Source organism: Mchenga conophoros, linkage group LG22, assembly GCF_057382185.1.
Source record: "Mchenga conophoros isolate Kocher_MC1m ecotype Shallow Benthic linkage group LG22, M_conophoros_male_GT1.1, whole genome shotgun sequence".
NCBI lineage: Eukaryota > Metazoa > Chordata > Actinopteri > Cichliformes > Cichlidae > Mchenga > Mchenga conophoros.
The window spans coordinates 30725044-30869222 of record NC_140546.1 but is presented as its reverse complement, the minus strand read 5'-3'; the positions used below and the strand labels follow the sequence as shown (position 1 = coordinate 30869222).

Below are 144179 nucleotides of genomic sequence, written 5' to 3'. Positions count from 1 at the left end.
TACCAGTTTCTTTCCTAATATTCATTTAGCATAATCTGGCTATTGGCAGACTGTAATGAATATTACATGTTAATATATTTCACAGTTTTTATTAAATGCCTTTTATTTATTTCCGAATTAAACTGCCAAAGCCTTAGGGTCAGTGGTCTCAAACTCGCGGCCCAGAGGCCACTCGTGGGCCAAAGGCCACTTGCGGCCCACGTCAGGTGAGGTGAAGAAGTATAATGCAATTTGGCCCTTAAAGTGACTTTTTTTTGTCATTAGCCAAAAATGATTTAATATAAAGGCAATGAGGGCAGAGTGTTACCGGCCCTCATGGGTAGTGTAGTCCGTGCTGCGGGGAGAACGAGTGGAACTGCCCCTCCCGTTGTGTGTTTGAGCGCGAGAGAGGGAGAAAGTAAGAGCTGTTACCGATGAGAAATGGAAGAAGAGAGCATGTAAATATAATAATAACCACTGCCGCCAAAATGAGTGCCTGGTTGTAAGAAAGCTGTTAAGATTCGACTGTACACTGTGTTCGCTGACAGTAAAGCTACAAGCCCGACAACCCAGCGTATTGGCCAGAGGTGTCATTACCACGGTTCAGAGCCGCGGACCTGGCCGAGGTAACAAGAGAGTACAAACATGTGGAGGGATTGGCTTTGTTAGTTCAGTGAGAGTCAAAAACTAATGTGTACACTTATTTCTGCATTTTTATTTTGTTAAATATGAATAAAATTACAGCAGAAGTGCTGCAAAGTGTCTGACCAGAAAGAGAGGACCATTGTGTTAATTTGGTAGTTCAATTAAAGGCATCGGTTAGTTAAGAGGGAGAGGGGGGGATGCGTTCATATTTGCAGTTTTGTCTTGTTATACAATATTTGAAATTTAAAAACAAACAAACCAAACGCTACATTGTCAGGAATATTTGTGGGGAGGGTTTTTATCGCTTAAAATATATAAAAAATAATAAAATAGAAATATGGTTCCTACTAACCCCTGTGATAGTTGAGAGAATACTGTATTGCAGTCATGTTACACAGCTTGTACTACTTAAAAAAATGGATCAAGGATGTTTTTCTTAACAAAATTAATTTTAACTCAGTCTAAAGGGACTAGACATGCTAGATATTTTGCAAAGAAATGGTGTTATATGCTGGACCTTATTTTACTCTTGGCAGGTGGTGATATGCTGGTTCCCGAGAAGAGATGAACTAATCAAAGTCAGCTTTTCAAGACAGCCCCAAGACTCTTCGCAACTTGTGTTCAAATGTGAGGCCGTTGTCAGGTGATAAATGCAAGGAAGAGGCACTCAACTGACATGAAACATGTCAAAGACAACATGAAGGTGACATTTCAACATAGGCAAAAAGTGGTTCAAGAACCTGCCATAGCTTCTACTGTCCTGGACCTTTTCCCAAGATTTCTGGATACACCTGGCTTGGTAAGGCATAAAATAATTTAATGACTGCTTTGTGGTTCCTTTGTTTGTTTTCTTGTTAATGTGTTGTTTCTGTTGTTACACTTTGTGTTTAAGATTGACCAAGACTTCACAATGCTGTTTTTTGGGGAGGAAGTGTCTGGTAAGTTCCTTGCAAAGTGGCCAACATTCTTCAAGCCAAGGATCATCAAAGATTGCAAAAATCTGTCCCAGAGTACAGAATTGGATGAGCTGCTCATTTCTGCACAGCGTTACTCTAACGAGGCTGGTAAGTGTAAGTTGGAAATGGTAGATTTTGCATGCCTTTACAGCATTTGCTTAATTCCCACAACACAATATATCACTCATTTCTGTATGGTATGAAAACAAGCTTACAAACATGTTAAACCTGAAATGACATTTAATGTAGTTTGAACACAAAAAAAGTTACATAATCTTACTATTGTTATGACTCGATATCTACTTCACTTGGTGGCCAGAAGATTTTAAGTCTCTAGAAATGAATTTTTATACCAAGGCGCTGGAAAACTGCCTTATTAGAAAAATTATCAGGTGTCTAAAATGTCATCATGGTATTACATAACGTGGAAAAATGACTGCTGTGGTCCTTTAAATGACAGTAATTGTGATGATCTTAATTTCTATTCTGTAGTTTGGGACTGCGAGGCGGCTGCCATCTTTTGCTGCTTCACTTCACTCCAACATCTAAGGGAAGGACGTCTTCAAAGATTAGCACATCAGATGCTGCTCACCACCTAATGAAATTCATCAAGGTATGCTTTTTAGAATTGTATATTTGTCTTTTGATGAGAACAGATGCAAATTATCAACGGCTGATATTTTAAGATGGCAAGGTGATCCAACCTGCAGCAGATGTATCTATCCCAGACAAGCTTGGTGTTGCAGGACTGACATGTCATTGTTTCTATTACAACTAAATGTACACATTGAAACAAAAATAATTGTGCGCGCGGAGTGAAACATTTTAATATTGTCATAATTTCAAACAGCAATGCCTCAACATCAGATTATCAATTTTGTTTAATGTGAATCACTTGGTTTCTTTCTCTCCCTCAGGTGGGAGGTAGCACAGAGGCTTTTCTTAAGGCTGGCCCCACTCAGCCATTCGTCCTGTGGGTTGGAGAAAGAAAGAACATCATCCAAAGTTTCTACCCAAAGTTTCTACATTGTCCTAGATCAAAAGGTCATTCCCTGTGTGACACAGATGGGAGATGCAGGTTTTGACAAGGCAAAACTTTTCAAGGCACATTTTTTAATTTGCCGTGTCCTTTGATAAGGCATTGGACAACTTCTACACATTCATCCAGACCATCAAGTGTATGGCATTGATGTTGGCAGCGTGAAGGACAGTCCTCGGGTCAATGAAACAAGAGGAAGTCTTCACTGTACGGTTTAAAGATATCCACTATTCAGCACTTTGACTGGAAATGTTCATCTGTTACATTTGCAAGATACACCACACAAGTTGCTCAGTGTTATTTAGACATTTGAAGTTCCAGCATGGTTTGTACCCAGGAAAGTTTTTACGTTTGACCTGTGGAGAGCCTGGATGTTCATTTATCTTTCACACGTACTCTGGTTACAAGCGGCACTTATTCCGAGCACATGGAGACTGCGTTCACTCTGAGGTCATCAACAATTTTGAGCCTGTACCTAACGATGGAACCTCTGTTTCACAGCCTGTAAATGTGGCTCATCCCATGACAATAACTACACCAGTTCCAGTTGAAAAAAGGCAAATACTGAACAAGTGCAGCTCTGTTATTGCTCAAGTACAATCATCAGGAGTTCCTGAAAGTACTGTACAGTGTTTAGTTGGTTCATTGGAGGAACTGGTTAATGACATCCATGCACATGCAAAACAATCTGTTGTCGACTGTTTGTCAACTGATACATCAAGAGAAACCTTAGAAAAAGTTGAGGATTGCTTTGATCAGCTTGAAAATCCATTTTCATGTCTTAACACAGAATCTAAAAGGATAAGATATTTTGAGCAAAAATGGAAAATAGTTGAACCCATAGAGCATGTTCTTGGTGTGCGTTTTGATGTACGCAAAGATAGAACAACAGGGACATACAGGCAAGTTCCTGTCAATGATAAATTCATGTACGTTCCTATCATGGGATCCCTTTCATCTATGTTTCGAAACAGTGAACTTTGTAGCAGTTTCCAGAAAAAAAACTAAACATGGAGGGATTGTACAGAGATTTAAATGACGGCTCCTACTTCAAAAATCACAGTTTATTCTCACAACAAGAACATGCTCTCCAGATCCAGCTCTACTATGACGATTTTGAAACTGCTAATCCTTTAGGCTCAAAAAAGGGGGTGCACAAACTTGGTTGTATTTATTTTGTTTTGAGAAATTTGCCACCAGAGTTAAATTCTGTGTTGATGAACATTCATCTTGTAGCCCTTTTTCATTCAGAAGACTTAAAAAAATATGGGTTTGATCCTATCCTAAAGCCACTTGTTGATGATCTAAAGATTTTAGAAACTGAAGGAATGCAAGTGCCCTTTTCAGCCACACCTGTGAGAGGTTCGCTTTTTCAGATTACAGGTGACAACTTGGCTTTACATAGCATTTTTGGTTTTGTTGAATCATTTAGTGCAAACTATTGTTGTAGATTTTGTTTAACTGATAAGACAGAGTTGCAGTCAGTTTTTAGTGAAGATCATGTAGGCTTAACACTGCGTTCCAAAGAACTTCATTACAAACACTGTGGTGCCATTCAACAAAATCCTGCTTTGGCCTCAACATTTGGTGTAAAAAGAAATTGTTTACTCAATTCACTTCGGCTGTTCCATATTTCAGACAACTATGCTGTAGACATAATGCATGATCTACTAGAGGGAGTGGTGCAGTATGAGTTAAAGCTTGTGTTTCAGTACTTGATTAAGACCTCTTTGATATCCTTGAATTCATTGTCACAGAGAATTATAAGCTTTAACTACGGATATGCACAGAGAAGGAACAGGCCAGGTGGGCTAAAACTGGATGACAACAGCAAAGATCTTGGGCTTAATGCTGTGCAGTCATGGTGTCTTTTGCGGAATAGCCCATTGATTTTTGGATATATCGTTTGCAGAAATGATGGACATTGGAACTTGCTACTTTTGTTAGTTCAAATTGTGAACATTGTTTTTTCACCCATTATAACTCATGGCATGACTTGCTATTTGAAACATCTGATTGCCGATCATCACAAGGCTTTCAAATCTCTCTTTCCAGAACGGAATTTGATTCCAAAGCACCACCTAATGATCCATTACCCACGCTGCATTAGAAAAATTGGGCCACTCATACATATGTGGTGCATGAGATTTGAAGCAAAGCACAAGTTCTTCAAAAGATCTGTAAAGAACTTTAAAAATATCACAAAAACACTAGTAAAAAAACATCAGAATCAATTAGCCTTTCATTTTGAAAATTTTTATTTTAAAAGATTACAGTTCGGCCCCATTAATGAAGTCTTGGCCAGCAGCTTAAAAGGCAGTGAAGCACTGAATAAAATGTTTGATGTTTCTTCTATTGTTTCTACAACTTCCTGGGTCAAAAGTTATGGTACAGAATATCAAGTTGGGATGTATGTTTGTTCTGGTGTTGAAAATGAGATGCCTTTGTTCAGTAAGATTGTCAGTATAATTGTTAGCGATTTCAATACTTATCTTCTAACTTGTAAGGTCTCAACAGTATATTTCAATGATCACTTAAATGCATTTGTTATTGAGGATGGATTAGATGTCTTTGCACTGATCTCTGTAGATGATCTGGTGTACTATAGACCTTATGATAGGCAATTTTCAAATGGCACTGATGACAAAATGTACATTGTCCCATACTGTAATTTTGTATGACTTGTTTACTTGTGGTGTATCTGAATACAAAGTATTTTGGAACGTTAATGTCTTGTATTTCTTTGTAATGGGTGGATGTTGGGGGTTAATTGTAGCAGTAGAGATATCAGAGATTAATGGGAGTTTATTGTAATCTGGTGGTATTAATGATTTGACTGACACTAGTGTTAGTGTTAGAAAATTAACACTATTCAGAGTTGAATTTTTTAACACCAGGGCTAGTGTAAAGTACCACCAACACTATTCGGTGTTAATTTTTAACACTTAACACCAGTGTAGAATATTTTTGACACTGGTCAGTGTTACTCAGTGTTAATTTTTAACTCTGTGCAGTGTTAAAATAACACTAGCTCGTTGTTAAAAATATAACACTTTGAAAAGTGTTAATTTAACACTCAAAAGAGTGGACACATATAGACACTTTTCTAGTGTTAAATTTAACACTCACAGTGTCAATTTAACACTGGCGATTTTGCTGTGCAGAGAGCAGAAAACATGATCACATGAACTCAATAAAAAAATGCAGTAACTGAGAGTTCAGTGAGGCAAGATCACTTGAAAGAACTGAACATGATTTAATGGCAGAGAAACTAATGTATTTGGTGACTACACTCCGATTACCCATAACAGCAGATGGAATCCCTGCAGTGACAGGTTTTAGGACAGGACCCCAAGGAGTCTAGATGCTGGAGCTTAAATGGAGCTCTGTGCAATTCAGGTGAGATGAAGACAGGGAGGAGATTGGTTGCACAAAGGGAAAATGATGGAAAGCACAGATTTCAAGCACACAGAGTGGAGGCTCAAAGAAGATGACTGGACTAAGGTAATGAGGATGATTAAAAAAAATAATGAAAAAAAAAACAAAATCAAACCTGAACTCCATTACTTAGCCCCAACCCAGTCATGACCCTTCAAAGGCAATTTGTGCCTCACTTCTTACAAGTTCAAAGGGGGTGAAACAAGTTCCCATGGGTGAGTGATCTTTGAGGTTTAAATCCCCATGAGCACATAAGAACATTCAAAGACTATTCTCACTCTGCTATTGTGAAGATGTACCTTTTAGTCCCATAATGGATCTCAAGGAGATGAGAAGAGGCTTTTGAAGAAGTGTATGGTGAAAAACAAATATATCCTTTATCCTAAAACTCACTCATCCTTTACTCAGGAGAAACTAAGATGAAGCAGCATTAGCTTAATGAAAAGCACTCACTGAGGCACAGATACATAAACAGTCACCAGAGACAGTGAAAAGAATTCATTGGAAAATATTTCACACCACAAAACAAGATATAATATACTTCACTAAGCTTTTTTTTTTATCAACAGATAATCCAGTTTTCTCACTTAGACAGAACCATAAATGCTGTTCATCCGTCCATTCTCTTCTGTTGTAGCCTATCTCAGCTGTCACAGGTCAAAACACTCTGGGCAGGTCACCAGTCTGTCAAAGAGACTTGTGAAAGGCGCTATGCAAAGGTAAAACTGATATTATTTTTGAAATTACTACAAATATTGATTCATTATATTTGTATTGTTTTTAATTAAAGTGACATGATATCAAAAAACTGCACCTTAATAATATTTGATCTGAAAAACCTTAGCTATTGTCAAGAAACACAAGTCAGTTGATGACTTATTAGGAGGAAGTCATTAGTCGACTCAGAGGTAGTAGCAACACGTTACGGAACAACAAACACTCCAAACACACCCTTAGAGTCAAACAATGAAGACACACATCAAATGTAGATTTATGATAAAATGTGTCCTTCGACAAAACCTTCATAACTTTGTTATGAATAGAGGTGTTTTGTTAATGGAATGTAAAGAAAGTGGATATATAAAAAGGATGATCTCCATTTAGAAAACAAATATTTCCAAAACTGACTACTAGACTTGTAGTCAACACCCTCTCTGTTTTTCACATAATGATATTATCCTATATCCTCGTATGTGATTGGCCACAATGTGGAGAGATTGGAGCATAGCTGAGCCACTGTGTGAGAGCTGAGCAGCGAAAGGAAATTAAGTGAGGAGCCGGCTCTCGCTTAATGGGAGTCGACTCTTCTGATTCACTACAAAGCACTCTCTAAGCATGGCTCTTAGAACTGATGCTTTTGCGCATGACACATTATCGAACATTACGTTGTGTGTCATGGATACTGTTGACTCCAAATCTCCCGACCACTATCTCGATCTGAGACAGAAAGACCGAGACAGCAAGACCAAGACAAGACCGAGTGATCCGAGATCAAGACAAGACCAAAACCAAAGATCGGTCTCGAGACATCCAACTCTACTGACTACATGAACAACACTTTACAGTGGTTGTATATAAAAATCATATCTGTACCCATTCATCTCTCCATCTGTTACAGGTTGTCATGTAGGGTGATGGAGTACCTGGAGGGACCTATGCAGGAGTACGGAGAACGGTTCCTGTGTGGGAACAGAACACACAAAACATAACATAAATTATTTACCTAACATTTATCTCCATTATGCAATTAACTTCCTAGGACCTGGTGTCCACATATGTGGACATCACATTTTGGGTTGTCTAGACCAAAATACAAAATTTTGCTCTACAAGGGCCTGATATCCATTTATGAGGACATTATACTATCAGTGTTCTATCAAAATTTAAAACGAATGTCCTTATATGTGGATTTCATTTTTCTCAGAAAAAAAAATCCGGTAAAAAAAATTAAATCTGGTAACTATTTGTTTTTACATTCATCAGGTCCCAATCAGCCTAAATAGTAAAGAGTTAAAAATGCATGCCATGAAAGAGTTCGGGTCTTAGGAGGTTAAGAGTCTTAGCAGGTTAAGTCAGTTGTTTTTATATATACCTTATGTTGGGGAACTGGGTGTTGGAGCTTAAACGGTTTAGGCCAACATTTTGCTGTGATCTTTATTTTGAGTTTGTAGTTATAATCTTGATTATTTTGCATTACAACATAAAACAATATGCTCCACAAATTTGTCCTGCCTTGTTAATCTATTGGCTTGTTGTAAAGTGTTGGTAGGTGTCGTAAAGGGGGTGTGTTAGGCATGAGGCACCATGAAAGGTTAAGTAAGTAAGCAGGACGTGGAGCAACAGTTTTCTGATCGTCGCTGTTTATTGTGGTTTCGTTGTAACATAAAAGGAATGTAAACAGAGCTCCCACCAGAGGCATTTGTTTTGTATTTTTCGGTTTGTATGGAGAATAAATGTTTTCCTTTTTTTACATTTGCCTCGTTTTTGCTACCGAAAGGCATACAAGCGATTCAAGAAGAGCACAAGTCAGAAACTTTACGTCCTGCAGAAGTGGCAAAGAAGGACCAAAGGTTGCCGCTACACTGGGTATATCATTAAAAAAGAAAACTGGGGCAGAAAAAAGACAATATACCTGTCAGGGACTGGGTCTGTGACCCAGCATTTAGAGTTTATTGTTATATTTTTGTGATTTCTTAGGTATATTGGTAGGTATTGGTAGGTAGGTATGTTAAGATCTTGCTGTGGCTGTTATTAGTTTGGATTTGAGTTTCCTTGTATTTTGTTATTCATTGTTTATGTTTAAGTCCATCTAGTCATAAGCTCCTGGGTTGCCTAGTTATAGTTCTTGTTTATTTAGATTCCTTTGTGTCATCACTCCCTGTGTTAAGTCTCCCTTGTTGGTTAGTGTGTCTAACCTGTCATGTTTCATGTCTGTGTGGTTTATGTTGTCAAGTTCGTTTCAAATCAAATCAAATCACTTTTATTGTCACATCACATGTGCAGGTACATTGGTACAGCACATGCGAGTGAAATTCTTGTGTGCGAGCTTCACAAGCAACAGAGTTGTGCAAAATACAATAACATAAACAGGCAAAATATACGAATGGCTAAATCTGAAACTAATAAATATATGTACAATATAGAATAGTATATGCAAAAAAAAAAAAAAATTTCTGGATGTGTATACTAAATGTTTTTCTACGTGTGTGTGTATACACATATTTTACAAATTAAATAGAGTCAACAATAAATAAAATATATAAAAGTATACAGAGTTGAGACATGTGCAAAACAATGGCATTACTGTACAGTATGGAGTGCATAATGTTAAAGTTCCAGTAGTGAAGCTGAGGTGTCTATGACGTGTTCAGCAGTCTGATGGCCTGATGGAAGAAGCTGTCTCTCAGTCTGCTGGTTCGGGACCGGATGCTGCAGAACCTCCTTCCTGATGGAAGTAGTCTGAACAGTTTATGGCTGGGGTGACTGGAGTCCTTGATGATCCTCCCCGCTTTCCTCAGGCAGCGCTTCCTGTAGATGTCTTGGAGGGAGGGAAGCTCACCTCCAATTATCCGTTCAGAGCACCGCATTACTCGCTGGAGAGCTTTGCGGTTGTAGGCGGTGCTGTTGCCATACCAGGTGGTGATGCATCCAGTGAGGATGCTCTCAATGGCACAGTGATAGAAGGTCCTGAGGATGCGGGGGTTCATGCCGAATCTTTTCAGTCTCCTGAGAAAGAAGAGGCGCTGCTGCGCCTTCTTCACTGTTTTGTTTGTGTGTACTGACCACGTCAGATCCTCAGCCAGATGTACACCAAGGAACCGGAAGCTGCTCAGTCTCTCCACAGCAGCGCCGTTGATGGTGATGGGGGTGTGTACTTCTCTGCACCTCCGGAAGTCCACTATCAACTCCTTTGTCTTTGTGACGTTGAGGGTGAGATGGTTGTCTTGACACCAGTGGGTCAGGGCGCTGACCTCCTCCCTGTAAGCCGTCTCATCACCGTTGGTGATAAGACCAACCACTGTAGTGTCGTCCGCAAACTTCACAATGATGTTGGAGTTGTTAGTGGCTGTGCAGTCGTAGGTGTAGAGTGAGTACAGGAGAGGGCTCAGTACACACCCCTGTGGAGCACCAGTGTTCAGTGTGATGGGGGATGAGGTGATGCTGCCCAGTCTGACCACTTGGCGTCTGTCAGACAGGAAGCTATCTGTGTCCCCTCATCTTTCCTGTTTATTTTGAAAGTCTTGTTTCCATGTTCTGTGTACTTAGCTTACACTTTCCTTGTTGTGTCATTATGATCTATTGTGTCAGCTCTTTCCTCATGTGTTTCCACTTCAGCTGATCACCCCGTGTGTGTATTTAGTCTGTGTGTTTCCATTCAGTCATTGTCAGGTCGTCTGTTGTACTCCCCCCTAGTCATGTCAGTTTCTAGTGTATTTAGGGCATGTTCATGTTTCAAGTCTTGGTTTTTCCTCACAGTTTCTATCATGCCCCTGCTCACTACCATTTTAAGGTCAGGTATCATAGTTGCCATAGTCTAGTCTCGCCCAATTTAGGTTTAGTTTTAGTTCTCGCCACTGTTGATTTTACCTTATTGTATGTTCATGTTTTTCATCAGCCACAATAAACGGCTCACTTTTAGTTTACCACAGTTTTGTCTTCCTCCATGTCCTGCTTTTACATCTACTTCATCACCGGTGTACCCTGTAGTGACAAAATCCTTGCTTCATAGATTGCCTGTATTCAGTTTTGGGGAGTAACGGAATACATGTACTGACGTTACGTATTTAAAATACAAAATATGAGTAACTGTATTCCGTTACAGTTACCATTTAAAAAGGTAGTATTCAGAATACAGTTACTTTGTTGAGATAAATGGATTACACGGCGGTACTTTCCTGTTTCATTTTGTCGTGGGTCAGGACTGTTTGGGTTTTGTTTGACAGCTACGTTCTGTTGTTCCAGGCGGCAGCGTTATGGTTGCCATGGTTACAGGGCGATGCTCTCTCTCTCTCTGTGACTGTGTGTTTCCTGGGTGAGAGAGCGCCTTTTCGTTGTTGTTGTTGTTGTGCTAAGCTAACAGGCAGAATTCTACAAGCATAGCTGTAAAGAATGTAGCATCATGGGCAGTGTAGTCCGTGCTGCAGGGAGAATGGACTGCCATACACGTTATGTGTCTGTGAGCGCGAGGAGGGAGAGAAAGGGGAGTGGAAAGGTACGAGTTGTCATCGAGCAAAAACGGGAGCTGGAAGCATGTAAATATAATAATAACCACTTCAGCCAAGAAGAGTGCCTGACGAGCCCAGTTGTAAGTAAGCTATTAAGACTCGACTGTACACCGTGTTCGTGTTTTCCTCCGAAAACAATAAGTTCCGTTGGAGCAGCCTTTCGACGCCTCTCTCTGTCTCTCGCAAGAAAAGTTGACCCACACAACAAAGTAAAGCTATTTTTCGGCTACGAGCCGACAGGGACCCGCCGTATTAGTCAGAGGTCCCTTTATTACAGTTCGGAGTCGCGGACCTTCAGTAATAGTAATAAATCACACAGCAATAGTACATTCACGTTGTTGTAAAAAGCATGATAATATATTAAGTAATCCAAAGTATTCAGAATACGTTACTGTCATTGAGTAACGTAACGGAATACGTTACAGAATACATTTTGGGGCATGTAATCTGTATTCTGTAATGGAATACATTTTAAAAGTAACCTTCCCAACACTGCCTGTATTACATAGATGTAATTAAATGACAGGTAGGTAAGGAGAGAGGAGTAAGGTAAGTGTCTTCCTTTGTTAAAACACAGTGATGTGCATAAAGTGTTGCAAAGCAACAAGTATATTTACAGGATCTGTTGTGCATCACAATACTGTAATATAACCAGATCATCCACTTCTGTCACTTACGACAAGTTTTGTCTATGTCCTTCATCATATAGTGCGGAAAAATGCACACACATGTATTCAACTCCTGTTGAATACATCACCTTGGTCCACAGCCAGACCTCTGTGGCACATAGTTTCAGGTATTAAAGTGCTAGAATTTCAATGAACATAGACCACAATTCCAAGATGGCGGCGCGTGAACAACGCGAGGCTCAGTGTCTCTCCAGAATCTGCTATTTAGCGGTTTTTTATCTACTTTTAACCGGATTATTCGTCCAGAATTGCTGTGCGTTCCTGACCTACAGCAGACAAGAGCTTCTGGACATCTGGACTCATAACTCTAACAGTTTTATCGCCGATCTCCGACTCATCCCAGAGATCTCCAGAACACCGGAGGCTGCCCACTCTACCCGGCCGGGCGGAAGTGCACGCAGACGGCGCCGAGATCGTAAACAAAGGCGAGGTAGGCGCGGAGGGCTACGGGCTAAGCTAAAGCTAACACCACACCGGCTGCCTTTACCCAGTATTTTCCTCGCCAATGTCCGTTCTCTGGCAAACAAAATGGATGAGATACGGCTCTCCATCACTAACAACAGACGGATTATGGACTCAAATGTCATGTTTTTCACCGAAACATGGTTGAACAACAGCTGCCCGGACAATGCTATCGAGTTAGCAGGACGCCACACACACCGAGCCGACAGGCTAGCAGATGACTCCGGCAAGACCAGAGGTGGAGGTTTGTGCATTTATATTAACAATGCTTGGTGCATGAACTCCACTACTACTGAGAGTCACTGCTCACCTAATGCGGAGTTTTTAATGGTCAAATGCAGACCTTATTATCTCCCCAGAGAACTCACTTCGATCATACTCACTGCCGTGTATATACCCCCCGACGCTAATGCTAGGTTGGCCATGAAAGAACTTTCTGCAGCCATTAACAAACACCAGAATAAACACCCCGAGGCTGCTTTTATTGTTGCTGGCGACTTCAACCACACCAACTTAAAGACAGTCCTTCCCAGATTCCACCAACATGTCTCCTGCCACACCAGAGGAGACAAGACTTTAGACCATGTGTATTCCAACCTGGCTGGAGCCTACAAAGCCACACCCCTCCCCCACATTGGACAATCGGACCATCTCTCCCTGTTCCTTACACCTAGGTATTCACCACTCATCCAACGTGTGAAACCTGTTGTGAGGACAATTAAAGTGTGGCCAGAGGGGACAGAGGCAGTGCTCCAGGACAGATTTAAAAACACAGACTGGAATATGTTCACCCACACAGACCTGGACCAGTACGCCTCATCTGTACTGGATTACATCTCCGAAACCACAGACAGTGTCACCACCCAGAAACGGATCACCATGTACCCCAACCAGAAGCCTTGGATGAACCGGGATGTTCGTCTCCTCCTGAAGGCCCGCAACACCGCCTTTAGGTCAGGAGATGCACACGCCTACAGTACAGCCAGGGCTAATCTAAAGAAGGGCATCAAAAAAGCCAAACACCATTACAAAAAGAAGGTAGAAGAACACTTCTCCAACTCCAACCCCCGACGCATGTGGCAAGGACTCCAGACCATTACAGACTACAGGACCACCAAACCCTCCCCCGCATCCTCTGATGTCTCCTTTCTCAACGAGCTCAACAACTTTTATGCTCGTTTTGAGCGAGGGAACCCCACAACCACAACCAAAGCAGACGTGACGCCAGACCACCAACCTCTGACTCTCTCCCCCACCGATGTAGGAGCGGTGCTGAGCAGGATCAATGTCCACAAGGCTGCAGGTCCCGATGGCATCCCCGGGCGTGTTCTCAGAGCGTGTTCTGAGGAGCTTGCAGGAGTGCTGACAGACATATTCAACCTGTCCTTGGCCCACGCTGTGGTACCGGCCTGCTTCAAATCCACCTCCATCGTCCCGATACCCAAAAACTCCAACCCATCTTGCCTCAATGACTACCGCCCAGTAGCACTCACCCCCATCATCACTAAGTGCTTAGAGCAGCTGGTCCTAGCACACTTCAAATCCTGTCTCCCCCCCACCCTGGACCCCCACCAATTCGCATACCGCCAGAACAGGAGCACAGAGGATGCAGTCTCCATCGCACTGCACTCTGTCCTCTCACACCTGGACAACAACAACACCTACGCCAGAATGCTGTTTATAGACTTCAGTTCAGCATTCAATACAATCCACCCCTCACAACTCATCAGGAAACTGACAGACCTGGGCATCAGTTCCCTCATCTGCAAATGGTTACTGGACTTCCTGACCAACCGCCCCCAACACGTCCGGCTGGATAACCACTGCTCATCTACGATCACGATGAACACCGGTGTACCACAAGGCTGTGTGATGAGCCCTTTCCTCTACTCCCTCTTCACCCATGACTGCAGACCTGCTGATGGTTCCAACACCATCATTAAGTTTGCAGATGACACCACGGTGATTGGCCTCATCAGTGACAACGATGAGGCCGCCTACAGGGAGGAGGTGGATCGTCTGGCTGAGTGGTGCGACACAAACAACCTGCTGCTTAACACCGAGAAGACCAAGGAGCTCATCGTGGACTACAGGAGGAATGCTGACCCACATCCACCCATCCACATTAAGGGGACGGCTGTGGAGCGTGTGAGCAGCTTCAAGTTCCTGGGAGTCCACATCTCCGAGGATCTCACCTGGACGACCAACTGCTCCAAGCTGGTCAAGAAGGCTCACCAGCGCCTCTTCTTCTTGAGGACTCTGAGGAAGAACCACCTGTCCTCAGACATCCTGGTGAACTTCTATCGCTGCACCATCGAGAGCATCCTGACCAACTGTATAACAGTCTGGTACGGGAACTGCTCTGCCTCGGACCGGAAGGCGTTGCAGAGGGTCGTGAAAACTGCCCAGCGCATCGCCGGAGCACCACTTCCTGCCATAAAAGACATCTACAGGAAGCGGTGTCTGAAAAGGGCTGGGAAAATCATCAGAGACCCCAGTCACCCATCACATGGACTCTCCACCCTCCTGCCCTCTGGGAGGCGCTACAGGAGCCTCCGGACTAAGACCACCAGGTACCGGAACAGCTTCTTCCCCACAGCTGTCAGACTCCTGAACTCTGCCTCCTGACATCTGACCCACGTTAACTCATGGACTGAACATACACACACACACACACAATGGACAACTGTACCCTCAAACACACAATAATAACATGGAGTGAACCACCACTCACAACCACTAGCACTTTATATAGCCTCTGTAGAAATTATCCACACCCTCACTTACCTTAACTGCACTACTGTATAGCTCTGTAATAATCATTCTGTACATACGATAATTTTTAACCCTACAACTGTTTACAACTTGCATAGTTCCCATTTCTGTATAGCTGTATATCTCAGATTCCTGTAAAGTTATTTATTTCATATTCTGTATAGTTTTTCATATTTATATCCTGTCCATATCCTGTACATAGCTTGTACTCACTACAGCCTGTACATACTTATAGTTATAGAATATTCACAACATACTTCATACCGTGTACATTATAACATACCATAATAGACCCATTTCTGTAATATACTTACATATCTATATTATTGCTAATATATATTGTAATATATCTATATCACTAAGCACTTCTGGATGGATGCAAACTGCATTTCGTTGCCCTGTACCTGTGCATGTGCAATGACAATAAAGTTGAATTCTAATTCTATTCTAATTCTTTTGTGTCATTGTTTTGAATTTCATCACATTGGACAAAGACAGGAATACTTGCACAGCCTGTTAGGCTTCTTTCCTTTTTTGCATAAAGCAATTATTTACATTTATCTCTACTGTTGCTCTTTTGCTGACCTCAACATTCATTTGCTTATTCTCAAAATATTTTGAGTTAGGACCAAAGGCTTTGGTCTGCTTAAATTTTACCTGTTTAGAAAACAGCTATAGAAAAAAACAACCACTGTACTCTTAAAATGTCAAAGTCATTGTCAATGTCAACTTTATTTATATGGCACTTTACAGCCAACAAGATGCACCAAAGTGCTGCACAGCACAAACACCAAAGCAATTGATAGGAGTACCTGAAAAGAACGAAGGGGGGGGGGGAAGGCAGAGATTATTTGTTTTAAACGCGACACTAGTTTCATGTAGATGAAATCAAAACCAACTCTAGATAGGACATAGGTGAACTGGTGAACATGTATGCTACCATGAAAGTAAACAGTTTATTTTTGAGCCATCATCTGGTGTTCTCATTCTGTGGAGATTTTCACATTAGTCAGATATGAAAATAATAAAACACAGCTACAAGTTAGGGGCTCCTTGAAGCCAGTCTCAGATATAGAGATACCGTAAAAGTCAATTTATTTCTCTGCATGTAGGGAGGATTTTTTTCAGAGAACTGGTTCTCAGTAGTTCAGTTCTTTGGATTGTGCCTATCGGTTACTATCGCACTTGTACAATTAACAGATTTCAGTTGTGTGCCAGAGGAGGAAAACAGTGGTGCATTCTACAGCAGGGATACGGACAATGTTTTGTTTTTTCACCTTTTAACAAAGGGGGGAAATCCCTCCAACATGTACAAACATTTGAACACACAGCATGCAATTAATTTGCATGTTAGTAATGTCTTTGATACGCTGCTTAGTGATGGTGGAGCCAATGAAAACCCAATAAGAATCGATAAGAGAATCAATAAGGAATTAAATTGCTAAGTGATACTGATATGGGAAAACAGCCCTTACTTGTCGAAGCATGGACTCCGCTAGACCCCTGAAAGAGTGCTGTAGTACCTGACAAAAAGATGTTAGTAATATGATTTTTTTGATTTGATTTTGATTTTATTGATTAGCATTCAAATATCTCAGTGAATACAGAACAAAGATCTACCACAAAGCAAGAAAGCACGAGACAAGGCTAATCAAAAGGTATTGGCTGAAGCATTTGCTTATTACGCCAACCCTTTTAACAAAAGATCTTTTTGCATGCAGCTCCTGTACACAGGGCTCGAAGCAAATAATAAAACAAAGCAAAAACAAAACAAACAAACAAACAAACAAACAAACAAACAAACAAGAAAAAAAAACTTTCCGCCTTAGATAAGTAACTACATCAAAGCAAAAGAATCAAGAGTTTTTTTGGGTTTTTTTTTTTTTTTTTTTTGCTCTTTTCATTCTTGATATATATATTTTTCTAATACTCTATTTTTAAACATATTTTTAAACAAGGAAAATGAACTACACCTTTTTAAATCACTGTCATAACTATTCCACAGGTTAACTCCTCCAACAGAAACACATCTCTGCTTTATATTTGTCCTCATCTTGTTTTTTTTTAAAGAAATCTGTTCCCCTTAAGTCATATTGACTCTCTCTGACTTTAAACAGCTTCTGAGTACTGCGGCAAAGCAAGTTATTTTGTGCTTTATACATTATCTGTGCCATTTTATGTTCATCTAAATCATAAAATTTCAGGGTATTCAGATTAATAAACAAAATGTTAGTTGGTTCTATATAGTTTGATTGGTTTATAATTCTTATAGCTCTTTTTTGTAACTTTTTTTTATTTTTTTTTAGTCACTTCCACGTTGGCTTCACTGTCCACTGTTAAAAGGAGCTACTAGAAGATGTTTTCACCAGAGCATGGTTCATAATCAGCTGTTTGCATAAGCAACCTTAGTACAGGAGCACGGTGTGACTCTGCTGCCCCGCTGACATTTTGTCTAGACCAGGGGTGGGCTCCTCAACATGTCCTGAAGTTCTCCAGAGGCCTGGTAACGAACGACTCATTTGATTCAGGTGTGTTGACCCAAGGTGAGATTTAAAACCTGCAGGACACCAGCCCCCGAAGCCTGGAGTTGCCCACTCCGGGTCTAGACCCACGGAGAGCTGAGGTTTTGGCTTTTACTTTAATACACCGGTCTTTTTTGTAACTTGAAAATAGGAAGAGTGTTCGTTTTATATGCATTACCCCATATCTCCAGACAGTAAGTCATATATGGAAGCAACAGAGTACAATAAAGTGTGTATAACGATTTTTTATTCAGGACATGCTTTGTTTTATAGAGAATAGCAATGGTTTTTGACATTTTTGTTTTCACATGGTTTATATGAGACTTCCAACTCAGCTTATCATCAATTATCACTCCAAGAAATTTATTTTCGTACACTCTTTCAATTTCAATTCCATTAATCCTGATTTTTAGATACATTTTTCATTTGTCTAGTGCCAAAAATAATCTATTTTGTTTTCTTTATATTTAACGATAACTTATTTACATCAAACCAGTTTTTTTCCGCTGTAGTCAGAAGCTGTTCTGGGTTTTTACCTGAGCAATACAGAGTGGTGTCATCAGCAAACAATACACATTTTAACAGTTTGGAAACACTACATATGTCATTTATATATAATATGAATAATTTAGGGCCCAGCACAGAGCCCTGAGGAACACCACAAGTTACCTTCAGCTGATTAAATTTTACATTATTGATTTCAACATATTGATATCTGTCATCCAGGTAACTTTTCATCCACTTGTATGCTAACCCTCTTATGCCATATCTCTCTAGTTTATTCATTAATATAGAATGATCAATTGTATCAAACACCTTTTTTAAGTCTATAAAAACACCAACTGTCATGACCCTGTGCCTTCTCGGCTGACTCTGTATGGCTACAAGTGTTTTTGTTGTGCTGCATCTCTCTCTCTCCCCTCCCGCGCACTGCGCTCTACCGGGGCGGAGTCGTGACGGCTCCAGCCCCTGGCTCGGACACCTGCAAGCAATCATCTCACCCACTTAAGGCGGCTGCTGAGAGTGCTTCCTCGCTGGATTATTGTGTAACACTCGTCAGTGTCATCACCTATCTGAGCCGTTTTTCGAGTTTTTGTCGTGCCACTACTTACCTGCCTTTCCTCTCTGTGCCAGAATTCTCACCAGCCTGAGGACCGCCGTTGGTGAGCTAAAGCCGGAGTCCGAGCTACCTGAGCTTCAGTGGATTTTGTACCTAGCCCTCTTCTTCCCGTGCCTGTGTTCCCCGGAGACCCTCTTCCTGTGCCCCCCTCACCCGTATATATTCGCACCTGGTGTCTGTGTGTGTAAATAAATCACGAACTTAAGTGACGGTCTGCCTCCGAGTCCCTCCTGAGCCTGACAGAATAATCCAGCCACCGCTATGGACTCAGCAGGCCCAGCCTCGGCAGCGACAGCCCCCATGTCTCTGGAGGAGCTTCTGCACCGACACGAACAAATGCTGGTGAAGCTCAGCGGAGACGTGGCGTCTCTAACGCAGGCCTTCGCCCAACGGATTCCGCTGGCCGAGGACCAGCCTCCCGCGGCCCCTCCCCAGGTAACGCACGCTCCTGCCGTCACTACAACAGCCACAGCTACCCAGGCTGCTAGCACGGTAGCTTCAGTAGCCTCCGCGGTTTCGCTGGATAAGCTTTTGCCTTCACCTGAGGCTTTTTCTGGGGAGATGGGAAAGTGTGCGGGATTTTTGTTGCAGTGTTCTATGCACTTTCAATTACTGCCCCATGTGTTTGTTTCTGACGGGGTTAAGATCGCTTACGTCACCCAGCTACTACGTGATCGAGCCCTGGCCTGGGCCCAGGCCCAGCTGCAGGCTTGCCCCGGAATGTCTTATGACGACTTCCTGTCGCGCTTCAAGTCGGTGTTTGATAAAGGCTCTAGTACGGAGGCAGCTGGCTATCGTTTGATTAATCTGAAGCAAGGTAGGCGAAGCATGGTTGACTTTTCTGTTGATTTCTGGACCCTAGCTGCACAGACCAAATGGGGACCTGAGGCTCTGAAGACCACTCTGTTAAATAATATCTGCGAAGAGCTCAAGGATGAGATAATGATGCGGGAGCTTCCTGCCTCTCTGAATGCATTAATGTCCCTGTGTATTCAGGTGGATGATCGCCTGCGGGCGCGCCAGAGCTCACGAAGGCGGCAGTTTCGCGAGCCTCTGGCTTCTCGGGAGCCCCAACCCGACGCACGGGAGGCTGGAGCGTTTGGAACAGAGGAGGAGGTACCCATGCAGCTGGGACGTTCTCGACTCACTCCTGCGGAGCGACAACGCCGGTTTTCCGCGGGTGAGTGTTTGTATTGCGGTCGCAAGGGGCATTACATCTCTGCCTGCTCGGCGCTGGCAAAAGGGGGCGCCCGCCAGTAATTGAGAGGGTACTGGTGGGCGACCTGTCCAGCAACAAGCCTCTTCCCCGTCTCTTGCTGCCTGCAAAACTCACCCTCCGGTCGTTGTCCCATTCCCTCTCTGTGTTAATTGACTCTGGTGCAGAACAGAATTTCATTGATGCGTCGCTAGTCTCCAAGCTCAACATTGGCACACAGCCACTGCCTCATCCTCTCCGCGTGTCTGCCCTGTCCGGTCACCGGTTGCCTGACATAACACACGTCACCCTACCCGTCACACTCACTCTCTCCGGTAACCACGTTGAGAACGTTTGTTTCTGTGTGTTTAAGGCTCCAGTAACCCCGCTTGTACTAGGTTATCCATGGCTTTGTTGAAATCTCCCAATTCTTTGAATCTTTGGGCTGAAGGAAGGACAATACTCGGTGTATTTATGCTCAATCAACAATCATTTATTTCCATACAATTCAACACTTAAGAGCATAAGGACCATCATGATGGGGAGAGCTGCCTGAAGAGGGTCACAGCAAGTCTCAAAATGGTGACGGGTTGCTCAGCTTTTTATAGTCTCTAGTGGCCCCCATCTAGTCGTAAAAGCCAAAACATCACATTCTTTCTCTGTTACAGCGCCTAAGTTATGACCTCGACAGTTGTTTCTCTGCTTTCTGTAAGGTGGGGGTGTGGAATGTGGTCTGTCTATCTCCCCTGTCTTAGACACAGAGTCTCCTGCTTACAAGCTTCTCTTCATGATTCAACAATTAAGCATGTAACACATTCACAGCAGATCAAGGATACAGAGTGATGCACACTTATCTAATAAACTAATAAGTGAATATGTTCTGTTAACTCAAAAGTATAATAAGAACTAAACTACATACAGCTCACACACTCTATATTAAAGGGTATAATATGATCTACAGCAGTATCATACTTCAACTACTTTGATTACATATATAAGGTAACATATAATAACAGAATAATCTAATAGCTTTCACAACACAACCCACACATCGACTGGAGGAAAGAGCAAGTTATGGGGTGGGGTGTGGGCTGCCACATGACCTGCCTTCGGGCCGCCACGCCATCTGCTCCCTCTTTCCCCCCCCCCCGGGAAGCCTTCAAAGTCACCGGAGCTGTCTTCGGTTCCCTCCGTCTATCATGACCTCGCAGCAGTTTTTAGTAAGGATGAGGCGGGCTCGCTTCCACCACACCGGCCCTATGACTGTGCCATTGATCTTCTCCCTGGGGCGCCTCTCCCCTCTGGCCGCCTCTACAGCCTCACACAGCCCGAAAGGGAAACCATGGAGAGATACGTCAACGACTCTCTGGCTGCTGGGTTAATTCGCCCGTCATCCTCCCCCGTGGGGGCAGGATTCTTCTTTGTTGCAAAAAAAGACAAGACGCTCCGGCCATGTATTGATTACCGCGGCCTCAACAAGATCACTGTAAAGAACAAGTACCCTCTTCCCCTCCTTAATTCTGCTTTCGAACTACTCCAGGGGGCCACGGTGTTCAGCAAACTAGACCTACGAAACGTTTACCACCTGGTGAGAATCCGGGAAGGAGATGAGTGGAAGACCGCTTTCAACACGCATATTGGACACTATGAGTATCTCGTCATGCCCTTTGGCTTAACCAATGCGCCCGCGGTCTTCCAGGCCCTTGTTAACGATGTTCTGAGGGATTTTATTAATCTATGTGCTTTTGTGTACCTTGATGATATTCTCATTTTCTCTAAGTCCCAGGCGGAGCACGAGAGTCACGTGAGGCAGGTCCTGCAGCGCCTCCTGGAGAACCGGTTGTTCGTGAAAGCGGAGAAATGTGAATTTCACGTTGACACGGTGGCCTTCCTTGGCTATATCATCTCTCGGGGGGATCTCAAACCTGACGCCGAGAAGGTCCGGGCCGTGGTGGACTGGCCTCAACCGCCGAACCGCCAGCAACTCCGACGGTTCCTAGGATTCGCCAACTTCCACCGACGCTTCATAAAGGACTACAGTAAGATTGCCTCACCTCTCACTGTACTTACCTCTCCCAAAGTTCCTTTTCAGTGGGACCTCTCTGCTCAGGAGGCCTTTTCCCTACTGAAGGAGAAGTTCACTACCGCCCCCATCCTCCGTCAGCCCAACCTCAGGCAACCGTTCGTGGTGGAGGTGGATGCTTCGGACTCTGGAGTGGGAGCAGTTCTGTCGCAACGATTTGAAGGTACGCTCCATCCCTGTGCATTCTTTTCTCGTCGTCTCTCACCCGCAGAACAGAACTATGGCATCGGTGATCGGGAGCTGCTAGCGGTCAAACTGGCCCTGGAGGAGTGGAGGCACTGGCTTGAGGGCGCGGAACACCCGTTCATCGTGTGGACCGACCATAAGAACCTTGAGTACATCCGGTCCGCCAAACGCCTAAATTCACGACAAGCCAGGTGGGCCCTCTTCTTCACAAGATTCAATTTCTCCATCACTTACAGACCAGGGTCGCGCAACGTGAAGCCCGATGCACTCTCCCGTCAGTTTTCCAGTACGGAGGGAGACTCCGATCCAGAACCGATTCTTCCAGCTACCTGTGTTATTGGAGCTGTCACATGAGAGATCGAAGCTCTCGTGCGCGAGGCCCAGGATACTGACCCCGACCCGGGGACGGGCCCCCCTGGTCGGTTGTTTGTCCCTGCTGCTGTCCGACCTCAGGTACTACACTGGGGCCACACTGCCCGGTTCACCTGTCATCCCGGAGCCCGCCGCACCATCACCTTCCTGCAGCGATTTTTCTGGTGGCCCACCTTGGACAAGGACGCCAGGGAGTACGTCATGGCGTGCACCACGTGTGCCCGGAACAAACGTCCCAACCGACCACCCGCCGGGCTTCTTCAACCGCTCCCCACGCCAGGACGGCCCTGGTCTCACATAGCGCTGGACTTCGTTACGGGGCTCCCACCGTCATCCGGTAACACCACCATCCTCATTATTGTTGACCGTTTTTCTAAGTCGGCTCATTTCATCGCCCTCCCGAAGCTCCCTACAGCCCTGGAGACCGCCCAGCTGCTCACCACCCACGTCTTCCGGCTTCATGGCATTCCGATGGACATCGTTTCCGACCGGGGACCCCAATTTACCTCTCGGGTTTGGAAGGAGTTCTGCATGCTGCTCGGTGCCGCGGTCAGCCTCTCTTCGGGCTTCCACCCTCAGAGCAATGGACAGGCCGAGCGTACCAACCAAGAGCTCGAAGCGGCACTCCGCTGTGTCGTCTCTCTCAACCAGACCACTTGGAGCGAGCAGCTCCCCTGGATTGAGTACGCCCACAACTGCCTGACCTCTTCAGCCACTGGACTGTCGCCGTTCGAAGCCTCATTAGGCTACCAACCACCCCTGTTCCCGGCCGTGGAAGGTGAGCATACCGTTCCATCAGTGCAACATCATTTCCGCAGGTGCCGCCGGGCCTGGCGGTCCACCCGAGCCGCTCTGCTGCGGACGGCAGAGCGCAATAAGGAGATCGCCGACCGCCACCGGATCCCTGCGCCTGCCTATACAGTTGGGCAACAGGTATGGCTCTCCTCACGCTTTGTTCCCCTTCGTGCCGAGTCGAAGAAGCTTTCCCCGGCTTTCATCGGTCCGTTCGAGATTGAGGCCCTGGTCAATCCGGTATCCGTCCGTCTGAAGCTGCCTCGCAATATGCGTATCCATAATGTTTTCCATGTCTCCCAGGTCAAGCCCGTGCTCTCCAGCCCGTTGTGCCCTCCTTCCGGGCCCCCTCCGCCCGCCCGGCTCGTGGATGGGCAGGAAGTGTTTGGCATCACCCGCATTATGGACTCTCGGCGGCGGGGGAGGGGCGTTCAGTACCTGGTGGACTGGGAGGGCTACGGGCCAGAGGAACGTTCCTGGGTGCCCCGGTCGGCTCCTGGTCTGCTCCGCGAGTTTCACCGGCGGCATCCGGGTAAGCCGGGTGGGTCGCCGAGGGGCTCCCGTTGAGGGGGGGGGGGGGTACTGTCATGACCCTGTGCCTTCTCGGCTGACTCTGTATGGCTACAAGTGTTTTTGTTGTGCTGCATCTCTCTCTCTCCCCTCCCGCGCACTGCTCTCTACCGGGGCGGAGTCGTGATGGCTCCAGCCCCTGGCTCGGACACCTGCAAGCAATCATCTCACCCACTTAAGGCGGCTGCTGAGAGTGCTTCCTCGCTGGATTATTGTGTAACACTTGTCAGTGTCATCACCTATCTGAGCTGTTTTACGAGTTTCTGTCGTGCCACTACTTACCTGCCTTTCCTCTCTGTGCCAGAATTCTCGCCAGCCTGAGGACCGCCGTTGGTGAGCTAAAGCCGGAGTCCGAGCTACCTGCGCTTCAGTGGATTTTGTACCTAGCCCTCTTCTTCCCGTGCCTGTGTTCCCCGGAGACCCTCTTCCTGTGCCCCCCCTCACCCGTATATATTCGCACCTGGTGTCTGTGTGTGTAAATAAATCACGAACTTAAGTGACGGTCTGCCTCCGAGTCCCTCCTGAGCCTGACACCAACAGTATATTCCTTATTATCTATAGCATTAGATATCCCTTCAACAAGTTCCATCACTGCCATCGAAGTGGACCTTTTCGCTCTAAAACCATATTGGTTATCACTTAGGAGATTATGCATCTCAATATATTTATCAAGTCTATTAACAAATAACTTTTCTAACATTTTTGAGAATTGTGGAAGTAGTGATATTGGCCTGTAATTGGTAAACTGACATCTCTCTCCGTTTTATGGATTGGAATAACTTTTGCTATTTTCATTTGTGACGGAAATACATCAGTTTGAAAGGACAGATTACAAATGTATGCGAAAGGTTGCACCATATATTCTATAATACTTTTAACTAATATCATGTCAATACCAAAACAGTCAGTGGACTTTTTATTTTTAAATGTCTTCACAATGTTAATTATTTCTCTATGAGTTACAGCATCAATAAACATGGAGGACACAATCTGAGTAATACGTTTATTTAGGTCGTTATTATTTCTTGACTCTGGAATTTCTTTTGCTAAATTAAAGCCAACATTTACAAAGAAATCATTAAATTCATTTGCAATGTCTTTAGTTTTATCAAGCACAATATCTTTATCTTTTTTAAAATATGGATAATTCTTATTTTTTGAGCCCTTCTTGATTATACTATTTAATATCCTCCATGTTTCTTGTGTGTTACTTCTACTTTGCTCCAATAATTTGTGGTAATATTCTTTCTTACTTGTTCTTATAATATTCACTAATCTATTTTTATATAACTTGTACGTTATTTCAGCATCTTTTGTCCTCTGTTTTATGAATCTCTTATATAGATTATTTTTCTTTTTACATGCATCTTCTATCCCCTTTGTGATCCATGGCTTATTTGATCTGTGATGCTTTCTAGTGATTTTCATTAAAGGACAATGTTTTTCATATAGTGAAATTACAGTTGATAGGAATGCATCATATGCACTATTTGAATCTTCATTTGCAAAAACCTCATTCCAATTGTGTTCCTTTAAGTCCACCTGGAGGGCAGCAATGGCTCTTGTTGTTCTATGTCGTATCATATCAAATGTTTGATTCTTTTGTTTAGTTTTAATCCCAAAATAATTTTGAAAAATTGCAAAAACAGGACGATGATCGCTTATATCAGTTATAAGAAGTCCACCTACTATTTCATGGTCAATTTTATTTGTGAATATATTATCTATTAATGTAGCTGTATCAGTTGTTATTATCAGTTGTTATTCTACTTGGTTTTATAATTACAGGGAAAAGGGAGTTACTATACATTGTATTTATGAAATCTGTTGTTTTCTGATGTCCATTTGAGTTTAGCAAATCTATATTAAAATCACCACAAATTATTTGCACTTTTTTATTATTTAGGTTGCTAAACATAGCAGCAAGTTTTTCATTGAATGTCTCAAGGCATGAACCTGGTGTCCTATAGATGCAACTTAAAATTATATTACTAGCTTTTTCAACATGGATTTCAATAGTGACACATTCCAATATGTTATCTATGGTGCTTGACATACATTCAATCAGACTACATTTCAAAACTTTATCTATATATAAAGCAACACCACCTCCTTTTTTATTCACCCTGTTCATTGTAAATAATTGGTATCCTTCCAGTCCCATTTCACTAACTTTCTCATTATCGAGCCATGTTTCTGATATTGCAATTATATTAAACTTTTTTAACTTACTTAAACATTCTGTAACTTTAGAAAAAAATTTATACAGGCTCCTACTATTGAAATGTATGACCGACAATGCATTTGCCATTTTAATATTCATATTGAATTGGTCATCTGTATAGTACTCACAAGTATTATTGTTGTTATTGTAGAAGTGGTTATCTGGGTCAATGTTACTTTCAGGGTCATGCATGTTGTGCTCTGCATAGTTAAACATTTTGAAGTTCGTTTTCTCAGTGTGTGCCAAAATAACCACCTTGACAGTCCTTTTCTTAATCAAATTCTTCCTCTTCAATATCTCTGAATGGAAACCTATAATCTGTGTCCAAACTTGTCATTTATGTGTTTTTTGTTTTTGTTGTTGTCTTTTCCATTGTTTTTGAGCCATAAGGCCAGAAACACTTTCCATACCCATTGTTTATTATCCAATCGTCACTTTTCCAATAGATTCCATAGCAGATTCCTGATTATTTATATTGCTCTAAGTCTTTCTCTTATCATCACAACTTTCGCTTCTTCGGGAGTGCCATTTAGTCTCATTACTTTGCAGTTCCTCGTCCATGTCGCTTGTATCTTATTTTGTTTCAGGCTGCGTGCCTGTCTTGCAATTTCAGCAGTCTTTTTCGTTAAATGTTCATTTAAATACACACCAGTCCCTTTTAGCTTCTTTCCCTGTTTCAGTAACTCAATCTTTGTTTTGCGACTCACAAACCGAAGAATAATTGATGGCTTTAACTGTCTTTTCTGGGGAGCGTGTGGCATGCGGCGATATGATGGCTCTGAATACTTACATTCTTCGTTTGAAGGAATTTTATCACTTGCTGTTCAAGCGTTTGCAGCTCCTCTACTGGGGCATCTTCACCGTCTTTACCTCCGCCAGCTGTTACTCTGGCGTAGGTTCGGTGTTGCGTCTCCAGTCCACCTATGACTAAATCATCCATTCTTGTGTATTGTTCAAGGGTCTCGATTCGCCGTTCCAAGTCGTCTATTTTCTTGTCCTTGTCCTTTGAGGTTTTTTAGTTGTTTTATTTCATCCATTGGTGATGTAGCATACCTTGTTGTTTAGCCACTTTGCTCAGTTCATCAGACATGAAATTAAGCGATTTCCTAATCTCCTCCAACTCCTCTTCAACTCCTGGGTTTGCTAATAGATAGATAGTACCCACTTAGCAGACAGGTCTGGCCCAGATCTGGTGTCAAGCCGGCACTGCTGGCTGACTTCTGGCATGGTAAGTGGTATGTGATCCAGATAGGGCCAGGCCTGGCATAGATGGCACTGTTTGTGTGATGGCATGCCACATCTGGCCTGATTTCGGTTTGGTTTACATGGCCCACGCTCATAGAAAACAGGTCTGGCCTGTGCATCAAGCTGGCACTTCTGACTGGCTGGTGTCATGGCAGGGTGTATGTCAACCAGATGTGGGCCAGGTCTGACAATGATGGCACTATTTATGATCCTATTTTCCTATTTTAGTTAGAAGACCTAACTGCCACGTTGCAATACTATACTGCTATGGTAGCCAACGTTGCAAATGCAGGTTTGACAGGTTTGTGAGGGTTTACTTTATCAAAAACCTAGTGTGATTGGGTGAATGTGGCATGTTGTATAGAGTACCGTGAGTAATCCGGGAAAGCAGAAAAGCCCTATGTACGAATCAGTCCATTCCCTGTCTGAATATAGTTTCGCCATGTTTCTTTTGCACTATTATGTTGTTATTACATGGCTCTGTTAAGGTACACATTAGGCTGACATCTGGAGCCAGAGGTGAAACTGTTCTGGGCCAGCACAGGGCCAGCATAGTGTCTGCAACTGGCCCGTGGCTGCACACAACTTACACATGGCCAAAATACCAAAAAGAATGACGACACTTTGGTGGCCCAGATCAGGTTTGCCAGAGGTAAACCACACATGGGCCACCAAAGGGCCGTCATTCTTTGCGGTATGTTGGCTGTGTGTAAGCACATTGTGGGGGCCAGATTCAGGCCATACCAATTTTGCTATGTGGGTAATAGGTGCTGTAAGCTGTGAGGTGGGGGCTCCATGGAGCTGACTTGCTTGTTCAGCATATCCATTGGCCCTTTTCACACTCACTTAAATCCTTACACTTGCCCATTTTTCCTGGTTTTAACAAATCAGTGCTAAACTGCAAAACTCAGAAATAAAAAAAAAAGCAAATCAGTGCTGAGGACAAAATGTTCACTTGCTCCCTAATGTACCCCACTTACTAACAGGAGTCATAATGTAGAGATAAACAAATTATAACTATAATTATATAAAATAATGTAAATAATAGTTATTGATATATTTCACTTTTAACAGAGACAGTGGAACAGCCACACCATTCTGCATGGTTAGAACAGAATTTGCCTCAAAGGAACCAGTAAACATGCTAACATACAGTAGTTTTGACTAGCACTGGATGAAACCATGCAAAAATGACTCATGTGTTAAGCATGATAAGTTTTTCAAACATGTGACTAGCCAGGAAGCAGTTGGCACTCCCTTGTAATATAATACATGTAAGTACTGCTCACCCGGTCTTCACCAGCCCTGACATAGAAGCAGGAAAAAAAGGCATCACAGAGCCTCTTGTTAAAAGCCTGTGTGGGCAAACTAGCAGGGATCGTCACTGGGCTGTTCAACCTCTCCCTGACTCATGCCACTGTTCTTACCTGTCTGAAGGCCCACACCATCATTCCCATCCCCCAAAAGACTGGAATAGACAGCCTCAATGACTAAAGACCTATAGACCTCACACCTGTGGTCATGAAGTGTTGCGAGTGATTAGGTTAGGTTGATTAGGAACATCAGAGACTGCCTAACTCCCTCTCTCAACCCCCACCAGTTTGCTTACAGAGCGTATCTGGCCACGGGGGATACCATCACCATCACCCTTCACAGAGCGGTGGGAAATCTGGAGAACAGGTAGAGCTAGGTGAGGATCTTTGTGGACTACAGCTAAGCATTCAACACCAAAATACCAGACATTCTCACTACCAAACTGTACCACCTTCAGATCTCCCCTGCCACCTGCTCCTGGATCAAAGACTTCCTCACCAATTTGGACTGTCAATAAATACTATGTTACTGCATGTGAGAAGCTGTCACGGTTCGGGGCAGCGGCCGTGTGAAGAGTGGAAGGAGGACTCAAATGCAGCACTTATTCAGACGTGAAGGGTGATTTATTAACAATACCAGACATAAAGTGGAGATGGCAAACAGAACTAAGGACGAACTAAACTGGGATAAACTACACAAAGGAGTGGCAAACCTGAACATGAAGGGTGAACAGCAGGGAGAGCACGCAGGGGATTTCACAAGGTATGAATACAGACGACGCGACGAGGAGCAGAGGAAAACACACACTATAAGTACACAAAGAGACACTGGGAAATCACACACAGGTGGGAGACACAGCTGGACCTGATTAACCTGACGAGACAGGGGAACACTAACACCAGGGACCAATAGAGGGAACACAAACCCAAAACCCAGTATCTAAAATCCCAAAACACAAACCATCCCAAAACAGCCCAAGAATAATAAAGAGAATAATAACAATAAGGAACACAAACACAAAGTCACTGAGTCATGGCCGCAGGACCATGACAGAAGCAGTAAGTTGGAACAGTGTCCTGACCCTGGTTCATATGTACAATCTGTACTAATATTTATCAACATGATGATATAGTTTTGTTGTGATTGACAAACACTCACTCTTCTAGAGAAACCTTAAAGTAAATGAAAGCATGGCAGTGCCTGCCTGCCTGACAGATGAATTGTTTCAGGAGAAAGACAAGACAAAGCTCAGAAAGGTAAAATTACTTTTAATAGAGAAGCAAGATAATCAAAAATAAGATAATCAAAGCAAACAAAAATACAAAAAAAACGATTTACTATTCCGAGTGTAAAAAATATTATAAACTTAAGTGAAACCAGCAACACTAGGAAGTAAAACAGGGTATAGCACAGTATGACAAGACAAATAACTGAGGGGAGAATGAGGCGTTAAATACACAAACAGTAACAGGAGAGAAAACTAAACAGCTGAGACAATGACGCACAATATCAGGCTCAGGGAATATGACACCCAAGACTCAAGTTCAGGCTTTAGCTGCTTGGCACCTAAATGCTCCTTTTGTGCCTCTCTGGTTGCGCTTGTTGCTGGAACTGAACAGAATTAGCTAGCCAGTTTAGGTTAGTTGGAATGGCCCAGGATAGTTGAAAGCAGGAGCAGAAAACACAGGAACAGAAAACTCACTGGGACAGCCGGCTCTGATTGTTCTGGTGAGAAACCAGTCAGAGCAATAGTGTCGTAGTGGGCTGTCACAGGAGACACAATGAGTTCAGGCAAAGCAGTGGAGGGTCTGGAGGGTTCTGGTCCTGGGTGCAGGGACACGGTGGAGTCTAGCGCCCTTTCTCCTTGGGATTGGGGCAGGCTGGGACCTAGCTACCTTTACCCTTCCTCTTGTGTTAGTTTTCTGTTATCATCGCTCATGTTAACGGGTTGGTTTTGACCTGTTTATTAAATCAGCTATAAAATACACTAAAAACAACAAGCTATTGTCACGCTAAAAAGAAAGATTCTTTAAAATACAAGGGGGAGCAAGCGAGTCAGATACCACGGGCACGGAGGGGAAGCAGGTCTGATCAGAAACAGTTTATTACTAGGCCAGGGAGCACAAATAAAACACCCTTAAAATGTACGTAATAAAATGTTTGCTCTCTACTAAAAACAATTCTAAAACCCGTAAAACTACCATTTTCTACATTCACTAAACCCCCTCCCCCTTGCTATAATTAGGCCACATGTTCATTATGGGTCCATCAGCAGGCCAGGAATTCCTCCTTTAGAGCAGAGTCCACGCCAGCCCCGTCTTCAGCAGACAAGAAAGAGCCACCCATCTTCTTCTCCTTCCGCTGGCCCATCACTTCCCAGCCCGGCTTGCATTCTGCACCCGAATCCATGATGCGACCACCGCCACAGCTCCCCTTGCGTCGGTGTCAAATGCAGGCAGAGGTAAACCTCTGCCCTGCTGCCAATCACACGCGTTGTCTCTTACTGTTGCCGTTCCATGAGGTCAGGACTTGGTCACCGCATCACACTGGCCATCTCGCATTAACCTTCCAGTCTGGGGCCTCTCTCTTTCAGTGCCCGGCTAGCCTGTTTTTAAAAGGTCTTTACACAGCTGATAGGCCACCTCTGGACACACCCCTGCCTCAGCAGGTGGTCCCTATCAGCTAATTTGTCCCATGTGCAGCCAGTCCACAGTGGATAAAAACCATGTCACATAAAACACTAAAAACCATGCAATAGAAACAGAATAAAAACATGCAAATAAAACACTCATAAATAAACACTAAAAATCAGAATAAAAACAATATACAAGATAAATACAAATTTCCACTGTGTGACACTATCATCCAATTTGTTTCTCATCTCTTGGTTACCTTCTTAGGTTTCCTTATCCATGAAAATGTTGGTTTCAATACTTTTGGTGTGGTGGGGCCTTTTTTTCTCAGAATACCCCTCATTTTCAATTACAAAAAAATGGTAAAATGAACCTCAAGAGAATCATATTAGTACATAAAAGGTTGTCACCTGTTACCTGATTAATACTGAGGGGTATAGAAAAGATCTCTTAAATAAAGGTTTTGTATTTATTTATTTTAATATTAACAACTAAAGTGACATCTATGGTTTTATGGGTCAATTTTGGACCCATAGATATTTACATGAAGAAAGGGCAAAAAAGTCTTTTTTTCCAGCAATAGAACTTTAATATAAACTGAAAAAAAGAAAAGAAAAGCAGAACAGGTGACAAGTGATACTTTTTGTGTGTTCTTTGCAGAGATATTTTTTGTAGTTGAAACACAATAAATTTGTCTTTCTGTCCTTACTGCTTGGGCAGACCTGACACCTCTTTCTTTTTGAATCAGGTGGCCTGACTGGGGTTGGGGCTGTTTCGGTCGGTGTTGAGGCAGGGCTGGCTGAGGAGGATGCTGATGCAGATTCTCTCTGTGTTGCTGATGGTGTGGATGGAGTGCTGGGTGAGCTCTGCAGCTGTCTGACAAAGAATGCAGTGTCTGGGTCATCCAGTAATCCACAAGATACATGTTGGGAAAAATTAACTACTTAATCTGACAGACTTCTTTCTATTTGGTGAAATCAGGGTACCATTGTCCTCAGAGCCTGATTACTCACAGCAAAAACTCCTTAAAAGGCAGGGGAAGTTAAACTAGCCACAAGACACATGAAACAACTTGCCAATAAAAAAAAACAGGAAATGAATTACAACCAAACCTGATGTACTAAACATGCTGGTAATTTCAGCAAATACAAACTGCTTAGATTTGATCAAATGTTGGATGGCTGCAAATGCCCTCCAACTCAATGAGGGGAAAACTGAAGTCCTTATATGTGCTCCTGACAGATCTTTATCCCATAGTGAAAGCCCTTGGTCCTCTCTCAGTATATGTTAAATCCTCTGTCAGGAATTTAAGTGTCACTTTTGACTCGACTCTCACACTGGACCATCCATCTTCATCCGCTTTGTCCGGGGCCGGGTCGCGGGGGCAGCAGCCTAAGCAAAGAGGCCCAGACCTCCCTCTCCCCAGCCACCTCCTCCAGCTTGTCCGGGGGAATACCAAGGCGTTCCCAGGCCAGCCGAGAGATATAATCTCTCCAGCGTGTCCTGGGTCTGCCCCGGGGCCTCCTCCCGGTGGGACAGGCCTGGAACACCTCACCCAGGAGGCGCACAGGGGGCATCCTTGTCAGATGCCCGAACCACCTCAGCTGGCTCCTTTCGATGTGGAGCAGCAGCTGCTCTACTCTGAGCCCCTCCCGGATGGCCGAACTTCTCACCCTATCTCTAAGGGAGAGGCCAGCCACCCTTCGGAGGAAGCTCATTTCTGCCGCTTGTATCCGCGATCTCGTTCTTTCGGTCACTACCCACAGCTCGTGGCCATAGGTGAGGGTAGGGACTGGACACTGGACGGTCATGCTAAATCTCTGGTTCAGTCTTGTTTTTATCACTTAAGAAATGTAGCTAAGTTAAGCCCTATTTTATCTCGCTCTGAACTGGAAACTGGATTGCTATACATGCATTTATTTCCTCACACTTGGACTATTGTAACTCACTGTTTATGTGTCTAAGCAAAGGTGATCTGCATCGTCTGCAGGTTGTGCAAAACGCTGCAGCTAGGCTTTTGACAAAGTCCATTTTAAGATCCTGGTCTTGACTTTTAAAGCTTTGCACAGATTGCACCAGCCTACATCTCTGATCTGCTACAGCCTTAAGTCCCTAGCAGGTCCCTGAGGTCATCTGATCAGGGCTTACTTGCTATAAAAAACTAAGATGAGAACTAAGGGTGATAGTAGTGATGTGACATTCTGTATCGAGGCTTCGAAGCTTGTGTCGAGTAACGCAATGCGCGTATCGAGGCTTGCTTCATTTATGGGAGGAGCTGAAAATGATGACATCCGAAGCCTCGCTGCCCGGCTGTACCACGTGACTGGTTCACGAAGTGGTTCGAACTTTGCCGCGAGCTATGACAGATATAAACCCCTCAGACTTATTCAAAATGTGGGTGTTTGATGGAGAGCTGCGGTTAGTGAGAGTTTGTAGACAGTTTGGAGGTTTATGAGAGTGAGGAGAGAAAGTCAGGAGAGAATGGAGCCAGCTAAGAAGAGGAGGCTGTCCTCCCCTGTGTGGGAACATTTTGGTTTTATTCCTCCCAACAAGGTATGTAAATTTCAACAGAAAATGTATTTTCATAATACTGATGGTGCAATACAATTTATGTTAAGCTGTCTTTACTTTTGTACAAGGTGAAGTGTTTGCTATGTGCCAGGGAGCTGGGATATAACAACAACACCTCATCCATGCTTAGGCACTACAGAGCTTTGCATGAGAATAAGAGGAACACCGATTGTGGAGCAAGATCAGGTGAGCCATCAAATGCCATGATAATATAGCATGCATTAATGTTACTAAATGATATAACAATATTATACAGCTGTTATAAGTTACGTGTGTGATATTTATATTTGTGCTTTGTCTTTATTGTCTTTCCTCAGGAGAACAATCTCAAATAGATGAAGACCTGGTTAGCATGGTGATCGAGGACTCCCAGCCATTTAGCATTGTGGAGGACAAAGGATTTAAAAGATTTGTTAAATCGTTAAATCCTAGCTATGTTCTCCCCACTAAAAAGGCCATAAAAGCAGTGGAAATTTAGTTTTTACAGAATAAATTGTGGGCAGGACTGAGGCTCAAAGCCTCAGTGTGTAGCTGTCTATACCTCAACGTTACAAAAGCACATCTCACCTCACAGTAAATGATCATTTCCATTTTAAGCATTTCCAAATGATCATTTTCCATACTGCCAGTATAAATATACACAGTATACAGCCATATATACTACAATATACATGTTTTACACACTCCTTTTGTTGTTGACATTTACAGGCTGTGTGCAAAAGGCCACACTCTTCAAATTCATGCCAACTAATATTTTTACGTCCAGTAGGTGTCCTACTAGAGCAAATGAAGCTTCAAGAAGCTTTGCGCTGGGGTGAACCAATTGGATGAAAAGCTTCAGTGCTTCATGAAGCTTCATCTGCCCATCACTAGGTGATAAAGCTTTTGCCATTGTGGCCCCTAGACTGTGGAACTCTCTCCCTCAAACTCTGGACTCTTTTGCTTTTGCTTAATTCTAGCCTTTTTTATATTGTCTGTTTTTGTCAGGGCTCTGCGTGCGGGCAGGTGGAAATGTGGATCCAAATGCAGGACTCCGAGATGAAATGTAACTGAAAACCACAGCTTTTATTGCTGGCATGAAACCAAAACAGAAACCAACCCATGAAACCAAGCAGGAACACACAGGCAGGATCTGAGGGTACGACCAGTGGCGGCTGGCCCATAGGGGGCGCTCGGGCTCCGCCCCCCCAAATGTGGAGGAGTAAAAATATATATTTTTAAAAAATTCATCAATGATAGTTTTACTATGTGTGTGCCCATATACAGCCAGGCGTATTTTAACATTTTCACCAGCTGACTCATTAAAGTTCAACCAACAAACGGTGTTTTTCTTCTTCTGGGGCGCTCGTCAAAGCGCCCTTGATATGCAGCGAAATAGCCTATCATTAAATGGTTGCCAGGGGAAAATAATAAATATTTGACCTATCAGCGTCGCTGAATTAAATGGTTTGGGGGCGCTTAAAATTGCGCCCCTGCAGAAAACGCGCGAAGATTTGCTGTTCTAGAATTTTACCTCAGTCAGTAGCCTAAGTGAGCTATAAGGTCAGAGAGAGACGATGGCAGCGGTATTGTTAACGGTTGAGGCACAGCCTCCCCCAAATTCGGTTAGATCGCTTCTAACCTACCCTTTTGCCAGAAGGACAATGGCAGAAAAACTGCAAGTTAAAGAGTTGGGACCTGACAAGCCCGAAATTCAACTAACCCAGGCAACGAAGGAGAAGTCAAAAGCATACAACAGGACTTTTTGTCGGAGTTGGTTCCAGCGCAAGTCGTGGCTGACAGGCTGTGGAACAGCTAATGCACTTTTTTGTTTCCCGTGCATACTGTTCAAAAGTGACAAGTGTGATTTGACGTGGACACAATCTGGACAAACCGACTTAAAGCACCTCTCCGAACGAATCAAGAAACATGAAAGCTCACGAGTTCATATGGACAACAGTGTAAAGCTAGCTGTGCTAGGGAAAACTAGCATAGCGGCGCAGCTAGATGATGGACATCGGATTGCTTTAAGAAGGCACAACGAAGAGGTAGATAAAAACCGTCATATTTTATCTAAAATCATCGATTGTATTAAGTTTTGTGGTGCTTTTGAGCTAGCAATGCGGGGACGCATTTAGCCCACCCCCCCCAATCAGTTTACAGTTGTTGTTTTCAATAGTTATTTTTCATTCATTCAAAAAAAAAAAAAAAAAATCTGTTCATGTTCATTTTTACAAATCTATACAAATGGCCAGAATATGGTTGTTCATTTTAAATTTAAATTAAAATTGTGTTGTTTGATGTACTCATTAACCCTTTACAGCCGATCGGAGCGGGCACGCTCTGTTTTGCGTAACTATTTTTAAATCCCGGTAGCTCTGCAACCAAGTAAGCTAGCGCAATAATTTTTTTTGCATATGAAACTGGAGGAGTTGTACTTACATCTTATGCCATCAGCTTGTCCTCGGTCACAGTTTCCTTCCACATATAGCTTTGCAAAAACTGCATAAAAATCACTTGCAGCAACAAAAACATGATATTCCAGAAACACGCTTCGCCGATCCATCAGCTGTTTGTAACACTTCCTACGTCCATCAGCGCGAACTATCACATGACCGCATGACCTGCCCGAAACCGGAAGTGACGTCATTTTGCGGAAATGTAGTTTTTCACGATCGAGGCCTTATGAGCTTGTGTTTTACTTGTTATGTGTTTTAAAAAGTTATGTTTGACTTTATGACTTTCTGTGTCGTTTCTGGGATGCTTAAGACTCATATTGCACTGCTGGAAATAGTTTATTTTGATGCATATGCTGTTATTTTGCAAATTTGCACTATAATATTTATTTTTGTTTTTCCTGCAGTATATAAAAATTGGTGTATTTCAAAAATAAAACTATGAAGACACTCAAAATAAATTTCCTGTGGTGGGAAACTAGTTTGTGTAACTTTTTTGTATTTACAGTTTTGAGGGATAAGCCTCTTAAATTTCTCTAACTAGAAATATATGTTAAAAAAACAAAAACGATTTTCAATTTTTTTGTAGTTTATTGCACTTTTTTGCAATTTATGTAATTACTATGCACCTAATGCAGACATATTATTAAAGTTTGGGCTATAATGGTTGTATTGATGTATAGCAACTTGAAATGCTCCCAAAAATGGCTCCACAGCATGTAAAAATATAATATAAGCTCTGGCGAACTTGGTTCTATGGTAGGTCTTAAAGGGTTAAATGGGTCATTTTAGTCGATATCATAAAAATTGCCCCCCCTGAGATTTTTTTCAGGAGCCGCCACTGGGTACGACGCAACACTGGGTTGAGGAAAACACGGGGCCAATATACACAGGGTGGTAATCAGGGAATGGGTAACAGGAGGGAGACACAGCTGGGAGAAATTGGGGCTAACGAGACAGGAGGAGCAAAGCTGGACACACTGATACTGGGTCAAATACTGGGTCAAAACTGACCCAGAACCATGACAGTTTTATCTTTTTATAACTTGTTATCTTATGTGCAGCACTTTGTGATTCTGTCGAGAAAGGTGCTATATAAATAAAAATTTAATTAATAATTTTTCCAGCTATATTCTCCCTAAAAATAAATGCATACCATTAGACCATTACAGCCCAACAGAAGAATTTTGCCCAGGAACCCCATATCCAGTTAATTGGGCTATGGTTAACAGTAATGATAATTACTCACTACTGATAATTATACTGCTAATTGGGGATAACATCGATAAACATAACATCAATTAACATAATCTTGATCATGTGACATTTATAAGGAAAAGATTCATAATCGGGGAAAATCATAATCTGGGTGTGTCCACATTAATAAGTGACAGAGAGCGGAACTAATATGCCAAGATCTTTATCGGACAGAAAGATGAATATATGTGGATTGTGGACGTGTTTTTATAGTTAACAGTATTTGTTCGTTTGTCGCGAGGTGCAACCCTCTTGTTGTTCAATAAAAAAAATTATTGAAATATAGCTCGTCCGGTGGTTACTCACACTTTATGGGGACGAAAGCAGCCACAGAGAAAAGGGATTTTCTTCATTTGTGTAATCTGTAATCTGTGATGCAATAAACAAGATACAGCTTTGTCCTGGTGTGACTAACTATCTAACTATCCTTTATAAAATGGGTGAAGCGGTTTCCAAACCTGAACATGGGTACATAAGGAAATCCTCACAAACCACACCTCTCCACATTTTTGTCAGAGATGAAGGTATCATGTTCTCGGTTAGCAAATGAGTATAGATATGACGCTTGTTACCTGAGTCTTTCTGTAATGTATTCCATGAAGACATCACAGCACAGAATTTACATCAAATGCAAAAATAGAATGCCAGTGCATGAATTCAACATGTACACAGTTTAAAAGGATTTGGATAATGGATGTAGTTTCAGGTGAAATAAGATGAATTTCTGTATCAAACCATTACTCTGATCCTTCTCCATGTTCAAGACGGACCATGCCTTTTTTAGCTTTGTTTTTGTTAAACACCTACTTCATATTTTTCAAAGTCATGCTGTTTCCAACAGGTCATATATGCCAGTGAAATCAAAGATCAAAACTAACAAGGATTTGGTGAGTAGCGTCAATGGCAAAGCTTCCTGGTGGCAATGGTAATATTTAAAAATAAAAGCTGTTTAAAGGTTCATTCTAATTTCTAACAGGTCATGGTGGTAAATCCAGCTTTTATGAAATATGTACATGAGGTTTGGCTTGGAAATAAGGGACGTTATCCATCCACTGGCTTTATGGCTTTGATTCTTGCACTTCACATTTGTGATGAGGTAAGTACAAAGTTTTCAGTCTCCGAAGTGCCAGAAGTACGAAGTAAAATATGATTTTTATAGTGCTGTCATCGTTAATCTCACACCCCGTGCGTGGGGCTGAATCGCGCTAACATGTCGACACCATGCAGCCCCACGCACTGGGCGATCCGCGCTAAGTCGCTAACGGAGATTTGCCGTGTTAATGTGGTTATGGCATTAACGTCATTTTAACGAGATTAACACTGACAGCACTAGTTTTTTATTGTCATACAAGCTGGTCGATTTGAGTCTTTGTTAATTTGTTCATCATTTTTTTGTATTGCCCTTTTAAATAGATATGCATTTCAAAAGTTATTCAAAAGTTCAAAACGTCTTTGGTGAAGATCAGAACGGGTTTAAACACCAGTATCACTTGATTAAAGAATTCTGGTTAAATCTGTGAATTGTTAAATTTCAATTCACATGCCCTATGAAAGTGAAAGCTTCTGCAAGTCTTTCTGATGCTTCCTGTTCTTGATGTGACTAGACTACAATGTAGAGGACAGTCCTTCATGGAAAGCTTTTTAGCTAAACCTCTCAATAAGAGGTTTTGTCATTGTACAATCATGGTGCTTCCATTTAGTGCTTGCTCAGGTCGCTGTCCAACTGTTCATTTCATTTTTCAGCAGCCATTGTCTGGAGTTTGGTTAAAAAAAGGGACATTTTGTTCATGCATTTGTTTCCCATTCATTCATATGTTCATTTTTTGTCTTCCTAGGTTGATGTGTTTGGTTATGGTGCTGACCGTGATGGAAACTGGAGTCACTACTGGGAAATACTCACACAATACTAACATAAGGTTAAGAACTGGAGTACATCCTGGAAATTATGAGTATAACATCATCCAGCAACTAGCTCAGCAACAAAAAATTTAGTTCTATGAAGGCCTAATGAAAAAAATGTGATTGAATGCCATACACTCAGTGGGGAAAGTACTGAAAGCCAAATGGATGTGTATCTATAACTATAGTAATTTCCTAACCCTCCTAACTGAAACTGATATTGAGATTTATTAGGAAGGATGACAATTAATCTCTAAAGGGATTTTCTTTCCTAATCCATTGCTTAATTTAAATATGTAAATAAATGCACCCAGGAGTTATACTATATGGTAGTTTCTAACATGAGGTTTTTAAGAAATGAAGTATTTTCTTAAGAGTTGGTGGAATTACAAGAAGACAAACGACAGCAGGCAAGCTGTCGGATGTCTAAACATGTACATAGTATATTGTGTTTAACTGAAATACTATGCTGTATTATTCTTAGTTAAAATAAGCTGTTTACGTGAAAAGAAACATTTTACAGTTATGGTGAAGTAACTTATTAAGAGAGGGGGCGTTTATGTTCATGTACCGAATATTGTCTGCATTTTCTTTCATTTTTTGTTTCCTATCCTGTTCAGTACTTCAGCAATCAGAATTGTTGTGTGAATACAATACAATTTTATTTATATAGCACGTTTAAAACCAGGGGGTACACCAAAGTGCTTCACAGTAAGGAATAATGGTAAATCATTAAATCATTAAAACAAGGTAAAATAGACAAAATAGAGAAAACAAACAAAAAGCATTAGTAAGTAGAGATGGGGAGAAATCATGATTATCCAGACAAATGAGTAGCGATACAGCAATTACCGAGCGGTGAGAATTAGCGAGTCGAAAAAGCCAGGTTGAATAGGTAAGTTTCAACCGTGCTTTAAAGGATTGAATGGAGTCAGAGGCACGAATGGTAACAGGAAGACTATTCCAGAGGTTTGGTGCTACAGAGGCAAAAGCACGATCACCCCTAGTCTTCAGACAGTAACGGGGCTGGGCCAGAAGTAACTGACCAGAAGATCGTAAAGAACGGCTTGGAGTATAGAGACTGAGGAGGTCGGTGAGAGAGTCAGGGGCAAGGTTGTTTAGGCATTTGAAAACAAGCAGCAGAACTTTAAAATCAACCCAAAATTTAATAGGCAGCCAATGTAAGTCAGACAGCACTGGAGTAATAGAAGCAAACTTTCTCGTTCCGGTTAGGGGATGAGCTGCAGCATTCTGAACGAGCTGTAATCGTTGGAGGTAACCAAGTTGGAGTCCAGAGTAGAGCGAGTTACAATAATCTGATCTGGAGGTCACAAAGGCATGTATCAGTTTTTCAAGATCTTTGTACGGTATTAAGTGTTTGACCTTTGAAATTTGGCACAATTGGAAGAAGCCACATTTAACCACTGAGGAAACCTGTTTATCCAGCTTAAATGAACTATCCAGGCAAACAACTAGATTACTTACAGTATCTGTAAGAAAGCAAGCAAAGGGACCAAATCGGGCAACTAGCTGGTCTCATGAAGTGTGACTATCAAACACCATAATCTCAGTTTTTTTCTCATTTAAAATGAGAGAATAGGCTGACAGCCACTCAGTCTGTAACCTCAGACAAACAATTCAATGAAGCTGACAGGTCATCAGACAATTGGAAATAGATTTGAATGTCGTCAGCATAACAGTGGTAGGAGATCTGATATATGTCAAAGATAAAACCCAGGGGTAGCATGTACAAGGCAAACAGTAGAGGGCCCAGCACAGACCCCTGTGGTACTCCACAACAAAGAGGGACCGCGGTGGACGAGTAGCAGTCCATCATGACAGAGAAAGTCCTACCCGAGAGGTAGGATTTAAACCAATTAATAACATGTTCCAGTCTCTCTAAAAGAATTTTATGGTCTACCATATCGAAAGCAGTGGACAGATCCAATAAAATTAAAATGGCAGGGCAACCTGAGTCGGTAATTAAAAGAAGATCATTGAAAAATCTCAGCAATCCTGTTTCAGTGCTGTGGTGAGGTTTAAAACCAGACTGAAATTTGTCACTAATTTGCATTTTTGCATTTAAGTAGGCCTGTAGTTGTAAGAGGACACGGCCCGTGAGTAATGATAAGTTAATCAATGATAAGAAATGAGGCCCAATTACATCGAACCCATCCTTTAACATCCGGGATGGGAGGAAATGATGAGCCGAGATCGAATTTCTCAATTGATCAATTATACTTTTTAAAAGTAAAAAGTGAAATTGGCTCAAACTGGTAGAAGTTGGACAGAGATTCACCAGGAGGAAGAGGATTCACTACAGGAAGATGTGGGAGTGAGGTTTTTAGAAGTGAAATCTTCCGTGTAAAATAATTTAAAAATTGCTCACAGAGAGCTGGGGGCCCAAAGTCTAGTTTATCAGGGCAAGGATTGATGGCAGAATTGAAATTTTAGACAGGGCCCGGGGGTTATTAGTCCCGATGATGTTGGACAAAAAAGCAGCTTTAGAAGTCTTAACACCATCCTGATATATAGTGCAGCTGCTACGTAAAATGTCGTAAAATGTCTGAAGGCGAGGAAAGAGCCCAGCTGATTTATTTTTTCAAGTGGAGAAAAAATGCCAAAGCCATATTGTCTAATACAGTCACCAAATATTTAGATATTTAGAATTTTACAAGGTTGATCTCCTGAAATTTGTGTTATTGTTAATATCGGTGGAGAGTGGAGAGTTGTCATACCCTGAGAGCAGGCAAAACTCTAACACGCACAAACAGTCAGAGACAGGGAGGCAATAGAGCTAAGGTGGAGAGCAAGGAAAACTGTCAGCAGTATGTGTACACACACACACACACACACACACACACACACACACACACACACACACACACACACACACACACACAGACGATAAAGGTTGATGTGGATCACCCAGCTTTGACAATGTATGGTATGCTGCTTTTCAAGAGGTGGACCCTTGGACTGCCGACCAAATTATGGTCCACAGTACTTTCCAAATTAAATATATACCCAGCAATATAGGCAATAGAGGATTAATGATTTAATGACCTCCAGAAAATCATTACCACCAATCAGAGTGAAAAGAAACACTTGTTCAAAATTACTCAAATGAAATGAAAGGGACATGAAAGAAAACAAAGGGGCTTATTAAACATCTATCCATTTCTACATGCACATTTTGAATAAAGAGGCTCACATGGAAGTGCTGAAGTGTTTTGCAATTACAAAATTTAAATTAGAATCCCCAAAATTGGACTTTTAGACTCATGAATCACAAAAGGTTAAAGTTAGATGTCATTATATATGATGATACATAGAGGGCGCTCTTTTACTACTTAAAAGAGCAGAGGAAACTTGACACCCTAACCCTGTTAAACATAACAGGTAGGATTATGTTAGACATAACACGTAGGGTTATGTTACCTGTAGAGTTATGTTACCTGTAACTCTAAACCTACACAAAAAAGGGACTTATACTCCCAGGAGGCAGTATTTTTCCAAAGTCATGGCTTAATTTTAGTTCTGTAAATTATTTATTATTATTAATATTTAAAATATTGTAAATGAGAACAAGAAAAAAATAAATCATTTTATATACAGTAAATCCTACTACTTATTCCTGCGTCTTTCAGGATCTTACAAAGCTTGAAACAAGCGTTGACTATTAAATTAGTCGCCAACGATTTTGATAGTCAACGTAATCATGACTAGTTGACTAATCGTGGCAGCCCTACTATCACCATAAACAGTAGCATAAAAAAGAAAAAAACCAAAACACACCATGACCAGTTTGTGTCTCTGTAACTAACCAGAGAACTTCAAGCATTACAGCACATGACTAATTTGTGTTACTTTTCTGCAATGACCCAACGAAACACAGAAAGGCAATAATAATGATAAAAATAATAAAAATAATAATAACTTTATTTGTATTGCAAATAAAAATCAAATACAGACACATAATCAACATACAATCTATGTAATCGGAGAAAGCTTAAGGAACTTAAGTTACCTTACTGCGCAAAAGTCCACTAAACACACGCAACCAAGCTACCAACTCTCCCGACTTCATATAACCAGGGAAACAATGCCTGGCTAGCTAGCTAAGGTTGCAAAAAAACACCACAAAAATGCATAGCATAGCAAATGAGCTAAAACAAAGGGTTACCGTGCCAGTTTCCTCTGTTGTTTTTCACTGGTAGCCGATAGCCGCTGTAACTTCTCATAATGGCATGAGAGCCAGTTCCGTAAGCAATGCCATTTTCAGCATTGCTTTCAGCCCATTACTGGAATATGTCAGTGTCATAAATTTTGGGCCACATGAGGTTTTTGCCTTACAACTTCTGATTGGTGGAACTGACACGCAGTCGCTACCTTGATTCTGTTGGCTCAAACGATTAAAAATAGATGCCAATCATGCAAAGTGTCCATTTAAACCGTCTATTGCTAAGGGGGAATGTTCCCCACTGCCTGTGAATGTGTGGATAATTCTTTAAAAATATATATATATAAAAAAAACACAAGCATTTTTAGGTATGTAAATAAAATTAAATATTTTCTGCTGTTTAATACCTAAAAACTTAATTCAGATATAGTTAAGCCCTTTGGGGAAGAGCATGGCTTGATTCAAGCTGTTTCATTCAGTGTCCTTAACAAAGTGCAGGCACAAAACACAGACTTGAAAAAATGATAGGATACACAATGTTTTAAAACATGTTAATTCAGGTCAGTTCCGCTTAGTTCCCTTTCTTCTGGTTATTCACACCCCCTTGCATTTGTTCTTTGCCAAACCAGTGACAGCACCAGTTGAGAGTCACTGCACGTGTTCCATACAGACTTTAAATTTCACCTTGAATTGTTTTATGACAGTATTAGCCCTTTTCTGACTTATTTTAACTGGCAGTTTAAACAATTTCACAATTCACACAGCTTAAATAAATATTGTGTGCTAACCTTTATGTGTGTGTGTATTTTTCAGATGATGCATTTCAGGAATACTTTGAAAATACTTGTCCTAGCCTCAAAATAATCAGTTGTTTTGAATTTAATAAATCCTCTTAACCTTGTTTTTTCTTCCTAGCCAAATGAAAAGTTCCACAGAAAACAACAATATGGAAGGTCATCTTGCAGGACTCAATAAATAGTTATAGGTAGGTTTTTCAAATGTCATACTTGGTGTAACCTTAGCTGTGTTGACATTGTTACGCAACTGATATAGTATATGGTTTGATGACATTGCCAGTGTTTACAGAGCAGCAGGTGTATTTTATCATTTGAGAGAATGGGTAACTGGAATGTCACACCTTTAATATTTTCCTGTTTGCACACTATCAGCTTTTGACGTGAGCTGACAGCAGATTAACCAACATTACAGGCTCCTTTATTAAATCTATAGATCATTACTGTATGGAACCACAGATGGAAAATGTGTTTTATAGTCATGGATCCTTCTTCAGTTTTACACTGGATATAAAATGCAGAATGCAGTGGGTTTGTATGTGATTAGGGCTAGTGGTGTGCAATACTGCAGTGTTTAGTATTCATCTGATATCAAGTAAATACAGCAGGGGCAGTATTGCCAATAATACCGATACCAATGCTTTTTAAGGCAGCTTATGTAGGAGAGACTAGCATATAATGGTTTATGAAATTAATCGTCACTTGTTTGACAAATCTGAACACATTTTAATGACCACCACAAATCACTATGATTTTTACTCCAGAATAATTAGTTAACATAATAAAACACATACATGAAATATATTTGACTGTCAACACAAAAAGGTTATTATATTCAAACATTTTTCATACTTCATGTTTTAGGTATATTTTTTCAGCTCCAGTACAATAATTTATTTAACACAAGTCAGTGGCCTGAATATATTATCTAAATGTCTTAGTATATTTTACAGGCAACCAATCTGCTTACCTAACAACTAAGATGACCAATAACACTTTACTATTAAGTAATGCTGAAGAACCGAATAAAAAAATATTTTAACCACTACATGAAGTACCTTGTTGTTCTTTGCCTGTTAGAAAGGACAGTAAGACTGGGCTCTGTCTGTAGGCTCTCTGCTGGAGGTCTTAGTCTGTCGAAGGGATTTCCTTCCTCCCGTCTTCATCTTTTGCTGCTTGTTCCAGCATTTACAACTGTAAATTACTTCTTACATGATGCGCTGCTTTCTCACTCACTGCAGCCTGCATTTCACTGCTCAGTCCCATGGGCTCAAGTGATAGCTAAACACAGCAGAACATGGAGGAGGGGATGGAGCAGCATGTACCTGCATGAGAGGAGCAGTGTTTACACAGAGATGCCTATGATCTGATAAACACACAAATGTAGCTTGCCATCACCAGTGTGTGAATGTGTGTGTGAATGGGTGGATGACTGGATATGTAAAGCCCTTTCGGGTCCTTAGGGACTAGTAAAGCGCTATATAAATACAGGCCATTTACCATTTACCATAAACACGAACAATGCCGTGAGCTTGGTAATTATATTAAAATATTACACCAATACCAGTGTTGGTCTCTACATTATCGTTATTTGGCTTGGTCTAGCCACCTCTAGTTAAAACAGTTCAAAGAGCCTAAAGTTTCCCTGGGCCAGTTCAACCATACACTATTGTACCAAACATTAGAAAAAGTGTTTGAAGTGAAACATTTGTGATGTTCTAAATTGCATTTAGATCATTAAATTGTCACATATGACTAACAGCTTTAAAATTTTGCTTTTTGCTTTTAGCAGGCAGGTTGTTTGTACTTATTTTCTAATAGAAAAGGAAATGAATAGCAGAAATTAAGTTGCGAGAATTTTGGTGAACTACACTAAAACACCAATTGTGGTAGAAGGGGGAATGAGAGATCAGAAAACTTGACATCTGGAATTAAAAAAAAGAAAGAAAGACAATTCATCAGGACCCTGATGACAAAAAATTCAAGTAACAAGGATCTGACAGAGAGTAGAAGTAGGAACCCATCCTTGTTTGATGAAAAACAGGTGCTGGTGCTAAACTCTTGAAACAGCTAGTACAGCCACGTCTCCAGAAGGGGGTGATTGGAGAGGTGTGCCAGCAACCGTACATACATCAACCTGCGGGTAAGGAAATGGGAAAGAGAGAAAGTGCAGAAGAGAACAGGCACAGAGGAAGAAAGAGTATGAAAGACATGCTTGACTATGACATTCTAATATAATTTTGGTTGTACTATAGATGTAAATCAAAATTAACAATTAATTAATTTCTTTCAATATTTTAACATCTGCGTTTGGATTGGAATGTTTGCAGAGTTTACAATCGCTGTGTCTTTAGCTTTGTTAAGCTCTGTCCTCCAGTCCAAGCTGGCTACTGAAATACCGATCACACAATCAATCACCAGTGGCTCTGCCAACCTTCTGGCACTGCCCCTGGAATCCACTGCACCACCTCTCCTCTGCAGTGGAGCCGCAGACCACACTCCACCACATTCTCAAAAGTAAATTTGTGTGTAGCATTGTGTTATATGGGATCAGTACAAACTATTTTAAAAGTTGTAAATTTTAAAAATTTTAATCCATAATAAAGTGCTGTCAAGTAGTATTTAGATTGCCTTTTCTATTGATGAGATTTGTGTTTCTGTAATTATTCCTTTTTCTACTGAACTACTGAGCACTAAACTACTGAGCATTAAACTACTGAGTTATTCATTGTTCTTGCCGGTTGGCTTTGCTAAAATCAAGCAATAATCTAAAATGTAACCTGCAATCTGTTTATGACTACATCTGGCTAATATTGGCAGTTCATGTGCTAGCACATCCACACCTTCTCTGTCTACATTCATTTCAGTGTCAATAGAAATGTTCCATCACAGCACAGCTGTTATGATTAGCCTGACGGTGACTGTCAAATGATGACTTGCACCAAAAAACCCCCCAAACAAATAAAACAAAACTATGCAACATACCAGCTGAACACTATGTGTATTGTGCTCATGAAGCATAATAATAGTGGAAGATGATTAAGGTTTAGAAGAAATGTTTAAGGATCAGAAGAAAATTAGGCAAAGGGCTCCAAGACATTGATATTCATTTATAGACAAAGCTGTGATGTGTATTTTGTGTGATGTGTGTTATACAGACTGTAATCGTGCTAATTTGAACATGTTTTAAATGGCTAATTGAAAGTTAACATAATTTCATCCCAGCTGATTTTGATTGACATGCACTCTTACTGTACACTGAAGCACTGAATCCAACACATACCAACTCGCAACTGATTACAAAAACTCGGGTGTGGGAGGAGTTTGGAGAGGCCATGGAAAAAGACTTTCGGACTGCCTCGAAGAGATTCTGTCAAACTGTCAGGGGGCTCAGGAGGGGAAAGCGGTTTCCTACCTGCACTCTGTATTGTACGGGTGGAGCATTGCTGACTTCGACTGAGAAAATTGTCGGGAAATGGAGGACCTCCTTAATTGCAATGGCACGTCTTCTGTGGAGGAAGCAGTCTGGGGACGAAGGGGATGACCCACCAATCTCCGGAGGCAAGGTCACTGAGGCATTTAAACATCTCCTTGGTGGCAGGGCAAGCTGATACCAACTGAAAATGTAGACATTATTGCTTACAAAAAGCTCAATGGTCAGTCTCTTCTTTAGTCAAGAGGATGTGGTTTTCTCAGTTCCCAAAAAGATTTTCACTTTTTTTTTTTATCTGACCACAGAACAGTTTTCCACCTTGCCTCCGTCCATTTTCTCTACCAAGAATTAAACATTCCCCACAACGTTGAGCTGTGTGGAAAATGTTGAACACATAATTAGATCTAGATAACGCATCTGCAGTTACAGTGTTTAACATTAATCTGTGGCTTACAATCCTGCAGACCAGACCAGTGCCCAATTCTCTTGTTTGTGTTTTGCATCACAAGAAAAAAAACAAACAAACACTGGTCACAGTTATTGTTTTTGGATTATGGTCAGTGAAAACTTGAATAGGTTTCAAAGTAGATTCTATTTACACTTGAAAGCTCTTCAAAGCAAGCAACAAGGCAAGGACATCTTTGTTAATTGTGCTGTAGTTTAGCTGATGTTGTACTTTTAGAGCAACAGCAGGTGGGGTGATCTAGCCCAGCGGTCCCCAACCTTTTTTGCGCCACGGACCGGTTTAATTGCAGACAATACTTTCACAGGCCAGCCTTTACGGTGACCCAGATAAATACAACAAAATAAAATGATACGACCAAGACAAAAACTGTGGTGTTTTGTATATATAATAAACGCAAATTTACTGCGTAATTGTGTAACTTTATTGGCACCATTCCCCAGAAAAGGCCAACAACACTGAGAGTAACAGCCTCCTCTTTGCCACTTAATGCTCTCTGGTTGCTATGGTAATATGTAAACATTTCTTTCAAATTAAGACACACAACTACAACACGTGAAAAGACTCAGGGAAACCAAGTTAATGATAAAAACCCTGAAAACCATAAATTTCACACGTGAGCCTCAACTCTCGCGGCCAGGTGTCAAGCGACTCATGGACCGGTACCGGTCCATGGCCTGGGTTTTGGGGACCACTGATCTGACTGACAATGAGGTGGAGTTGTTGCTGCGACTAACACAAAAGTACAAAGTTGCAAAAGGAAGTGAGAATAAAAGAATTTGGAGAAAAGCTAAACGTATTAGTGTGGACATGACCTATCTGTTAACGCAGAGAAGTGTGAATTTCACGCCTCCACAGTCTCTTTCCTGGGCTTTTGTTATTTAAGGACGGCAGGTGAAGACGGACCCAGCCAAGGTTCAGACAATCGCTCAGTGGCTGGTCTAAGCCTCATTAGAAACAGCTCCAATGCTTCTTGGGATTTGCCAACTTTACTGATTCTTCATCAGAGGTTACACTAGGGTAGCAGTGCCACTTTCTAGACGTACGTCTCTCAAAGTTCTGTTTGTTTGGTTCACAGAGGCGGATCCAGCATTCTCAAGATTAACGACTCTGTTCACCTCAGCACCATTGTTGGTACATTCCGACACTAGATTATGTTTTGTGGCAGAGGTGGATGCTTGGGTAGCTGGGGTTGAAGCTCTCCTTTCCCAGCGCTTTGGACTCCCATGCAGATTGTTATTGTAAATAAACTGATTGTAAACTCGATCACTTCTGTGCATTGTGTCTGCTTTTGGGTCAATTTCTGTGCCGTCTGTGACAAAGTTATCATCTTCCAGGATATAATAAATAGATAGATAAGTACCTTAAAAAAATGTAATTCATAGTGTAATTGGAGTTGTATATACATTGCTACACAACTAATAAATGGCTTAATATCAGTATTATTCATTTTTAATTCAAAAATTCAGTATCTAGGAAGTATAAAAATGTATGCTAGTATCCTTTTTTGGAAGTGTTTCTTTTACTCCAATATTGTGATTGATTTGAACATTTGTCAGTGTCGTAAATAGCATACAAATCATCATCAGTTTTAATAATAGAATACTGTTACTTATTTAGAGACCTCTTTATAGTGATGATATGTGTATATCACAGTCACTGCTGACTTCTTTGTCTACTAAACCACTGAATCACTCACACACCATGAAATATGCATATTGTATTCGTTAGTCAGTAGCAGTGTTGGTCAAGTTACTTGAAAAAAGTAATCAGTAACTAATAACTGATTACTTCCCCCAAAAAGTAATCCCGTTACTTTACTGATTACTTATTTTCAAAAGTAATTAATTACTTAGTTACTTAGTTACTTTTTAAAAACACGATTTACAACCTGAAGAGGTGATAAAGCGATATATCTTTCAGCCCAATTCTACTTTTTCTACATAATCCATCATACAAAATGTAATCAAATGGAAAAGTCTCTTTTTTTTAACTTGTTTTATCAGTTTTAATCTTTTAACTATATGCATCAAGCAAAAATGTAATTATATGCAACATTCTCTGAGTTGAATAAATGAGTTTAACATTTAAACCTATTTTCTGCACATTCCAGCACATAAAATAAAATATTTCTTTTGTTTACACTCACTCTTTCAAATAGATGCAAGTAAAACACAGCAGAACATAAATAAAGTCAAAGTCTCAGCGGTCCTGTTGCTCTATCTTCACCTGTAAAGCACGACTGCGGTAGGCGGAGGTTTACCCTGGTGCAGGTGTGCAGCGGTCAGTGGAAGGATACGGCAGTGTCTCTGTGAGTTTCCCATTACATCGTTGCGCTCTCGGTGCTTGCTTGGAAGTTTAGGGGTTTTTTTCGCTGTAAAAAGAAGTTTTCTTCCCACGCACGATGGACGCTAATGTTTTCTTCACTTTTTATGGAATCAAACTCAAAGTAAGGTCAGTACTTCCATGCTTTAAACGCTGCACGCTCATACTCTCTCCCACACTCGATATATGATCCACTGTTGATCTGCACACAGCTGTTGTCACTAACGGCGCACTCGCTTACTTCACTGTCGTGAGACATTCTCGCAAAAAATCACGGTTTTAGTAATGCAGTAACGCAGCGTTCCTATGGGAAAGTAATGGTAATCTAATTACCATTTTTGCAATAGTAATCCCTTACTTTACTCGTTACTTGAAAAAAGTAATCAGATTACAGTAACGCATTACAAGTAACGCGTTACTGCCCATCTCTGGTCAGTAGTTAACAGCTATTGTTATTGTCATGGTCCTGGGCCATGTTGGCCCAGTGTTCTTAGTTTTCTTGTATGTTTGTATTTTGTTCCTTGCTTAGGCCATGTTTTCTGAGTTGCCCTGTTGTGTTGTTCCCTAAGTGTTTTCCCTTCATGGCTTTTACCCCCTGTGTGCCCCTCTGTGTATCTGTGAGCCCTCGTCTCTCCTTATGTTTTATTCCATGTTTCCCCTGCCCATTATGTCTAAGTTCTCCCCGTGCTCTCTCTTCCCCCTGTGTGCCCTCTATGTATTTATGAGCCCTCGTCTCCCTTTGTGGTTGTTTCATGTTTCCCCAGCCCGTTATGTCTGTGTTTTCCCGTGCTCTCTCTCCTCCTGTCTGAACCTCTGTGCACTTCCTGTTTACTTTGTGACTCTCACGCCCGTACATGTCATGTTCAGTTCACCCCGCCCTGTCTCGTTATGATTATCAGTGTCACCTGTGTTCCCCGTGTGTTCCCACTTTCCTCGTTAACCCTCTGTGTATTTCTGTCTGCGTCTCCCTCTGTTCAGCGTGATGTCGTCCCTCATGTTGTGTGGATCTTCCTGTGCCTTCCTGCGAATGTTAGTTTACTTTTTCCCAGTTAGTTCTGTATTTCCTGTATTCTGCCATGCCAGCATTAAAGCTGTGTTCTTTAAGTTTATCCCCGTGTCTGTGAGTCTGCATCCTGGGTCCTTCTCCTGCCTGCCGCACAGCGATTCATGACAGTACGACGTCACCAGATATGGACCCAGCAGCACTCAACCCACCAGAAGAACTGCGTCTGGACATTATCTACTCCGTGGAAAGACTCCTGCATCTGTGGCTCGAACATGAGGGGAAGGAATTTCACCGTGCTGTGGAAACCAAACTACAGCGTTTAATCTCTGGTCTTCCCTGGCTACTCAGTGCGCTCCACCCACTCGAACAGGATTTAATCCACAACGAACTCCACCTTCATCCCCCAGCTGCTACTACCCACCTGCCTGAAGGGCCGGATGTGGAGCCGCTCGGCCCGTCAGAACCATCATCAAAAAAGAAACGACGATCACGCCGCCAGTGCGCCACCCCACAGCCGGACATTCAGACTTGTACATCGCCGGCTATGGTGAATAAGGACTCTTTTTCTGTGTCGAACCGTGGGACTATTCGTTCAGGGGTTGTGTTTTGTGCTACGGATGGAAATGTGAACAGTTTATTAGCTACCCAGCCTCCTGAAGCTCTCTTAGCTGCCCAGCCTCCTGAAGCTTTCTTAGCTGCCCAGCCTCCTGAAGCTTTCTTAGCTGCCCAGCCTCCTGAAGCTCTCTTAGCTGCCCAGCTACAAGCTGCGTCTCCTGTGTCCCCGCTAGCACAGCCATTAACTCAACCACACGCTCCATTTTCACCTCTACCATCGCTTCAGTCATCAGTTCGGTCTGCCACTCAGTCGCCCTTAGTTCCGTCATCCACACTACCACCTGTTTCCCTTCCACCACCACCATCACTACACCCAGCCATTCAGGCTGCTACTCAGTCAGACATTCAACCCATAGCCCTGCCGTTAATATGCTCTGTAGCTGAGCCACTAGCCGCCCGACCCGCAGCCACTTCAGCCACTCCTCCACCCGTCACACCTCCACTACAACCATCACTGCAGTCTCTAGCGCAGTCTCCTGCAGCTCTGCTTTCCCCAGTGCAGTCTCCAGTGTCCCCAGTGCAGTCTCCAGTGTCCCCAGTGCAGCCTCCTGCAGCCCTGCTTTCCCCAGTGCAGTCTCCAGTGTCCCCGGTGCAGCCTCCTTTAGCACAGTCACCCACTCGACCACCAGCACCACAACCGTCACTACCTCTAGTTCATTCCCCTGTGAAGTCATTAACTCCACCACCTACTCCACTCTCACCACCACCGTTACTACAGACATCAGTTCAGTCCCCTGTGCAGTCATTTACTTCTCCACCGTTAGCAGCTCAGGTCCCCGTGTGTCCAGCAGCTCAGGTCCCCGTGTGTCCAGCAGCTCAGCTCGCACCTGAACCTTTGGCCCAGTTCCCCGTAGCAGTGCAGTTTTCTAGCCAGCTTAACGTTGAGCCCGGGGTCCCAATTCTCTCTGGCTCTACATCGGCTCCTGCTGGAAGCTCGGATGAGCTCATCCAGCACTCCGCGGCTCTCGTGCCGCCATCTACCTCGTCCGCTGGGGGTTCCAGTGAGCCCAGCCAGCACCTCCTCATCTCCGCTGGTGGGTCCGAGGGGCCCGTTCAGCCGCCCGTCTCCGCTGGAGGGTCCGAGGGGCCCGTTCAGCCTCCTGTCTCCGCTGGAGGGTCCGAGGGGCCTGTCCAGCCTCACGCCTCGTCAGCTGGAGGGTCCGAGGGGCCCGTTCAGCCTCCTGTCTCCGCTGGAGGGTCCGAGGGGCCCGTTCAGCCTCCTGTCTCCGCTGGAGGGTCCGAGGGGCCCGTTCAGCCTCCTGTCTCTGCTGGAGGGTCCGAGGGGCCCGTCCAGCCTCACGCCTCGTCAGCTGGAGGGTCCGAGGGGCCCGTTCAGCCACCTGTCTCCGCTGGAGGGCCCGAGGAGCCCGTTCGGCCTCCTGTCTCCGCTGGAGGGTCCGAGGGGCCCGTCCGGCCTCACGCCTCCGCTGGAGGGTCCGAGGGGCCCGTCCGGCCTCACGCCTCGTCAGCTGGAGGGTCCGAGGGGCCCGTTCAGCCTCCTGTCTCCGCTGGAGGGTCCGAGGGGCCTGTCCAGCCTCACGCCTCGTCAGCTGGAGGGTCCGAGGGGCCTGTCCAGCCTCACGCCTCGTCAGCTGGAGGGTCCGAGGGGCCCGTTCAGCCTCCTGTCTCCGCTGGAGGGTCCGAGGGGCCCGTTCAGCCTCACGCCGCATCAGCTGGAGGGCCCAAGGAGCCTGTCCAGCCGCCACCTGCGACCGCCTCGTCGTCGCCTGGTCCGGCTGCATCTGCCTGTGCTTCTGCTACGCCTGGGCCAGCCTCTGCCTCTGCTTCTGCTACGCCTGGTCCAGTCTCAGCCTCTGCTTCTGGTCCAGCTTTGGCTTCTGCTTCTGCTCCGCCTGGCCCAGCCTCAGCCTCTGCAGCTCCGCCTGGCCCAGCCTCAGCCTCTGCAGCTCCGCCTGGTCCAGCCTCAGCCTCTGCAGCTCCGCCTGGTCCGGCCTCAGCCTCTGCAACCTCGTCTGGTCCGGCCTCAGCCTCTGCAACCTCGTCTGGTCCGGCCTCCGAGTCTTCGTCCTCGTCTGGTCCTGCCTCGACTGGTCCTGTGCCCACCAGGCCATGGCCAGCACGCCTGGGACTGGAGGGCCGCCGCTGCCTTCCGCGCGGTCGGCTCCCTGAACTGCTCCGTCGTCTCCTTCGCCGCTGCCGCCGCCTTCCGCGCGGTCGGCCTCCTGAACTGCTCCGTTGTCTCCTTCGCCGCCGCCGTTGCCTTGCGCACGGCCGGCCTCCTGAACTGTTTCCACGTCGTCGCCGCCGTTGCCTTGCGCACGGCCGGCCTCCTGAACTGTTTCCACGTCTCCGCCGTTGCCTTCCGCATGGTCGGCCCCCTGAACTGCTCTGTGTTTGGGTTGTTTTCTTGGGCTCCGGTGTTTGCTGTGCCCCCGCCCTGGGTTGTTTTCTGTTTGGTTTTGTTTTTCTGTGTTTGGGCTGTCTGGAGCCAGCCCTTGAGGGGGGGGTACTGTCATGGTCCTGGGCCATGTTGGCCCAGTGTTCTTAGTTTTCTTGTATGTTTGTATTTTGTTCCTTGCTTAGGCCATGTTTTCTGAGTTGCCCTGTTGTGTTGTTCCCTAAGTGTTTTCCCTTCATGGCTTTTACCCCCTGTGTGCCCCTCTGTGTATCTGTGAGCCCTCGTCTCTCCTTATGTTTTATTCCATGTTTCCCCTGCCCATTATGTCTAAGTTCTCCCCGTGCTCTCTCTTCCCCCTGTGTGCCCTCTATGTATTTATGAGCCCTCGTCTCCCTTTGTGGTTGTTTCATGTTTCCCCAGCCCGTTATGTCTGTGTTTTCCCGTGCTCTCTCTCCTCCTGTCTGAACCTCTGTGCACTTCCTGTTTACTTTGTGACTCTCACGCCCCTACATGTCATGTTCAGTTCACCCCGCCCTGTCTCGTTATGATTATCAGTGTCACCTGTGTTCCCACTTTCCTCGTTAACCCTCTGTGTATTTCTGTCTGCGTCTCCCTCTGTTCAGCGTGACGTCGTCCCTCATGTTGTGTGGATCTTCCTGTGCCTTCCTGCGAATGTTAGTTTACTTTTTCCCAGTTAGTTCTGTATTTCCTGTATTCTGCCATGCCAGCATTAAAGCTGTGTTCTTTAAGTTTATCCCCGTGTCTGTGAGTCTGCATCCTGGGTCCTTCTCCTGCCTGCCGCACAGCGATTCATGACAGTTATTGCAAGCAGCTGACAAACCTTTTAACATGTCAGCAGTCATACTGGTCACAAAATAAAGTAAAAGTTTAGAACTTTAGAAAGCAAATTTAACGCATTATTACTAGAGATGGACCGATCCGATATTACGTATCGGTATCAGTCCGATACTGACCTAAATTACTGGATCGGATATCAGCGAGAAATAAAAAATGTAATCCGATCCATTAAATATCAAAAAAGCACCTCACAAAACTTGCTACATGGCGTAACTTGGCTCATAACTGTAGCACGTGATAGAACGTATGGGCAGAAATCTGTGCCATCAGAAACTGAATTTGAATAAGTTAAATTTGAATTTGAATTGCTCTGATTGATTCTGAATTGTAACTTGAATAAATGCTTTTGAAAACTGAATTTGAATTAGTCTAATTTGAAATTGAATTTATGGTTTGAAAATGATCATCACTAAAATGAAAATGAATTTTATATTTTGAAAATGAATTGATTTGCTTTGAAACTGCATTTTATCCTTTAAAAATTCAGCTCTCGAATTATTTCAGTTTTACTTCTCAGAAAGAAGAATCAGAATCAGAAAGGGTTTTATTGCCAAATGTTGAGCGGGTTTACAACATTAGGAAATTGCTGCGGTGCTTCAGTGCAAACATACTGTTATAAATTAAGCTTAAATAGACATGAAAATAAAAATGAGAATACGAATTAAAAGTGCTCACCATTCAGTTTCAGTTCTACAATTCAATTTCAGTTCCAAAATTCAGTTTTTTAGAACTTACATCCGGTTCCGGTTCAGGCGCAGATTAATAGAACTACGTTTTACTAGCGGACCGAAAGTGTTACTGACGGGAATCTACAGCGTCTTGAGCTGAATTAAGACTTCAGAAGTCATTCGTCATGTCGAATGACCAGCGGATAAACTCTCAGGTTGGTAATAAATCTATTACATGTATAAGAACAAGCGTCATGTTAACAAATGATAGCCGTAAGGTAACTTTTATGCTTATTGTAGCTGCTAGCTAAAAACGCTAATTTAGCGTAGTTTGCCCTGAATTCAGCTTTGACAACAAATATGATCGACTGTTTCTAATAGAATTCCAAAGTTGTCATCTTGGACCCTCTCAGAGTACCCCCTCTGTATGCTTGCAGAGACCCCTACAGTAGGGAAACATGCAAAACGGTGTCCAAACCTTTGTACTTTAGCTTTATTTATGTCTTACACAGCATCCTAACTCTTTAGCTAACTTAATAACTTTAGCTAAAGTGAATAGTTAGTCTAATTCATTAGTGCAGCATTACTGGGTCACCTCTGTTTGAAGTGATATAATGTGATATTCAAAGGAGCTTGCAAAGAAAAGCGTCTGGACTTCTTTAAGTTGCTTGAAGACGTTTCACCTCTCATCCGAGAAGCTTCTTCAGTTCTAAGGTCAAATGGTGGAGAGTCCCAGATATAAACCTAGTGGGAGTAACCCCCCACAGAGGGACAAAAGGACCCCCTGATGATCCTCTAATCGCCTGAGCCAAGGTGTGAAACTGGGCGTGGGTCCCAATCAGCCAGAGTTTCGGGTGAGCTCATTGTGCTTTTCTTTGCAAGCTCCTTTGACTACGATGACCTGGATGACTGAGAACCTTCACAGATATAATGTGATATACAACTATCACTGAAACAGCAAACTTTGTAAATAAGTAAACAACACTTCTCATTCTCTAAACGTTTGGCCAAAGCTGTAGATTACACTATCAGTGCTTGTTCACTCTTGACAATAATTACATTTCAAAATTTACTTTGTGCATTTACAGGTAAACAATATCTAATATTTTATCTAAATGACTGCTTTGTCTTTGAAAAGGGTGAAGAGCCTGAGGCCGGTGACAGTCCAGTTCTACTCTAAGTATATCCTTACAGTGGCTCACAGGACAAGGACACATTCCTGTCCTGCCAGAAGAGAAGAGAAACTTCAGAGTCTTCATGCAGTTCAACCACACCTGTCATATTCCATATGACAGGGGTCTCAAACTCCAGTCCTCAAGGGTCAAAGTGTCATGCAACTTTTCCATGCCCTCGAGGATTGAAGTTTGAGACCCCTGCCGTATGGTGTTCATGCTGTTTTCTACCCCACAGTTACAGCATGTCTGACTGCCTGTTCAGCATATGCAAAAAATATGAGTTTAAGCATGTGATGACTAAGGCCTTCCATTATGGTGTTTCTCATCACATGTCACAGACATCTGGATGATCATTTGGAATAAACAAAAAAACTAAAAACTTGTTACTTCATCTTTTATCTTTATTATTATTATTATTATTGTTCTTATTTTACATTTTTCATTGTTAGGCATTGGGTTTATTTTAGTAGTCCTTTTACTACTTCTTTCCCTCTTCCATGTCACTGTGTCAGCTTGTCAGCATCTATGATGTGGGGCGTTCGGGGCTCAAGAGTTGGGAGTTCGCCTTGTAATCGGAAGGTTGCCGGTTCGAGCCCCGGCATGGACAGTCTCGGTCGTTGTGTCCTTGGGCAAGACACTTCACCCGTTGCCTACTGGTGGTGGCCAGAGGGCCCGGTGGCGCCAGTGTCCGGCAGCCTCGCCTCTGTCAGTGCGCCCAAGGGTGGCTGTGGCTACAATGTAGCTTGCCATCACGTGTGTGTGAATGGGTTGATGACTGGATATGTAAAGTGCTTTGGGGTCCTTAGGGACTAGAAATCGATATTTTGTTACAAACAATTTTTTCTCTGAAGTCAACATGCTCTGAAGTCAACATGCTCTGACTCCAGAGCATGTTGACTTCAGAGCAAAAATTCAGAGCATGTTGATCCTTTTTCTGAGCAAGAATCCTGACATTCCTTCACTGTCCAAATGTGTTTAACTTTTTTTTTTGGCAGCAATAAACATGACAGTTTACTTATTTTAATTTAAGACATGTTTAATTTTAATTAAGTTTAAAACTTTTTTATTTAATGTAAAATTATATATTTTTTAAATCTACTTTCAAATTCTTCAGTTGCTGAAGGGGCTGCATAGTTTTCATAAATTTCATAGTTCAGAATAGCTATAATTGTACCAGATGGTTGCATTCAGTTAAGTTGGACTAGACTGTAATACAAACCGTTCAGTTTGTCAACAATAGAACTGACTGAAATGAGAGACTGAGTGTGAGACTTTGATATTAGATAAAATGAATATTGATAAAGTTTACCTTTATGTGCAGAATTTAAATATCGCAAAATATTTAAAAAAAAATCGCAATAATATCGTATCGTGCGTTAAGTATTGTGATAATATCGTATCGCGAGTTGTATGGTGATTCCCACCTCTACCATTTACCATTTATTTGGGCTTGGAAGTGGAACAGAAAGTAAGGAAATCCAAAGTGCCATTAAAACCAGGAGAGGTTCTTATATTTCAGAATAAGGGATTAATTCAAAAGAAATTACCTCAATGCCATATTTTATTTAGGAACCCTAGAGAGCACTTTGCAAAATAACACATTCTTATAATTTCATCCTCAGATGAGCCAAGCTACAACTGTCAGGGAAGGTGATGTAGGTACAGAGCATATGAGAGTGATTAAGTTAATGTCTCTTGTCTAGATGAAGGCACAAGAGGGATCAATGGCAAGGCGTAGAGATTCAGTATCTTCAGTCTTCAGTGGACACTCCATTTCTGGCACAAAACACCTGTAACAGATGGTCGATTTAGGAGGTGACCCGACAACTTCAGCCTGTCAAACATAGTAATGGAGCAGTATGTTTAAAAAAAAAAATCTAATTAAGCATGCACTCAGTACCCTAAGAATTATTATGGTAGTTAAACACAGTGATAGTTGTATATCATATTATATCACTTCAAACAGAGATGATCCAGTAATGCTGCACTAATGAATTAGACTAACTATTCACTTTAGCTAAAGTTATTAAGTTAGCTAAAGAGTTGGGATGCTGTGTAAGACATAAATAAAGCTAAAATACAAAGGTTTGGACACCGTTTTGCATGTTTCCCTACTGTAGGGGTCTCTGCAAGCATACAGAGGGGCTACTCTGAGAGGGTACAAGATGGCAACTTTGGAATTCTACTAGAAACAGTCGATCATATTTGTTGTCAAAGCTGAATTCAGGGCAAACTACGCTAAATTAGCGTTTTTAGCTAGCAGCTACAATAAGCATAAAAGTTACCTTACGGCTATCATTTGTTAACATGACGCTTGTTCTTATACATGTAATACATTTATTACCAACCTGAGAGTTTATCCGCTGGTCATTCGACATGACGAATGACTTCTGAAGTCTTAATTCAGCTCAAGACGCTGTAGATTCCCGTCAGTAACACTTTCAGTCCGCTAGTAAAACGTAGTTCTATTAATCTGCGCTTGAACCGGAACCGGATGTAAGTTCCAAAAAACTGAATTTTGGAACTGAAATTGAATTGTAGAACTGAAACTGAATGGTGAGAAGTGAAACTGAAATTATTCGAGAGCTGAATTTTTAAAGGATAAAATGCAGTTTCAAAGCAAATCAATTCATTTTCAAAATATAAAATTCAATTTCAATTTAGTGATGATCATTTTCAAACCATAAATTCAATTTCAAATTAGACTAATTCAAATTCAGTTTTCAAAAGCATTTATTCAAGTTACAATTCAGATTCAATCAGAGCAATTCAAATTCAAATTTAACTTATTCAAATTCAGTTTCTGATGGCACAGATTTCTGCCCATAAGAGCGGCTGTGTGTATTTGTAGCCTCTCTACCAAACCGGCATTTCATCTCCGAGAAAGTTATCCCAGAGAGAAGTAAAGCAAGTGTGTAAGTTCATCTCTGAATGTTTGTAAAGCATTCCCATGTTAAGCTTAACAACCGATATATGGAGCGACTGCCTCTCTCTCTCTCTCCTGCTGGTACTTCAATTGTGAAACTGCTTAATGATCAGCTGATCGGCTTTTCTGTCGTGAGTCAGTCTCTCTTCTTTGTTTTTTGCCCACTTTGCACCAGAAAGAGGAAACCAGCGGCTGAACAACAGCAGCACGTTTAACCTTGATAAGCTGTTGTTAGAATTTATTTAATATTACTTTCTACACCAGGATCTACGTAGCTGTGCAGGGGCAGATCTAGCAAAGTTTAGCCAGGGGGGCCGATAGGGCATTAACAGGGAAAAGGGGGCACAAAGACATACTTTTTTTTCTTATTCTCATTTAAAATATCTAGCTTTTAATTATTTAATAATTATCTGAATCTTACACCCAAAGTTTTAATCTGATGTAAAATGTATAGAAGTCCATTACTGTATATAGTAACTGTTAAGTCTAATATACCCTAGTAAGCTGTAGTACTTTTTCCTTTGGGAAAGTACCATCTGTGAATTCTGCAATTCTGTTGAAGAAAGATGTTGAATCTATTTAATTATTCTTGAAAAATAATTTATTTCTGTGCATTTTTTTTCACCCTGCATCAAATTAAAGTTGATTACATAGATTAAGCATCATGAGGAAGAGGGTGGTTCCCTATTTTCTTTTGCTGGGAGTTTGCAACCCTATTAGTTAGGTTGCTTAATATTTCTGCTAAGTACTCTTTAAAAAAAACCAGATTAGGGAGGATGGAGTAGGTTTAACTTTATTAGATTGATCAGTGTTGCTGAACTATGAAATATTTTGGGTGCAGTGTGTTCTTTTACATACAGGTATAACAGAATAGCTTTAGTGTTGTTGTTTATTTGAACTTATACAAAATGCAGCAAGATATTAAAAAAACTGTTTTATTGATTTAAAAACACACTATATCGGATTCATATCGGTATCGGCAGATATCCAAATTTATTATATCGGTATCAGTATCGGACATAAAAAAGTGGTATCGTGCCATATCTAATCATTATCAGTCCTTTCTTCTGTACTATTGACACTTCATGTGTTGACAACCTTAGGTTGTGTCCACGCCTTCTCTGTCAACATTATTTTCAGTATCAACAAACCTGATGCCTCAGGGCACAGCTGGTGATTGTAAAAACAGTGACTTTTCTAAGAAGTTTACATCCAATGGTTTCCACATAGTGGAAATGGCAGAGATAAACCCCTAAAATTCCCTACACCTTCCTTTCACCTAAATTTAAAAAATGAAAATCTAAATTTTGCAAGAGAGAAAAATATTGCCATTAGTCCCATTTAAGAATAAACTTAAATGGGATAGGCAAGCAAGCATTTCTAAGTGATGTTATTTGTAATGTTTCAGTTGAGAGAAAAAAAAATAAATATTAAGCATCATGTGTCTTTTGCAAGCCAGCTGCACTCACATGATCCTCTACTGATCCAAATCAGCTAACACATTATAAGCAAAGATAATAATCTGTATCTTAATTCAAAAATATCATATAACACTACTGTTTTGTAAATATTAAATAAATTGCTTTCCAGTGTTTAAGTCAAATTAGTTAGTATGACAAATAGTTCTTTTAAAATTTACTTGAAAAAAAACCCCCCAAACAACTATTTTATTTTTGAATAATTTTATTAAATCTATTTTTCTGGATGATAGAAGCCACTTATGAAGCATATCAATGAAAAAAAAAAAGATTAGGTTTTGGAAGAAGTATTTTGCAAACTAAAACACAAAATGTGATACACTCTGGGCAGAGAGACATCCATAAAGAATGGCTTAATGCTGGATGAGGACAAAAACACACAATTGGTTGAAATAAATACCCAAAGTTTCACCTGAAGACATCAATGTGAAAAAAAAACAAAACAAAAAAAACATCACAGTAAGAACAGTGGCAAAGGTCAGAAATAACTGCATCAAAGGGAAGTGGAGGAAGCAAGAACAATGAGTTGAGTAAAATTTGACTTATCTGACCGTTTTGTTTAGCTTAATTCGCCTTATTATCCGGTGCACCTTATGTATGAAAACAGATCCGATCATCAAGCCCACTCAAGAATGATGCTATTTATTTTAGGGATTGGAACATTTAGTCCTATCAAGTAATCATAATAATAATAACAATAACAATTACAACAACAATAAGAACTCTTATTATTATTATTATTATTATTATTATTATTATTATTGAAACACTTTTTCACATTATACACTGGATATTACACAACGATAAAGGTTCTCCATTTATTTTTTATTACAGTTAGCATGTCCTTTGCATGGTAATACTAGCAGCAAAGGACACAAAAAATGACATCAGACAATGACATGTGAAGGGGTCCTGCCCAAATATCAATGACACTATCCTCTTGAGGCTGTTTTGGCAGCCTAATTTAGACAACTTATGTTGGGTTTTCTATTACTTTGTTACTTGTTCATTTGTGTTCTTAGTAGCCTCATTGAATGGTGAGTGTTAGTATTTGTAGCTACCATGTTGCATAGTGTTTTAGAGTTAGAGGTTTTAAAGATAGGCGATTGTGGGCGAGACACTTCACCTGTTGCCTTCTGGTGGTGGTCAGAGGGCCCGGTGGCGCCAGTGTCTGGCAGCCTCGCCTCTGTAAGTGTGCCACAGGGTGGCTGTGGCTACAATGTAGCTTGCCATCACCAGTGTGTGAATGTATGTGTAAATGGGTGAATGGGTGGATGACTGGTTGTGTAAAGCGCTTTGGGGTCCTTAGGGACTAGTAAAAGCGCTATACAAATACAGGCCATTTACCATTTACCATATGACCATATATGAGGGTGGAATCTTAAGTTTTCAGCTAATAATAAAGAACCTCTAGTAAGAGTTATGCGTTAAATGTTATGGTGTAAAACATGGACTCAAATATCAGCTGTATTGTGCTGATAAGAGGCTAATCCGATTGTTCAGTCTGACGTCACTAGCCGTGTCTGGGTCTAAACTCCGCTGCAGGTCCATATATCAAACGATCACTGTGGCATTACTGAGAGTTGAAAAACTGTCTAAAGTCTTTCATCTTTAATAAAATGATCAGCGTTCAAAACTGTCTAAAGTCTTTCATCTTTAATAAAATGATCAGCGTTCTGCTACCAGGTATAACAATTGAGTTTAACATCCAGGCATCCATGAAAACGGAATTTAAGACATTTAACGGAGTTAGAAGTTAGCAGGGAGTTAGCTCGCTAGCTTCTTTCTAAATACAATATAGCATGTCCTGACTGCGGGGTTTTGGAAACAAATTAAAACGTACAGCTTTGCTATCACTTCCAGCATGAATGAAGACAGAAAACTAAACAGCAGTGACGTTTGTAAGGTTACTGAAGTTTGGCTAGCTGGTATATAATGATGTGTGAAGAAAATATAATCTGATCAAACATTATTCAGCTTTAAACATTGTTCAGCTTTAAACATTGTTCAGCTTTAAACATTGTTCAGCTTTAAACATTGTTCAGCTTTAAACATTATTCAGCTTTAAATATTGTTCAGCTTTAAACATTATTCAGCTTTAAATATTGTTCAGCTTTAAAGTTACTGTGCAAACTGTGTAATAAAGATGTGTGCTCACGACTTTGGCCTTGAAGAGCGATAAGAAGCGATCGCCTCATCCTGCAGGCGAAAAGATATCTGCAGGCGAGGAGACTAGAACACCCAAGGCCGCTTTCCTTTTATGGAGTTGTTTTTCTGCTAATGCAGCACTTTTCCTCACAACCCCCTCCTGTAAGTTTTAGAGAATATATACCCATCCTCACAGCAAAAATCAGGAATCTTTGGATGTGAGCTGTTTTGAGAGGTTGTCTCTGTCTCAATAAAAGTTCACTGATTCCCCCATCTGCTGCAGGTGTCCGGTTGTCTTCATTCTCCGCCAGCCTGGTTAAGTCAATTCCTCCTTAACATCTAAAAGAACCTATTTAATGAAGGAAGACGGTTCACTTTGTGTTTAATATTATTCTATTGCTGCTGTTGTTTTTTTTATATCCTTCAATTGGCGTCACGAACAGGATCCGCTCCAGGCCAAACTGGAACGGGGGGGAGGAAATCGGCCGTGGTCTGGGTGAACGGAGTTTGGACAAAAGCTGTGTGCACACAAAAACAAGGTAAGCAGACCTTTTATTTCTGCTATATTGAACATTATAAAAATACTTAGTGTCCAAACTCCTAGTAATTCATAACCAAAATTGTCTGGCTTACTTAAGGCTTGCTGAGAATCAGACAAGTGAATAAGAGATAAGTGAATAAGAAATAAGTGAATAAGTGAATAAAGATAAGAGTGAACTGAGGTCTGACCACGGTTGCGGCCGACGGGTCGCTCTCCGGTGTCGGATAAATTCCTCAGCAGGTCTGGGACCTTGAAAGGGTTTATTAGTAACGCCTTTCTAAACAAATTAAAAGGTTAAAGGCCTTGAGAATATTTTTTAGTAATATTCTCTAAACTACAGAAGGGTTAGGAAGGCCCAGAGGACTTTATTAGAAAAGATCCTCTAAAACTTAAAAAAGAGAAGTACTGGTTGGAGTCCAAAAGGAGAGGTCCCTTGGATCAATAGGAGAAAACGGATCTCTTCTTAAAACCCCGATGATTTTAGTGTTTTAAATGTTTTGATGTTCTGTTTGATATTGGACACACATAAACACACGCTGAATGGTTGCTGTGGAACACTGGGCAGGACAGTTTGTTCTCCGTTGTTCACAGATTACACAATTAAAGGAACTAGGTTCCTCTTTTGGTTAAAATAATACACCACACATAGAATTTTTTTACACATTTATTACATACATACGGAGGGTAATGAGTGACTGCAGGTAATGTATGAAGTGTGAATGAGACGTGTGAACAAGGTGACAACCAACTAGCACCCCTATCAGGAAGCTCTAGGCAAGGTTACCCGCCAGACTCCGGTTTGGTAGAAGCTTGGTAACACCTGAAGGGATATTTCAGTGCTGACTCACCTTTAAAGCAGCGCCCCAGCTGATTAGTGCCTAACAGAGGCAGAAACCCAGCTGGCCCAAATTCTCCTTTAAAATCAATAAAAGAACACTCCTCCATTGACAGTAAAATGGATGGAGAATTAGATCGACAAACTAATGATGATGGTTGGGGTCCCGGTGTTATTCTTAGCACATTGGGAGAACAATTAACATGTGTTGAGACAGTCATCAACTCCACACACCAGCCTAAAGAAGCAAAAAAGCAGAAAGAGTCATTGAGGAAAACAGCTGAAAGGTTAATGAAAGAAAAGGGAAAGAATGAGGGGAGTAGTGGTAATTGGGGAATAATTTGGCAGAATAAGGCTATGCAGGCAAAAGAGAAAGAGGAAGAAGCCAACTCAGCAGCAGCAGGTGCAGGTGTGATAAGCGGGGTGAGACACAGAAAGGAAGCAGATAAGCACGCAGGCCGCAAAGCTAAATTTAATCACTGGGTGTGTTTATGGGAAACTGCAAAACCACACATGAAGAAAAATAGGTCTCAGCCACCTCCCTATTCTGCCTCAGTCCAGACTCCTCCCTCAGCAGGCATATATCCGGTACTTAATATCTCTGGTGGAATAATGACTATTGGAGAAGAACCGCCCGTAGCTCCAACTCCCATAGATACCAAGCATTTTTGCCCAGGAAGCTCCTCTCTGTCGGCGACACCCTCAGCTAGTAGTAGAGCCCCCTCTTCCATGTCCCATTGTTCTGGAACCGGATCTGAGGGCCTAACTGACCCATTTGCGAGCGCACCATTTGCGGTTCGAATGAACAGACAGGAACCCACTGAACAACAATTAACTGATCTAGAAGCAGCATTACGCAGCTGCTTAAATGAACATAGGTCAGTGGTCCAGGTGAATAATCGTGTTGCGTCAGCCCCTCTGTCCCGGTCCAACCCCTTTGCCAGCACTCCTGTCGCTGTTAAGGGAGATCTGACCGCTACTGCAAAAACTGAGCCTGGCACTTCACCAAATGTCACAGTTAACATGTCTTTGGTGGGCCGTCAGGATCCGGAAACACAGATGAGTTTAGCCCACGCTTTTGCTGACACTGCTACCCCACCAGGCGGGGAAGAAACTGAGGATACTGATGATGAACTCAGTAACCTTAACAATACACCCCCCTCTACCCCTCACAGTTTAGGATATCAGACTAGATCTAAGGGCCCTGTGCCTCAGCCTCCAGGCATGTTTCCCCTGGTCCAGACTAAAGCGCAACGTAGACCAGTGTATCAACCTTATTCATTCGGAGATGTCCAGGCCCTAGTGGACAAACTCCCTGACATAATGGAGGGAGGGAATGCCTGGTTAGCTGGTTTGGATAAATACACAGCTGGACAGGACCTCGCACTGGGAGATTTTAGAGCTATTATAACTAGGTGCACATCCCGATCTCAGGCAGCGGATCTGGAACAAAATGCGGGTACTACCACGCATGAGAACGAGGTGCCACTCATGCAGGCCTTGAGGTTTCTTGGACCGGCCCTGCGCAAACAATTCCCACCCAAAAATCAAGGCACCTTACAGAAATTTAAATGGGAGGAAAAGCAAAATCCCACCCATTATCTAAATCAGGCTGTTGAAGACTGGGTGAACCATACAGGTCATCACCCCAGTAGGACTTGTTCACAGAGCATGTGGTTTAGAAGGGCGGTGCTGAGGGGCATTCCGGAGTCAGTAAGCCAGAAAATGGAGGATAATCCTGATTTGCAGGACTGTGACTTTGCAATCTGGAAGAAACATTTGATTTTTAATCTTAACAAAGTGCAGATTAAGTCTGATGATAAAGCGGAGAGCGTCGAAGATTTACAGTTGCAACTGTTGAAGGTTCAGCTGCAGAAAGCGAAAAACGACCTGGGTGGAAAAGGTGACAAGCCTAAAAAGCAGCTTGTGGCCGCTGCGGCTCCCCCTCCTGGTCCAGTTCCCCCAGTTGCCCCTGATTTGTATCCGAACCCGTGGCCAGCTGATCCACAGCCCCCCCAGTATGGTGCTTATCACTCCCTGGCCCCTTATGGGCAGAGAGGTTCCCCATTTGGAGGAAACAGAGGTGGTTTCAGGGGAAGAGGTCAGATGGGAGGTGGTAGGGGAGGCCAGATGTATGTTTGTTTCCGGTGTGGACAACCTGGACACTGGGCTAAAGCGTGCCCTTTGAACCCGGCTGCTGGAAGAGGCAGGGGAGCCCGTGGTGGGCCCTATCAGCATCCTGGCCACAGAGGTGGACCTCGTGGTGCTTTAGTTGAAGTGCCCCCGGCCCCACAGATGCCTGTGATGGGGTGGGAGTACTACGAGGGTGGTCCCCAGCTATAGGACACCCCACAGACTGCCCAGGACAGTGAAGGGACAACGGCGGACCCTATGCTGTCCGTAACTGTAGATAAAAGAAGAAGCAGCTTTTTAGTGGACACTGGAGCTACGTACTCCACCATTAGGGATGTTGCTCGTGAAAGACTTACTGACAGAGTGACTACAGTGGTGGGCATATCTGGGGAACCTAAAACTCTGCCTTACACCGTGCCTCTCCCCACAACGGTTGGAGATCAGACTTTGTTACACAGCTATGTTTGTTCAAAACAGGCGCCTGTGAATTTACTGGGAAGAGACTTGTTGATTAAATTAGGAGCCACAATACTCTGCTCTTCACAAGGCCTAACTGTGACTCTCCCTACTGGTGTTGTGCTTCCCTGTTCTGATGGGCCAGAGGGAGGTGGTCAGTTTCTGCTGCAACCCTCCTCCTGTTTAGCGGACTCTGCTGACATCTACTGGGCATTATTGGAAGTTGAAACACCTGCTGAACCAGGAGTTTGGACTGCTTTTCAGCAATGGCGGCCGTGGCTCTCACTCCTGCATCCTTATGTCCCTCCCCCTGACCCACCTCATGTTACACTGTTTTATGACAGGCATGACACCACCTGGTACCAGCACATGTTCCAGGAGCAGTGTGAGGGGCGGGCTTGGTCTTTGAACATGTCATGCATTTTTGCGGCACCGGAGGGAGTGGCAGCAGCGGTTACTTTTACAACAGATCAATTACAGTGGTACATGATGTCTGATGAGGCAGCTCCCCATGTGTCACTGGCCTTACATCCTGGACACCAGGCTAGGGAGCTGGGTGGAATGGTTAAACGTTCCCTTGCGGCCACTGACTGGACACCTACAAAACTCCCACAGGTTTTGTTTTCTCCATCTACCAACACATACCAAATTTTAAATGATTGCTTTAATTCCTCAACACTGCAACATAGAGTGGTCAGCGGGTCACATGGCAGAGAACACACAGACCACTGTGATGCTGCGCCTTTACTCGACTCTCTTCCAGATTGTTTGTGGTCCCATGGACCCACAGATGTAGGTTTAGTTGATGTGGAGCCAGTCTCTTTTCAACTGTCATCTGCTACCCCTTTGTGGCAGCCTCAGTACCCACACAAACCGGAGGCTGAGGCTGGGATTGCAGAAACAATTTCTGGTTTGGTCACTGCCGGTGTCCTGGAGCCCTCCTGCTCTAAGTGGAACACGCCCATCCTACCCGTTGAGAAAAAAGGCACGGGGAAGTTCAGAATGGCACATGATTTGAGAAGGATTAATGCCTTACTTGGCACTCCTACTTTGCCTGTGCCTAATCCTTATGTTGCCTTGACCAACCTCCCACCGTCTCATGCCTGGTTCACCTGCATTGACTTGGCTAATGCCTTTTTCTGCCTCCCACTTCGTGAGTCACTGCGTGACATTTTCTCATTTACATTTAGAGGCCGCCAATGGCGTTACACTCGCTTACCACAGGGATTTTCCCTCTCCCCAGGACTGTTTAATCAGTGTTTGAAAGAACTTTTACAAACCTGCCCACTACCATCTGACTGTATGTTAATACAATATGTGGATGACATTTTGCTGTCTGCCCCCACGGCTGACATCTGTTTGGAGGCCACCAGAGTGGTACTTCAACACCTGGCCAACACAGGTTTTAAAGTCAGCAAAACCAAACTACAGATTGCAAGAAAACAGGTTTCTTTTCTAGGCCGCATGGTCTCACAGTCCGGTATTTCCTTGTCCCCAGAACACAGGAACTCCATTTTGCACCATCCAAAACCTCTAACTGTAAAAGACATGTTGTCATTTTTGGGCCTAACTGGTTACAGCAGGACCTATGTCCCAGACTATGTTGGCCTTACTTCTCCTTTGCGCGCTTTGGTAAATGAACAAGGCATGAGAAACCTCTCCGCTCCCCTCTCATGGACTACAGAAACAGAACAGGCGTTTATAAAGTTAAAACAACAGCTTTCTGTCGCCTCTGACCTTGCTGTGCCAGATTATGCTTTGCCTTTTCATCTTGATGTTTCTGGAACTGGAACCCATATTAATGGTATCCTGTTCCAGAAAAAAGGGGGAGAGAGAAAAGTGTTGACATATGTAAGCGTAATGCTTGACAACACTGAAAAACGCCACCCACCGTGCACACAACACGTTTCTGGACTTGCAAAAATCATTCAGAAAACAGCACACATAGTGATGAACCACCCACTAAAAATTTTGACATCACACAGTGTGGTGGCCTACGTCTCTTCACAGGCCTTCACACTCACTTCACTCAGGCAGAGACGCCTCAGTACCATTTTGGAAGCACCACACATCACCTACTCACATGAAGGCATAAACATGGCTGATCACATGGGATCAGGAGAACCACATATGTGTGAAGAGGTTGTGCAGGTACAGGAGAAAATCAGGCCAGATTTGCAGGCAGAACCTCTAATGGATGCAGAAAAAGATTGGTTCACAGATGGATGTTGTTTCAGAACTGAAAGTGGAATGTTGAAGGCTGCATGGGCAATAGTGGAACAGACAGACATGAGATGGAAAACAGTGAAGGCAGAGCAGTTGACAGGACAACAGTCTGCACAGAGAGCTGAAGTGAGAGCGGTGATTGAAGCCTTAAGGATGGGAAAGGGACAGAAAGTGAATATATACAGTGATTCAGCTTATGCTGTGGGAGCAGTGCATGTGGAGCTCAAGCAGTGGCTAAGAGCTGGTTTTTTGACAGCCAGCGGAAAGCCTATTAAACATGAGATGGAAATGAGGGAATTAGCGGAAGCACTGTTGTTACCTGTTAAGGTGGCAGTGGTAAAATGCAAAGGTCACAGTGCCGGATTGGATTTAGTGGCATTAGGTAATAAACAGGCCGACTTAGTAGCTAAGCAGACAGCTGGTTACTTACCCTCCCTGATTATGGTAATGGACCCAGAAGCCACACCCCCTCCAGAAAGACCACCCATACAACTAAGCCTAGCCACAATCAGAGAGTTACAAGACAAAGCCAGCCCCCAGGAAAAATCACTATGGGTAACAAGAGGGGCCACAAACACAGATGTCTGGCGTAGCCCAGATGGAAGGCCCATTCTACCGCCAGGGGTCAGACAGACAGCAATGGAAGAGGCACATGGCGTGGGGCATGTCGGACCTGCACAAATGATGAGAAACTTAGCCGTCTGGTGGCACCCTTATCTAAAAGACATGACAAAATACATGGTTAAAACCTGTAAGGAGTGCAACCAATTTGGAATCAAGCCCGCCTTCAAGCCAGTAGCAGGGTACTTCCCCATCCCACTTTGCCCAGGGAAAGAAATAATCATTGATTACACAGACATGGTGGACAGAGTGGGTGGTTACAGGTACCTGCTGGTGGCTGTGGATGCATTTTCAGGTTGGCCAGAAGCCTGGCCGACAGCAAGTGAAAACAGTAGAACTGTGGTGAAGTGTCTGATTAATCATTATATACCACAGCATGGGTTTCCCGAGGTCATAAGGTCGGACAATGGTTCACATTTCAGGAACCACGATCTGCAGAGGGTTGAAGCCGCATTAGGTTTGAAACATAAGTTTGGCTCAGTTTACCACCCCCAGTCCCAGGGGAAAGTGGAAAGGATGAATCAAACTCTAAAAACTAAATTGGCTAAAATCTGTGCACAGACCAAATTAGATTGGGTTAAAGCATTGCCTCTTGCATTAATGTCCATAAGATGCTCAGTAAATCAAACCTCTGGTTACACTCCATTTGAGTTGGAGCATGGCAGGCCTTTTCCTGGCCCCTCCTCTCGCCTTTTAATGTCGGATGAAGCTGATTCAGACCTCGATCCGAGGACATATTATAACATGCTCCGCAGTTTTGTTGCCCAGTATTCCTCACAGGTCGCTGAAAGAAACCAGCAAGAGCTGAAAGAGGCGGCTACACCTGGAATGGACTACGTCCTCCTGAAAGTCACAAAGAGAAAGTGGGCTGAGCCTCGCTGGACAGGCCCTTACCGCATAACAGAGCGGACCTCCCACGCTGTCAGGCTCGAAGGTAAAGGTGACACCTGGTTTCATTACACACAGTGCGCTGCTGCCACCGAACCAGGAAGAACCTTGAGAGAGGTGCAGAAGGACCTGTCAGAAGGAGCTGCAACAGCATCACCAACCACTTGAGGGAGCCAAAGCTCAACCTACAAGCCGGCTGGCTACAAAAGGGGGTGTTCTTCATACTGAACTAAACATTTTTATTTTTCTATTTTTAACATCTTTTATGACTTTGTTTTTATATTGGCTTGAGTTTTTAAGATTTACATTTTACATTGCAATAGTTTTAACCGCTGAAAGCTCATTTAAAGTTGTGTCACTGATACTTTTTGTTGCTCTTTAACTCCTAGAACACGCCCTTTGGCGAGGTGGGGGGAACTGGACCACCTTTCTCTGCCCCATCATCCTCTGTTAGACGACATCCAAGCTAAGTAAACATGTCTTGGCCCTTTCCCCCTGAAATGACAGGCAGGCAAAGATGTTGCGTCTTTGTTTGCTTCCTGGCCCTGGGTCTCATTCCCATTGGCATAATCTTGATCTGTGAAGGGCCCCCGACACTTCTGACACCTTCAAGTTCAAAAGCTTCGCCCCTTTCTGACAGTCCCAATCTGACAAATGTAGCCCCTAGGGTCTTGCCCACCACTTCCTCTCCAGTTTTGCCCACGCCCGATCCAGTTAGAAAGAAACGAGACACGGTTACCTCCTGTACCCCAAGCACGACTAGAATGATTACTCTTTGTGTCCCCAACAATAAAAGTTGGGTAGTTGAAATAGATTTCGCTAGCTTCCCAGTCACTCCCGTCACCAAAGACCAAGGGGGGGATCTTTTTAACCTGGCAGTACATCTCTCCTCCTCAGTGTGGTATATAACCCTGGGAGGTTGGCATCAGTGGAAGTGGTCCAGTTTAGTGTCAGAAACGGACCTGGATTGGTCAAAGTACTCTAGGGGTCAGGCTTTGCACTGGAGAAACCAAAATATGCTCAGAATAGCAAAAAAACCGGATCTTTCAGGCTTAATTTTTACCCTAAAGGATCTGGCCTTGACCTCCTGTCAACAATTTATAATTGCCCCTTGGACTGATCGCACCGCCCTGTATTGGCAAATGGAAATATGCCCTAGCGTTGCTGCAGTTCCAAGCTCTGTAGTTAAAGATGATAATCCCACCTTTAATGGCCCTGCGGTGACATATACAAACGGGGGGAGAAATGGCCGAATACGCATTGTAGACACAAATAAAATGTCTAAAGATGACCTCTTCCAAATTCTAACCGGTATTTCTGGAGCAACAAATAACTGGTTATTACTAGCTGAACAAGCTGCTGACACGACGGCTTCCGACTGCATAGTATGTATGGGAGCCCGCCCCACTTTACGAGTTGTACCGGCGCCAGTGAATAGTGCATGCCTCCTGCATCTTATGAACAACACAAAACGAGGTCATTGCTCATATCTGGAAAACCACTTTCCTAAAACTCAACGCTCGGTCTCTAATAAACCACCTTTCTTTTCTTCAGATGTAGCTGTGAACAATTTCACTTGTATTAACCTGACTGGCAATGCAGTAAAACTAGGTAGCTTAAACTCTTCTTGGTGCACTGAGATGACGGTTATGAAACCAAACTTCCGACCTACGGCTAGGGCTGATTTGTGGTGGTGGTGTGGCAATAACAAGTTATATGATGGTTTCCCTCGGGATGCGTCAGGTCTTTGCGCTCTCATAACTCTTATTTTACCTGTTTCAGTCACTCCAGTAGATCTCTCTATAGAAGTACACGAAGTTGGCCTCCCATCCTCCTCTGAACGCCGCTCTAAACGTTCTCTAATCCCAGGTTCAGCTCATAATCCAACCTATATTGATGCTGTAGGTATACCCCGTGGGGTCCCCGATGAATATAAACTGCGAGACCAGGTTAAAGCAGGCTGGGCCTCGATACTTTGGATGGTTGAAATAAATGCGAATGTAGACAGAATTAACTATATTCACTTTAATGTGCAACTGTTGGCTAATTACACTCGAGATGGTTTTGAAGCTGTGCATGCACAGTTATCTGCCACTTCCCTAATGGCTTTCCAAAACAGGGTCGCAACGGATTTTCTCCTCGCAGAAAAAGGCGGAGTCTGCAGCCTTTTTGGTCAGGACTGCTGTACCTATATCCCCAATAACACAGCTCCTGATGGTTCCCTCACTAAAGCTATTACTGGTCTCACAGCTCTTACTGTTAAAATGAAGGAACACTCGGGCGTTGATACTGCCATGTGGGACTCTTGGCTTAACATGTTTGGCAAATATAAGGCCCTTGTAGCTTCCATCCTGGTTTCCATTTCAGTTTTTGTTGCTATCCTAGTCACCTGCGGTTGCTGTTGTATTCCATGCATTCGATCCCTCTTCCAGAGACTGATTGTTACAGCTCTCACTCCTGAGGATAAGGATCTCGCCCGGCAGATGCCTTTATTGGCTGGTCAACTTCCCACCTCCTCGCCAACGGATGATGAAAACTCTGATCGTGAGGGTGACGAACATTATCGTCTTTCTCTTGTTTAGATGCTTCTAGAATGGTTGTTTCTCTGTGGTGTTTTGTATTAGGCTTGTTATTAATTGTTTCCCTCACCCACTTCCTCTTGAAGGATATATCTGGTTGGATTGTGTCTGGTCGGGTTGTGAGGGTTAAGCGATGTTCTCAGGGTCTCCGGACTTAAGCCTGAGCGAATGTGTACTCCCACCACTGGATATGAATTGTTTTTTTTCCACACCCCTTCCTCACGTTTTACCATGTTCACTTTTGAATGTCCTTAGCAGTTACCGTTCTGAGTTTATTTTACGGTTGATTTATTCTTTCACATTTTCACGTTTATATCTCTCATTATTATAGTATACTCTGTACTCTCCACATTTTTATCATTACTTATGTTTTTTGGTTACTGAATTACAGGAACTGTTAATTTTGTGTCACTACCCTGGTTGCACTAACTCGTTGTATCCGTGTGTGCAGGACAGCTGTTACTGCTTTCATCGGGAACCGAGACTGCTTGCAGCCGACCCCTGGGCAGGGTGGTGCCTGGACTCTTTTCTCCTCATCTGCAATGACAGATAAAGACAAATGATAAGACCCGAGGAGTTTTTCGAGCCAGGCTTCGACACGTCTCTGTGTTCCTTTGAATGTTACTTATTTTTGTGTGTTGACCCATTTAAGATGGGTCAAAAGGGGGATTTGAAGAAAATATAATCTGATCAAACATTATTCAGCTTTAAACATTGTTCAGCTTTAAACATTGTTCAGCTTTAAACATTGTTCAGCTTTAAACATTGTTCAGCTTTAAACATTATTCAGCTTTAAATATTGTTCAGCTTTAAACATTATTCAGCTTTAAATATTGTTCAGCTTTAAAGTTACTGTGCAAACTGTGTAATAAAGATGTGTGCTCACGACTTTGGCCTTGAAGAGCGATAAGAAGCGATCGCCTCATCCTGCAGGCGAAAAGATATCTGCAGGCGAGGAGACTAGAACACCCAAGGCCGCTTTCCTTTTATGGAGTTGTTTTTCTGCTAATGCAGCACTTTTCCTCACAACCCCCTCCTGTAAGTTTTAGAGAATATATACCCATCCTCACAGCAAAAATCAGGAATCTTTGGATGTGAGCTGTTTTGAGAGGTTGTCTCTGTCTCAATAAAAGTTCACTGATTCCCCCATCTGCTGCAGGTGTCCGGTTGTCTTCATTCTCCGCCAGCCTGGTTAAGTCAATTCCTCCTTAACATCTAAAAGAACCTATTTAATGAAGGAAGACGGTTCACTTTGTGTTTAATATTATTCTATTGCTGCTGTTGTTTTTTTTATATCCTTCATGTGCTACGTGACCGCTAGTGACACAGCTATGTTAGCATAATATAAACAAGCTAACTTTTTTCCACTCGATAAAAGTTAACGTGAGTGTTCTCGGTGGTCAGGAACAAATGTAATCGCATGGCAGGATGCTGTAAAAGGACCAAACTTCAGCCAGGAGAACAACTGAGATAATCCATCCACAATACGAGGTTAGTCATTCATATACTGCTGCATGGGCTGGGCTGTAGTTACATCCTAAGGTTTTAAAAACTGAGCTTAAATAAATGATTAGTGGTAATAAAAGCCGAGGGAGGTCAACAGGGATCACTCACTGTTTTAGGAGCTTTTTGAGATCAAATAGAAGAAAATACATAACATTAAACATGTTAACAACACAACTGCTCTCTGCCCAGCCTGGAGGTCACTGCAAACTCTCGGTACCTCAGCAGAGCTGGCAATATCATCAAGGACCACTCTCACCCCAGCAACCAACTGTTTGAACTATTACCGTCAGGCCGACGGTACAGGTCACATAAAACCAGGACAAACAGATTCAGGGATAGCTTCTTTCCCAGAGCTATCACCGTAGTAAATAAGCACAAAAACAATTGAACCTATTCCATACCGTCACTGTCATTATATTATGCTGCTATTCATACTGTCATTATATTAATGCTGCTATCCTGTATATATTGTACATACTATTGTTTGAGTACTTACGATTGTTTTTTTTTGTACTTTTTATATTTTACATTTATATTTATTATTGAAACTTGCACCAAGGGAGTGGCACTCCAATTTCGTTGTACTCTGTACAATGACAATAAAGGCTATTCTCTATTCTATTCTAAAAGCCATATTAAACGCACACTACTTTAGACCCGGAAGTAGGATTTGTCGCGTCATCACTGAACAACCGGATAGAATATATATTTAAAGGTATTTATGTATATCTATGTGTTTGCATGTGTGTCGGTTTTGTGGGTTGTCATAATAAAATACAATTTAGTGCCACAACTTCTCTGTGTGGCAATGCACAAGTCAGACACAACCTCTATAGTTATTTGCACATAGTCAACAACCACTCCCTCCCTCCCTCCCTCCCTCTCCCACTGAGCAGTTGCTCATTACTTGATAGCTACATGGATAGCTTAATAGATATATCCTACAAGTTCTTCTTGACTCATATTCCTGGTTTTTTGATGTGTTTTTGGTAAGATGCATTACATTTACACTCTGTCTTATCTCACACTAATCTGTAGCGAACCTCTGAAGTGTGTTTGCATTTATTTAGTATGCATTTCCCAGATTTCTTTTTTTCCTATTTTTTCAAACAGTTTAGCAATTTATCTTGTTCTGCCTCAAATAGAGTGGCCTCATATTGTGTAGTCAAATTCTTCAGAAGCAAATGGGATAATTTTAATGAGTGCCATTTTGAGTTGTTTTGCTTTTTAATCATTGTGTTGTTTTTGTTGCTATGTTACTTCATTTTAGGTTAATCAGCACCAGAACCACAATGAAAGTTTAACTGAACAGGAGTTTTTCAACAGCAACAGAGGTAAGCAGAGAAAACAATGAGATAAACAGTTCATGCAAATGCAGAATCTGACCAAGATCTAGAAATATTTTGTACTGTGTTTTCCATTCTGTTGGGTGTCATACTGTTTTATTCAACTTCAAACAACAGATCTTGTTACTTACATGAACTAATAATGTGGGAGGTGATTTATGCTGGTAAATGCTATCTGTTCAAATGCCATGAATATAAGAGGACACAAACCAACTTTTTATGCTTATCCGATTTTGTGCATTCCAGTGCAATGCTCTTAATATGCTGCAAACTATAAATATTTATAAGTAAAGAGTTATTGTTTCTATTACTGTATTCTAAAGGCTTAGTCCTATTTTTCACATTCATACATGTATTTGTTCTCAGATTGGAACTCTGCCAATATGTATTTCAAATGGGGAAGATCCAGAGTTAGCATTTTCCCGCTACTGAGTATCACAGCAATTGTTTTGGTCTCCAATCTTTTATGGAGTTTTTCTGGATATACCTTCTGTCATCGCGAGCCGAGTCTTTGTGGCTGTCAGAAATGTCTAAGAGACAGTGATCCTTGGTTTAATGACATCATCAGCGAAGCTCCTGAACCCTTTCTGTCACAGAAACATATACCTTCAGAGAAAGACTTCCTCTGGTGGAAGGTAAATAATAAAAAACAACATATCAACATATCACTTTTTTGGCTTCTGTGGTGATGTTAAAGGTATTATTATTATTCAAGTATGTCATGACATTTAACAACATATTGCTGCTGTTAAATGACATGGTCTACCTCCATCCAAAAAAAAGCACAAATATTCCTCTATTGTTTAAGTAAACAAACTACACAAATTTAAAGCACCTTGTACTATCTTTTTTTTTTTTTTTTAAATATACTGCACTCTTCATCCTCCTGTATTTCTACCTGAAGAATGGTAAAATCCTTATCATTTACTGGCAATGACAAGTTCTGGAAAACCTTTTTAGTTCCTTTAGTGAAAGTCGCAATATCACAATATGAAAGCGCCTCCCTACGCATAAAACTGGATTGTTGGCATTTTCTTTAAAGGGCCAGATTTACTAAATGGGGCAAAATAGCATGTGAGTGAATTCCCACTCATCAGTAAGACAATCAGTAAGGTAATTGTTTTGGTCTGCAACCTTTTATGGAGTGTTTCTGGATATAACTTCTGTCAAAAGAAATGGCTTAATATAGCAATGAGTATTTTTTTGTTTCTCTCAAGAAAGGGGTAGCGTTCAGGCCCAGGGGTTGAGGTTCTCACTAATGATAACTTAGAGCTCTGAGGTAAAACTGTGACTCTATCTGAATTGAAAGACAAAAAAATATGTTTGTGTAAGTACTGTTCATAATCTATCATTGCATAAATGTGCATAACTCATATGCTTGAATAAACTTACAGATTAATCCTGATGTTGTATCTTGCAGATCAGTCTTAAACTTTTCAGAACAATTCTAAATACCAAATGAAAGTACTGAAATAAACTTCAGGCCTAAAAAGATTTTTGCCTAAATTAGTATACATTTTTTACTCTTGAGCTTCAGTGATCTTTCACAGTTGTTGTAAATGGTGCATCATAATATTGATGCTGATATGGAAAAAGTCACAGGGGTGGGCATTTAGACAAGATCTAACTGTGAGCTTAATCAAGAGGAGTGTATGTTTGAAAGGATCTTTGCCAGACTTACTGGTGACTCATGAACTTGTAATCATTGGGAAATCCTATAGTATTTTTGTTCTGTGGGGAAGTTTGATTTTTTTTCAATAACTTTCTCCTCTTTGTCAGAACTTACAGGGGGCAAGACTTCAGAACTTGACTTTGTACAATAAAACTCTAGAGAGGCTATTTCAGACAATAACACCAATTGCAGATATTGGAGAACCTCGTCCTGATCACTGCAGGAGTTGTGCCGTGGTGGGGAATTCTGGAAATTTGAGAGGATCGCATTATGGACCTCTGATTGATTTCCATGATACCGTAATAAGGTAATAATCATTTAACACAAACACAAAATCTAATGTAAACAATGTTCTTGCAAGACGAAAAATATAATATAATATAATATAATATAATATAGTATAATATTGTAGCGGGTCAGGGCTGTTCGGGGTTCTGTTTGTACAGTTATGTTTTGTTTATGTTGCCATAGTGACAGGTGACGCCCTCTCACTGCGACGGTGTGTCCTTCGGGGGTCAGAGGGTGCCCTGTGTTGTTGTTGTTGTTGCCGCGCTGAGCAGTTAGCTAGCGGCAGTGTTCTTCTGAAAATGTGAATAAACGGCTGTGCTCCCTGGATAGCTCACGGGAAGCAAGACCAAACGATACCTCCGTCTCCTCCTTGTCTGAGCTCGCCACATTGGTGTCAGAAGTGGGATGGCTCACCCTCGCCGTAATGGAGAGAGACATTCAGAGGCTGGAGCAAGCCGTCGAGGACAACATTCCCTGCTTGGTAAACTGGCGATGGAAGAGAGAGGATGTGAGCGGCCATCTAAGTCCTCCGACGGGTTCCGATGGTGCGAGCACACCGCGGTGGCGGCCCATCGCGACAGATGCTAGTGCAATGCTTCATGGGCTACCTCTGTCGACCCACACGCCGAGCCCCCAACCGCGAGCAGTTATGCCTACCACCCCAGTTAAGGTACCGAAATACAACGGGCTAACCCCGTTAGAGCCCTACCTCTCACAAGTGCGGCTAGCCGCCAGACATAGTGGCTGGAGCGAAGAGGAGACTGCTACACACCTAGCGCTAGCATTAGAGGGAGAAGCACTGCAGATACTCCTTGACCTAGCCCCGGCAGAGCAGCATGAGCTCTGGGCCCTCACCGCGGCACTCGAGAGGCGATTCGGGCAGCGGCACTCCACTGATCAGAGCAGAGAGCAGCTAACCAACCGGAGAGAGCCTGGGCACCTTTGCAGCAGACGTGTTGCTGTATGCTCGTCGTGGCTACCCGGAGTTTCCAGCAGCGGCCCGTGAGCTTAGCCTGCATGCTTTTTTGCGAGGACTTTTCCCAGAGCGACTACGCCAACACGTCCGCCTGGCCATGCCTCAGACCCTCTGTGAGGCGCTTCGTGAGGCTGAAAGGGCCGAGCCGGTGCTCACCTCGCGACCTAACCAGCAGGCGCCCTCCCCAAACTACCCCCAAATCAGAGCCGCAGACTGCGACGGGGAGGGGGAGGTCACCGAGATGTCCCAGCTGCAACCCTCGGTGCCCCGGAGGCTTCCTCGTCGACCAACCGACCGCTGCTACCGGTGCGATGAGCCTGGCTACGTGGCGCGTGACTGCCCAGCACCAGCCCCGAAGACCGGAACTATGCAGCCTCAGGAAAACGAGGAGGGAGCGGTGTAGCGAGGGGACCACTGCTCCATCTTCCTGCCCCCCTCCAAGGACGATGCACAGTGGTGGGCCGAGTTGGGCACCTCAACGGACTCTACCTGAGCTGCTGTGTTGAGGACCAGCCATGCCAGGCCCTGGTGGACACGGGGTCTACCATTTCCCTGATACGACCTGGCGTGCTCCCTGAAACATCCGGGCCACTGGTGAAGGGTTGGTTGCCCACAGACACCCAGCTGATGACAGTGACGGGGGAGAAAACTGTTATGCGGGGGAAGAAACCGTTGCGGATCCGAGTGAAGGGTCTAGAGCTGGTGCACGACTTCTGGCTCGCCGACATTCAAGACCAGCGCATCATTGGCCTGGATTTGCTGAGCCACTGGGGGGCCTGCGTCGACACCGCAAAGCTGGCTATTACTCTTGGCGCAGAGACTTTTGCTCTCCAGCGCGGTCAAAAGCAGGGAGCGGGGACCAGACGAGACAGGCGTCTCGCAGCTGCCGCTCAGCAGATTTCGGATCCGTCTGCGCCCACACCGGCTGCCCCTCTCGAAACAGCAGGTAGCGGAAGAGAAGATCCGTGAGATGGCTGCGACTGGGGTAATCGAGCCGTCCAATAGCCCATGGGCGGCACCCGTGGTTCTGGTGGGGAAGAAGGATGGCAGCCCGAGGTTCTGCGTGGACTTTCGCCGTCTCAATGCAGTCACCAAGAAGGACTCGTACCCGCTGCCACGGATCGACGAGGCCCTAGATTACGTTACCGGCTCCAGTTGGTTCAGCTCCCTCGACCTACGCAGCGGTTACTGGCAGGTGGAGCTAGCCCCCGACGCAAGGCCTAAGACGGCATTCACCATTGGACAGGGGCTGTGGCAGTTCAGGGTCATGCCATTTGGGCTCTGCAATGCGCCAGCGACGTTTGAGAGGCTGATGGAGAGGGTGCTCGTGGATATCCCTCGTAGCCGCTGCGTTGTGTACCTGGATGACCTGTTGGTGCACGGTGGTGACTTCGACAGTGCACTGTCTCACCTGAGCGAGGTCTTGAGTGCCATCTGACGATCTGGGCTGCGGCTCAACCCCGCAAAATGCCGCCTGTTGGCGAGAGAGAACACGTTCTTGGGCCATGTGATCAGCGCTCGAGGTGTCGCCACTGACCCCGCAAAAGTGGCTGCGGTCAGGGACTGGCCGACTCCCTCGAACGTCCAAGAACTGCGGAGCTTCCTGGGCCTAGCCTCCTACTACCGTCGGTTCATCAAAGGGTTCGCGACAATGGCCAACCCCCTCCACCGCCTGACTGACAAGGGACAGCTGTTTGGCTGGGGGGATGCCTGTGCTGCGGCTTTTGCACAGCTGAAGGAGGCCCTCACCAGAGCCCCAGTCCTGGCCTACCCCGACGCCCAGCAACCTTTCATTGTGGACACTGATGCTAGCAATGCAGGGGTCGGGGGTCCTTTCCCAGCAGGACGAGGCTGGAGAACGGGTGGTGGCGTACTTCAGTTGGGCCTTGGGGCGAGCCGAGAGGAACTACTGCGTGACCCGGCGGGAGCTGCTGGCCGTAGTGCTAGCGGTGCGGCACTTCCAGCCATATCTGCATGGCTGCCGGTTCCTCCTGCGCACTGACCATGCATCTCTGACTTGGCTCCTGAATTTCAAACACCCAGAACGGCAGGTGGCCCGCTGGCTGGAGTTCCTTCAGGGCTATGACTTCGAGATCCAGCATCGGCCAGGTCGACAGCATGGCAAAGCTGATGCCCTCTCCAGACGGCCCTGCGTAGCCGTCGAGTGCCGCTACTGCCTGCGACAGGAAGAGCGGGCCCAGGAGGTGCTGGGGGTGGCTACTGCTCAGGCCACAGCCGGATGAGGGGGGTGGCTCCCATTGACAACGCAGCAGCTGAAGCGGGAGCAGGAGGCCGACGCGACGTTGGTTCAGGTGGGGGCCTGGCTGGAGGCGGCGCAACGCCCCGCCTGGACGGGGGTGTCGGGACCGGAGCCCGAGGTGAAAGCCTACTACTCTCAGCACAACAATCTGGAGACCCACGACGGCCTCCTGTACCGGAGATGGCGGGCCCCCGGTCAGGGCAGAGATCTCCTGCAGCTGTTGGTGCCTTGGTCGCTGCGGTCACAGGTGCTTGAGCTGGTCCACGGCTCGGTGGGGGCAGGACACTATGGGAACGCCAAAACTGTCCGCCGCCTCAGGGGACGGTTCTACTGGCCTGGCTGTCGACGGGATGTGGAACTTCATGTGCACTGCTGTGACACCTGCACGGCACAGAAGGGCCCAACTCAACGCTCCACTGCCCCCCTTCAGCAGTACCTGGTGGGGGCCTGTTACGAGTTCAAACATTGGGGATGGAGACAAGAGAAAAAACCACAATAACAACACTGGTCCGGCCGGGTTAAGTCAAACGATGATTTTAATAGTCACACACGTGGGAGATGGACACTGTATGCAGACAGCCTCAGATCTCAAAATGGTGGAGCATTAATCAAACTCTTATAGCCTCTGGTGCCCCCACCTTATCATAAAAGCCTAAACATTCACATGCTTTTCTCTCACACGGCGCCTAGGTTATGACCTTGGCTCCCTGTTTATCTGCTCCTGCTGAGATGGGGCAGAAAACTCCAGCATGCTCTGTTCTCTTCTAATCAGACAAATAAGGCGATGACTTTCTGCAAACAGTATTTCTTATAACATCATAAAACAATATCATTCATCCACAATAAATCAGCAGTCTAATGTAATGCAAATCAGTTTAACTAATGCAATAGTTATCCGCTTCTTCTAATTCAGGAGAATACTGCAAACTAAAACTACATAATAATTCACAATCTTTAATTAGGGGTATAACATGGCATAAAATAATATTATAATTTAACAGGCCCCAATGGAAAGAGTGGGAGTGGACGTCCTAGGGCCTTTCCCCGTCACAGAGTCAGGGAACCGGTATGTGTTGGTGGCTATGGACTATTTCACGAAGTGGCCAGAGGCCTACGCGGTGCCGGACCAGAGCGCAACGACGACGGCCGAGAAGCTGGTGGAGGAGATGTTCACCCGTTTTGGGGTCCCGGCTGAGCTCCACAGTGACCAGGGGCATAACTTTGAATCGAAGGTCTTCGGGGAGATCTGCCGGCGACTGGGGGTGGAGAAAACGAGAACCACACCGCTCCACCCACAAAGCGATGGCTTGGTTGAGCGCTTCAACCGCACACTGGCCACCCAGCTCGCCATTCTCACCAGCCGCCACCAGCGAGATTGGGACCGACATCTGCCCCTGGTCCTTTGGTCGTATCGGACTGCGGTGCAGGAGTCCAGCTAGTGTACACCTGCCGCTCTGATATTTGGACGGGAGCTCCGGACGCCTGTGGATCTGGTGTTCGGGTCCCCCCCCGAGCCGGAGATTGATGGTGGGCCAGAGATGGACTACTACAGGAGGCTCAGGGAGCGGCTGCAGGTGGTTCATGACTACACCCGCCAGGCCTAGGCCAGCGCCGGAGTACGACAGAAAAGAGCCTACGACACCAAGTGCCGAGGGGGGGTTTCATGCCTGGCGACAAGGTTTGGGTGTACTGCCCAGTTCGCAAGAGAGGAGTGTCCCCCAAACTCTGCAGTCACTGGCAAGGGCCGGCAGAGGTTGTGGAGCGGCTAACAGACGTGGTGTACCGTATCCGCATGCCGGGCCCGGGGCGCATGGTGGTGTTGCACCGGGACAGGCTCTCACCGTACCGACCGCTCACTCCAGCAGGAGATGATGGTGGCACCGCATGGCCAAAAGAAGGCACCTGGACATTTGCAGGACTTTGTGTGGGGTGATGGGGTCGTCGGGGACGACTGACCCCTTAGGTGGGGGCTATGTAGCGGGTCAGGGCTGTTCGGGGTTCTGTTTGTACAGTTATGTTTTGTTTATGTTGCCATAGTGACAGGTGACGCCCTCTCGCTGCGACGGTGTGTCCTTCGGGGGTCAGAGGGCGCCCTGTGTTGTTGTTGTTGTTGCCGCGCTGAGCAGTTAGCTAGCGGCAGTGTTCTTCTGAAAATGTGAATAAACGGCTGTGCTCCCTGGCTAGCTCACGGGAAGCAAGACCAAACGATACCTCCGTCTCCTCCTTGTCTGAGCTCGCCACAATATAATATAAGTCTATGTATATTCATGTATCTAAAATGCAAAAATGTGTGCTAAATATGTATCCTTCTGTATTATTTAGAATCAATCGGGGGCGTACCAAAGGCTATGAAACAGATGTTGGAACCAAAACAACTCATCATGTCATGTATCCAGAGAGTTCTACTAGACTGGACAATACCACTCATCTCTTGTTTTTTCCTTTCAAAACACATGACTTTTTGTGGCTCATGAAGGACTTAAATCGAGGGTAGGCTAAAAGGGCTACTGTCTTAAAACCTATGTTGCCAGAAATTGTATTGCAACTGTTTTGCTCTGAATATCAGATTTTAACTGGTTTGCAACATAGTTTTAGCTAATTGTACGGAAAAATGCAGTATAGTTTTTTTTTGTTTTGTTGTTAGAACAACCACATTAAACAAAACAGTTTTTGAGACAACCCATCAGAGGTCAGCCTTTCTTTTTTTAAACAGCAAAAAGTGCAGAAAGTTATATGAATTGTTATATGAACAACTTAATCTTTTGTTGTGATGTGCTAGTCTTAGGTAATTATTAGCATTTATTTATGTAATCAGTTCATTTCATCTTTTTAACAGGGAAAATGGTGCTCCAAACTTAAAGAAGATAGCTAACAAAGATTTGGTGAGTATTTTAGGTTTACATGAACAAAACTGGCATATAAGCTACCATTAATTCAGGCAGGAAACAAAGTCAGCTGATTTTACACACTGAACTGGATAATCTCATATACAGTAGGTTTTACTATTAACCTGATTTAGCATATCCAGTATTGCTACAGATGTGCAAGCCATTTCACAAGTCACCTGCACCTCAGCTTTTTCTTTGTTGCAGTATTTACTGTTTACTCTGCTCTGTATTAGGTATTGTTATGGTTTTCCCAATCTCTCATACTTGGCATTTATGTGCCTGGAAGGTCATGCAGGTCAATAGTCAAGGCCATACCACCAAAAACAAATACTGGCTTCTTTTAGCTACAGTCGTGCTAATGTAAAGTATTTTGTGAATTCATTGCAGAAAGTAATAGTTCATAAAACTCAGATTTAAGGCTATGTCTGATTCATAATAGATCTGGATCCTCCATCCGGCTTTCATGAAATATGTTCATCAAGTATGGCTGGGAAAGAAGGGTGCTTATCCATCCACTGGCTTTCTTGCTGTGGTTCTCAGCCTAGTGATGTGTGATGAGGTATGTTCACTTTAAACAATTTGTACATTATGCATCTGACTGACAGTGGTGGTAGTTAAACACTGAGAAACACTGATTTACCAGCAAAGTTGAGAAAAGTCTGCCTTAGATGACTACATGACTAAAACAGAAATCTATGGTTATTTCAAGAAGAGTCAAGAAGAGTGGACATCTGATGGTTGACACATTTACCTGCAAACCAAAGGCAGCAACTACTCTAGCTAAAGACACATGGGTTGTGTTTAAAGGTGGTACCATGAAGGATATCAAGTGTTAAAAGTATTGCCAAATCGAACATGTAGAGCCTACCCGCTTGTGTCAACAGAACAGCTGAAAGTAGTTTTACATAACTCTTGGATAGCAATGTGTAAAAATGCCATACCTGATGTAAGAGCCAATTAAAGGTTAATTTTATTAGTACTGGTAAAATGATTAGAGGAGAAATATACGTGTTTGATGTTAAGAATATAATTTCTAGTTAAGGCTTTCACAATAAAACAGGAAACATGAATCACAACTCAGAGACACGGACTCAACACAGAGAGACAGAAAATGACACATGGAACTGAACTATACATGAAGCCACAATTCCTAAAACATGGATAACAGAAACATGAAACTGTAATAATAATAATCACAACCACAACAAGAGAACAAGAAAACAATCCATGATGCAAAATTAAACCAAAACATAATAAACTCAAAATACCGGGTCCAACGGACCCAAAACCGTGACAGATACAGTCAATGTGGAGTTTTTGGCATGTTATGAAGCTGGTTTACACTATGTCTATTAAAAATTCTAAGCAGAAGACAAATAGTGCATGCAACTTGAGCCAATAAACCCCTGCAACTTATAAGATGGCAGATGAAAGAGAGGTGGGAAGAACATGTAAGTTAACAGAGAAGGCTTTGGAAGAAAAATTACAAAGATGTATTGCTTTAAGAAGACGAACATTAGGAACAATCACAGGCAAAATAAAGGAGATAAAGATAATGATGAGTGATGCTCAGAACCTTCAAAATTTGAAAGAAAGGGTGGAAAGTAACTTTGCATAGGCTCTGAATGAGTTTCAAAGTCACAATAACCAGGTTATGAGCCTTTTGTCTGAAGAAGAAAAAATATTTGACCAGGACAATTGGTTTGAGCCCAAAATGGCATCAATAAGAGAGTTTATGAAAACAACAAAGAAATGGATAGCAGAGGATCATAAGCATATGATTCCAAATGAAGCTGAGCAGCAGGAGCACGTTACAGTTGGCTTGGAGGAAGCTGTTAACCCAGATGACAGCGCATCACAGGTTGGAGCTAGAAAGGATGCAGTTCATAGCTCGCGTGGGTCTCAAGTCAGCCAAGCATCTACAACATCTAGAGTTTCCTCCACTCGTGCTAAACAGGAGGCAGAACACGCAGCCTTGCTGGAAAGAGCCGCAGCATTGAAGAAAAAGCAAGAACCTGAGTTAGAGTTGGCCAGGATTAGGCAACATCTTGAGTTTGAAACAGCAAGAGTCAAAGCGGAAAAAGAAGAGTTAGAGTTGGAGACTGCATTAGCAGAAAGTCAAGCAAAATTAAAGGTGCTCAAAGAATGTGAAAGATCTGAAGATGGTCTGAGCAGTTATGTGTCAATACAAAGATCCCAAGGTCGAGGAGTTAAAAAGGAAAGAGTTGGCATAATGCTCCCACAACAAGATGATGTGAGTAGTCACGCTAATTCACAAGTGCAAAACTCACAGGTACCACATCCAGTCTCCACTCATGGGCTTAATGGTCACGTTAACAGAAGTGATGATGTATTGTCAGTCATGCAGAAACAGAATGTAATCACTGAGTTACTTGTGAAACAGCAGCAGCTGGCTCAGTTGCCATCAAAGGACATTCCTGTTTTTAAAGGTGATGCACTACAGTATAAGGCCTTCATAAGAGCCTTCGAACAAGCAGTAGAGCAAAAGACTGATAACGATCAAGATAAGCTGTATTTTTTGGAACAGTTCACTGCTGGCGAACCACAGGAGCTAATTCGCAGTTGTGTACAAAGGTTACCGTGAGGCCAGACGGTTGCTACAGAGAGTGTACGGTATACCGTACACTCTCTGATGGTGTGCAGCATTCCCACGTCTAACAGGCAAAGGAAGCTTTGGAGCACACATGTAATTTCACGCTGTTGGAAGATAAACAAATAGAGAATGGTAAATTTACATGAACCTCACTCTAAATGGGTTTATATAAATATCATATGTAATATGGCAATGACAAACCTTAGCAGACTCTGTGGGTCCAGCTTGCGCAGTGAAGCACGAGCGATTTGCTCCTGTACTGGGCATTCCATTGTCCTCCTCTACCCACGCAGTGCCTTCTTTTGCCGTCTGGCTCAGACAGGGCTTCCCAGTACCAGGGGGGCCTCTTCCGAGGAGGCATGTTGGGTTCTTCCGTCTCCTTTTCAGATTCTTCTGAGGAGGTATCAGTGGCCTGCTGGACAAATGAAACCTCTCCTCCATCAGAATCTGCTTCGTCCATTTCCTGAAGCAAGGCCCAAGGATGTTGCGCCGATAGGTTATTCCTGCATGGCAGTGATACGGAGGCCATCCTGATGTGCGTTCTCAGAAATGCGAAGAAGAAATGATTCTCCCTCCTGGTCGGTCTGCTTTTATGCACAGTACTGTGCTGTAGTCAAGCAATGCCACTCCTACACATACACAAATCTCTCCTGGTTGGGGGAGGGTGTTTTGCACAACAAAAGCAGGAGAACAATGGAGCTACTACATTTATTTCATGCATACATACATATACATGCATTTCACCCCCATGTCATACTGTGTATGGTTGTGTGTGTGTGACAAATAAAAAATTTGAATTTTTACTAACCCTGCGCAAATTTGCGTAAATTCCCTGAACCTAACACCTCCTAGTACTCTGCTGAGAGGCCTTCAGCTCCATTGTAGGGTTGTAACACAGATTTTTCTCTTACCTTGGATCTGAGCTACTCTGAGTGAACAAATGCAAATCTTCCAGGCCTCAAAGATAATGGGTGGTTTGCACAACAAAAACAGGAGGAGAATCGAGCTGATGACCTGTGAAAATTTCAGCAGGGGTGATTAACACCTCAGGACATCCACCAGAAAATAAAAAAGTCAGTAATTCTAGGAGGTCTTACCGGTAGGTTCAGGGGATTTACGCAAATTTGCGCAGGGCTAATAGATCTAGTAGTAGGGACTTGTACCAGGAAAAAAAAGAGGCTCAGTAATTCTAGTGTTAAAGGTTAATTTTATTGGTACTGGTAAAATGATTAGATGAGAAATATACATTATACGTTTGATATTAGTAATATAATTTCTAGTTAATTTCAAAAAACTGTTTTGTTAAAGGTATAGAATATAAAAGTGCGACATTCTAATGCACTTTTTAGTATTTTGGGCTTCCGGCACACTGTAATTACGTAGTTGGGGAGTCGGATAAGCTGGAAGCAACACAGTTTTTTGACCGAGTCTTGCCATGTAAATTAAAAGTTTCAATAAACATCTTTTTTGCAAGAAAAGTACCTGGACTTGCTCGCGTTTCAAATGCATGTTGCCAGACTGACTCCTAAAGGTGGTACAGAAGAGTGAAATAGAGATGGAGTGCCGCCACTACACTTGGTATTGATTCAATGCTAAATACTAGAGATGGCACGATACCACTTTTTTATGTCCGATACCGATACCGATATCATAAATTTGGATATCTGCCGATACCGATATGAATCCGATATAGTGTGTTTTAATCAATAAAACTGTTTTTTTAAAAATATCTTGCTGCATTTTGTATAAGTTCATACTCAAGTTTAAAACAACAACTACACTAAAGCTATTCTGTTATACCTATATGCAAAAAAAAAATATTTATAGTTCAGCAATACTGATCAATCTAATAAACTTAAACCTACACCATCCTCCCTATTCTGGTATTTTAAAGAGTACTTAGCGTAAATATTAAGCAACCTAACTAATAGGGTTCCAACTCCCAGCAACAACAAAAATAAATAAATAAAAAATAGGGAACCACCCCTCACGCTCCACCTCATGATGCTTAATCGACGTAATCAACCTTAATTTGATGCAGTGTGGAAAAAAAATGCACAGAAATCAATTATTTTTCAAGAAATATTAAATAGATTCAACATCTTTCTTCAACAAAATTGCAGACTGTACAGATGGTACCTTCCCAAAGGAAAAAGTACTATAGCTTACTAGGGTATATATATTAGACGTAATAGTCACTATATACAGTAATTGACTTCTATTCATTTTACATCAAATTAAAACTTTCGGTGTAAGATTCGGATAATTATTTATTAAAAGCTCGACATTTTAAATGAGAACAAGAAAGAAAAGTATGTCTTTGTGCCCCCTTTTCCCTGTTAATGCCCTATCGGCCCCCCTGGCTAAACTTTGCTAGATCCGCCCCTGCACAGTTACCAGCCGTCAGCTACGTAGAAAAAGATCCTCGAGTAGAAAGTAATAATAAATAAATTCTAACAACAGCTGATCAAGCTTAAACGTGCTGCTGTTGTTTAGCCGCTGGTTTCCTCTTTCTGGTGCAAAGTGGGCCAAAAACAAACCAGAGAGATGGACTCGCGACAGAAAAGCCGATCAGCTGATCATTAAGCAGTTTCATGATTGAAGTAGCAGCAAGAAGAGGCAGTCGCTCCATATATCGCTTGTTAAGCTTAACGCAGGAATGCTTTACAAACATTCAGAGATGGACTTACACACTTGCTTTACTTCTCTCGGGGATAACTTTGTCGGAGATGAAATGCCGGGTTGCTAGCGAAGCTCCAAATGCTATCCAGACCACAGGTCCCGCATGCCACAGCCGCTCTATCACGTGATGCATACTGCTCCGACGTGCTAACTTTCTGAGGTGAGTTACGGCGTGTTGCAAGTTTTGTGAGGTGCTTTCGTGATATTTAATGGATCGGATTACATTTTTTATTTTTCTCCGATATCCGATCCAGTAATTTAGGTCAGTATCGGACCGATACCGATACGTAATATCGGATCGGTCCATCTCTACTAAATACAGGGCCAGTGTTGGAGTCAACCAGATTCAACAATTAGTTTTAACTTGGCAAGAACAGTGTAACATGATTTTTGAGCTGAATGTGTTTGTTTGCCTGAAAAACAATTTTTGTGTCAGGTTTTGTTTAAATGGGCGATCTTGTGTCCTTGGGGAAGACACTTCACCCGTTGCCTACTGGTGGGGGTCAGAGTCCACCAGTGTCCGGCAGCCTCGCCTCTGTAAGTGCGCCCCAGGGTGGCTGTAGCTACAATGTAGCTTGCCATCACCAGTGTGTGAATGTGTGCGTGAATGGGTGGATGACTGAATATGTAAAGCGCTTTGGGGCCCTTAGGGACTAGTAAAGCGCTATACAAATACAGGCCATTTACCATTTAAATGTATTATATAAATAAAATTAAGTTGACATTTAAAAATCAAGGGTTACTACATTCAGAAATTTCCTTAGTTTATGTTTGATGTATATATTTTTTCAGTTCTACTAAAATATTTTATTTAAAATCTAACAGTTGGCTGAATATATTTAAATGTCTGAATATAATCTGTAGGCACTAGGTCTGCTAAAGTAACAAGTATGATGATCACTTAAACATTGAAAATTAACATTAACTCAATCTAAACATTAAAACATTATTTTCATACCAAAATATACAGGCTGTTTGGGAAGTATCACAGCCCTTCATTTGTTATTGTTCCAAACTCATTTTTCAGAATTTCACACACAATATGCACAATATAATGACAAAGTGAAAAAATTTTCTTGAAATTCTGCCAGCTCTATTAAAAAAAAAATCATTAAGTCATGATACCAGCTAAAATCTATCAGTAACTGTAAATCCTGCCACTTAGTGCAAATTAAAATCAGCTGGTTCAGTTCCAACTCGTAAACTATAAAAAAGGTGTCCCATTACCAACGTGTCACACAATCAATCAATCAATCAATCTTTATTTTTTAAAGCACTTTTCATACAAAAAATGTAGCACAAAGTGCTTTACATAGTTAAAAGCAGCCCACCCCACCCTCCAACTCACTCCCCACACTCTCATTAACATAAATGATGTGAATACACACATATCAAAGGAGCTTGCAAAGAAAAGCATCTGGACTTCTTTAAGTTACTTGAAGACGTTTCACCTCTCATCCGAGAAGCTTCTTCAGTTCTAAGGTCAAATGGTGGAGAGTCCCAAAACGTGCGGCTATCCTAAATGGGCGTTCTTAAAGTCAGCAAAGAGGCACAGAAAAGAAGACCAGACACCAGCGAGGGAGGATAAGAAGGACAGACGCAACAACATTGTCATCCCCTATGTAGCCGGTGTATCAGAAAAACTCAGGAGAGTTTTCTCCAAGCATGACATCCCAGTGTATTTCAGACCCAGCAACACGCTCAGGCAGAAACTGGTTCACCCGAAAGACAAAATGCCAAAACACAGACTTAACAATGTGGTGTATGCTGTACAGTGCAGCGAGGAATGCCCAGACCTCTACATTGGAGAGACCAAACAGCCACTTCACAAGCGCATGGCACAACACAGAAGAGCCACCTCCACAGGACAAGACTCAGCAGTCCATCTGCATCTTAAGGATAAAGGACACTCTTTCGAGGATGCCAATGTTCACATTTTGGACAGAGAGGACAGATGGTTTGAAAGAGGAGTGAAAGAAGCCATCTATGTCCACTGTGAGCGACCATCTTTGAACAGAGGTGGGGGTTTACGACACCAACTCTCTGCCATCTATAATCCAGTTTTGAGATCCCTTCCCAGACGCCTTAACGCCCACTCACATCCTGGGCCATCTGACCTCAGGAATTCGCATGATAAGGTGGGGCCAGGTTTCACAATGAACACACCCGAAACTCTGGCTGATTGGGACCCACACCCAGTTTCACACCTTGGCTCAGGTGATTAGAGGATCATCAGGGGGTCCTTTTGTCCCTCTGTGGGGGGTCACTCCCACTAGGTTTATATCTGGGACTCTCCACCATTTGACCTTAGAACTGAAGAAGCTTCTCGGATGAGAGGTGAAACGTCTTCAAGTAACTTAAAGAAGTCCAGACGCTTTTCTTTGCAAGCTCCTTTGACTACGATGACCTGGATGACTGAGAACCTTCACAGACCATACACACGTATCCCCCCCCACACACACACACACACGCGCGCACACTTAAAGAGTAAAAATTGGGCAGGGTTCACATGAGCCAAGTGAGGAAACACTATAACAGGGAGCCATCTGCACCGGGACCACAGCCTCCAGGCTGGGCACACAGCAGAAGGGAGGCAAAGGAGCCCCCCAGCCAGGCTGAGAGGACCCCCAGAGACCCAGCAGCCACGGTCGATCACAGCCCCAGTGCAGAGAGCCCCCTCCGAGGAAACACTGGAGATATGCCACAATAGGCTATATACACGGTAAAATGATAAAATAAATAAGAACGGGATACAATATAAATATAAATAGAGTAAGAAGATTAAAAAATGGATAAGAATAAAACTAAACTGGACAAACTAAATACTAGAACACTGGAATTTTAAACATGAAACCTGAACATAGATACCTGGGACATTGCATGAAACAAATGAACAACTTGACAATGAATGAATGACAGCTTACAACATACACAAGAGGATGACTAGGGAAGAGGAAACACATGGGGACCACAGCTGGGGAAAATAAATATAATAATGACAAGACAGGAGGAAACAAAACTGAACACACTAACAAAGGATGCAACACCGTCAAAGTAAAACAGGGAACACTAAGACAGAGACTAAGAATTAATGGCTAAACACAGGCTGGGAAGAAGGAATCCACAGGGGAACGAGACAGACTGGGGAAACAAAGGGAGGAGACAAAAAGGGAAACACAGAAACTATTATGGATGATGAGACAGAGAAGGAGTGAGAGAGAGAGAAGGCGAAGGAGAGAGAGCAGCAGCATACATGAACGCACATGACAGAAAAAGGAAAACGTAACAAAACACGGGAAGAGAAACATGTAAACAGGAAGGGGAGACAAGACACATCGAAAAGACAACATGGAAACCGAAATATAACTAAACATAGCAGCAATACGAAGACTAACTCAATACTAAATAATATAAAACTAAAACATTACAACAAAAAAGAATTTGGAAAAACACCATAAACTCAAAATACTGGATCCAATGATCCAGAACCATGACAAGGGGAATATAGTCTGGTCAGATAAGACCAGAATTAAACTTTTTCGATGCTATAATACACACCATGTTTGGAGGTAAAATGTTACTGCATATCACCCAAAAACATCATATCAACTGTGAAGTTTGGATGTCGGAACATTATGGTGTGGGGTTGTCTTTTAGCATACAGCTAAATTGTGCTTAAAGTGCTTCATTGAGCGGAAATTTAAACTTAAAATATCTCAAGATATATAAAGTAAAAAGGAAGTCAAAATTAGAAGTACCTCAAATGCTTCGAACTGAACATTTCAATATCTGAACATTTTACCTTGGGCATGGACATCTAAGAGGTTCTGCCCTTGACTATCTCTAATTGGTTTAGACGACGACATTGGCGTAATGTGTGTCTGTTGTTGACCACACAGAGACTTTCAGAGTTGCAGAGAATTTTTTTTTTTTTTTTTTTTACTTGAACGGCTGGTCGCACCAATGCGACCTAGGATTTTCATGGCGGAACATTGGCATGTTGAATGTGCAAGCGTCGATGTGCGCTATTGGATTATTGTGGGAATTCCCAACGCCATTTCCCTTTTCTGCACATCTGTGCAGAGACACGTGCGTGACAGATAAATTGATCGAACAGCAGCAGCACGGAGTCGGTGCTGCGGTGCTTTAGTGGCACGTTTAGCTACTCTAAGCAGCGCCTTCATGATTGGTTTAGGCCATGATATATATATATGTGTGTGTGTGTGTGTGTGTGTGTGTGTGTGTGTGTGTGTGTGTACCACCGGCAGATAGAGGAGGTGGCTGATATCCAGAAATCCTACCAGTGGCTGGACAAAGCTGGACTGAAAGACAGCACAGAGGCACTAATCATGGCAGCACAAGAACAAGCTCTGAGCACAAGATCCATAGAGGCTGGGGTCTATCACACTAGGCAAGACCCCAGGTGCAGGCTGTGTAAAGATGCCCCAGAGACAATCCAGCACATAACAGCAGGGTGCAAGATGCTAGCAGGCAAGGCATACATGGAACGCCATAACCAAGTGGCCGGCATAGTGTACAGGAACATCTGTGCTAAGTATAAACTGGAAGTCCCGAGGTCAAAATGGGAGATGCCCCCAAGGGTGGTGGAGAATGAGCGAGCTAAGATCCTGTGGGACTTCCAGATACAGACGGACAAAATGGTGGTGGCTAACCAACCGGACATAGTGGTGGTAGACAAACAGAAGAAGACGGCCGTAGTGATCGATGTAGCGGTTCCGAATGACAGCAATATCAGGAAGAAGGAACACGAGAAGCTGGAGAAATACCAAGGGCTCAGAGAAGAGCTCGAGAGGATGTGGAGGGTGAAGGTAACGGTGGTCCCCGTGGTAATCGGGGCACTAGGTGCGGTGACTCCCAAGCTAGGCGAGTGGCTCCAGCAGATCCCGGGAACAACATCGGAGATCTCTGTCCAGAAGAGCGCAGTCCTGGGAACAGCTAAGATACTGCGCAGGACCCTCAAGCTCCCAGGCCTCTGGTAGAGGACCCGAGCTTGAAGGATAAACCGCCCGCAGGGGCGTGCTGGGTGTTTTTTATATATATATATATATATATATATATATATATATATATAAATAAATGTACCACTTGCCAATATGACAACAGCCCCACCAAGGCTGAAGATTTAACAAAAGTGGAAGTGCATATGAGAGAAGGATGCAACCTATAACAACAATGTTCAGTGGCTAGTGGAGCTAAGATCCCAGCAACAGAAATTGTGAAAACTGTACTGAGTGTATTAAATAGAGATGTAGTGAACAACAATACAGGCAAACTTCAAGCCAGTTGCACAAGTTTTATCAAATGTGCCATTTACCAACGAGATGCTCTGTCCCCACTGCTGTTCTGCATAAGCTCGAATCCCCTTAGCCAGTTCATTAACAAGCCTGGCTATGGAAACCAACTACAGAATAGTGCAACTGTTATTCAACAACTCAATCTGGATGACATCAAGCTGTATGTAGCCTTTGCCAAAACAAATTGTTTATTTTGATTACTGAAAAAGCGATCTCAGGTCATTATGTTCTTAAATTTTAAAAAGTATATTAATAGTGTCATGAATCGCTGTGTGGCAGGCAAGCAGGAGTGGTGGACCCAAAATGCAGAACTCAGACACGGAAGTGAAACTTAAAGCGCAGCTTTATTGCTGAGAAAAACCTCGTACAAACTAAACTCACCAAAAGAAAACCAAAAGTCAGAACAGAGGAACCAAGGACTGAAACACTGGAAAGAAACACTAAACTGGAGCAGAAGACCAAACACTAGGAACATAGAAGCAGAACACACAGCTAGTTGAGGGTACGACGCGACACTAACACAGAGAAACACAGGGCTTAAATACACAGATGGCAGTAATCAAGGGATGAGAGACAGGAGGGGAACACACCTGGGAGAAATCACAGCTGACGAGGCAGGGGAAACGTAAACTGAGCACACTCACATATGACACAGACCTTCACAATAAAACAGGAAACTCAGAAACATGGAACCAGACAAGACATTGAACTAAACAGACAGATTCACAAACAGATGGGGTGACACCATAGACAGACAGAGACACAGACTCAAAGGCAGACCAAAAATAACACAGAACTCAAAAAATAATAATCATCATCATAAGCGTTGGGTCACTGACCCAGGACCATGACAAATAGTTAAAATGTAGAGAGAAACTATTTAAAATTTATATCATTTACCCTTTAAGTGGAAAAGTTTGGAATGCACGTGTTTAACGTATGTGATGTGTATTGTTTAGACTCACTGCCTTCTTATTTACATTTTGAAGTGTCCTTTATTATATTGTTTAATTTTATAGGCATGTAATAAAGCTCGTGTGCCCCCAGCCAATCCATAAGAGTTTTAGGTAAAGGGGTGGGATTTGGCGTGGGCTGTGGGGTCTACTGTGTGTGAGAGAGGGAGGAGAGATAAGCTACTGCTATCGAGTGGACATTTGAGTCTGTAAACTAGCAACATGCTGTTACTTTCATGGTTGAAAGTACCTCATATGTGGAGCTGTTGTAACCTACCAAGAGGAGGAGGAGACAGACGTTTTACCAGTGTGATGGAAGCAAAGCTCATATGGTCTCTTCTGCTGATTTGAGTTTTGAATTTAGTGTGACTGTGGGTTTTGTGTGTCGTGGCTGAACCCTGCTGGTAGCCTTGATGCCCTTTTTTCCCATCTGTCCCTTTGAATTGTCTGAAGCTCTGAATATCGATGTTGGCATGCGCCTTTTATTTTATTGGTTGTTTATAAGTGAAGTGGCCACAGTGCACCCCAGCCATGATTTAGGCCTGCAACAAGGGTTTTATTTTTAAGAACGTCTGGGACTGAGTGTGCGTGGGCTACCCGCGCATTTGCGTACATAAGATTTTCTGGAGGAGGACAGACATTTGTTTAGAACACTTAAAGATGTCGAAGAAGCAAGCTCCTTTAAGCAATTACTTTGGTGTTCCTCCACTTCCAAAGAAATGTCAGAAGGAGTCTGAACCCGCAAAAGAAGCGCGTATTCTCGGAAAAGTGGTTGCAGGAGGTGAGCTGGCTTCAAACAAATGATGAACGCACAGAGAAGTGGTGCAGAATATGCCGTGAAAATCCCACTCTAGCAAACAAAAACAGTGCTTTTTATATGTACGCAAGCGCGCGTTGCAACTTCTTATCTGGTGCACGTCTTTTATTTTGACAGCGCATGCGCACCTGCGGACCACTTATGTGCGCCCCTGATCATAGTGAATGAAATGTAGTGAACACCACTTTATCAGTTCTACATATTAATTTACCACTAAACTCAAATGTTTTTACTTTATTTCGTTTTTTTCTTTCTACTGGGAATCACTCACTAAAGTGAAGTGCATTTCAATTGATATGCTTGTCTCGTTGCTTGTTGATTTATATTTTGGGTTATAAGCATGAACAAGACAATATCAAAAGCAAATTACACCTTTGAGACCCAGGCCCCACTCACAGCTACATGAGACAGGTGTTACATGTATGCCAGGAGTGACATCAATTCTCTTGGATGTACAACAATGACATTGGAATGTCATTCAGACGGAAGAACTGTTGTCAGATGGTAATAAAGAGAAAGAAACTACTCAGAACCAAGGGAATTGCACTACCAGAACATTGTAGACACTGAGGATAGCCACAAGTACCAGGGACTTCAACAGGCAAATAGGAACCATGAAGAGGCCACTGGAAAAGCTGCAACTCAGCCACCTGAGACATTGTCCTAAGAAGGGAAGGTGACCAAGGTCTATTGAGTGTCACAACCACTGACTAGGATGAAACAAAAGATCCATGAGTACATCGGCAAGATGGACACAACATGTTGGACCTTGAGAAGATCTGGTGGGTGAAGGCAACACAACAAAGTGGGCAAGTGGCCTCAGTGTCATGAACTCGCTGTGTGCAGGCAGGAATAGGACCCAAAAGCAGACTCCCAGAAGCAGGAAGTGAACTCAAAAAACACGGATTTATTGCTGGAAAAAGGAAAAATTGTACAGAACTAAACTGGGGAATTCTAATAATCATTCACACAGGGAAACACAGGGAGAGTCACAAAGCTATGAGGACACGGAACTGAGGGAGATGCGGACATAAATACACAGACGGATCATGAGGGAAGTGAAAACACATGTAAAGCACAGCTGACATGAATAACCATAAAGAGACAGGGGAAGAGCAAACACAAAATAACGCACACTGACGGGAGACTATCAAAGTATGGAGGAGAGGCAACCGAGAGGGAGCGAGGGAGAGAGAGAACAAAAATGATGGACTAGGGAAATATGAAGGAATAAAACACATGGAGGGGAAACAAGACACAAGGCTCACATTGTATAAACACAGACATTCAGGTGAGACAGAGGACAAAGACACAAGGGGAGATCTAATAAACCATACTGAACAGAATAAGCTAGGAACCATAGAATACAAGTGAACTCAAAAATAATACAGAATGACCAAAAATGCACAACGCCCCCCCCCCACCAAAAAAAAAGAAAACAAAGAAAACAAAAGCCTGGGTCAAAAGGACCCAGAAACATGACACTTAGGGGATCCCAGGACTGACAAGCAATTATCAATGATTATCAGTTATGTTCCAGTCTGGAATCTGGCTGTACCACTCAAGGACATTTACAGAGTGGTCAAGAAGTCACTTTTTTGTTATCTTGGTTGCATGCTTAGGGTTGTTGTACTGTTAGAAGAACCTTCACTCCAGTGAGTGCTCTCATTAACGCTAAAACTGTCAGTGAAGATACTACCCATCCCTATTCATTTTGCAGAATCCCTGTCATCACAGCATTTATGCATAAAGTGCTCTATGGGCTGATTTTCATTAACTCCTCAGTCAGCTTTGTGGTATAACTTAAACAAGCTACTAAGAGACAGATTCTTCATGTCCTCAATAGGACATGGAGATAATGATGTCTTTTAAGAATGCTATTAGTTAATATATATAAAAGAATGAATGAATAAACAAATAAATAGAATGCTCCTAGTGGAAACAATACATTAAATCTTTACTTCAATTTTTTTTCCCCAGGTCACTATCTTTGGGTTTGGAGCAGACAGCGGGGGAAGCTGGAGCCATTACTTTGAAATCTTCAAAAACAAAAAATTTAAAACAGGAGCACATCCAGGAGAAGAAGAATATAAAATGATAGAGAAATTACACAAAAAGAAGACAATTGTTTTTTTTAAAGGATGGTAATTTCTTTTTCATGTTTTCATTTCTGTCTTTATCAGTTGCAAATCATCTAACCATAGACCTGTGTTATAAAAATGAATAAGTGATGGTAATTGCCCCCCCCTTCAAAATAAATACCACTATATACTAACTTTATCTATATCTGACTTTATCACTAGTAATCTTATATACATTTTGCCTCCAAAATAATAGAAAATACAATGCAAAATTCAAAGTGCAGTCATAATCCCCTGTAACTTGTTCATGAAAAAAAAAAAAAAGAAAAGTATAGCTGTTTGTTGCTAAAGGGTTATTGAATACATTTGATAGTCATACTGGATAAAACTGGAAAAAACTCTGAGTGGAGTTTTTTTTCCTCCTCCTCTTACCTCATGTAGTGTATTTTCGTTGTTTTTTCCTATCAGCCTACCTTTCTGACATGTCTCCCCAATGTGATGGTCAGAAGGTTCCTTTGTAAGTGCGCATGCACCATTAGCGTGCTGCCTGCTGTAACCCTAATTTCCCTCGGGATTAATAAAATATTCTGATTCTGATTCTGATTCTGATACCTTTCAAGTATACCTTTCAAGACAAGTCATACCTTTCCATAATAAAGATTGAACAAGTCTTTAAATAAACAGATGTGCCTGAGAGCAGTGTGTTTGATTTGTGTTCTTTTTGGGAATGCCAATTTTCCGTCGATCCATTCTCGCTTATCCTCATCAGGGTTGTGGGAGAGTTGGAGGTGGCCCGAGTTGGAGGAAAGACTCGAGCAGTGGATCATTGAGCAAAGAACGAGTGGCAGAAGCGTTTCGACGGTCACCATTCGACTAAAAGCAGTAACGCTAGCAGAAGAAATGAAAATTTAACATTTCCAAGGAGGTCCGTCTTGGTGCTTTCGTTTCATGAAACGGTGCCATTTTTCCATCCGGACCAGGACTCCTACTGCAGCAAACACATCGCCGACAAACACATCCAGCCCAGCCACATCACTAACATGGACGAGGTGCCGCTCACTTTCGACATCCCGGTGAGTCACACTGTGGAGAAGAAGGGGACCAGCACGGTAACGGATTGGCCAGATGCTGGGAGATGTGTAAAAATAACTCAATTGTTTGGTGGTGGCTATTGCGGAGCTTCCACAGATTCAGTAACATTAGCAAGTAGTGGAGGCCAGCAGATGCAACACGCTGGCAGGTGGATGATGGAAAGGCAGGAGGAGCAGAGACCCGAGGCGGTGAACTGAACTTCAGGTAAGAAGTTATGACCTGCAGTCTATCTGGGTCAGATATAAACCAAGTTTAGGTGGAGTTTACTTTTTACAGTCAGTTACAAGAACTTTGTTTAGGGCCTTAAGCTCTGTATACATTCCCACCCCCTGACTTACCCATGATTACGGGGTTGAACTGGGTTTTCCTGTCATGTACCCTTTTTGTGGGCGTCGGGCTGCAAGGAAAGCCTCTGCCAGAGAGGCTGCCAGAGATGGCACAACGGTGGGGTTGTGCTCTTTCACCCAGGTCCTAAGGTCCGGGCTAAGAACCCTGAGAAACTGCTACATCACTATAACATCTCCTATTTGGTCCTTTGTCTTCTCCTTTGGAAGCATCCACTTTTCATACAGGTCTTGAAGGCGCGATCGTAGCTCTTTTGGGTCCTTCACCGTCATGTCGCGGAATCTCATTCGGTAAGCCTCAGCACTTTCAAGAACAGCTGTTTTTACTTTATCATGTCTGTCTCTTCAGTGTCCATAGCAACATATGCAGCACGTGCTTTACCACTGAGAAGTGGAGCTAGATGAAGTGCCCATTCTTCTTGTGGCCACTGACATCCTGTTGCAATCAACTGCATCAAGTTTCGTTCAAGTGTCCTTTATTTTCTGGCGTCGCCTTTCAACAATTGTCTCGCAAAACATAAGACCTGACAGTCAAAATCTCACCTGCTTTATACAGAATTCCATTCACATCTAAATCTCATTAACCTTTACCACTGAGACAACAGGGTAGACTAAATGACACAGTCTAAACAAGGAAACCGGAATAAAATCATTCTTCCACTTAAACTCATTCACTCAACTAAACGGTTTGTGAAGTCAATCTCTTCACAAAATCTGACTCTGGAGGTTATATTAACAATTTTACACAATTTTACACAAAAAAACAGCCCTTCATTTGGTTACAACTAATTGTGGGGATATGATGTCACTAATTGATCAGTGACATCGATCGGCCCGCGATCCATTTTTAATTGGCCCGCAAGTAATTTTATAAGTAGAATAGAATATGGCCCGCACTTCAACTTTTGCTTGAGTGTATTGCACTTCTTAGTTTTAACACCAGGGGGAGCTACTGTTGATCAAGGCAGTTGCTCCACCAAAAAGGACAATCACAGAAGAAATTTACCCCACGATACTAAACATGGCAGAACCAAAGAAGCGAAAGGTAGAAAAGTGAATGCAGAAAATTTCAGACATGGTGGGAGACTGAATATTTCTTCAGTAAAACTATGGCAGTTATGAAAGTGTATAATGTACGACGTCATTATGAAACCAAACATCAGGCCTATGCATCCTACAGTGGTGCTGAGCGAGAGCAGAAATTAAAGCAAAGGGTAGCTCTCCTGCGGGGTCAGCAACAGTATTATTTTCGTGCTCAAAAGGTCCAGGAAAAGGCTACAATAGCCAGCTATGAGGTCGCCCAACTCATTGCAAGACATGGCAAGCCTTTTTCAGATGGAGACCTCATAAAACACTGCCTCGTTAAAATCACCGAAATAATGTGCCCGGAAAAGGTGCAGGACTTCAACAACATCAGCATGTCCAGAAATCCAGTTGTGCGACGCATTGAAGACTTTTCAGCCAACATTAAACTGCAACTGTCTGATAAAGCTGTGCTTTTGATTTTTACTCCATCGCATGCGATGAGAGCACCGATGCCACAGACACCGCACAGCTGCTTTTTTTTTGCGGGGAGTGGACGAGAGCACGAGCACTTTAGGTGAGTAAAAAATATATTCCACAGTACCCGTGTGTTAATGTGCAGGTACACATGCTTCAAATATCAATAATGCGCATCAATTCTGTCACTACCCTGCTTTTGCGCACCACTTTCTTATATGCGTTTTTCTTCTTAACACACAGAGTACACACCGCTGTGCACAGCGCACGCACACGCAAAGTCAGCTTCTCTCATCTGATGCAGACCTGCTCCTTGATCAAGTGACATTTGTCCGGATTTTTGGCACGACTGGCGTATGATCAGCACCGCAGCTGGATGGCCCGATTTACATACCCAGCGCAGCTGATACTCACCAGAATAGTTTACTAAAATTATATGCACTCCTGTTATTAAGTCCAGTTCAGTCTGTTAATGTTGATAACGGTTTCAAATTAACGTTAATAGGTGTGTTGCTAAACCTAATAACTTAAATAACAAACTTGAAATGTACCCGTCCCATTTTTCTCTTTGTTTTTTTTTTTTTTGTACTGTAAATCTTCTGTCTAAGAAGAAATCTGAGGCTGCTGTTCTGAGAATGAGCTACCAAAGCTTTTTCTGAATAAATCAATAAAGATCCATTTATGGAAAGCTGTGATGAAGGCAGTTCTTTAATTATTTTCAACAATATAACATATTCGACCACTTTTAAGTGATTTTTCTAACTTTAATACACTAAATTTAAGGTTATATACCTAATTTCTAATAAGTGGCCCAGCCCCTCCTATATTTTTATATATGTGGCCCTCAGTGAAAAAAGTTTGGACACCCCTGGTGTAGACCAAAATACTAAATTTCACTCTACAAGGACCTGATATCCACTTACGAGGACATTACACTGCCACTGTTCTATCGAAATTTAAAGTGAATTTCCTCTTATGTGGTATTATTTTTTCTCTGAAACAAAAATCAGGTAAAAAAAAAAATCTGGTAATTCTTGGTTTTTAAATTCATCAGGTCCCAATCAGCCCAAATGGCAAAGAGAAATTAAAAATGCATGCCATGAAAGACTTCGGGTCTTAGACGTTAGTACAGGGAGTGCAGAATTATTAGGCAAATGAGTATTTTGTCCACATCATCCTCTTCATGCATGTTGTCTTACTCCAAGCTGTATAGGCTCGAAAGCCTACTACCAATTAAGCACATTAGGTGATCTGCATCTCTGTAATGAGAAGGGGTGTGGTCTAATGACATCAACACCCTATATCAGGTGTGCATAATTATTAGGCAACTTCCTTTCCTTTGGCAAAATAGGTCAAAAGAAGGACTTGACAGGCTCAGAAAAGTCAAAAATAGTGAGATATCTTGCAGAGGGATGCAGCAGTCTCAAAATTGCAAAGCTTCTGAAGCGTGATCATCGAACAATCAAGTGTTTCATTCAAAATAGTCAACAGGGTGTGGAAAAACCAAGGCGCAAAATAACTGCCCATGAACTGAGAAAAGTCAAGCGTGCAGCTGCCAAGATGCCACTTGCCACCAGTTTGGCCATATTTCAGAGCTGCAACATCACTGGAGTGCCCAAAAGCACAAGGTGTGCAATACTCAGAGACATGGCCAAGGTAAGAAAGGCTGAAAGACGACCACCACTGAACAAGACACACAAGCTGAAACGTCAAGATTGGGCCAAGAAATATCTCAAGACTGATTTTTCTAAGGTTTTATGGACTGATGAAATGAGAGTGAGTCTTGATGGGCCAGATGAATGGGCCCGTGGCTGGATTGGTAATGGGCAGAGAGCTCCAGTCCGACTCAGACGCTAGCAAGGTGGAGGTGGAGTACTGGTTTGGGCTGGTATCATCAAAGATGAGCTTGTGGGGCCTTTTCGGGTTGAGGATGGAGTCAAGCTCAACTCCCAGTCCTACTGCCAGTTTCTGGAAGACACCTTCTTCAAGCAGTGGTACAGGAAGAAGTCTGCATCCTTCAAGAAAAACATGATTTTCATGCAGGACAATGCTCCATCACACGCGTCCAAGTACTCCACAGCGTGGCTGGCAAGAAAGGGTATAAAAGAAGAAAAACTAAAGACATGGCCTCCTTGTTCACCTGATCTGAACCCCATTGAGAACCTGTGGTCCATCATCAAATGTGAGATTTACAAGGAGGGAAAACAGTACACCTCTCTGAACAGTGTCTGGGAGGCTGTGGTTGCTGCTGCACGCAATGTTGATGGTGAACAGATCAAAACACTGACAGAATCCATGGATGGCAGGCTTTTGAGTGTCCTTGCAAAGAAAGGTGGCTATATTGGTCACTGATTTGTTTTTGGTTTGTTTTTGAATGTCAGAAATGTATATTTGTGAATGTGGAGATGTTATATTGGTTTCACTGGTAAAAATAAATAATTGAAATGGGTATATATTTGTTTTTTGTTAAGTTGCCTAATAATTATGCACAGTAATAGTCACCTTCACACACAGATCAGAATCAGAATCAGAATCAGAATACTTTATTGATCCCTGGGGGAAATTATTTTTTGTTACAGTGCTCCATTTTAAACCAACATTAAGACAAGACAGACAATACACTAACTAAGAATAGTACAATATATACATATATATACATACATACATACATAAGTCACTCATAAATAAATAGTTGGAAAATAAACATGTGTAGTTGTAGCAGCAAACAGTGTGTTAAGTGGATGCGTTGTACAGGGAGATGGCCACAGGCAGGAATGATTTCCTGTGTCGTTCAGTGGTGCTTTTCGGTAATCTCAGTCTCTCACTGAACGTGCTCCTGTGACTGACCAGCATGTCATGGAGTGGGTGGGACGTGTTATCCAACATTGTCTTTATCTTGGACAGCATCCGCCTCTCCAACACCACCTTGAGGGAGTCCAGCTCCATCCCCACAACATTGCTGGCCTTACGGATTCGTTTATTAAGTCTGTTGGCATCTGCGACCCTCAGCCTGCTCCCCCAGCATGCAACAGCATAGAGGATCGCACTGGCCACAACAGACTCATAGAAAATCCTCAGCATTTTCTGGCAGATGTTGAAGGACCTCAGTCGCCTCAAAAAATAGAGACGACTCTGGCCCTTCCTGTAAAGTGCTGTGGTGTTTTTAGCCCAGTCCAGTTTATTGTCAATGTGTACTCCAAGGTATTTATAGTCCTCCACAATGTCAACACTGACCCCCTGAATTGAAACAGGGGTCAAGTGTTTCCTGGTCTTCCTGAAGTCCACGATCAGTTCCTTGGTCTTTGCCACGTTGAGCTGCAGATGATTCTGCTCACACCACGTGACAAAGGAGTCGACCACAGCCCGGTACTCTGTCTCATCATCCCTGCTGATGCATCCAACCACCGCAGAGTCATCAGAAAACTTCTGAAGATGGCAGGTCTCTGTGCAGTGGCTGAAGTCTGTGGTGTAGAGGGTGAAGAGGAAGGGGGAGAGGACAGTCCCCTGTGGTGCCCCTGTGTTGCTGATCACCTTGTCAGACACACACTGTGGGAGACGTACATATTGTGGTCTTCCTGTCAGGTAATCAACAATCCAGGACACCAGAGAAGCATCCACCTGCATCGCTGCTAACTTATCACCCAGGAGGGTCGGCCTGATGGTGTTGAAAGCACTGGAAAAGTCAAAAAACATGACCCTCACAGTGCTCGCAGGCTGGTCCAGATGGGTGTAGACACGATTGAGCAGGTAGATGATGGCGTCCTCAGTTCCGAGACGAGGCTGATAAGCGAACTGAAGGGGATCCAGGTGTGGTCTTACTATGGGTCGCAGCTGGTCCAGGATGAGCCTTTCCAGGGTCTTCATGATGTGGGAGGTCAATGCCACGGGCCTGTAATCCTGGGGGCCACTGGGACGTGGCGTCTTTGGTACAGGGACGAGGCATGATGTCTTCCACATCACCGGGACCCTCTGCAGACTCAGACTCAGCATAAACAGTTTATGAAAGACTCCACACAGCTGGGGGGCACAGGTCTTGAGGACAAGGGGACTCACTCCGTCTGGTCCAGCAGACTTGCCTGAGTGAAGTCTCCTCATTTGCATCTCAACCTGGTATTGAGTGAAGGTGATGGGTGGGGGAGGGGTGTCAGGAATCTCACAGGAGGCAACAGCGCCATGTGAAGAGAGAGGCTGGCACAGTGGTGTGGCTCTGGATTCCAGGCTGACTACAGGTGAGGTTGTGGGGGTAGGAGCAGACACTGTGGTGTCGAATCTATTGAAAAACAGATTCAACTCATTGGCTCTATTCTCACCTCCCTCAGTTCCCCTGCTGTTGGTTGGCCTGAATCCAGTGATGGTCTTCATGCCCCTCCACACCTCTCTCATGCTGTTCTGCTGGAGTTTCCACTCCAGCTTCCTCCTGTAATTGTCCTTAGCCTCTCTGATCTTGTCCTTTAGTAACACCTGGATCTTCCTCACCTCCTCTTTGTTGCCCCCTCTGAAAGCCCTCTTCTTGTTGTTGAGGAGGGCTTTGATGTCCTTAGTCACCCACGGCTTGTTATTTGGGTAACAATGAACAGTCTGAGCTGGAACAATGGAGTCGGTGCAGAAAGTTATGTAGTCTGTGATACACTCAGTAAGCCCATTGATGTCCTCGGCGTGAGGCTCACAGAGTGTTTCCCAGTCGGTCACCTCGAAACAGCCCTGTAGTTCTGCTAAGGCCTCCTCTGACCACCTCCTGACAGTCCTGGTGGTCACAGGTTCCCTCCTCACAATTGGCACATAGCGGGGGGTGAGGTGAATCAGGTTATGATCTGACCTACCAAGTGGGGGGAGGGAGGAGGAGCTGTATGCATCCTTGACGTTAGCATACAGTAAGTCTAAAGTTTTCTCTCCCCTGGTGGGACAGTCCACATATTGTTTGAATGTTGGTAGTGTATTGTCCAGTGATACATGGTTGAAGTCACCCGAGATCACAATAAAGGCACTCGGGTGCTGAGTCTGTAGCCGAGCTATGGCAGAGTGGATAGTGTCACATGCAGCTGTGGGGTTAGCAGAGGGGGGTACATAAACAGCCACCAAGATGACGTGAGAGAATTCCCTGGGTAAATAATACGGCCTGAGTCCAACAGCACACAGTTCAGTGTCCGGGCAACAAATCCTTTCTTTGATTGTTATGTTGGCAGGGTTACACCACCGGTTGTTAACTAAAACAGCAAGCCCACCTCCTTTCCGCTTACCGCTAGCGATGCTGTCCCTGTCCGCCCGAACAGTGTGGAAGCCTTCCACGGAAGCATTCTCATCGGGAATGTCCTGGTGCAGCCATGATTCGGTGAAACACATCAGGCTACACTCTCGGTATTCCCTCTGACTCCGTACCAGTGCTGAGAGCTCGTCGATTTTAATTGCCAACGATCGCACATTACCCATCACGATAGACGGCAGACACGGTTTAAACCTCCTCCTCGCTTCGAGCCTCTGCTGTCTCACCGTCACCTTTTTTCTTCTCTTCTGTCCTTGACCTCTGCATCCCCGATGTGTTTTCCTCCAAATTTCAGCTATCAAATTTCAGCAAATTTCAGATATCCCCCTAAAATAGCTAAAACTAAAAACAAACTAAAAACTACTTCCAAAAACATTCAGCTTTGATATTAATGAGTTTTTTGGGTTCATTGAGAACATGGTTATTGTTCAATAATAACATTATTCCTCAAAAATACAACTTGCCTTATAATTCTGCACTCCCTGTAGGGTGTCATGTACTTTTATTTTGGGAGATGGCTCAATGTGTTTTTGTTTATTTATTTCTGTTATTTCTTTTTACATATAATAAGATTAAACAGATGGTTTTAAAAAGATTACAAATTAGGTAATCCCAGTATTAGCGTTGCTGCACAGATATATTGGTTAAGCTGGACCAGTGCAGAGTTCAGCTGCAAGTTTCAGATGCGACAGATACTTTGAAATCAGACAGATAACATTAACCTCCTAGGACCTGGCGTCCACATATGTGGACATCACATTTTGGGTTGTCTAGACCAGTGCTTCCCAAACTTTTTCCAGCCACGTACCCCTTGAGACATGTCACCCTCAGCCGCATACCCCTTGCTACGAACGACTCTTAATTAGCATCTAGAAATACATTGCAATACCGCATGCATAAAAATAAATACTGCAGTCTATTATTTCTCACCACCAAATGAATTTATTAATATATTTTAGTTATGACAGAATTTTAATAAGGAACTTTACTACTTAATACTAGCAGTGTATCAAAAGATTTATTAGAATTCACTGTTTTGTTGAGAGCACAAACTAGAACACAAAAGCAAAGCCACACCTCTTGCCACGTAACACCCCCACCCTTTAAGAACCAAACTAAAGGTTTGGTGACATCTCTAAAGAGCACGGGAGAGTGCATCTGCTACAATGTTTTCTGAACCTTTTTTGTGATGGATATTGAGGGGATAATTCTGAATAATCAGTGACCAACGCATAAGTTGCTGGTTGTGATTATACATTCTAGAGAGGAAAACTAAAGGGTTGTGATCTGTGAATACTTGAACTGAACTCTGACCTGACTCTGTATAGACTTCAAAATGTTGCAAGGCCCACAACAAAGCAAGGGTCTCCTTTTCAATGGTAGAATACCTGAGCTGATGTTTATCAAACTTCCGAGAGAAGTAACTTACAGGATGGTCAATGCCCTGGGTATCCTCCTGGAGAAGCACCGCTCCTGCCCCAACTGCGTTGGCATCTATTTCCAAGGTTCAAGGTTCAAGGTTCTTTATTTGTCACATGCATAGTTATACAAGTATAACACACAGTGAAATGTAGCCTGACACGCTCCTCGACATGTGCAAAAAAAAAAAAAAAAAAATTGGGGGTGGGGGTGGGGGTGGGGGGGTTGTAGAGGAAAAACATTATATATATATAATGTTTTTCCTCTACATTATATATATATATACACTCAACAAAAATATAAACGCAACACCTTTGTCACTGCTCCCATTCCCCATGGGATGGACGTAGAGACCTAAAATTCATTCCAGATACACAATATAACCATCCCTCCCAAACAGTGGTCACAAATCAGTCCAAATGTGTGGTAGTAGGCACATCTGCTATATTGAGATAATCCATCCCACCTCACAGGTGTGCCACATCAGGATGCTGATCTGACATCATGAGTAGTGCACAGGTGTACCTCAGACTGCCCACAACAAAAGGCCACCCTGGAATGTGCAGTTTTGTCTCACAGCAAAATGCCACAGATGCCACAAGCAATGAGGGAGCGTGCAATTGGCATGCTGACAGCAGGAATGTCAACCAGATCTGTCGCCCGTGCATTGAATGTTCATTTCTCAACCATAAGCCGTCTCCACAGGCGTTTCAGAGAATATGGCAGCACATCCAACCGGCCTCACAACCGCAGACCTCGTGTAACCACACCAGCCCAGGACCTCCACATCCAGCAGGTTCACCTCCAAGATCGTCTGAGACCAGCCACCCAGACAGCTGCTGGAACAATTGGTTTGCACAACCAAACAATTTCTGCACAAACTGTCAGAAACCGTCTCAGGGACGCTCAACTGCATGCCCGTCGTCCTCATCGGGGTCTTGACCTGACTCCAGCTCGTCGCCGTAACAGACTTGTGTGGGCAAATGCTCACATTCGATGGCGTCTGGCACGTTGGAAAGGTGTGCGCTTCACGGATGAATCATGGTTCACATTGTTCAGGGCAGATGGCAGCTGAGAATGTCCCAGTTCTTGCATGGCCAGCATACTCACCGGACATGTCACCCATTGAGCATGTTCGGGATGTGCTTGACCGGGGTATACGACAGCGTGTACCAGTTCCCACGAATATCCAACAACCTCGCACAGCCATTGAAATGGAGTGGACCAACATTCCACACGCCACAATTGACAATCTGATAGACTCCATGCGACGATGTGTTTCACTGCATGAGGCAAATGGTGGTCACACCAGATACTGACCGGTTCTGGGTCCCCAGACCCCCAATAGCGCAAAAAACTGCACATTCCAGGGTGGCCTTTTGTTGTGGGCAGTCTGAGGTACACCTGTGCACTACTCATGATGTCAGATCAGCATCCTGATGTGGCACACCTGTGAGGTGGGATGGATTATCTCAATATAGCAGATGTGCCCACTACCACACATTTGGACTGATTTGTGACCTCTGTTCGGGAGGGATGGTTATATTGTGTATCTGGAATGAAGTTTAGGTCTCTACGTCCATCCCATGGGGAATGGGAGCAGTAACAAAGGTGTTGCGTTTATATTTTTGTTGAGTGTATATATATATATATATATATATATATATATATATATATATATATATATGTAGTATATACATTGGGTGAATGTGCAGTAGTAGCAGCAAGCAGGTGAATTCTGTACATTAATATGAATAGACATCTGACTATTTTACAGGATAGACAATATAAACATATTTAAAATTAAAGGAATTGAAATGTACATTGTGCCTTGGTTTAGTGTCTGGAAGAGTCCTGACTCAGTCAATTATAGATGATGTGAGAGGGCGGGTGTGTGTGTTTAGGGCACGGATGGCTTGGGGATAGAAGCTCCTCTTGAGTCTCTCTGTCCTTGCCCGGAAGATGCAGAACCTTCTACCAGATTGCAGAAGTTGGAACAGTTTGTTGCCAGGATGGGACGGGTCCTTCAGTATCTGCGCTGCTCTAGTCCGGCATCTCCTGGTGTAGGTGTCCTGAAGCGGGGGGAGAGCAATCCTGCAGCAGCGTTCTGCTGTACGGATCAGTCTCTGGAGAGCTTTTTGGTCCTTCACACAGCTGTTCCCAAACCACGATGTCATGTTCTGTGTGAGGATGCTCTCCACAGCGCCTGTATAGAAAATCCTGAGGATCTTTGGAGAGACCCTGAACTTCCTCAGTTGTCGTAGGTGATACAGGCGCTGCCTAGCCTTTTTGGTCTGGACCTGAATGTGGGCAGCCCATGTCAGGTCTGAGGAGATGTGGACACCAAGATACTTGAAGGACTGCACCCTCTCCACTGGAGCTCCATTGATGATAATGGGCTTGTAGTCTCTATGCTGACCCCTTCTGAAGTCCACCACCAGCTCCTTGGTCTTGCTGACGTTCAGCTGGAGGTGGTTGTCCTGGCACCACGATGCCAGATTCTTCACTTCATCCATGTAGGCCGTCTCATCGTTGTTGGAGATGGCACCCAACACCACTGTGTCGTCAGCAAACTTCACAATGGTGTTGGAGCCATGGGTGGCCACACAGTCTGAAGTGTAGAGGGAGTAGAGCAGTGGCGAGAGGACACATCCCTGAGGTGCTCCTGTGTTGATGGTGATGCTGTTGGAGAAGCACCTGCCCACCCTCACCACCTGAGTTCTGCCAGTGAGGAAGTCCAACACCCATGCACACAGACGGCTGTTAAGTCCCAGATCCCTCAGCTTTGTGAACAGTCTGCAGGGCACTATTGTGTTAAACACTGAACTGTAATCAACAAACAGCATTCGCACATAGTTACCCTGTTTCTTGTCCACATGGCTGAGAGTGGTGTGTAGGACGTGGGCGATGGCATCCTCTGTGGATCTGTTGGATCTGTAGGCGAACTGCAGCGGATCTGTGGTGTCTGGGATGGAGGAGGAGATGATGTTCTTCAGCAGCCTCTCAAACACCTTCATTACTACCGAGGTCAGTGCAACTGGCCGGTAATCGTTCAGGGATGAGGGTTTGCTGTTCTTGGGCACAGGGATGATGGTGGATCTTTTGAAGCATGTGGGGACCACAGACTTCGCCAGGGACTCGTTGAAGATGTAAGTGAACACACCTGCTAGCTGGTCAGCACAGCAGACGGCCGGTGATGCCGTCTGGCCCCGCCGCTTTCCTTGTGTTCACTCTCCTCAGTGCTGCTCGGACGCCATGCTCCGCGATGCTGGTCACCGGTCTCTCGCTGATGACGTCACTGTCCTCGGTAGTCAGGCGGTAGATAGCATTAGCCGCCTGGCTAACCTCGAAACGGGTGTAGAACTGATTCAGCTCGTTGGTGAATGCAGAGTCAGCGTTGATCAGCTTTGTAGTCCGTAATGGTGCGTAGTCCGTGCCACATACTCCGTGTGTCGCCCTGGTGGAAGTGGGACTCCACACGTTCCCGGTACCGGCGTTTGGCATCTCTCACCGCGCGCCGCACGCCGTATGAGGCCGCTTTGTAGGCTCTCATATCGCCAGTGGCGAGACCCGCATTGTAGGAGGCGGTCCTGGCGTTTACTGCAGTGCGGATCGATCTGTCCATCCACGGTTTCTGGTTTGGGAATGTGGTGACTCTCGCAGTGGGGATAATCTCCTCCACTAGCATATTGACGAAGCATACTGCTACTTCCGTAAACTCGTTGATGTCGACTGCGCATGCTCTGAACATGTCCCAGTCGACGTCGTTGAGTGCGTCCTGTAGCGTAGCTTCTGATTGGGCAGTCCACCGTTTTACCTCCCTCGTGGTTACTTCTTCCCTCCGTATGCTTTGTTTATACTGGGGGATGAGGAAGATGGCGTTGTGGTCAGACTTCCCAAAAGCCGGGTGTGAGACAGCTTTGTAGCCCTGCTTGTATGGCGTGTAGCAGTGATCCAAAATTCGATCCCCTCTCGTTGGACACGAGACATGCTGGTAAAAGTTTGGCATGACTTGTCTGAGGTTCGCTTTGTTAAAGTCTCCTGCTACAATGAGGGCTGCGCCCGGGTCCTTGTTTTGAAGCGAGCTCAGCACATCATGTAATTCGGACAAAGCCATACCTGTGTCCGCTTGGGGTGGGATGTAGACCGCCGTGGCGATGACCGAGGTGAACTCACGGGGCAGATAGAAAGGGCGGCACTTAATGCTCAGGAACTCCAGATGTGGCGAGCAGCCGCTGGAGAGAGTAGAAATGCTCCTGGCATCACACCACTTTCTGTTTACCATGAAACACACTCCCCCACCTTTGGTTTTGTTTGACTCTGCCGTTCTGTCCGCGTGGAGCACAAAGAATGAATCCGACGGAGTTACGGCCTGGTCCGGCACGGTGGGGGTCAGCCATGTCTCCGTGAAGCACAGAATGTTGCAGTCCCTCATGTCACGTTGGAAGGTGACCCTTGCTCTTCCAGTTTGAATGGTAAAGAGAAGTTAGGAGCGGACAAAACAGGGTTGCAACAAAGTAAGCCCTTAAGGCTTTCGAAAGCCTGCTGGCAACTCTCAGACCAAATAAACGGCTTTGAGGGACTGGTTAAGTCGGTGAGAGGGGCAGCAACAGAAGAGAAATTCTTACAAAATTGTCGGTAATATCCTGTCATCCCAAGGAAACGCAGCAGTTCTCTCTTGGTGGTTGGTTGGGGGAACTCCCTAATCGCAGTGACTTTGGCATCTGCAGGGTGCACTTTTCCTAGACCAACTTGCTGGCCAAGGTACAGGACACTGCCTCTAGCAAAATCACATTTGGCAAGGATCAAAGTGAGTGTAACAGGGCGGCCCTTAGCGGCTGGAAACACAGTGAGATGGACTAAGGCAAGTGTAGTGGAACAAAGTATTTATTTGCTATACAGCTCTCCTTACAACAATTACTTTGTCGAGCTTCTTCACAGCACAAAAATCCATCCTCTAATGACAAATGGCAGCCCTAAATATGTTCAGCTGTCACAGACTTAACCATTATTCCACTCTCAGGTAAATTCTTAAATCCCAACCTTCCACCATAGTATACAATATATTAATTAGAATAAATAAATACATAAATACATTTTCACATTTACATATTAATAAATATTTCACATTTTAATGTTACACCAAACCCAATATTATAAAAACCCAGAAACCCAAGCACAACAAGATTCACCACACTCTCTTTACCAGTGGTCTCTCCCGGAACCTTTAAATGGTGTCTGGACCCCTGGGGAAACATTTGCCCAAACACCTTGAAGAGGACACAGGCAAGAAAGGTGAGTAATCATTATCTTACAAACACCTATTTGCACCACTTTTATCCCTAGATTTCACACACAAATTTGCATTAGTTTTCCTTACTGGTAAACCTTGATCACAACCACCATTCTTCTCTCCTGACAGACAACCACCACATTCCTTGATGAGGAGCAGCTGTGCAGGATCTGAAATAAGGCTACCAACTGATTTTAAAATTCCCAATAAATAGTCAATAAATATTTAAACTTCTTGTGTGCAAATCCATGCTTAAAGTGCAATGCTAAATAAAGTGCTTGATAAGGTGCTTTTAATAAAGTGAAAGGTGTGCTCTAAAGTAGTGATGGGCAGATGAAGCTTCATGAAGCACTGAAGCTTTTCATCCAATTGATTCACCCCAGCGCAAAGCTTCTTGAAGCTTCATTTGCTCTAGTAGGACACCTACTGGACGTAAAAATATTAGTTGGCATGAATTTGAAGAGTGTGACCTTTTGCACACAGCCTGTAAATGTCAACAACAAAAGGAGTGTGTAACACATGTATATTGTAGTGATGGCAGTATACTGTGTATACTTATACTGGAAGTATAGAAAATGATCATTTGGAAATGCTTAAAATGGAAACGATCATTTACTGTGAGGTGAGGTGTGGTTGGGGTGTGGACAGTAGTTGTGCTTTTGTAACGTTGAGGTATAGACAGCTACACACTGAGGCTTTGAGCCTCAGTCCTGCCCACATTTTATACTGTAAAAACTAAATTTCCACTGCTTTTATGGCCTTTTTAGTGGGGAGAACATAGCTAGGATTTAACGATTTAACAAATCTTTTAAATCCTTTGTCCTCCACAATGCTAAATGGCTGGGAGCCCTCAATCACCATGCTAACCAGGTCTTCATCTATTTGAGATTGCTCTGCTGGGGAAAGACAATAAAGACAAAGCACAAATATAAATATCACACACGTAACTTATTACAGTTGTATAATATTGTTATATCATTTAGTAACATTACTGCATGCTATATTGTCATGGCATTTGATGGCTCACCTGGTCTTGCTCCACAATCGGTGTTCCCCTTATTCTCATGCAAAGCTCTGTAGTGCCTAAGCATGGATGAGGTGTTGTTGTTATATCCCAGCTCCCTGGCACATAGCAAACACTTCACCTTGTACAAAAGTCAAGACAGCTTAACATAAATTGTATTGCACCATCAGTATTATGAAAATACATCTTCTGTAGAAATCTACATACCTTGTTGGGAGGAATAAGATCAAAATGTTCCCACACAGGGGAGGACATCCTCTTCTTCTTAGCTGGCTCCATTCTCTCCTGACTTTCTCTCCTCACTCTCCTAAACCTCCAAACTGTCTACAAACTCTCACTAACCGCAGCTCTCCATCAAACACCCACATTTTGAATAAGTCTGAGGGGTTTATATCGCTGTCATAGCTCGCGGCAAAGTTCGAACCACTTCATGAACCAGTCACGTGGTACAGCCGGGCAGCGAGGCTTCGGACGTCATCATTTTCAGCTCCTCCTATCAATGAAGCAAACCTCGATACGCGCATCGCGGAAACGCCCCCTCCATTACTCGACACAAGTTTCGAAGCCTCGATACAGAACGTCACATCACTACTCTAAAGTGCTATACATATAATATAAATAAATATAGTAAGGGAGTCCTCTACCTTACAGTGAGAGATGCATTTTCTAGGCTAATGAAGACTTCTTCCAATGTAGCCATGTGGGTTGACCAGTCACTGCTATACACAACTATGTCATCCAAGTATGCTCTGCAGTTGGGGATGCTTCCCAACACTTTATTGACCAGTCTCTGAAATGTTGCAGGGGCATTGCACATGCCAAAAGGCATAACCGTATACTGCAGGAAGTGGTCAGGAGTGACAAAAGCTGAAATGTCAGATGGTTGCTGTGTCAAAGGCACTTGCCAATACCCTTTTAACATATCAAGTTTAGTGATGTATTTTGCAGGCCCAATTTCATCAATGTAGTCATCGATAAGAGGTAAGGGATGTGCATCTGGTACAGTGACAGAGTTCACCTTTTGGAAGTCAGTACAGAATCTTGGGCTTCCATCTGACTTTGTGTCTAAGAGACATGGTGATCTCCAAGAGCTGGAGCTTGGCACCGCAAATCCATTCTGAAGAAGATACTCAACTTCCTGTTTTATGATTTCTCTCTTTGCTGGACTAACCTGATAAGTGCGCTGTTTGATTGGTGTAGGGTTAGTCAGCACCACATCATGTTTTATGACAGTGGTTTGAGACGGGATGTGATTGAACAGAGATGGGAATCCTGATATGAGTGTTATGATATCATTGCTCTGTTCAGCAGGAAGGTGGGACAGGTATTGTGGAAGTGTTGACAATATCACAGAATTACCTAGTCGAGCACTTTGAGGCTCAGCACCTCGTAACACCAACCCATCTTCATCTGGAGTAATCTCCACCTTGGATACAGAAGCCATCGGAGATGTAACCACTTGCTCTTGGACCACAGATGGCACAGTTGAAGGTTCACGAGAATTGTACAGCTTCATCATGTTGACATGACACACCCGAGTAGGACGTCTGAATAATGTAGTTGGTCTTGCTGAGTTTCTTCTCAACAACATAAGGACCAGAGAATTTAACGGAAAGAGAGGAGCCGGGCACCGGAAGGAGAAGGAGCACTCTGTCACCTGGCTGAAATGAACGGTCAACAGCCCGTTGATCAAAGTGTCTCTTCATTTTCGCTTGTGAAGTGGCTGGTACATTCCTTGTTAAGGAATAAGCCCTTTTTAACCTGTCATTTAGTGTTTTGACATACTCTGGAAGGCTTTTGGTGTTATCAACTGGATTAGCCAGCTTCTCTTTAAAAACCTTTAAAGGACCCCTCATCTCACACCCAAACACAAGTTCACTGGGACTAAAGCCCAGAGATTCTTGGGTTGCTTCACGACAGGCAAATAAAAAAAGCGGAACACTTTCATCCCAGTCCCGTTCAGAACTATAACAGCGTTTCCTTAACATGGACTTCAAAGTCTGATGAAACCTCTCTAGCGCCCTCTGACTTTCAGGATGGTAAGAACTCAAGGTTATGTGTTCAATGCCTAATGTTTTCAGGGCTTGGGCAACTACTCTAGACTTAAAGTTAGTGCCTTGGTCTGTTTGCACAACCTTAGGCAGACCAAAGGTTGAAAAGAATCTCAACAGCGCTTTGACAACAATCTGAGCTGTTATCCTCCGTAGTGAGATTGCCTCAGGAAACCTAGTTGAAACGCACATGACCGTCAACAGAAACTGGTTTCAAGTTTTGGATTTAGGTAGAGGCCACACACAGTCAACAATCACTTTTTGAAATGGCTCCTCTACTACTGGGATAGGACAGAGAGGAGCTGGTGGGATTATTTGGTTCATCATCATACATCAGATTTCAGTCCTGGCCAGAAGAAATGTTTCATGATTCTGCTGTATGTCTTGTTAACCCCCAAATGTCCTGACCATGGATGGTCATGTGCTAAGGACAATACCTGGGTACGATAGGCAGTAGGTACAACCACCTGATAAACTGCAGACCAATCTGCGTCTTCTGAGACCTCACTTGTCCATCTGCGCATCAGAAGACCATCTGAGAACTGTTGATTGAGGGTAGAAGAACGACACTTGGACAGGGTTACATCATTTTTCTGTGCAGTAATGAACTCCTCTCGGGAGACTGGCAAATCCAGAATTGCTTGTGTTTTGTAAGCAGGTGGAACTGTGGCCTGAACCTTAGATCCAGAGGTAAATTTGATAACGTCACCAAAGGGATCTGACCTCATAAAGGAATCGGCCAAGTCAGGACCATACTTTTTTGTCTGGGCCCTCGTAACTACACAAGCTGGAAAAATGGCAGGCTGGTCTTGGGCTGAGTCAGAATCCAGGCTCAGCTCGGGTCTGTCTAACACTTCAGGAATGGGTATGACCTTGCCTCCAGCAAGGTCAATACCTAGGATGAAGTCAATACCTGGTATAGGCAATGCAGAACGAATAGCCACTTTAACAATCCCACTGACTAATGAAGATTGAATGTGAATAGTGTGCAAAGGGGCAGAAACAAATCCGAGTTCTACTCCCTGGACAATGACACTAGACTGGCAAAATGACTCCTCTGAAAACGGTAAGACATTTTCTTTAATGATGGACTGAGAGGCCCCTATATCTCTCAGTATTTTTACTGGTTGATGATCTTTTGTATTCCCAGTCAGTGAAACCACTCCCTCTAGAATGAATGGTTTGAAACAGGGATCAGGGTGGTTATTGTTCGGTTGAAGTGCCCTCCCGTTCTCTGTAGCTTTAATCAGTCCCATCCCTTTTGGTTGCGAGGATAGTTGCTGTTTACGCTTTAATGCCTGACAATCTGCAATAAGATGACCCTTTTTATGGCAATAAAAGCATTCACGCTCACCATGGGGAGGTGAAGGTAACCTCACTGGCCTCGCAGCAGAGCGACTAGACTCAAGCCGTGCTGAGCGCAAGGCTGTGGGCCTATCTGGATGGGAAATAGGGATACAAACATTCTTATGTGTCAACACAAACTCATCGGCCAACACAGCTGCTTTTGACATTGACGTCACGTTCTGTTCATTTAAGAACATTATGACTCTCTCAGGTAATGAATTTTTAAAATCCTCCAGTAGCATTAACTCGCGCAGGGACTCATAATCATCCCCAACTCCGTTAGCAGCACACCACTTATCAAAAAGAGCCCCTTTTTCATGTGCAAACTCCACATATGTTTGACTGCTGGACTTCTTGTGGTTACTAAATTTCTGCCTGTAGGCCTCAGGTACCAGTTCATAGGCACGTACAATTGTTTCCTTCAACACTTCATATTTCATGCTCTGCTCTAACGAAAGTGAAGCTACTACCTCCTGAGCTTTGCCCACTAATTTACACTGAAGTAAAATAGGCCACATATCTCTTGGCCAGTTCAGAGCAGTAGCTACCTTTTCAAAAGCATTGAAATATGAATCTACTTTAGTCTCACGAAAGGTAGGTACTAGAGCAATATCTTTGCTAACATCAAAACTTTTTGGGGAAACTTTTGGGGTTTCTTTGGTGGCATCTGTTTTCTGCCCTGATGACAGCTTCAGTGCTTCTACTTCAAACTGCTTTAACCTGATTTCCTTTTCAGCTTCTATCTCAAGCCTACGGACCTCCAGCCGGAGATCATAATCTGCTTTACGCACCTTATCCTTCTCTTGTGCCCCCAACTGTAAACGTAGTAAGCGAACCTTGAGCTTTGCATCACTGCCAGATGTCTGGGATTCTGGAGTGAAAGGCTTAAAGCGAGGCAGAGTTTGGGGAGCCACATCTGATTTAACTTGGGCACCCGGAGGTGTAGCAAGTAGAGCTTGCGCTTCAGTTCTCTCTGGAGAAGCTGGATTAGCAGAGGATCCAGGGGAAGCTAAGGAGTCCTGAGAAGGTACCTCAGTTGTAGCAGGGCTAATTAAGATACCCAACTCGATTAACCCCTCCAACAAAGCCTGCTTAATATCCTTCTTCACTCCATATTTTGGTACGGAAAGTTTATACTGGGCAGCAATACTTAACCCTTGTGTGGTGTTCGTATTTTTGTTACTCAGCCAGTGTTCATGGGTCTGGTGGACCCGCTAGAGTTTTGGCTTTCCAAATTAACACTATCAAACAATTTTATGTTAAATTACTCAACAGATGTTTACTTCATCCCAATTACAAGACATATGAACAGTAAACATGGTTAATTTTTTCCCTTTACCTTTGTTAGATCACATTTATGAATTAATGTGCTTCTCGTTTTTCTTTTATATAAAATGTTATAAATAAATCAGTTATAATCAAGTGGAGTGAGTGGAAAGACACAACACATTTACACGTGAAAAAATAATTAATTGTTTAATTTTTCTTTTGAAAAAAACTGAACACGGGTCTCACAGACCCGAACACCATACAAGGGTTAACAAGTCGTCTTTGCGACACAAGTCAATTTTTTCAACGCTAGGCTGATTAACAAAATCAAGCAGGTCAAAACTCATCTTCAACCGCAACCATGAAATGTGGCCACCCTAAAATCACGGTGCACTTCCATTAATTTAGGTTGTCCACAGCATAAAACGATCCCGGACGAGCCCCCACTTGTGTTACGTCCCCCCCACCATGGTGGAGGCAAAGGTAGGAAGGAGACAGCAATACTGGACAACCACAATCAATGAAGGAGGAAGACCACAGAACAGTTAAGTATCAGGCAGGATTTATTGGTTGCTTGCCTGGATAGTCAAACTTAACAGAAAAGAGGTGGGGGAGGAGGACTGGGCGGTTGATCCAAATCAAAGAAATTAATAAAACAAAAAGAGGTCGATAGCTTCCAGGGCCTAACTGAAAGAAAAAATGCAAAACAAAAGGCCTACCTAGCTACTCGACAAAAGGTCAGTGAAAACATACAAGAGTGGCATCAACCGCATAACCTAGTGTGACTAACAGAGTAAAACCTACAACCAGTGTATATGGTACCCCAGCTTACCTGTCCAGCCTCCCACCACACACAATATAAAGAAGCCTGTTCGCAAATGTTTGTCAAAGCAGCAGCCAGCAGCTGGCAGGGGGAGCTGCTCATTTGTAGTAATCCTCGGCGTGTGATTGGCCAACTGGGCCCAGACCAGCCAATAGACACGTGGCAATCAACTTCGAATTGGCCAATAGGTGGAGGCTTGACACCTGAAAGATAAATAGAACACAAAAGCAAAGCCACACCTCTTGGCACATAACAGGGTGGTATATAGTCATGTATTTGATAGCCACATAAAACTGCATTAGCGCAAATTTTGGCTTTTAAAATTTTTGATTCCCACTCCAACCCCGATCCGCGTATCCCCTACAGCCACTTGAGTACCCCCGAGGGTACGCGTATGCCAGTTTGGGAACTACTGCCTTAGAGGGCTTGAGATGTTGCCAGTGCGGTGGAGACATATAGACACAGACGAACAGGTACACACAGACACAAACGTTTCAACTTTGATAGTTTGTTAAGTTAACATTTTATTTATTCCAACTGTTAGTTTGCCTAGTTTACTTTGGTTGAACTCCCCTTACTTACCTGTGTTCCAGGAGCAAAAGGAGGAAGTGCTGTCTCACTTCCTGTATTTATAGGTTCCTATTTAGTTCTGATGTCACAGGAAGGGACCAGGCGAGGGGGTAGTTGGGGGGGGGGGGTTGTAGTTTAATAAAGTCAAGGATTTGTTTGCTTGAGAGTTATATGTGTTGTTGTAAAATGTAAGAGCTATATCTTAGAAGCGTGTTTTATTGCTGGTAAAGAGGAGCATCATAAGTAAATGATTATGATGGTAATGTTTAGTCTTCTCAATTGAATGGAATAGGCCATAGGAGAACATTGTATTTGGATTGCTTGAACTAGAACTAGTGATGGCCAAACGAAGCTTTCTGAAGCATTGAAGCTTCATTAAGGTTCATTAATCGAAGCGTTTCAAGATAGTCCTGTCTGGTGACATCTGGTGGCCAAAAATATGAAGAACGTCTTGAATGTAGAAATTAAAGTGTACTGCTTCATTATGACTGCCCACTCTACAGAGTGGACTTCACAATTCTGTCTTATACCGGGCTAACGTTGTGTTGCTTTGAACATGTATTTTTTTTGGCTGGTTTTTTTCTATTTGTTTAATAAATACATTTGATCAATAAACTTTTTTAGCTAAACATGTACCATGGTGTGGTTGCTCTTTGCTTGATGTTGGTAAAAACAATAATATTGTATTAGGCCAATTTTCCTTCACATATTTTTCACCTAGGGGTAGAATTAATTGTGAACTGGAAAGGGAAAATGCTTATAAACTCGTAAAGTAAAGAAAATATGCATTTAAGGTTATCCTGTTTGGTTTTTATTTAAAAAAAGAATTTGTTCCACGGTGCAATGGCCAAGTCTGTTTCCTTTCTGGGAGATCCCTGGGTCCCCCAGACTATCACCTAAAAAGAATAAACTGATTACATTTAAAGCGTAAAATGGTAGTCTTTCTAAAGTAATTTAATGATACTTATATTATGAAAATGTGATTGTTGTTTTGTTAAAACATTTTCTCACGTTTACAGATAAAAATAAACACACACAAAGCAAAAGCAAACAACAAGAACAGAAACCTAGCAAACCCACCCGACTGACCAAAATCAACTCAAAATACTTGCATGTGACTAAACCACCTCTCTTCCTTGCTGGCTCCGTATCTCTCAATAGAATGATCAGTGGATTGATCAAATCCCACGAGTGATTATCTTCCTTATACACCAGTGTATCAGGTACCGAAGTAGTTACGGCCATTCTGACACCCATGCCTCCCTCTTTCTTTCATACTTCCAAGGCAGAAGAACAGATCACAAACAGGGCAACTAAAGTTTTTCTATTTGATAGAAATTATAATGTACAAATTAGTTATTTTATAGAATAACAAGGTTTTAATTTCAATCGGGGGGACTCTGAACCAATAACCAATACTTAAATAGACAGCAGACTCATCTGCTTATAGTAAGCCAGAAACTAATCTTTCTTCTTATGATGTCTGTTCAATTTTCAATTGAGGCTCTCCGATCGCAAGCTGCTCTTGGCCTTGAAGGACTCCAATTGCTTGGTGGCTTAGCCATTGTATGTGTCCATACATAAGATGACCACTCTGTATTTAATTTCATGCTGTGTTCCCTTTATCGTAGACTTGGATATTGCTACGCCCACCTCCTGGAGAGTGTTTTTTACTTGGTTGGCTGCTGTGAAGGGATATCTCGTCAACATGGAAATGATTCTGCGATCATTCACCACTAGTGTGGTAGTACTTTCTTTCTTTCTAAGGATGTGCCAAAAAACTAATATTGTAACAATTTCTCTGTTTTGTTTTTTCTGTTTTTGAAACTTAAGGATGGCTTGTTAGAATAGAATAGAATAGAATAGAATAGAATAGAATAAACCTTTGTTATCCCACGGATGAGAAATTTCAGTGTTACAGAGCTCTTACAGCAAGGGAAAATAAAATATAAAAGGAAGACACTGGGTGGTCCTATAAACATAAGCAACCGAAGTTCATATATATAGGTATATACAGTTAACAATGTACAGAATATGTATAGAAAATTGAAGATTGAAAAATGTTTTTAAAAAAATGTACGGAGATATATATAAAATGTACAGGGTTATGCAGGGTTATGTTTCACCTGCATGGAGAGTTCCTTTGTTGTCTGTTCACAGCAAAATCTTCCAAATACAAGCATCACATCTTATGGTAAATGGCCTGTATTTATATAGCGCTTTACTAGTCCCTAAGGACCCCAAAGCGCTTTACATATCCAGTCATCCACCCATTCACACACAGGCGATGGCAAGCTACATTGTAGCCACAGCCACCCTGGGGCGCACTGACAGAAGCGAGGCTGCCGGACACTGGCGCCACCGGGCCCTCTGACCACCACCAGTAGGCAACAGGTGAAGTGTCTTGCCCAAGGACACAACGACCGAGACTGTCCAAGCCGGGGCTTGAACCAGCAACCTTCCGATTACAAGGCGAACTCCCAACTCTTGAGCTACGATCACTCCACTGCGATCGTTGATCTTAAATCAACTCCAGGCCTTTTATCTGTTTAATTGATAATGACATAAAGAAAAAAATGCGCACACCAGCCCACGGAAGAGCCTTTGAGTCAAATATCCAATTAGGTTCGGTCCCTTTAAACAGAGGGTAGCACATGTTCGGGAGCTGGAACGAGTAAACCCTTCATCCAATTCGAATGTGGATACCCTCAAATAAAAAGTGAGAGTCTACACATTATACCCATTTCCATTATATAACTATAATTGAAATATGTTTTAGTAAACAGGTAAAAAAACAAAACTTGGCCCTAACATCATGTCCCAGAGGATTGCAAGTTCGATTCCTGCCTGGGGCGTCTGTATCCAGTAAGGGTCCTAAGACTAGACCCCCTATGCTAAGCGAGCCTACCGCAGACATGAGCGAGACAGATAAATATGAAGGCATGCCAGCTCGGACGTCGCCCGGATCAACAAGGTCCGCGTCAGGTGTTGAGGAACCAGGGCACCCTGACGACAAGTGGGCTACTGGAACAAGAAGGTGGGCAAGAGACGAAAACAGGGTGTTGTTGGAATGCTACTACGCAAGTAACCCTGGCGGAAGGGGCTACATGAATGGTGTACTCTCAGTGGCAAGGGAACAATAAGAGAACAGCACCACCAAGGCAGGAGACGAAGCAATACTGGAAGAGCATATGGGAGAAGGACGCAACCCATAACAGTGGCTAGTGGATCTGAGGGCAGACCATAGCGACCTCCCTGAACAGGGTCCAGTAACCATCACAGTGGCAGATATCCAAGAAAGGGTCTCCAGTATGAAGAGTTGGACAGCACCAGGGCCCGACATGGTTCACGTCTACTGGCTGAAGAAGCTGACTGCACTCCACGAGCGTCTGGCAGCACAAATGAACCAGCTGCTAGTTAACGAGAGACACCCGGAATGGCTAACCGAAGGTCGAACAGTCCTGATCCCCAAGGACCCCAAGAAGGGACCGGTCCCATCCAACTACCGACCAATAACCTGCCTCAGTACTACATGGAAGCTCCTGTCAGGCATCATATCGGCTAAGATGAACAGGCACATGGGTCAATACATGAGTGGGGCACAGAAAGGAATTGGCAAGAATACCAGAGGCGCAAAACACCAGCTACTGGTAGACAGAACAGTCAGCCGAGACTGCAAGACCAGACTGACCAACCTGTGCACTGCCTGGATTGATTACAAGAAGGCCTATGACTCAATGCTCCACAGCTGGATACTGGAATGCCTAGAATTGTACAAGATCAACAAGACCCTAAGAGCCTTCATCAGGAACTCAATGGGGATATGGCGTACAACACTAGAGGCCAACTCCAAGCCCATAGCACAAGTCACCATCAAGTGTGGGATCTACCAAGGAGATGCTCTGTCCCCACTGCTGTTCTGCATAGGCCTGAACCCCCTCAGTGAGATCATTAACAAGACTGGCTACGGATACCGACTACGGAACGGAGCAATTGTCAGCCACCTCCTGTACATGGATGACATCAAACTGTATGCCAAGAGTGAACGAGACATTGATTCACTGATCCACACTACCAGGCTATACAGCAATGACATTGGAATGTCGTTCGGACTGGAGAAGTGTAGTCGAATGGTAACAAAGAGAGGGAAGGTAGTCAGAACTGAGGGGATTGAACTACCAGAAGGCAACATTGCAGACATAGAGGACAGTTACAAGTACCTGGGGATCCCGCAGGCGAATGGGAACCATGAAGAGGCCGCTAGAAAGGCTGCAACCACCAAGTACCTGCAGAGGGTCAGGCAAGTCCTGAGGAGTCAGCTGAACGGTAAGAACAAGATCCGGGCCATCAACACCTACGCCCTGCCCGTGATCAGGTACCCTGCTGGGGTAATAGGCTGGCCAAAGGAGGAGATAGAAGCCACTGACATAAAGACAAGAAAGCTCCTTACCATGCATGGAGGGTTTCACCCTAAGTCCAGCACCCTGAGGCTGTACGCTAAGCGGAAGGAAGGGGGCCGGGGACTGGTGAGTGTCAGCACCACAGTCCAGGATGAGACAACGAACATCCAAGAATACATTGGGAAGATGTGCTCAGTGAATACCTCAGGCAGCAGAAACCCAAGAAAGAGGAGGGAGACGAGGAACCATCATGGAAGGACAGGGCCCTGCACGGTATGTACCACCGGCAGATAGAGGAGGTGGCTGATATCCAGAAATCCTACCTGTGGCTGGACAAAGCTGGACTGAAAGACAGCACAGAGGCACTAATCATGGCAGCACAAGAACAAGCTCTGAGTACAAGATCCATAGAGGCTGGGGTCTATTACACTAGGCAAGACCCCAGGTGCAGGCTGTGTAAAGATGCCCCAGAGACAATCCAGCACATAACAGCAGGGTGCAAGATGCTAGCAGGCAAGGCATACATGGAATGCCATAACCAAGTGGCCGGCATAGTGTACAGGAACATCTGTGCCGAGTATAACCTGGAAGTCCCAAGGTCAAAATGGGAGATGCCCCCAAGGGTGGTGGAGAATGAGCGAGCTAAGATCCTGTGGGACTTCCAGATACAGACGGACAAAATGGTGGTGGCTAACCAACCAGACATAGTGGTGGTAGACAAACAGAAGAAGACGGCCGTAGTGATCGATGTAGCGGTTCCGAATGACAGCAATATCAGGCAGAAGGAACACGAGAAGCTGGAGAAATACCAAGGGCTTAGAGAAGAGCTCGAGAGGATGTGGAGGGTGAATCAGAATCAGAATCAGAGTACTTTATTAATCCCGAGGGAAATTAGGGTTACAGCAGGCAGCACGCTAATGGCGCATGCGCACTTACAAAGGAACCTTTTGACCAACTTTACACAAACATCACATTGGGGAGACATGTCAGAAAGGTAGGCTGATAGGAAAAAACAACGAAAATACACTACATGAGGTAAGAGGAGGAGAAAAAAAACTCCACTCAGACTGAGTTCCTAGTGGGAGAACAGTTTGTGAACAGAAAAAACACCTCAGCACAAAAGCACATGACTATCAATACTTAGAGCCCCCGAGAGCAGCCATTTGGCTTTTCTACCTTTAAAACCCGCCTTCCAGCCAAATGGCTGGTAGGTGTTTAGCTAGGCTTTAGCTTCAGCCAAGTGGAAGCTAAATTGGCTAGTCATTCATATGTAAATTAGGTTGTTATCTGGGAATTCTGGAGGGGAGTGGGGGTGTGTGAATGAGGGGGTGGGGGAGCTGCTAAAAGCTGTGAACTTCCTTTTATGTTCGTCTTGATGCATTCTCAATCATCCAGGGAAATAAATCTCCAAAAGTCACCAACTTGGAGTGTTTCAGTTTGCCATCTTAGGGAGAAATCAACACACATGGGTGTATTTCCTTTGTTGCTGAGATTTATTGATAAAAACAGTACAAAAAACCAACCATTTGTACACATATTTACAAATAATAATAAAAAGTGAGTGAGTACATTTCAACATTTTCAGCAATCACTCACAATCCTGGCACTGCCATGGTATCTGTAGTCTGCATTTACCACATGTGTATCTGTAGCAGTGAACACATCGCACAGTGGCATGATTGTTCTTGCATTTGTGTTTGACCTGACACATGGCTCTTTTTCCAGGGCTAGGTGTGGAGGGTTGTGTCCAAAGCAACTGTTCTTTTCTTGCCTTCTTCCCAGCTACATGAGAGTGAGCCAACTCTCTTGCAAGCTCCACCAGGAAGTCCACCCGTCTTTCCTTCGTCCCGGTGCATGCTTGATACAGCACATGTGCATTCAGTGCTGCCATGTCAATCATGTTGTAAGTAAAGTAAAATAAAAAGTAAGTAAAGTGTGCGTGTAAAACACGACAACTGGCCAGCGCCGTGTTCCTCTGCAGACAGTGTACTCCCGAACCATCTGGTCCATCACATCTACGCCACACTTTGTTTTGTTGTAAAGGGTGACAGTGTTTGCCTTCCTTTTGGTAGTGTTGGGAAGCTGGGAAGAAGGCAAGAAAAGAACAGTTGCTTTGGACACAACCCTCCACACCTAGCCCTGGAAAAAGAGCCATGTGTCAGGTCAAACACAAATGCAAGAACAATCATGCCACTGTGCGATGTGTTCACTGCTACAGATACACATGTGGTAAATGCAGACTACAGATACCATGGCAGTGCCAGGATTGTGAGTGATTGCTGAAAATGTTGAAATGTACTCACTCACTTTTTATTATTATTTGTAAATATGTGTACAAATGGTTGGTTTTTTGTACTGTTTTTATCAATAAATCTCAGCAACAAAGGAAATACACCCATGTGTGTTGATTTCTCCCTAAGATGGCAAACTGAAACACTCCAAGTTGGTGACTTTTGGAGATTTATTTCCCTGGATGATTGAGAATGCATCAAGATGAACATAAAAGGAAGTTCACAGCTTTTAGCAGCTCCCCCACCCCCTCATTCACACACCCCCACTCCCCTCCAGAATTCCCAGATAACAACCTAATTTACATATGAATGACTAGCCAATTTAGCTTCCACTTGGCTGAAGCTAAAGCCTAGCTAAACACCTACCAGCCATTTGGCTGGAAGGCGGGTTTTAAAGGTAGAAAGGTAGAAGGCTGGGCACTGCTGCTCTCGGGGGACTCTAAGTGTCAATACACCATAGAAACACAAGACAAGCAACAGGGGCGGGTAAGGGGTAAGAGAGAGCCGGTGTAGACAGCGCATCCGGTCCTGCAGCATATCTGCGCTGGTCCAGTTGACTGCCATCTTCCCCGGTAGGGCACAAGCTTCAAAGGGAGGGGGGATCAGTGTGTGCATATCAGTGTATGTGTGTGTGTGTATCCAGAGTTCGCCCCGACAGGCTAAGTAAACAGTCTTCCAGCCAACTCAGGTGGCCTTGCATGGGATGGGAAGAACAGTCATAACATAGTCGTTATCAGGGAGTGATTGTTCGGCTCCAGCCTTGGGCCTGCAGCTGGCGCCGTGATGGGGGTCAATTTTGATATTGATTTTGTAAATTTCCATGCGAGCAGCCCAGGAGAATTTTCAGGCTGCTCTTTAACACTCCGACGCTGGTCTCTCAATCTCCCGTTGGAGAGCCGCGAGCCTCCCCATGATGGTATCAAACTTCTGTTCCATGGTGTTGTCATTCTTTGATTCTGAGACCTCACAACTGCAGTGATCCATTCCACGATGTGTTCCAACTGTCGCTCAAGGGTCTCATTCTGAGCAGGCCTCTCTCTGATGTATCCCCCCATACGCTCAATGGTGTTATTTTGAGCCTTCACAGCAGCTGTAAGCATCTCCAAGGTGTTAGCCATATTACGTTCATTGTGAGAGGTCGCGGCCACAAGGGGCAGTACCCTCCATGGAGAAGGAGGCTAGAGGGCAAGATCAAAGTAGCACGGAGGGAGGTTAGCCAACTAACGGAGTTGCAGAAAGGTGCGACAAAGAAGGTGCATAAGAAATACAGCAAGCTGTCCATACCTGAGGCCTTGGAAACTGCCAAGCAAAGACTCACAGCCTTGGCCAGCCGCTTGAGGAGGTACACCAGAGAGATAGAAGGCAGGAGAATAAACTAGCTGTTCTCCACAGAACCAGCAAGGTGTACTCTCAGTGGCAAGGGAACAATAATAAGAGAACAGCACCACCAAGGCTGGAGACGGAGCAACACTGGAAGAGCATATGGGAGAAGGACGCAACCCATAACGGCAATGCTCAGTGGCTAGTGGATCTGAGGGCAGACCACAGCGACCTCCCTGAACAGGGTCCAGTAACCATCACAGTGGCAGATATCCAAGAAAGGGTCTCCAGTATGAAGAGTTGGACAGCACCAGGGCCCGACATGGTTCACGCCTACTGGCTAAAGAAGCTGACTGCACTCCACGAGCATCTGGCAGCACAAATGAACCAGCTGCTAGTTAACGAGAGACACCCGGAATGGCTAACCGAAGGTCGGACGGTCCTGATCCCCAAGGACCCCAAGAAGGGACCGGTCCCCTCCAACTACCGACCAATAACCTGCCTCAGTACTACATGGAAGCTCCTGTCAGGCATCATATCGGCTAAGATGAACAGGCACATGGGTCAATACATGAGTGGGACACAGAAAGGAATTGGCAAGAATACCAGAGGCGCAAAACACCAGCTACTGGTAGACAGAACAGTCAGTCGAGACTGCAAGACCAGACTGACCAACCTGTGCACTGCCTGGATTGATTACAAGAAGGCCTATGACTCAATGCCCCACAGCTGGATACTGGAATGCCTAGAATTGTACAAGATCAATGGGACCCTAAGAGCCTTCATCAGGAACTCAATGGGGATGTGGCGTACAACACTAGAGGCCAACTCCAAGCCCATAGCACAAGTCACCATCAAGTGCGGGATCTACCAAGGAGATGCTCTGTCCCCACTGCTGTTCTGCATAGGCCTGAACCCCCTCAGTGAGATCATTAACAAGACTGGCTACGGATACCGACTACGGAACGGAGCAGTTGTCAGCCACCTCCTGTACATGGATGACATCAAGCTGTATGCCAAGAGTGAACGAGACATCGATTCACTGATCCACACTACCAGGCTATACAGCAATGACATTGGAATGTCGTTCGGACTGGAGAAGTGTAGTCGGATGGTAACAAAGAGAGGGAAGGTAGTCAGAACTGAGGCAACATTGCAGACATAGAGGACAGTTACAAGTACCTGGGGATCCCGCAGGCGAATGGGAACCATGAAGAGGCCGCTAGAAAGGCTGCAACCACCAAGTACCTGCAGAGGGTCAGGCAAGTGCTGAGGAGTCAGCTGAATGGTAAGAACAAGATCCGGGCCATCAACACCTACGCCCTGCCTGTGATCAGGTACCCTGCTGGGGTAATAGGCTGGCCAAAGGAGGAGATAGAAGCCACTGACATAAAGACAAGAAAGCTCCTTACCATGCATGGAGGGTTTCACCCCAAGTCCAGCACCCTGAGGCTGTACGCTAAGCGGAAGGAAGGGGGCCGGGGACTGGTGAGTGTCAGCACCACAGTCCAGGATGAGACAACGAACATCCAAGAATACATTGGGAAGATGGCCCCAACTGACCGAGTGCTCAGTGAATTCCTCAGGCAGCAGAAACCCAAGAAAGTGGAGGCAGGCGAGGAACCATCATGGAAGGACAGGGCCCTGCACGGTATGTACCACCGGCAGATAGAGGAGGTGGCTGATATCCAGAAATCCTACCAGTGGCTGGACAAAGCTGGACTGAAAGACAGCACAGAGGCACTAATCATGGCAGCACAAGAACAAGCTCTGAGTACAAGATCCATAGAGGCTGGGGTCTATCACACCAGGCAAGACCCCAGGTGCAGGCTGTGTAAAGATGCCCCAGAGACAATCCAGCACATAACAGCAGGGTGCAAGATGCTAGCAGGCAAGGCATACATGGAACGCCATAACCAAGTGGCCGGCATAGTGTACAGGAACATCTGTGCCGAGTATAACCTGGAAGTCCCGAGGTCAAAATGGGAGATGCCCCCAAGGGTGGTGGAGAATGACCGAGCTAAGATCCTGTGGGACTTCCAGATACAGACGGACAAAATGGTGGTGGCTAACCAACCGGACATAGTGGTGGTAGACAAACAGAAGAAGACGGCCGTAGTGATTGATGTAGCGGTTCCGAATGACAGCAATATCAGGAAGAAGGAACATGAGAAGCTGGAGAAATACCAAGGGCTCAGAGAAGAGCTCGAGAGGATGTGGAGGGTGAAGGTAATGGTGGTCCCCGTGGTAATCGGAGCACTAGGTGCGGTGACTCCCAAGCTAGGCGAGTGGCTCCAGCAGATCCCGGGAATAACATCGGAGATCTCTGTCCAGAAGAGCGCAGTCCTGGGAACAGCTAAGATACTGCGCAGGACCCTCAAGCTCCCAGGCCTCTGGTAGAGGACCCGAGCTTGAAGGATAAACCGCCCGCAGGGGCGTGCTGGGTGTTTATATGTAAAAAACTCTAACTTCAAAGTTTGAAATATGTAAGATGTGTGAGATGTGTGAATTCTTTGAAAAACTAGAAATTATCTACAAATGCCTTAAGTGAAAATGTAATGTTGCATCTATAGAGAAGAAAGAAGAAGAAGCATTCAGTAATTTAAAAATAGGCATTACAGACAGATACAGTTTTAGCACTGCCTGACTATGATAAGCCTTTCTACTTACGTGTAGATAGAGGAGCAGGTTATATGAAAGTTGTGATAACACAGGCATTTGGAGAAAAACAACGCTCGTTAGCATCCTTAGTGAAATTTAGACTTGTGTAAATTAGAGTCTGTTGCGTCAGGCCTGCCTGCATGTGCAAGCCTGTGTAGCCACAGCAGAGGCAGTAAAAGAGTCAGCTGCACGTATGCAGTCATATGTGCATATGAATTGCACACAGGCCAAAAATATAAATATATACACTGGCAGCCAGTTTGTTCTTTCAGCAGTGCACCACTTTGCAAAAATTTGGCATAACAGATGTACGGTCACCTCTACAGGTAACCCAGTGGAACACGGCAGCTTATTAAAAATCTTATTAGAAGTGATCACCTTGCCAAAACAATTGGCACTTTGCAAATGTGCAGCATATCAAAAAAGACAATTTTATTGTCACAAAAGGAAATAATTTTGCAGATCAAGCAGCAAAACAGGCTGCACTATGGGCAGAAATCTGTGCCATCAGAAACTGAATTTGAATAAGTTAAATTTGAATTTGAATTGCTCTGATTGAATCTGAATTGTAACTTGAATAAATGCTTTTGAAAACTGAATTTGAATTAGTCTAATTTGAAATTGAATTTATGGTTTGAAAATGATCATCACTAAATTGAAATTGAATTTTCTATTTTGAAAATGAATTGATATGCTTTGAAACTGCATTTTATCCTTTAAAAATTCAGTTCTCGAATAATTTCAGTTTCACTTCTCACCATTCAATTTCAGTTCTACAATTCAATTTCAGTTCCAAAATTCAGTTTTTTGGAACTTACATCCGGTTCCGGTTCAAGCGCAGATTAATAGAACTACGTTTTACTAGTGGACCGAAAGTGTTACTGACGGGAATCTACAGCGTCTTGAGCTGAATTAAGACTTCAGAAGTCATTCGTCATGTCGAATGACCAGCGGATAAACTCTCAGGTTAATAATAAATGTATTACACGTATAAGAATAAGCGTCATGTTAACAAATGATAACCGTAAGGTAACTTTTATGCTTATTGTAGCTGCTAGCTAAAAACGCTAATTTAACGTAGTTTGCCCTGAATTCAGCTTTGACAAACAAATATGATCGACTGTTTCTAGTAGAATTCCAAAGTTGTCATCTTGTACCCTCTCAGAGTACCTGCCCGCAGGGGCGTGCTGAGTGTGTGTGTGTGTATATATATATATATATATATATATATATATATATATATATACACAGTGGGGCAAAAAAGTATTTAGTCAGCCACCGATTGTGCAAGTTCCCCCACTTAAAATGATGACAGAGGTCAGTAATTTGCACCAGAGGTACACTTCAACTGTGAGAGACAGAATGTGAAAAAAAAATCCATGAATTCACATGGTAGGATTTGTAAAGAATTTATTCGTAAATTAGGGTGGAAAATAAGTATTTGGTCACCTCAAACATGGAAAATCTCTGGCTCTCACAGACCTGTAACGTCTTCTGTAAGACGCTTTTCTGTCCCCCACTCGTTACCTGTATGAATGGCACCTGTTTGAACTCATCATCTGTATAAAAGACACCTGTCCACAGCCTCAAACAGTCAGACTCCAAACTCCGCCATGGCCAAGACCAAAGAGCTTTCGAAGGACACCAGGAAAAGTATTGTAGACCTGCACCAGACTGGGAAGAGTGAATCTACAATAGGCAAGCAGCTTGGTGTGAAAAAATCAATTGTGGGAGCAATCATCAGAAAATGGAAGACATACAAGACCACTGATAATCTCCCACGATCTGGGGCTCCACGCAAGATCTCATCCCGTGGGGTCAAAATGATCATGAGAACGGTGAGCAAAGATCCCAGAACCGCACGGGGGGACCTGGTGAATGACCTGCAGAGAGCTGGGACCAAAGTAACAAAGGTCACCATCAGTAACACACTACAACGGCAGGGAATCAAATCCCGCAGTGCCAGACGTGTTCCACTGCTGAAGCCAGTGCATGTCCAGGCCCGTCTGAAGTTTGCCAGTGAGCACATGGATGATACAGCAGAGGATTGGGAGAATGTCATGTGGTCAGATGAAACCAAAGTAGAACTTTTTGGTATAAACTCAACTCGTCGTGTTTGGAGGACGAAGAATACTGAGTTGCATCCCAAGAACACCATACCTACTGTGAAGCATGGGGGTGGAAACATCATGCTATGGGGCTGTTTTTCTGCCAAGGGGACAGGACGACTGATCCGTGTTAAGGACAGAATGAATGGGGCCATGTATCGTGAGATTTTATGCCGAAACCTCCTTCCATCAGTGAGAACTTTGAAGATGAAACGAGGCTGGGTCTTCCAACATGACAATGATCCAAAACACACCGCCCGGGCAACAAAGGAGTGGCTCCGTAAGAAGCATTTGAAAGTCCTGGAGTGGCCTAGCCAGTCTCCAGACCTCAACCCCATAGAAAATCTGTGGCGGGAGTTGAAAGTCCGTGTTGCTCGGCGACAGCCCCAAAACATCACTGCTCTCGAGAAGATCTGCAGGAGGAATGGGCCAAAATACCAGCTACTGTGTGTGCAAACCTGGTAAAGACCTATAGTAAACGTTTGACCTCTGTTATTGCCAACAAAGGTTATGTTACAAAGTATTGAGTTGTATTTTTGTTATTGACCAAATACTTATTTTCCACCCTAATTTACGAATAAATTCTTTACAAATCCTACCATGTGGATTCATGGATTTTTTTTTCACATTCTGTCTCTCACAGTTGAAGTGTACCTCTGGTGCAAATTACTGACCTCTGTCATCATTTTAGGTGGGGGAACTTGCACAATCGGTGGCTGACTAAATACTTTTTTGCCCCACTGTATATATATATACAGTGTTGGGGAGTAACGGAATACATGTACCGCCGTTACGTATTTAAAATACAAAATATGAGTAACTGTATTCCGTTACAGTTACCGTTTAAAAAGGTGGTATTTAGAATACAGTTACTTTGTTGAAATAAATGGATTACACTGCGGTACTTTCCTGTTTCATATTGTCGCGGGTCAGGACTGTTTGGGTTTTGTTTGACAGCTACGCTCTGTTGTTCCAGGTGGCAGCGTTACGGTTGCCATGGTTACAGGGCGACGCTCTCTCTCTCTCTCTCTCTCTCTCTCTCTGCGACTGTGTGTTTCCTGGGTGAGAGAGCGCCTTTTCGTTGTTGTTGTTGTTGTTGTGCTTAGCTAACAGGCAGAATGCTACAAGCATAGCTCTAAAGAATGTAGCATCATGGGCAGTGTAGTCCGTGTTGCAGGGAGAATGGACTGCCATACACGTTATGGGTCTGTGAGCGCGAGGAGGGAGAAAAAGGGGAGTGGAAAGGTACGAGTTGTCATCGAGGAAAAACGGGAGCTGGAAGCATGTAAATATAATAATAACCACTGCACCCAAGAAGAGTGCCTGACGAGCCCAGTTGTAAGTAAGCTATTAAGACTCGACTGTACACCGTGTTCGTGTTTTCCTCCGAAAACAATAAGTTCCGTTGGAGCAGTCTTTCAACGCCTCTCTCTGTCTCTCGCAAGAAAAGTTGACCCACACAACAAAGTAAAGCTATTTTTCGGCTACGAGCCGACAGGGACCCCGCCGTATTAGTCAGAGGTCCCTTTACTACAGTTGGGAGTCGCGGACCTTCAGTAACAGTAATAAATCACACAGCACAGTACATGATAATATATTATTGATATATATATAATATATATATTGATATATTATAAAAGCATGATAATATATTAAGTAATCCAAAGTATTCAGAATACGTTACTGTCATTGAGTAACGTAACGGAATACGTTACAGAATACATTTTGGGGGATGAATTCTGTATTCTGTAATGGAATACATTTTAAAAGTAACCTTCCCAACACTGTATACATATATATATATATATATATATATATATATATATATATATATACACATATATATATATATATATATATATATATATACACATATATATATATGTATATATGTGTATATATATATATATATATATATATATATACACACATATATATGTATGTATGTATGTATGTATGTATATATATATATATATATATATATATATATATATATATATATATATGTGTATATATATATATATATACACATATATATATATATATATATATATATATATATATATGTGTATATATATATATATATACACATATATATATATATATATATATGTGTATATATATATATATATATATATATATATATATATATGTGTATATATATATATATATCCTGTATATATATATATACATATATATCCTGTATATATATATATATATATATGTATATATATATATACATATATATCCTGTGTATATATATATACTGTATATGTAAGTGCATGTAACACTTCCACATTTTTTAAAGGAGCCTTGTGTGATTTAGCTCTTTGTATTTTTTTTCTGCACAGACAGAGGCCACTGCCGTGTTTTTGTGTTTTGTATTTTATTTCATTTCCTTTATTCCTCGTATTGTATTGGTGCATCTTTGTTTAATCGGTTATTCTGTTACTTTGCCACGTTACCTCTCATGCTGTCGATGTTCAGTACAAGTCCATATGGCCGGTATTTGACAAAAGTAAAGGTCAAAGGACATTTTTGTTTATTCAGTCGTCATTGACAATAAAACTACACATTAAGAACCCAAGTAATTGTGTCCTGTGTGGCTAACCATTTCCCAGGCTACATAATTCAATTCAATTCAATTCAATTTTATTTATATAGCGCCAAATCACAACATAAGTCGCCTCAAGGCGCTTCATAGATACAGAGAAAAACCCAACAATCATATGACCCCCTATGAGCAAGCACTTTGGCAACAGTGGGAAGGAAAAACTCCCTTTTAACAGGAAGAAACCTCCGGCAGAACCAGGCTCAGGGAGGGGCGGCCATCTGCTGCGACCGGTTGGGGTGAGAGAAGGAAGACAGGATAAAAGACATGCTGTGGAAGAGAGACAGAGGTTAATAACAGATATGATTCAATGCAGAGAGGTCTGTTAATACATAGTGAGTGAGAAAGGTGACTGGAAAGGAAAAACTCAATGCATCATGGGAATCCCCCGGCAGCCTATGTCTATTGCAGCATAACTAAGGGAGGATTCAGGGTCACCTGGTCCAGCCCTAACTATATGCTTTAGCAAAAAGGAAAGTTTTAAGCCTAATCTTGAAAGTAGAGATAGTGTCTGTCTCCTGAATCCAAACTGGAAGCTGGTTCCACAGAAGAGGGGCCTGAAAACTGAAGGCTCTCCCTCCCATTCTACTTTTAAATATAAATATATACTTTTAAACATATTTCTAGAAATGAGAGCTGCTCCATCCAAAGTGGGATGGATGCCGTCTCTCCTAACAAGAAGCCAAAACAGGAGAAATATGCTCTCTCTTTCTAGTCCCTGTCAGTACTCTTGCTGCAGCATTTTGGATTAGCTGAAGGCTTTTCAGTGAGTTTTTTGGACATCCTGATAATAATGAATTACAGTAGTCCAGCCTGGAAGTAATAAATGCATGAACTAGTTTTTCAGCGTCACTCTGAGACAGGATATTTCTAATTTTAGAGATGTTGCGCAAATGGAAGAACGCAGTCTTACATATTTGTTTAATATGTGCATTGAAGGACATGTCCTGGTCAAAAATGACTCCAAGGTTCCTCACAGTGTTACTGGAGGCCAAGGTAATGCCATCCAGAGTAAGAATCTGGTTAGATACCATATTTCTAGGCTTTTCAGGGCCGAGTACAATAACCTCAGTTTTATCTGAATTAAGAAGCAGAAAGTTAGCGGCCATCCAGGTCTTTATGTCTTTAAGACATTCCCGCAGTTTAACTAATTGGTGTGTGTTATCTGGCTTCATGGACAGATAGAGCTGGGTGTCATCTGCATAGCAGTGTAAATGTATGCTATGTCTTCTAATGATACTGCCTAAGGGAAGCATGTATAATGTAAACAGAATTGGTCCTAGCACTGAACCCTGTGGAACTCCATAATTAACCTCAGTGTGTGAAGAGGACTCTCCTTTTACATGCACAAATTGGAGTCTATTAGATAGATATGATACAAACCACTGCAGTGCAGTACCTGTAATACCTACAGCATGTTCTAATCGCTCTAATAGGATATTATGGTCGACAGTATCGAATGCTGCACTAAGGTCTAGCAGGACAAGCACAGAGATGAGTCCACTGTCAGAGGCCATAAGAAGATCATTTGTAACCTTCACTAAAGCTGTTTCTGTGCTGTGATGAGCTCTGAAACCTGACTGAAACTCTTCAAATAAACCATTCCTCTGCAGATGATCTGTTAGCTGTTTGACAACTACGCTTTCAAGGATTTTTGATATGAAAGGAAGGTTGGAGATTGGCCTATAATTAGCTAAGACTGCTGGGTCTAGAGATGGCTTTTTGAGTAAAGGTTTAACTACAGCTAGCTTGAAGGCCTGTGGTACATAGCCGATCATTAGAGATACTGTAGGTTGATCATATTTAAGATCGAAGAATTAATTAATGGCAGGACTTCTTTGAGCAGTTTTGTAGGAATGGGGTCTAAAAGACACGTTGATGGTTTGGAGGAAGTAATTATTGAAGTTAACTCAGAAAGATCAATTAGAGAAAAAGAGTCTAACTTAACATCAATGGTACTAAGAGTAGCTGTAGATAATATTACATCTGTGGGATGATTACTGGTAATTTTTTCTCTAATGATAAAAATTTTATTTGTGAAGAAGTTCATGAAGTCATTACTAGTTAACGTTAAAGGGATTGTTGGCTCAAAAGAGCTCTGACTTTTTGTCAGCCTGGCTACAGTGCTGAAGAGAAACCTGGGGTTGTTCTTATTTTCTTCAATCAGTGATGAATAGTAAGATGTTCTGGCTTTGCGGAGGGCTTTCTTATAAAGCAGCAAACTATTTCTCCAGGCTAAATGATGATCCTCTAAATTTGTAACACGCCATTTCCTCTCCAGATTACGAGTCATCTGCTTTAGGGTACGTGTTTGAGAATTATACCACGGAGTCAGGTACTTCTGATTAGAGACCTTAGTTTTCACAGGAGCTACAGTATCCAGAGTCGTACGTAGTGAGGAGGTGAAATTATTAACAAGATAATCGACTTCTGTTGGGGTAGCGTTCAGATAGCTGCTCTGCTCTATGTTGGTTCAGGGCATTGAAGATGATAACAGTGGGTGGATTATATTCTTAAACTTAGTTACAGCGCTTTCAGAAAGACATCTACTGTGATAAAGTCTACTCTCCACCGCTGTGTAATCAATTATTGTAAATGTAAATGTTATCAGGAAATGATCAGACAGGAGAGGGTTTTCAGGAAACACTGTTAAATGTTCAGTTTCTATGCCATATGTTAAAACAAGATCTAGAGTGTGATTAAAGTGGTGGGTGGGTTCTTTTACATTTTGAGAGAAACCAATTGAGTCTAATAACAGATTAAATGCCATGTTGAGGCTGTCATTTTTAGCATCTACATGGATGTTAAAATCACCCACAATAATTATTTTATCTGAGCTGAGAACTAAATCAGATAAAAAGTCTGAGAAATCAGACAGAAACTCTGTGTAAGGCCCAGGTGGATGATAGATGATAACAAGTAAGACTGGTTTCTGAGTTTTACAGCTGGGGTAGACGAGGCTAAGCATCAGGCTTTCAAATGAATTAAAAGTCTGTCTTGGTCTTTCATTAATTAATAGGCTGGTGTGAAAAATTGCTGCCACACCGCCCCCGCGGCCTGTGCTTCAAGATTTCTGGTAGTTAGAATGACTCGGGGGTGTTGATTCATTTAAACTAACATAATCGTCCTGCTGCAACCAGGTTTCTGTAAGGCAGAGTAAATCAATTTGTTGATCAATTATTAAGTCATGTACTAACAGAGACTTGGAGGAGAGAGACCTAATATTTAATAATCCACATTTCACTGTTTTACTCTTTGGTTCAGATGTGGATACTGTATTGTTCTTTCTTCGTAATTGTTTATGTTTAAGTTGTTTGTTGATGGTTTTTAGTTTGTTTTTTGTCTGTTTGGGAGCTGACACAGTCTCTATGGAGATGGATTTTTTTTTGGGGAGGGGGGGGGGTAGCAGGAGGAGAGAAGTTGCAGAGAGGCGTGTAAGACTGCAACTCTGCTTCCTGGTCCCAACTCTGGATAGTCATATAGAATAGAATAGAATAGAATTCAACTTTATTGATATTGCTCATGCACAGGTACAGGGCAACGAAATGCAGTTTGCATCCATCCAGAAGTGCTTTAGTGATATAGATATATTACAATATATATTAGCAATAATATAGATATGTGAGTATATTACAGAAATGGGTCTATTATGGTATGTTATAATGTACACGGTATGAAGTATGTTGTGAATATTCTATAACTATAAGTATGTACAGGCTGTGAACAGGATATAAATATGAAAAAATATACAGAATATGAAATAAATAACTTTACAGAATCTGAGATATACAGTTATACAGAAATGTGAACTATGCAAGTTGTAAACAGTTGTAGGATTAAAGATTATCGAATGTACAGAATGATTATTTACACAGAGCTATACAGTAGTGCAGTTAAGATAAGTGCAGTTAAGATAAGTGAGGGTGTATATTTTGGGGGGTTTAATAAATTTGTCCATATTTCTAGAAATGAGAGCTGCTCCATCCAAAGTGGGATGGATGCCGTCTCTCCTAACAAGACCAGGTTTCCTCCAGAAGGTTTGCCAATTATCTATGAAGCTGTTGAGCTAGTTAATAGGTATGCCCTCGTTGTCATCTGTTGTGATTTTATTTTGAAAGGATGCTTCCTGTTATGCTGCAGAGTGCACGCGAGAGTTCAATAATAAAAACTAAGTGTTGTTCCGGTGAAAAGCCGATGCCCCACGTGTGATTATTCCTCCGTCTAGACAATATAAGTATCTTCAATATTCATGCAGATTCCGCTGGAAGACCCGTCTCTGCTAACAGGTTATGGGCCCAGGAAAACATTGAAGCTACGCCAGGGGAAAGTTTACCACCAGAAAAGTCGCAAAGTACAGCGTGTTCGGTGAGGGCTAGCGTGCTAAGTTAGCACCATGAATAAGCGTGCTGGTGAACCCAGTGGCCGATGGGCAAGGTTGGTTTTTGACGGAGATGAGAAGAATTATGAACTGTGGGAGACAAAATTTTTGGGACATCTTAGATTACAAGGTCTAAAAGACACAATATTGAAAAGTGATGACGACGATGAGGACGACGAAGATAAGAATGCCCAGGCCTATGCAGAGTTAATACAGTTCCTGGATGATAAGAGTTTATCGCTCGTGATGAGAGAAGCTGCCGATGATGGACGCGAGGCACTGAAAATTTTAAGAGACTATTATGCAGGAAAAGGTAAACCAAGAATTATCAGCCTTTATACCGAACTGACTTCTCTGAAGAAAGCAAGCAGTGAGAGCGTCATGGAGTACATCATACGCGCAGAGACATTTATTACAGCCCTGAGAAATGCTGGAGAGACACTTAGTGATGGTCTGCTTGTAGCGATGGTGTTAAAAGGTTTACCAGAAACATTTAAACCTTTTTCCGTTCACATTACGCAAAGTGAATCAGAAATCAAGTTTGCGGAATTTAAAACGAAACTCCGCAGCTATGAGGACACTGAGAAAATGCGCTTAATGGAACAAGAGGATAACATCATGAAGGCGAGAGTGCAACCCAGCGTGAGACCCGCAGCAGCTGCTAATGACCACAGGAGAGACATGTCAGACATAGTCTGTTTTAAGTGTGGCCAACGGGGACACAAGGCCAGAGCATGCCGCTACAGACAGTGGTGCGGTCACTGTAGGAGCAACACCCATCGAGAGTCGACTTGCAGGAGACGACAACAGAATGATGAAGCACGCATAGCCTCGGAGGAGGGCGACAACGCAGAGAGCGACGACACCTATGTCTTCCGAATGAGCGATGACTACGCGGCACCTCAACAGCCACAAGACATCAGGACCAAAGGCCTAATGGTGGATACTGGCGCAACATCACACATCCTGAATGATAAAACAGCGTTCAAGAAATTTAATGACGACTTCCAGCCGGGAACGCACTGTGTGGAATTAGCTGATGGCACCAGGTGTAAAGGAGTGGCTGAAGGCAGAGGAGATGCAGAGGTGTGCTTGATTGACAGCAGAGGGAGACAGTGTAAAACAACACTGAAAGACGCCCTATGCATTCCCTCATTTCCACAGAATATCTTCTCTGTGAGAGCGGCCACCACGAACGGAGCCACTATCATCTTTAAGAAAGGAAGGAACGTCCTTCAACACAGAGACGGTACAAAGTTTCACATCCATGAGCACAACAGACTTTATTACCTTGAGACTGTAAGTGAGTACGATGATAAGTGTAATAATTGTTTTGATGTGCAGACATGGCATGAAATTTTGGGACATTGCAATCATAGTGACATTCTGAAGCTACAAAATGTGGTTGAAGGTATGAAAATCAAAGGGAAAACTGACAAAGAAAGTTTGAACTGTGAGGTGTGTATTCAGGGAAAATTTGTCCAGACTAGGAATAGAAACCCTGACAGGAGAGCTGAGAAACCTCTCGAGCTGGTACATACGGATCTAGCAGGGCCGATAGATCCAGAATCACGAGATGGACACAGATATGCATTATTGTTTACCGATGACTTTTCCGGTGCAGTATTTGTATATTTTCTCAAAAACAAAAGTGAAACAATGCAAGCAACTGAAATCTTTTTGGCCGATACAGCCCCACTCGGGAAGGTAAAGTGTATCAGGTCAGACAACGGCACAGAGTTCATGGCAAAGAGTTACCAGGTATTGTTAAACAAACATGGAATAAGACATGAAACTTCAGCCCCATATTCCCCTCACCAGAATGGTACAGCGGAACGTGGCTGGAGAACACTTTTTGATATGGGGAGGTGCATGCTTATTGAGAGTGCCATACCAAAGGAATTATGGACGTATGCAGTTCAAACAGCGGCTATCCTGAGAAACAGATGCTTTAACAACCGGACAGGGCAGACACCTTACTTTTTGCTGACTGGGCGGAAGCCCAATCTATCCAGAATGCGAAAGTTTGGGTGTGAGTGTTATGCTTACAAGCAAAACAAGGGTAAGCTGGATTCTAAGTGTACAAAAGGGATTTTTGTAGGCTACGACAAAAACAGTCCAGCATACAAGGTTTATTTCCCAGACAGCGCCAAAGTGCAAAAGTTTAGGCTGGTTAAGTTTGTAACCAAACACAATGAGGAAAAGCAAACACAAACTGATACGACATCTGAGGATGAAGACATACAGGTGAGGGAGAGACCAAACGTGAACAGGGAAAGCCCCAGTACCAGTTCACAGGAACCAGATACTGACAACCAACCAGAAGTGAACAGTCAGATGCCACTTAGTGATGAGACTGAAAACTCCAGAAGGTATCCTTCTAGAACAAGAAAGAAACCAGATTATCTAAATGAATATGAGTCAGGAGAAGACATTGATGATCAAGTGCTGACTAACATAGACTACTGTTACAGACTGATAAGTAACTCACCCGTGACATTCAGTGAAGCTGCAAGGTCACCCAACTCTAGAGAGTGGAAAGCAGCTATGGATGAAGAAATGCAGTCCTTAAAAGAGAACAACACCTTTACCCTAACAATCTTACCTGAGGGAAAGAAAGCAGTGGGGGGTAGATGGGTATATGTGAAGAAAAACAGTGGTGATGGATCAGAAAAATATAAAGC

The 144179-nt window shown here is 43.4% G+C and overlaps 4 protein-coding genes and 1 long non-coding RNA gene across 6 annotated transcripts; all 5 read left to right on the top strand.

Annotated features, from left to right (window-relative positions):
- Window positions 1–1131: 1131 nt before the first annotated feature.
- On the top strand, window positions 1132–2951 carry LOC146549715 (uncharacterized). The gene is made up of 4 exons (XR_014890573.1): window positions 1132–1423; window positions 1517–1688; window positions 2073–2193; window positions 2498–2951. It is a non-coding gene; the product is annotated as an uncharacterized LOC146549715 (long non-coding RNA).
- Window positions 2952–52014: 49063 nt separating this feature from the next.
- Window positions 52015–57510, top strand: LOC146549714 (uncharacterized). Its single transcript, XM_085261703.1, has 5 exons — window positions 52015–52462; window positions 52544–52953; window positions 53020–53826; window positions 54323–54562; window positions 57469–57510. The coding sequence occupies exons 1-5, from the start codon at window positions 52015–52017 to the stop codon at window positions 57508–57510; spliced, it is 1947 nt and encodes a 648-aa protein (XP_085117829.1).
- Window positions 57511–63925: 6415 nt separating this feature from the next.
- Window positions 63926–67776, top strand: LOC146549713 (uncharacterized). The gene is made up of 2 exons (XM_085263458.1): window positions 63926–64372; window positions 64501–67776. Exon 2 carries the CDS (start codon window positions 65554–65556, stop codon window positions 67774–67776), a length of 2223 nt encoding a protein of 740 aa, XP_085119584.1. The 5' UTR covers window positions 63926–64372; window positions 64501–65553.
- Window positions 67777–72233: 4457 nt separating this feature from the next.
- On the top strand, window positions 72234–75487 carry LOC146549712 (uncharacterized). The gene has a single exon (XM_085263460.1). It carries the CDS (start codon window positions 72234–72236, stop codon window positions 74337–74339), a length of 2106 nt encoding a protein of 701 aa, XP_085119586.1. The 3' UTR covers window positions 74340–75487.
- A 201-nt stretch (window positions 75488–75688) lies between these two features.
- On the top strand, window positions 75689–100420 carry LOC146549711 (CMP-N-acetylneuraminate-beta-galactosamide-alpha-2,3-sialyltransferase 1-like). Of its 2 annotated transcripts, none has more exons than XM_085263462.1 (8): window positions 75689–75827; window positions 77113–77176; window positions 77555–77823; window positions 78968–79167; window positions 84707–84874; window positions 85221–85266; window positions 85712–85831; window positions 99634–100420. In XM_085263462.1, exons 3-8 carry the CDS (start codon window positions 77572–77574, stop codon window positions 99799–99801), a joined length of 954 nt encoding a protein of 317 aa, XP_085119588.1. In that variant the 5' UTR covers window positions 75689–75827; window positions 77113–77176; window positions 77555–77571; the 3' UTR covers window positions 99802–100420. The 2 variants fall into 2 exon arrangements, with proteins under 2 accessions (XP_085119588.1, XP_085119587.1); XM_085263461.1 differs by lacking the exon at window positions 75689–75827 and adding an exon at window positions 76756–76831.
- The last annotated feature ends 43759 nt before the right edge of the window (window positions 100421–144179 follow it).

What these genes read in the sequence shown, in the direction of transcription:
- LOC146549714 (XM_085261703.1), top strand. Translation starts at nt 52,015, where the DNA reads ATGGACCCAGCAGCACTCAACCCACCAGAAGAACTGCGTCTGGACATT. An exon ending in TTTCCCCAGTGCAGTCTCCA is followed by an intron (nt 52,954 to 53,019) that starts GTGTCCCCAGTG and finishes TCCCCAGTGCAG; the next exon opens with TCTCCAGTGTCCCCGGTGCA. An exon ending in AGGAGCCCGTTCGGCCTCCT is followed by an intron (nt 53,827 to 54,322) that starts GTCTCCGCTGGA and finishes CAGCCTCTGCAG; the next exon opens with CTCCGCCTGGCCCAGCCTCA.
- LOC146549713 (XM_085263458.1), top strand. Translation starts at nt 65,554, where the DNA reads ATGGATGGAGAATTAGATCGACAAACTAATGATGATGGTTGGGGTCCC.
- LOC146549712 (XM_085263460.1), top strand. Translation starts at nt 72,234, where the DNA reads ATGTCTTGGCCCTTTCCCCCTGAAATGACAGGCAGGCAAAGATGTTGC.
- LOC146549711 (XM_085263462.1), top strand. Translation starts at nt 77,572, where the DNA reads ATGTATTTCAAATGGGGAAGATCCAGAGTTAGCATTTTCCCGCTACTG. An exon ending in TTCCATGATACCGTAATAAG is followed by an intron (nt 79,168 to 84,706) that starts GTAATAATCATT and finishes TGTATTATTTAG; the next exon opens with AATCAATCGGGGGCGTACCA. An exon ending in AGATAGCTAACAAAGATTTG is followed by an intron (nt 85,267 to 85,711) that starts GTGAGTATTTTA and finishes GATTCATAATAG; the next exon opens with ATCTGGATCCTCCATCCGGC.